Source organism: Cydia fagiglandana, chromosome 10, assembly GCF_963556715.1.
Source record: "Cydia fagiglandana chromosome 10, ilCydFagi1.1, whole genome shotgun sequence".
Lineage (NCBI taxonomy): Eukaryota > Metazoa > Arthropoda > Insecta > Lepidoptera > Tortricidae > Cydia > Cydia fagiglandana.
In genome coordinates this window covers 20,502,055-20,639,883 of record NC_085941.1, presented here as the reverse complement: position 1 = coordinate 20,639,883, position 137,829 = coordinate 20,502,055, and the positions used below count along the sequence as shown (strand labels likewise).

Below are 137,829 nucleotides of genomic sequence, written 5' to 3'. Positions count from 1 at the left end.
AATATTTCTAACCTGTCGTAATTATACTATGTACTGTGGCAACTCTATGCCCGATGAGCCAGAAAAATGCAGAAAAAGAAATAGTTAATTAAAAAGAATATTTATTTGTTTCAACCTTTTCGTGCGTGCGTGCGCCATGACTGTGTGAAAGATTGGTAGTTAAAAAATGTATCCAAATTTTTTTTTTATTCTTACCACGAACCGGGAATCAAACTATTCTTAAAGTACAATCAGCATTATATAGTAGGTAGCATCCAAAGTACCTATTCAAATAGTTCGGTACGCCATACATACCTATTATATGGTATACCGAACTATTTGAATACTTTGGATGCTACCTACTATACGACGCTGACTGTACCTACTGGATTTTTCTGTTATGTAAGAATGTATACGTATTTGGTTAAGAAAAAAGGTACCTGATATGTAGGGATTGCAATCCGGTCCGGCGGATCCGGTAATCCGGCCGGATCCGGCACATTTTTCAAGATACCGGATCTGGTAAAATTCACCGGATCCGGTCTCGGATCCGGTAAAGTGAATCAAAGCGCTAAAATATAAAATAACATCTTAAAACACTGCTAAAATTTAAAAGTTCTCGCCAATATTCGAATTTGCTCGCTCGCAAACAGCAACACAACAAGTTGTTTGTTAGTTGACGCCAGTCTTCTAGCCGACGAAATATGTGTAGTCGTAGCGTTGAGATTTCCGTGCACCGTAAGTACTGGATTGGTTTATATTCAATTTATTGTGTTATTTCATTGTAATTTAATGTACATGTTCTTTCGTTTTATTTTGTACAAACCATTATAGCCCACTTTAAGACACAGGATTTTGGGGTATCCGAAATACTAATACTTGTACAAAATTATGTTATATATTAAAAAAGTGGTTAGGATTTTGCTGATTAAAACTAGTCGGGGTTTCTGCGGTTGACCTGACGTTTAGTAAAAACAATATCTGTGGAGGTTCGAAGTAAGGAGGTATAAAAAAAGAGTCCGTCATAAAGCAAGTTCGAACGGGATAGTCTTATATGGAACATTCAACCATAAACACTAACTATTCATTCTCAATTAGTCATAAAACTTTTTAAGCTTTACAGGCCTGATTTAGTTAATATGTTTTATCCTTCTTACAAATGCATAAGTCAAAATGAGAGATAAAGACCAAAACGAGAAGATCAAAACTATTCATAGCTAATTCAGGCCAGTAACGCGTTTATAAATAATGCCATAAACCAGAGAGTTTACTTATAGGATAGATGCATACTTACAACATGTTACTATATAAGGCCATATACAGAATATACAAAATAGGGATGTTGACCATATTTTAAAAAATATATTAAACTCCATGCACGAAATAAAACGCAAAAGGGAATATTACGCAAAAGTCGGCGTAGGGTCCACTAGCAAATTCAGAGGGTCTACTTCGAAATGCGAAAATCGAAATTTCGTTATCAGTCTCTAACGCTCGAATACGCAAGAGTGATAAAGAGGCAGAAAACGAAATTACGCGGTAAGCCCTCAGTATGTGCTAGAGGCGCCCCCTACGCAGAGTATTGCGTAATATTATTTCTATTTCCCTGAATAGGGAATATTACTCGAAACTCTGCATAGGGGGCGCCACTACCACAATCCATCACATTCTGGGGGTCTACCGTGAAACACGAATTTCGTTATCTAACCTCTCTATCACTTTTCATCATCATCATCCTCACTTTTGCATATTCGAACGATAAAGAGGCAGATAACTAAATTTAGATTTTCGCGTTTCCCGGTAAAAATATAATTAAATTGTTGTAAACAACATAAAATAAAAGGTATTTAATTTTTATTTCATGTATGGAAACTTTTAGAAAGGGACAGAGATTTTCTTTGTGCATCGTATTCTGCATGTTTTCCTTTTTTCTTAAGAGTCAAGTGAAAATAAACTTTAGAGCAATGATAATAGAGTAGGTATACTTCACTTATTGATTTAAATGCCAGTAATGACTCTTGTTAGTATAAAACCTTCTTCTAAAGTACTTTAAATGACGGAATGAGGGATTAGAGTGGTGCGCTCCACTCACTATCAGTATAATGTCATTATTTTGACATTTCTTCAAAAATATTAAAAATGTTTAATAACTTCATTATCGTCCATCATTCTTTCTGTCATTTCTGATTCCATCATTCTAACCAATTCACTGTCAGTATAATGTCATTTCTAGTATCATTACTTTGACATAACTCCAATACTGACGGAAATTATTAAAATAAACTTCATTACTTACCGTCATTCCTTCATTACACTCCCTACACTATCACTAAAAACGTCATTCCGTCAAAGTAATGTCAGTATCCATGATAGTGTCGGGGCCGTAATAATAAACACAATCTCATTGCCTTAAGCTATTAAATATTAACATTCTAACTTCTTTAGCAATCACTTTCGAATTGAACTTTCCGAATATCCTTGAACTTGGATAATGTATTTATGATGCGTGGTTGTTTTGACTTGCTTTTTCCAACGGATACTTACCTAGTTTGGTACCTACGCGATGACTTGATAAATCTAATCGTCAACTGTAAGTTTTTACACGACTAGGTACCTACGGGATTTTAGGAGTCGATCTACGTATTGTAAGCTTGTGATGTGTTTTATTACCGTAGTAGGTACACATATGAAACTGAAGTCTGAACTGATATTGATGAATTGAAGTCAATAGATTCGTTTTTGTAGACTGAGAGACATTCTACTAAAATTATCCACAAAAACTTTGAAGTTTTTAACTTTATTTTATTTATTATGCCTCAAAAATGTCTTGGAATTCTGATCAAATAGGCAGGAAATAAGCGTACCGTAGTAAGCGGTAATGTTTACCGTATTTTTAGGGTTCTGTACCCAAAGGGTAAAACGTGACCTTATTACTAAGACTCCGCTGTCCGCCCGTCCGTCTGTCACCAGGCTGAATCTGTGAAAATTTCAACTATCTGACTATCACGGTTCATGAACCGTGATAGTCAGATAGTTGAAATTTTCACAGATGATGTATTTCTGTTGCCGCTACAACAAATACTAAAAAGTACGGAACCCTCGGTGGGCGAGTCCGACTCGCACTTGTATAATGATATAGGAAGCAAACGGGCAGACGGACCGCCTGATGGCACCAGATGGTGTTGATGGACACCAGCAAGACCAGAGGGGCTGTACGTACATTGCCGGCATTTATAATGGGAGTAAGCTCTTTTCTTGAAGGTTTGTAACGGCCTCCTAGCCTAGCTGGTAGTGAGTAGTGACCCTGCCTACGAAGCAGGAGGTCCTGGATTCGAATCCTGGTAAGGGCATTTATTTGTGTATTTATCACAAATATTTGGATGGTGTTTAGCAATAATGTGTCAACCCATATTAATTACGCAATAAGATGTCAACTCCAAACAATGATGCTTAAAGTTGACATTTTATTGCGAAATGAATGTGGGTTGACACATTTTTGCTAAACACCATCCATTTGTTCCTGAGTTATGAATGTTTTCTATGTATATAAGTAATTTATTATGAGTATATTATATATATCGTCGTCTAGTACCCACAACACAATCAATGTTTTTAAAACGCTACCCATAAGCTCCATCATCCGACACATGGATATGGTGGGAAAAGCTCTTGAGTAGCTGACGGGTCTTCTCTAGGGGGTAACTGCACAAAAGATCCCTATGGGTCGAAGTGTATCCGCAAGGGCCCCCGAAAACAATAAGATAAGTTAAGACCCACAACACAAGCCTTACGCTACGTCTTACGTAGGCGAACAACGCGCGAACGCGGCGCGGCGCGGCGCGGCGAAAGCGGCCGCCGCCGCGCCGCGCCGCGCCGCGCCGCCTGACATTCGCATGCAAATCGCGCCGCACCGCGTTCGCAACGAGATCGCTTACGTAGGACACTTCTATGGGCATCAAAGGATTGATTTCGCCGCGCCGCGCCGCGCCGCGTTCGCGCGTTGTTCGCCTACGTAAGACGTAGCGTTATTGAGCTTACTGTGGGACTAGGTCGATCTGTGTAAAATTGTCCTATAAAAGAAGGTCGTATCGGTCCAGCCAGAAATACCGCAGACGACACTTCATTCCACAGTACATTAGCTGTAATATTGCGTAAAGATGTTATATCGTGGATATTAGCAATATCGAAGCGGTACAACTCACTCCGGGCTCCAAGTGTTTGCATGCGATCAATCATCGAGAAGGTAGGTTCGTCTAGTATGTGGTACGTACGTATGATAATATGAGTACGTTATAGTATACGTTCTCATATTATGTATAGGCAAGGTGAGGTATGAGGAACATAAGTACAGATATAGTGTATTAATTGTTTTCCATTGTATTTTCACGGAAACGTACGAACGTGACTTGCTATTTGGGCGTTTTCAGAAATAAATACCGAAAACCCGATTCTCACAGATCCCGGTGTTTTTGGGTTCTTTCAACTCAGAATCACTAGCATATTAAATTCTGATGATAAAATAACCGTACCCAAAGGGTAAAACGGGACCCTATTACTAAGACTTCGCTGTCCGTCCGTCCGTCCGTCTGTCACCAGGCTGTATCTCACGAACCGTGATAGCTAGACAGTTGAAATTTTCACAGATGATGTATTTCTGTTGCCGCTATAACAACAAATACTAAAAACAGAATAAAATAAAGATTTAAATGGGGCTCCCATACAACAAACGTGATTTTTGACCAAAGTTAAGCAACGTCGGGAGTGGTCAGTACTTGGATGGGTGACCGTTTTCTTTTTGCTTTTTTTTTGCATTATGGTACGGAACCCTTCGTGCGCGAGTCCGACTCGCACTTGCCCGGTTTTTTTTTAATGGTGGGATCGATGGAGAATGCTGTCGATTCTGAGTAGAATGAGCCCAAGAACGTCCAGATGTGAAAGAATCAGGTTTTCAATATTTATTTTATTTCTGAAAACGCCCATTTCCGTCAGTCTCGGTACAAAAAGTGTACTGACGTTGACTGAATTAGCATGACAAATACGAACGTTTCCGAGAAAATACGATGGAAAACAATGATTTGCTCGGAACAAAAGAAACCGTATCAGAAAAGTCCTACTTTATTTATGCATTAGTTTTGTTCTTAGTAGGTTTTATCATTTAAATTAATATTTAACGTACATACATTATAATAACATAAATACAAAATTCAAATTTTTTTAATTATACATATGAAAAATACATAGCAACATTTATAAATAAAGCAGCCAATACCTGGGTAAACGGTAAATAAGTACATTATAATAATCTTAAAATATCTCTAACTGTTTATTTTCCCTACTTACATGTTTTATGCTTTTCTTGAATAACCTTGGATTACTTGAATAACAAGTTTCGAGTAAAACATGATACATTAAGACCAATATAACTCCCACACAATCTGCAGTAGTTTCCCCCAAATACTGGCGGTGTTGAAGATCCTTTACTCAGCTAAACTTGCGGCAACTCCTAACAAAATACAACTCAAACTCATATTTCCAACTTTACCCACTGTTGATAATAATATAAACTCGTGGGTAAACGTCACAGTTAAATTACTACATGCAGTATGGTAACAGTGGGAAACCGTTGTAAGAGGCAAGCAATTTTCAGTCGCACGCCAATTCGAACGTGCATCTGACTTCAAACCGATATTTGAATAATATTGGAATCATATCAGTTATAGCTGTGTCGGTGTGTTAGTCAATTTGTAACAACAAAATCGGTTTTCGGATATTCATCAAAACTTGTGTCTTTATTACTTAACTTTATAGTTATTTTTTGAATGACTCAAAGAATCTGAGATTTTTTTATTATGTATTCTCTAACATTCGAAGAATCCGGGTTTTTTTCAATGTCAAAGTACTGCCAGGCTCAACTACAGTAGGCCAACTAACACAAATAAGCCACCTCGGAATTTGATCACAATAATGACTCGCTCCCTTGACGCGAACTTGCTCTAATTTGCTCTAATTCCGTTTATCTTGAGAACTGTTCGTGAACGCAAATCTCAGTACACACTAAACAGGCGTATTCTGATTTTAATAACAGCATAAGAATTAGATCTGGATTAAATATGGATCTGAACGAATTCACATCCTGTTATTAAAATCAGAATACGTATGAAAGTTGGCTAATGAGATCAGGCTTTGACATATGTTAATATACTGTACATACACTATCTTGTGTACGCTCTACACATACTACGATGTACAGTCAGCATCAATAGTAGCGTATGAAACAACGCTCCAAAAGTATCTGCCACCGTCGCGTCGAATACTTTTTCGAATAGAGTAATTAATCTTATTTCTCGACAGTCCGTGTTTGAAAGTAGATAATAAGTACAACAGCAATATTGTTCTGTATATATTATATACACTTATCTATTTTTGGTAGGTTTGGTATGTCGACTGTACCATAATTACAAACCTATACTTATAGTTCGTTTTTTTAGCATTAGAAAGAACTTGAAAGAAGGTAAGCGATCTTGACATGTCTTTTAATTGAAAAACTCTTTTTAAAAATCAGTAAGTATTACTTATGAAAGCAGAAGAATATAAATGATCGTATTACATTCATAATTGTTACATATTTGCTGTGACTTATTTTTAAAATGTGTTTTTCAATTAAAGACACATCATGATTGTTTAGGTACCTTATTTCTAATGCTAAAAAAACGAACTATTTATTAACTCAGATTGGAGCACACTTTATTTGTCTTTATAATACATAAGTTCTTTACAAAATTAATAAATGTTTGAACAAGACGTTGTTCATAAATTATGAACATTTATTTCGAACTTTCTAATAACGAACTTCAAAATTGTAATTTATTGAGAACTAGACTTATTGAAGTTTTCTACTTTTATTTAGTACTTGTAGGTATACCTATTAATTAAGAAAATATTTTGACCAATTTTAGGAAAATATTTACACACACAAACACTGCAAATTATTAAAAGATCTTTTTTAAATGTGCGAGTACCTACTTGCTTTTTTAAAAATACCACTTCGGTGGCAATCAAGCATACGGCCCGCCTGATGGTAAGCAGTCATCGTAGCCTACGGACGCTTGCAACCACAGGGGTGTTACATGCGCGTTGCTGACACTTGGCGCGCAGTTTTAAAATGGTTTATCTCCCTAGTAGGTAAGTATTATCCCAATAAAATAGAGGGGAAGTATTTAAAATAATAAAGCAGTTAAAAAAAGACATTTATTTATTTTCTCCATCACAATAATGACATCGTTATATTTTTACATAATTAATATAATTATATTATGATAATATTTTTACTTATAAATAAAATTGTCTCTAAATCATATCGTTTCTAATAATTACTAACTACACTACGGATATAAGGTTACGGTAAATTTAGATGTAATATAATAATATAGGTTAATTTCATGGTCACGGGTTTCAAATATGATAATGTATGTATTTATCAGAGTGTAGGTATGTATATCATCGCCTATTAGATGTCGTACCTTAGAGTGTCCCCAATATAATTATTAATTTATTGTTAAATGGACATAAACTACATCAAAAGAGCTCTTTGGTTGAAGTAACCCCATAACATACATAACCTCTAGCCGCCCAGAGACCTATAAAAAGGTCTCCTGTTCCATTCTAATTTGAACTTTGTGTCAACAAAATAATATTTCATTTTGCTTGGCAAGGTTTGACGTAATGGGCGGCTAGAGGATAACGCAAAGGATGTGCCATGTTAGGGCGTCCGCTAGCTGTGACCGGGTTAACCTTTTCGACGCCGTGTCAAACACAAAAGCAGTCACCCGGACGCCACGTCACCGAAGTGTCAAAATTGAAATTGAACTCTTTGCATATCCACGTAGGTCTACGTTGCTCTGTGGTCTGTGATCGATTAATCAGTCTTTGGCCGGTGCGGATATATCGGTCATTGGCGTCCAAAAGGTTAAGGAAAAATAGTCCCTATATGAGAAACGCTGTCTAACGCGGACGTGTGTGCGGCGGATTTTACTTACAATGGCACCCTTGTACAATCGCCATCAGATATATCGGAGCGGCCAAGGTGTTCACAATATCTGAACACGCAACTCTAACGCTCTCACAATAGAGGCGTGTTCAGATATTTGTGAGCGCCTTCGCCGCTCCCATATATCTGATGGCGACTGTACGTGCGGGCCCTCCGTCGTGCACCCGCGCCAGCTAGCGGCATTTTAAAGGCTCCTCTTCACGTTGGGCCAACGCCAACGCCAACCAGGGACGCATTTATGCGTTAGAGGGAGCAAGTGATATTGCTATCTCATTCTACCGCATGACTGCGTCCCTCGTTGGCGTTGGCGTTGGCCCAACGTGAAGAGGAGCCTTAATACACATTTTCTAACGATATGTCTACCTACTGTTCATAATAAGCACTTCAACAGTCTCCCCTAAAATAGTTTTCATTAAAAATAAAACAACTAAACTTTAGAATAAGTGAAAGCCAAAGAAAACGACTTTTAATTATCCGTGAAGACCTATATACTTATGTTTATACAGCGAAGTTAGTTCGATATCTCGATCTGACCTTTAGTCGCCGATGCCCTTTAAAGAGGTCAAGCTTTTTGAAGGTATCAGGTGTCAGTTGAAGATTAGGGTTGAAAGATAAGATAATTTATGGTAAGTACCTAAAACCTTAACATGCGTATGTACCTATAAAGCGCAGGGGTAGTCCGATGCAAGGAGATATTCTAAGGTAAATACGAGCCCCGATGCAAATTAGTTCGTCTAGTTGCACACAACAATTTTGTTTATTCTAATTTTTACACATGAACATAAAATGACTCAATAATGGGAACCGTAATAGTAATATTTAATCTAGTTTATTTTGATAGTATAATAAAATTGCATGAGACTATTATTGCTGACTAACGTTGTCCAAATCATATTGTTCTCTCTTACAGTACTGCTGCATGCATTGGGCTCGAAATAAAATGGTTAGTACATTGGCAGAACCGTGTTGCTTTCCCCTAGTAATAGCCCTTTTCACATCTGTTATATCCCTACCCGTCAAATAAAAAAAAAGTTATTCGGTATTTCTTGTATTTGGATTTACCTAGTTAGTGTAGAATATCACCATATAAAATTAAGCATTGAATATTAGTGATGTTTAAACTAAAACATCATTTTTGTACATACGCGAGAACCTCACAAAATGGTCTGACTATAGACGAAAACATATGCATCGGCGCTCGTCGTAGATTGTTAACCAAAATGATGCCTCACCCGATTTAAACACTCTACTAACCTAAGTACTTTTCATTTTAATTACGAGGAAAGTACAATACATGTGTACCTATGTAAAAAAACATCACTAAGTATAAGTACCTAAGGTCGCCTCCATAAACTCACGAACTAAATTGACATGAGTTTGACAAATAAAATGATACCAGGAATAGCAAAGAAAAAATAGTCACGGGTATATGTCGATAAAATGATATCGATAAGTAAAATATTGCACTTACTACCCATGTCATAATTATAAAGGGGTCACAAACGATTTCGATTAATATGAATGTGACGAGAAAAGTGGTTAATTCGATTGTAAGATTGTGTCGTTACCAATCAAATCAGGAAGTGCGGCTGAGAAACTGACAAATTTCAGTGTCATGTTAGTGTGCAACAACTTGCCGTTCTTTATTTCAAGAGCTCGGTTGTCGCCATAAATCTAAAATTGGTGATTTAATTTTATACATGTGGCCGATAGATGAGATTGATCCATAATTATTTATACTTGGTCAAGCAGATCTTGTCAGTAAAAAAGGCGGCAAATTTGAAAAATGAAGACGCGATGGGATATCGTCTCAAAGTAAATTTGAATTTCGCGCCTTTGTCTACTGACAAGATTTGCTTGATCTTGACCTAATTGTCAACTTAAACGTCCAGTTTAGGGACTGGTCTTCACAATCGAAGCCATAGGGATACCGAGGCGATTTAATTTTTGCGTCCACACCACTCGAATTAAATGAGAAATTAATCACATTATACGAAATATTTCCCCGTCTGGGCCGGCCTTTTTTGTATTTTGAGCCAAAATCACTTTTTCTATGTTATCACCTACAACTTAATTGTAACTCTAGCTGTAAGTTTTCCTAACAAATAAAACAAAATAAATATAATTAAATATTTATTTAATTACAATATATTTATTCAATATCCTTGTCTCTATTAGGTACTATAAAATTGCACAATTTTGGAAATACCGACATTCTCTAATTCAAACTTTTTTGAAAATATCGATATGAACAACACTGGCCAAACTGTGGTATCATTTGTGCACATTGACCTGTCAATTTAGTTCGCGAGTTTCTGGAGGCAACTGTATGGAATGCGGAGTTAAATATCAGAACGGAAATTATACAACAAATCAATTTAAAATCAAATTTTAATTGCTTATCGTAAAACAGTGAAGACATAAAAAACGTACTAGGAAAATAAAACGCCCTAGAACAGAAACGTATCACTTTCTGCACACTTCATAGATAAACAATGACCCACTTTCAGGCCATGAAAAATGAATAATGCTTTGTTATTTACTATTAATTCGCCTACGAGCAGGTGGACATGTTTTTGATATCTGTTTTATTTATTTAAAAAAAAGGTTTAGAGTTAAAAAAGTCTGCAGCGATTTTGATCATACATCAAACATCAGCAAGTGTTATTTATACGTCATCATTTCATCGAAGTTTGACGTTTAAAATAACACTTGCACCGCGTGGGCTATCATAATCGCTGCAGAATTTTCTTAGTCTAAAGGTGGCGGTCCGCGACAGAGACAAGCGACCGAGACAGAAGACCGCGACCGGAGACCGCGCCCGTCACTTGACGGTAGGCAACATATAAGCGACAGTTCGCGAGCGAGACAGAGACAGGCGACAGAGACGCGAGAGTCTCTGTCTCGGTCGTTTGTCTCTGTCGCGGCGCGAACCGTCACCTTAACTCTAACCAAATGAAAAATATAAGTTCCATAAACATTAAATCCTGTTTCCAAAAGTTGAATCACATAATGTATTCAAAGGTACGTAATTTCTTTACAATATTAAAGATGAATTAGCGTCTTTCTAATTTCATGAATATGGATTAGTTTGTAACCCTGATTAATTAGGTTCAGTGATTAATGATAATTGTTGTGACGGCGCGCTTTCAGCTCGCAGCTCGCTCCACGTGACAGCTCCGTTCTTACAAAAACATCTTTGTTCTACTTAGCGAAAATAAACAGTCCTAATGTAGGAAAAAAATATTAGGGTTCCGTACCCAAAGGGTAAAACGGGACCCTATTACTAAGACTTCGCTGTCCGTCCGTCCGTCCGTCCGTCTGTCTGTCACCAGGCTGTATCTCACGAACCGTGATAGCTAGACAGTTGAAATTTTTACAGATGATGTATTTCTGTTGCCGCTATAACAACAAATACTAAAAACAGAATAAGATAAAGATTTAAGTGGGGCTCCCATACAGCAAACGTGATTTTTGACCAAAGTTAAGCAACGTCGGGCGTGGTCAGTACTTGGATGGGTGACCGTTTTCTTTTTGCATATTTTTCCGGTTTTTTTTGCTTTATGGTACGGAACCCTTCGTGCGCGAGTCCAACTCGCACTTGCCCGGTTTTTTTGTTTTGTTTGGTTCTTTCACATTGTCTATCCATCTATCCTATTAATTTGTTTGTTTGTTGTTTGTCGCGGGTTCAAACCCCGGCTCGTAGGTACCAATGAGTTTTTCGGAACTTATGTACGAAATATCATTTGATATTTACCAGTTGCTTTTCGGTGAAGGAAAACATCGTGAGGAAACCGGACTAATTCCAATAAGGCTTCGTTTACCCTCTGGGTTGGAAGGTCAGATGGCAGTCGCTTTCGTAAAAACTAGTGCCTACGTCAAATCATGGGATTAGGCTCTCATGAGCCGTGGCGAAATGCCGGGATAACGCTAGGAAAAAGAAGTTGTTTGTCGTAGAACCGATGGCCATGGGGCGGACAGGTTCTCGAGTAGCGACCACGTGCCGGAGGGCGCAGCGTGGGTAGACCCCCCACAAGGTGGACTGACGACCTGGTAAAGGTCACGGGAGTCCGCTGGATGCGGGTGGCGCAAGACCGGTCATTGTGGCACTCTTTGGGGGAGGCCTATGTCCAGTATTGTCCAGCAGTGGACGTCCTCTGGCTGATATGATGATGATGATGATGATTAATTTGTTTGGTTCTTTCACACTGTCTAGCCTTCGCCCGGGAGATCATTCGCATCTTGAAATGCCTTCAAGCTAATTTTTAACCCTCGATTGAAAAACCCCGGGTTGTAATAGGTGCTATGTGTGTATCTGTGTCTGTCTGTAGCACCGTAGTTCTTAAACGGGCAAAGCGGTTTTTTATACAACAGCAGGTTATTTGCGGTGGTTTTTAGATATGTTTTATCATAAACGATTCATGGCCTTTTGTTTATTAAAAAAAAACACAGGCCGACTTTGAACAAACCCTTTCTTAATAGTGGAGCTCTACAACATCTGAGTGAGTTTTAAACACCTCGACGTGTTGCCTTCCTGTCACACTTACGTACTAATTTGCAAGTGCGACAGAGAGGCAACACGTCGAACATGGTTCGCAGTAGACCCTCAGTATGGCTTGTCTAACGGTTTGGGTTGTATGTTGTCTAGATAAGTAAAGGATTTTTACACTTTTACAGTCGCTTATCGCGCTTGAAAAGTCGAAATATTTCAAGTGTAGGTATAATGTGCAATCAAGACTTGTTATGGTTAAAAATAATTTAATAATGTTGTTTTCTTTGAACTTCATGAATTACCCAAATATTTTTATGGGACGCCCATAAACAAAACGCCCACAGATCCTATTAGTTTAAATTTCGTAAAGTAAAGCCGGCTGCTGGCAAAATTAGAATAAATAAAATGGAGCGATATCATTAACTTATTAAATTTAAATACACAAATACTCAGTGGACAGATTTTCATTTCTTTAAATAGAAACATATTGTTTGGAAATCGGAAATTGAAGGGAGAAAATGAGAAATTGTTTGTTTCCATTATTGAATCAGATCTGTCGAATAATTTAAAAAGCTAGTCAATCGTGAATACAAGATAAGAAGGAATCTGAGAGGGATTACATAAGCATATTTTTTTTTTGTATTATTCGGTATTTTGTAGCATGACAGAATTTAATATAAATTGATATATTTTAGTATTATAATAAATAAAAATTCGTCCTTCAATAACACAAAACAAGAAGACCGACAATGTCTATACAAACTCGCGTTCCTCCAAAATTCGGGTTACTGATTTATAACAATAAAAAATACTCATATGGACACTATGGACAGTCCTTTTGATTGATAGGTCACTTTAAAGAATGTAATAGTAATAGGGTAATGTAGAGTTATTTCGAACCTCAGGGATAGTTGGGTCCAAGTTTTTAAACCACTACAGATAAAATAAATGTTTCAAATGTAAGTACAGATACAAAAAACATTGCGAATGTAAAAAAATATCTAGACTAGAAGCTTACGATTTTCGTAATTACAAAAAAATGTCGCACATCAATTACTTAATAACACACTACTTATTGTAACTTTTGAAGTCATTAAGATTTGAAGATTACATCAATCTGTGAATATGATATGATATTAAAGATATCTACAAATATGTAAGGATATGAATGAGATACAGTTCTATGCCTTTTAAGGCCTCTAATATATCTTGTAAGTCTTCCTTAATCTAGAGAGTTACACGTTAAATAGTTTCTATAAAAATACTACTTATAGGAATACCTATGTTCCCGAATCCAGTGTTTCGTTAATCTCTAAAATGCTTTTATTTTTCTACATCTAATGCAGCCATGAGCTATATAATCAAATATTTGTCAACTATTATTAATACTTACATAAAACTATTAGATTCGTTTACGTCTATAGTAACAGTGCATCTGGACAGAGATGTGAAAAATACTTTATAAAAAGTATTTAAATACAAAATACAAATACTTCCTTGATAATACTATTTCAAATGCAAAATACAAAATAGTTTTTGAATTTGTATTGAAATACAAAATACGAAATAGGTATTTTCAAAATACTTTTTTAAAATACAAATAGGTACTTTGCGATAAAAGGTACTCTGAGTAGTGAATACCTAGTCTGAATTAAAAAGTATTACTCGGAATATCCGAGTTGAAAAGACTCTCTTTATTCTTTGAAATCAATCCTCTATCTAAAGTGCAAATTTCTAGTTGTTTGCTCATATTAACCGGTAGGATGTAGGTATGGATGATGGTTTTTAACGGCCAACTGTTAAAGCATTAATTTGTAATGTTTTACAGCTATTATAATGCCTCTCGTTAGTGTGATGAAAACGTCTCGTTTGTGTTTCACCAGGGCAAAAAGTTTGTTCTCCTCTCGTGCCTTGAAACTCTCGCAACACTCAAGATTCCACTTGCTACGCTTGTGGTCATGTGCGACGTTACTAAACAGCAGATTCAACAGTTCCATGTTAAAAGAATGAGAAAGTTGCCAGGATTATAACTGTAACATCAGAAGAGATTGTAACTCCTACCTACATTACCTACCCACTATAAAGTATTTTGTATTTTGAAAATAGAAAATAGGTCCCAAAAACTATTTCAAATAAAATACAAAATAGTTTTCTTCAAAAGGTATTTAAATACAAAATACAAAATAGGTATTTTGCATTTTGTATTTGCATTTTAAATACAAGTATTTCAAATAAGTCACATCTCTGCATCTGGATAGAGTCCGTTAGCACCGACTAGAACAGATCGAAGTGAGTTCGTGCCGTTGCAATTTTCATAGAAATTTGACATTAACGATGACATTGCTACACTTTGTCATTGCAACTGTCACGCAGAGTTAGCTTGGTCCGACTCTAGAAACCACTTCAGAATTTTCAAATCATAAATGACGTAACCATGTCAGCATCTGACATAAATATAAAAAATAAAATCCTCGTATACATACATGAACTTAAAGTGCCTTTGATCATCTAATTCCTGACCATAAACTAATAAAATAGAATTATATACATATTGTTAATTTTATAGTCTTTCAAATAAAACCAATAAAAAAGTAGTCACAAAAATATAACTAAAGTACCTAAGTACTATGATTCGTCCTGTGCGGTAGTCGGTACATTTTCTCGTTACAATTTTTGAACAATTTTATGTACAGACGTAAACGGACCTTTTGCTCCTTTATGATTTGCTCCATACTGTCTTTGAAACACGACTGTCAGTTAAAGCAGCATATACGAGTATGCGCATCGCACACGAGCTGAGTTACATATTTCAGATATTCAGAGCCTGAGGGGTAAATATGTAGGCCATACTGAACAACTTTTACTATGGAGCCGACACCGAAATCACGAAAAAAAGTCCCATAAAAAACTGCTGTCCCATAAAAAACGTCGATATATAATCCTCGGAAACGCATGAGGGGTTGGCTCCATAGTAAAAGTTGTTCAGTATAACCTACATACTCAATTATTAACATTAACCCGTCAGATTATCAAAATTAATATAACTAAGATTATGTTCAGACATAACAAAATCACTCTATGTTCATCTACAATCATGACATCTGACTTATTGTATGGAAAATATAGTATTTTTTCAGGTAACGGAATATCTTAATTTATTAGTTAAGAAACATAGGCACCGATTTTCTGAATAAAAGACGCATTCAACCGATTTTCAAGACCAAAGTGATCCCATACCTAAGTGCCTCGTGAGAAAAATGTTGTACGGAGCACTAAAATCAGCTCGTATGTGATGTGCCGGAGTTTCGTTTCCAGCATAAAACCATGCTAGCATAAATTGATTAAAATTTCTATAGTTAATACCTACTGCTATAGTGACACGTCCACACATTTCTACTGGTCAGAAAAATTTTATCGCGTCTTTTGTGCAAGAGCGTGGACATAAAGGAGCAACCACATTAGGTATTTCATTTCTACACGCATATTATAACACTTTAAACTCTCGCGTTTTGTACACGTATTTAATTACACAAACGGGTCTACCGACGACGTTTCAGCTCAATTGCACCAGCTGTGGTAAAGGAAAGACGTCGGAACTTAAGGTAAAAACAATGAAATTATATCGCGGTAGACCCGTTTGTGTAATTAAATAGGTAGACGCATATTATTCTACTTTCTATGATAGGAAATTAAAGCAGCACCCATAAAAGCCAAAAGTCCCTGAGAGATTTGGTTCCGTACGCCTAAACGCGTTATACAGGTTATAAAAAGCTTTGCTCCGAAAATTGGTCTTTTTGGGACGATCTGAATGGAGGATGAGTTGTGCTTAAAGTTATATGCAGTGTTTATGAAGAGTACAGAGAATTTCGTACATTGAACTATACATACTCTCACTTGTTCGCCAAAATAATGTCGCTATTGCACTCGCGCGTTTAATACGAAACGTGATAAAGAATATATTAGAAACGATCTGACTGTAAGGGGAGACTGGGAAGATTTGGTCCTAGCGAAGATTTGGTCATCTAAATAATGAAAGCATAGGTAATCAATTCCCAATTCTGATTTTGACAACGATAGAATAGTTATATGTAGTTAGAATTGCTATTTTAAAATTTATTTATAATTAAATATTTAGGGGTCATCTCTCCCCTAGAATCAAGTATTCCCAGTTTCCCCTATTATATTTTGTCTTTTTATATCTCTCGTACGCATTTGTGCAGCATTCTTGATCAAGTTGATTCCTGTCAAAGTTGTGTTCATTGACAGATGACAATAATTTCTTCAAAGAAAAAAAATATGTTTATGTTTTCTATCACTTTACGTTGACCTTACAGTAAAAACAGCAGCACACTCTTAACTGTCCATCGGTGGACCTTATGCCTTTTGTAATAAGGTTCACGAACTGTCAGTTAACAGTGTGGGCGCTGCTACACCGTTCACATGCGACAGTAATGTAATATTACGTGTGAGTAATAAAGACAGATAGTTAAAGAGGTCAATGTACGGAATTATACTCGTACATGTTCGGTGAAGGCCATTTAGCTTTGAAAATGTGTTATAAATTAACACATATTTTGGGCTTAATTAGTTTCATTTATTACATTATGAGTATAAATTAGGGTGTTGCTTATTTCGTCGAAATTGAAATTTTCTATGTTTCACCCCCTTAAATTGTTCTCTTTCACTAAAAAACAAATGTGAAACCCCACGCTACCGAATTTCGAAAATTTGGATCCTTCATAAATGTTTTTTTTTTGGTGAAACAGTGAGTCAAAGTATAATTATGGAAGCTATTTATATGTAATTCAATACTAGGTATAGTTAATACATATAATATATTTTAAATATTTTTTTTAACATATTAAAAAAGTTTATTTCATAGGAAGAAGACAGTAGAAAGACAAATAAATAACTTATGAACTAAATACATCTATAAATAATACTAAATTAAAACTAACAACCTTAAATATATCTAAAATAAAACAAAGAATATAAAAGCTATTTTTATTCCTGTTTTAGGAGTGCGCATTGCAGAAACAATATTTAGAACGCCTAAAACACGCATAATAAGCTTTAAAAAAATAGTGGTATTATTTTATGTTAAACTGCACATCCCTCTCCCCACCCTGACCCGCTGTCTCATAAAAATAAAACGAAAGAAAAAAAAAAATCTTGTCCAAATTTTTAAAAATCGGTAGCAACCCCTAAAATGCAATTGAAAATTCTGAAAAAAATCCACATTTTGTTTTTAGACAAATAGAACAAGGGGGTGAGACATAGAAGATTTCAATTTCGACGAAATAATCAACACCCTAGTATAAATATTCATGTCAATGCCATATTTAGTAGAGATTTTGTGCTCAACTTATTCAAAATGAAATTTTACTAAAAAGCACACCAACGCTTTACATGACATAATATATATTTCTATATAAAAATATGTAGTCATATTCACGAAATCTCTATTAAAGCCTGTTTCCATGCAGTTTTTTTGCGATTTTCTGATCAATCTCGAGATACTAAAATCTACGAAAAGTATTAAATATGCATTAAATTTTATCTTAAGTGACATTTATGATTCAAAATAGTTTTAACTTTAATCAGTCAATGAATATAAAATCTAAATCATAAAAGATTCAAGATTACGAACGTTTTCACATTAAATAAATTGAATTGTAAAAAGATTAGACATTAATTCAGACGTTACAGATAAAAGTATCTCGAGTAATCCTCATCACGACCTACGATAACTCTGACAACATTAAGATAAAGACAAACACGCATTCAAAAATATCGATACAAGGCCGATTCTAATTCAACCATTTGTTGTGGTTTAAACTGGTTTTGATACGACCGTGACGTGACCCTTTGTAATAGGGGGTATTACTGCAATGTTCTGCCACCAGAGCGCAGCACTAAGCTAGCTAGTAAACCATAGAGTAACTAATACACACTGTGCCTTAAACTGTTTTTATTTTTAAGTTTTCACAGACAATAAAATATGACATTCATTCATCAAGGCGGTTTGTTAACAAGGGCCTACCGGGAAACGCGAAAATCGAAATTTAGTTACATGCCTCTTTATCGCTCGAATATGCAAGAGTGATAGAGAGGTTAGATGACGAAATTTCGATTTTCTTGTTTCGCGGGTAGACCCTCAGATTGTGATAGATAGTGGTAGCACCGCCACGTACGCAGAGTTTTGCGTTATATTCTCTATTAGCGCGCATCTCGACTTTCACTTTATTTTGTACCAAGGACCTCGAATCTCATTCTAGGTCGTATCAAAATGAGATCAAAACTGTAACAAGTTGTTAAATCTGAATCGGCTACGAGGTGGGTATACAAATATTGGTGCACACAAAATAATCTATATAAAACTATATAGAATTTATAAATAACACTAGATATGTTTTTAATACCGATAATCCAAATTTACATCGCTGGTTTAATCCAGCTACTATTTACAACAAAACTAACGCTATTAAATATTCGTTGTACATATAAACTACGTATCGTGTTCGATACCAGCAAGAAACTTACAAAAACACTAGAAGTTACACGAAGAACAAAAATTTGAAGCAAAGACCTTGAATTATATCACTCAAAATTTTTCGTTTTTTTTTTTAGATATTAAATATTCATAAAACTTTGCAAGCCTCAATTAATTTCAATTCAATTTCAGTCAAATCAGTAAATCGTCGGGTGACAAGCAAAACTCACTAAGTACTATCAAAAAATTAAAGTCACAATGCACTTTATTACACTTGTAACACGGTTTACTGTCCAATAATTTTAATGATGTTAGTTAGTCACTTTTGCTTGTCACCCGACGAAAATTGTATTTTACCCCTTTCTTCCAAACGATTCCTAGCTAATTGAGAATTGTGTAGCGCGTTCGACTTCCTTTTTGTTGGTTTCCTAACTAGCTTACTTCAAAGGGAAACTCCAAGCAGACTGTTTTTAGGATTCCGTACCAATAAGGTACAAAAGGAACCTTTATTATTCCTCGTGCAACTTCCAGCGGCTTTTACAGCCTGGCAAAAAAGATTAGATTAGAAATTAAAAACTGGCAACACTGTAGTGTCGTCCCGTTCTTTCTCTTATGTAAATTGATTTGGAAGGGACGACAGTGTTGCCACTCTTTAATTTCTACTCCTTTTTGCCAGACTGTAAGTTGTCACCACGCAAATAAACTTGAGCAAGCATACTCAGAAGTAATAAATCTGATCGCGCGCCTCAAAATGCACGTGCTTCGACACGACCAGCAACCATCAGGCCTGCTTATTCACTCTCTCACTCTCGGGTTCATTGATCTGTGGGATCACTTTAGCGTCTCTGTCGGCTTGGGTGAGCACCTCCTGGACGTGGATGGTCAGCTCGGGCCGAGCCAGCTGGGTGAAGGGCAGCAGCGCGCCGGCCACGTCCATGGTGTTGTTGATGTTGCGGTGCCAGAGCTCTAGCACGACGCTCCGCCGTTGCTACTTGTACCGCGGCGGGCCGAGCCAGCCGCAACCGAATACCTGAACATTAGAAATTTGTTGGAAAACTATTACAGTTAAAGAAGAAATCCATTTTAAGAAACATCGAAAATAAAAGTGGGGGAATGTGACATCTGCTGATATAGTTTTTGCTGACGCAAATCAGGATCTTAAAAGGGCCCACCGATTACCAGTTCACCGGACGATATCAGCCTGTCAGTTGTTTGGAGCTGTCAAATTTTGCGTTTAACTGACAGGCTGATAGGTATCGTCCGGCGAACTGGTAATCAGTGGGCCCCTAAGACACACAAGTGAAACGTCCAAACGCCTATTTATTTGACAGATAAATTTTCTGTTGATGACTTAGAGATAGGGGTTGAGACCCTTGCGATTCATATTCCGAATCGTACCTGGTCCAACAACAATTCAGCGTAGCATTGCTTCAAGTATCATGAGGATGCGTCAGCAAGCTACGGTCCAGAAGAGTATTTTTAATCAGTAATAATTTTGACGAAGCCTGGATTGATGAAATATATTTTGACATTTTTCAATGAACCTGGCTACTTCCACAATATTTCCTAATTTATTTAGGTTACAATTACCTGGCAGACAACCAGCGCCATAAATAGCAGTACCAGCAACGCGAGCACCCCCCACACCACGCCCAGCTGCGTCAGCGCGAACACGTACAGCGTCGGATGGCACCACTTGTTGGGCTCGAAGAGCGTCGGCGCGAAGTCGGGCCACATGATGCCGAGCGTCCAGAGGTTGCCGAATCCAAACCTGGGGAGAAATAGGATTTTTAATTAACCATTTGGTGATATTTACATTCATATCTGTTAATGTTAGGATTAACGAGAAAAGAAATACATATAATAAAGACAATAGAAAATAGAAGAGGAGTACTAATTGGACATCTGCTATGACACGACATATTCCTAAAGAACATCATAGAAGGAAAAATAGAGGGAAAGAGAGGAAGAGGAAGACCGAAAATCAATTATTCAATCAAACCAGCGTCTTCTGCACTCGCGGCAGCTGATGATATAACCACTATCCCACCCGGATCATGGTGGTATCGGTTGAGATTTCTCAAGTACCTAACTAGAAAACGTATTTGTGTTAAAATTCTTCGAAGAAATATAAAGAATATACTAAGTATTTTGACATAGACAGTAGGGACGTCAAAAACATAACTCGAGCTTCGCTGACCACAGCTGGGCGGGAATACCAATTTATTCTACAAGTACAATATAAACAAATTAAGGACTTGAAAAATGTAAAGGTTCATTAAGTTAGACCCACAGGGCCGAGCAAATAAAAGGATTCAGCAATTTGCGCTGAGATTCCGTCAATTCAGCATGAATTTGCAGTTTAAGGGGTACAAGCTCCGTCGCTTTTAATTTAAAGCCATGCTCGATCCGAAATCAATCTTGAAATTAAATTTGAAAACACGAAACGCGAATTTAAACGCGTTTTCACTGAGATACGGAAAACTAGTTATATCTAGGTAAAACGCGTTTTCACGGTAACTAGGATTTTGTGAAAAACTTAAAAATGGTAACCCTAAAGCATAATTCGAATACATATTTATACCTAGCATGTTATTTTGCATACTCTAACACTTCTGTCTTATAATGTCTAATCTTGTCTTATAGAATTGCATTGCGGAGAAACTTACGCGACTTCAAAGTGTTCTCTGCATGCAAAATTGGCATTTTAATCAATTTACTATGGATACACTCAGCCAATCTAGTCTTACGGAATTATATTATGGAGAAATTTCTCTGGCCTGAAAGCGGTTCATACCACTTGAACTATTATTATTTAGATGAATGTAAGACGACTTTATAATCTTATTTATTTACTACATTTAGTTAATCTTATAAATGAAGAAATATTACTTGAACTACTTTTATGAATAAACTGTAGGCTGCGTGTAGTGCGTGTACAAGTATATAGCATTACAACGTATATTAAAACAAGGATATGTTATTCCTACATTTTATCGCAATAAATTTTAAATCCAAACTAATTTTTAAGAAGTTAAACATTAGGGAAGCTGTTCTACCTCGGACAGTTTATTCTTTTAAGAATTTTAGAAAAAAAACTAAAGGCTGCAGAGTTATTGTTTATCCGAATATTATGAGATACATTAATAAACTATGTAATACGATATAAAATTTAAAGATTAGTTTATTTATCTTGATGGGATACGTTGACGAAAAAAAAAGGGAAACGTGTCCAAGGAACAACACCCCTGATGTACCTTGGTCATTTCCAGTTGTACCTCGGACATGATATTTTAATTAATAAATTTATAATATAATCATAAAAATAATATTTATACATGAAATCACAGATATTTTTAGGATATTTACGCCATTGAATAGATTTTTCTAGTACAAGTACCTTAGAAAAATTATACTTAGCAGTGGTCATTTATTTTAGGCATCCTTTCTAAGATCGATTCCTTGGTAACTTATAACGCAGAAAAATTAAAAATACTGCATATATGAAACCTTATGTTTAAAAAAAAATATTTACAGTAGTAGCAAGTACGGGCCAAGGTACAACATGTTTTCGGTGTCCGAGGTACAACAAAGCAACTTTTAGGACAAGTAAGCTTCGTAATAGCACTTCCAAATTGAGATTGAATAACTTATTATATTAAGTTTTGTTATCTATTAGCAAAATATGAAATAATCATCCTTAATGTAAAGTTCGAAGTACTGACTTTTCATAAAACAATTTATATTTTAATTTTTTTCTTGAGTTACCGGCAGCTATTAAGTTTCGTTGATAGCTTGTTTTTTATACTTAATAATAACGTTTCAAATAATACAAATGAAATATTTCAATAACCGTGGCAACGTGGAAATATTACCATCTGTCCGAGGTAAAACTAGGTCCAAGGTACAACAGTTTCCCCTACGGCATATAAATACCTACTAAAGAGAACGTAAGATATAGATTTATGCTTGTACAGTCAGCAGCAGAAGTTGCTAAGCGGGCGAGGTGTTCAAAATTACCTTGACACGCTCTTATTCTCTTTTTATATATTCCTGCATATAAGGCCTGATTCGAATTCAATCTGCCAAATTGAAAACCCTATTAATGGTACTGAAGCTAGCTGAATCAAGATTTGTTTTTCCATAATTTATTGAAAATTTGTTTAAAAATTGTTATTTATAAGTAAATTCATCATTTTCCATTTCTTCCCGCTCCTGTCGTTAGTTTTGTTGTATGCCCTCCATCATACATCCGACAGTGTTTTTTGACAGTTTCTTAGTTTGAGTCCTATCAAGAACAATGTTTATTTTGAAATATTATATTGCATATAGTTTTTGTTGTTTTAACGAACTAATTCCTTGGACACTCCACTCCATACCGTTCAATAGGTCAATACTGTGGGACTTTGTTGAATCAAGTTTTTTGGTCCGATTTCGAGGGTACTGGCTTAAGCATGCTGATTGCCTCATAAACATCGTGGATCATCTCCAAATATTATCAAAGTAATATTGGAAATCCGCATTATTAAACTAAAGCTGCGAACCGTTTCTTTTAGTGATGTTGGTGTCGATTTCTCTGTCGAAAAGTAACCAATGCCCGGTAACTGACACCACATCGACGAAATTCCTGATACGCCAGATATTTGAAGATATGTCTAGATCCTCATTGTTTCATGGATATTGCAATGAAATTACCTTTCAGTATTGGTATAATATTAGGTAACAGGTTATGTTGGAAATTAGTTATGTGCAAGTTTCTTCCATACTTATCAAGTTTTTGACAGCAATTTGGCGCCTAATTAAAAAGACGGCGGCGTTTATTTGATTTTTTTGATCATCTTAGAATTGATAAAAAAAAAATTTTTTGGTATAATAATTTTGTGATTCTGATAATTATAATGTCGTAGTGTATATATAAAGTAAGCTAGAAAATATCCAAGAAAAATCACTCTGAATTTGTCAAATTTGTTTCGAATCAGGCCTTAAATGTATTCAATTTCAAGCAGCTAACACACTCAAGTTTCAAAGTCATTGATTGCAAGCAAACTTGCAATCTAGATGGATCTATTAGCATTTGAATTATCTTGAACGATGTACATATTAACTAACAATACAAACGTTCAAAGTCAAGGCAAATTAGCGGATCACGGTCTGGCAACTTCTCTAAGTAATATATAATTTATATGGAAATAGTTACGTAGTGAGTTTGATTTGAGATTGACTTAATATTGCCTTCAGTTTCTGTTATCCGTTGTTCTTGTTACACAATTTAAACTGATTATATCACTACTAATTAATTTAAAACTACATCCCAATGTTTCAAGCTCTATTATCGTTGTCAACGGATATTAGACAGGTATTACAAACATATCATAAGATAATTAATAGAACTCTTTCAAAATTACACAGTGAAAAACTTCCCACGTACAAATAAATATTACAAAATTAAGTTTGGCTACACATGCTAGATGGGCTGATAAATCTAGTTACACGTTACAACTACCTATATATTTGCCCAGTCTTGTGTGTTTCTTTATCAGATCAACCACTGGATCTCAAGCCTGGTGGTAAAGTCATCCTCATTCCATTGGAGTTTAGACTGTTTATATGTTTCCCTTCATTGGAGTTTGGTTATATAATTTACTTCCCTTTCCCAAACGTTACCGTTTCAATATCCGTTTCCAACTTTTCCAAGTAACAGCCCTATGCCCAACAATGGCAACAATGTTAGTTTGAGTTGAAACTAACATTGTTGCCATTGTCGGGCAATACATACTGATAGGAAACAATATAACAGCCATAAATAGTTTGAATTTGGAAGTTATCGCAGCTGAATATGGTAAATAATCGAATGACTTTTCTGTCCGTTACGGCTTTTATGTTGTTAGCAACAATTTTGGTGGATTAATTGTGAATAGGGATCGTTCGGAATGGTCTGTTAGTTTGAACATAACATTCGGAGAGTAATTTGGGTCGTTATCGAGGTCTAGTGATATACCTTTTGTGGAATAACTCCCACTTTCACGTTATTACCTTTTTCAAATTTACCTCCCTCTAGAAAATCGAAACGTCTGTATATTCAGTCACTTATCTCTGTTGACTTTAAAATGTCGATAATATTGACAAACTACGTAAAAATAAATAATTGTTGAAAGCGTCAATACTCGTATAAAAAATTAATTGTAAATAAACACACACAATAAGTACATCGAGGTCTCCGCTTTCAACTTCTTCAAATCAATTTAACATACTCGTACTGTTTAAGCCCTCAAAATTCGAACACTAACATCTACTCCCTCCTCCAAGAGTAAGTTGGGTTGCTAAAAACAATTTAAATTTCTTCATGTTGTTCAAATTCGAAGTGCCCTGAGAAATTCTGAGTCACTCTAAGAAAAATAACATTATTTTTAAAAATAGGAATTCAATACAAATTCCCGGGAATGGAATTATCACCAGTAGAAATCTAGTCAAAGTAGTCAACCTGATTACGGATTGCGGTTCTCGAAGCGCTGGTGGCCTAGCGGTGAGAGCGTGCGACTTGCAATCGGGAGGTCGCGGGTTCACACCCCGGCTCGTACCAATGAGTTTTTCGGAACTTATGTACGAAATATCATTTGATATTTACCAGTCGCTTTTCGGTGAAGGAAAACATCGTGAGGAAACCGGACTAATCCCAATAAGGCCTAGTTTACCCTCTGGGTTGGAAGGTCAGATGGCAGTCGCTTTCGTAAAAACTAGTGCCTACGTCAAATCATGGGATTAGTTGTCAAGCGGACCCCAGGTTCTCATGAGCCGTGGCGAAATGCCGGGATAACGCGCGGAAGAAGAAGAAGAAATCTAGTCAACCTCATAACAGTATAGAATGTAGGTACAATGTTTGAGGACTGAGGCATGCGGCGGTGTACCTTCGAGTATTATTAAATATATGTATAGAGGTCAAATCTATATATAAACTTACTTCTATCTAGCTAAATAGCTAGTTAATTACATGAGTGAATGGGAAATGGTATACCGGCAGAAGTTTTTAATGAGCTCCTGCGCTGCGGTCGTATTTATTCGGTTTTGCGGTTCTGTTCATTCATGATATTGGTTTCAATGAAACGTGATGTTTGCGAGTTGCAGTAATACGCTGTATGCGGAGTTTGATAGATTCGTCTGTCTGTCTTTTTGTTATCTCTTCACGCTTAAACCCCTAAACAGATTGAGATGAAAATTGGAACGGAGATAGCTTGAGGCACGGGAAAGGATATATGATAGTTTTTTAGAGTTCCGTACCCAAAGCGTAAAACGCGACCCTATTACTAAGAGTCTGCTGTCCGTCCGTCCGTCCGTCTGTCACCAGGCTGTATCTCACAAACCGTGATTGATAGACAGTTGAAATTTTCACAGATGATGTATTTCTGTTGCCGCTATAACAACAAATACTAATCATATATCATATCATATCATATCATTCATCGCAGACGAAGTCCTGGGCAGAAGCTATTAGTGTAACGGTGCGCATAACGGACACTATCAAGTTCTTTATTATTTCTGGCACCATACAAATTCTAAATTCCCTATTGAAATTCAAATCCCTCTAGGAATTCCTTTCGCTGATATAAAAAATGTATTTACTTTAAAAAGCAAACAAGTAGTCTTTGAACCCACGTTCCAAAAATTTATCAATGTAACCTTTCTTAACAAAAGAATCCTAGAAACAGGCTTATCATTATATCCTATTATCGTGGCCCGATTCTATTCGACGGAGAACCCCTAAAACTCACCCGGCCAATCCTATTTGTATACACAACTCGGATGTCAAAGGCCGCGTATTGTTGACGTAAGCCTTATATTCGGTGTTTTAATAGGCTTCTACGAAAAGTCTCGGTCAAACCTACACACCGTTATGAGGAAAATAATAATATCCAAGTAAAATAATATTTACATAATATGTAGACGAGAGTTCGATTGTGTTTAGACAATTTGATATGGTTTCCATATCATATAAATTACCTACATACCTAATTTATGCGTGGAAATGGTTTCGGCCAGAATACCTTCGGCATGCTAGTATATAAGTATGTACGAGTAATTCAATATAATATATGTTTGATGCCGAATTTTGAGACTAATTTGATCTATATATCAAATACAACCTACTGGCAAGCTTGTGCTCGTCAATCAGTAATCCTAGACCTACAGTAATTACCATCCCAAGGTATACGCCAGTGTTTTCCGGCACACTGACATCGGAAGTAGATCTTCTAGCAAGCTGTGCCCACAGGAGCCTTCAAGGGTAGAGTCAGACCAAGAATTAGTCTGCAGCGGATTTGATAGCCCACGCAGTGAAAGTGTTATTTTAACCTTTTCGCCGTCACGTCAACGAAGCAATAAAGTGTCATCAACGCTATGTCAAAAATTGCATGTAAACAAACCTGACCAAAACCTGAACTTCATATGAAGTCGTGGCGTGTGAGGCACGAAATGTGCTGACTTTACATCAAGTCTATGGCGGCGAAAAGGTTAAACGTCAAACTTCTATGAAATCATGAGTATCATGACGTATAAATGACACTTGCACTGCGTGGGCTATCAAATCCGCTGCAGACTTTTTTTGATCCGACACTAAATCAATATCTTTTTCTGGACACTATCTTTGCCATTGGACCTACTGGCGAGTTGATACATCATATCAGTACTCACCATCCCATGAGGAATATCGTCAAGGTGTACCCCAGTATTTTCTCTGGCACGCTGGCATCAGACGTGGAAGATCTGCTTGCGAGCTGAGCCCACAGCAGCCAGCAGATGCCGGCGCCGCCCGCCGCGCCGCCGACCACCATGTACACCGGGATCCTGGGCTCGGCGGGACAGTCGCGGATGTATTGAACGCCTGCGGAGTACAACAAACCTTGAGTATTATACAGCATAGATAATGGTAACATTCCATTTCTGACCGAAGCTGCACTACTGGTACTGAACGCGTCGGTGTTATTGTCAATTTCCATAGCAAAATGAACAGTAGTGCAGCTGTCGTTGGAAATGGACTGTCACCTTAAAGGTTACATCCCTATTGCGACTGCAGCAGCACGAAACGCCTATGTCAGTGTCAATTTTCTTTTCAAATTGAGTTACAGTAGTTGCCGCATGGCTGATTCTATTGAAACGTTCAAATCTGGCTCGCTTTATGAAGGAGATTGACAGTGACATCGCTGTATCGTGCTATTTGCAAAGCCGCAGCGCAGCACCATTATTTAATGCGCTGTTTGGTATAGGAACATCTGAATCGGAAACTATAGTGCACATATATATTGCCATTGCCAAAACAAGTGCTACCATCTTGTGGGCTACCGGCCCGATTCTAACTTTAAGATACGTCAATTATAGATCTAGAAACGATATGGATTAGAAATGTCAGTGTCAAACGAGTGTGAAAATTGACATTTCTTCAAACAAAAACGTCACATTTGACACTGACATATCCAATCCATATCGTTTCAATATCTAGTATTTGACGTATCTCATTGTTCGAATACGGCCGTACATCAGAAGCATAAACGACACATTTACGCCCCGCGCCAAAAATCTGACGGCTCCTATGCTGTCCCTTATAGTTCAAGCAGCGGGGCCTATATAAATACACTGTATTATTTTCATTGCAGGTATGTTAGGGATCTTGAAGTTTATGGTGAATAATTTCAAGAATTATTGAGACTGAACCTCCCGTCCGTTTAGTATTTCACTGCTGATTGTTGCTCTACATAATAGATCGCGCCGGAATTACGGCTTCAGTCCGCGTCCGGAATACATTATTAGCCTGAAACTGTAATTTCAGTGCAATGGACCATTGGCACGCCCTTTCCTTTTGAAATTGCATGAATAGTGAGATTACAGAGTTCCGTTTGTAATCAAATATGATACGAGTAATAAGTTCAACATTAAATTGAAAAGATTTGATTATTGAACATGACATTCCTTAGTATTAATCACTAGGTACACGTTATAAAACAAAATCCCCCGCCGCGTCTGTTTGTTCGCGATAAACTCAAAAACTACTGAACAGATTTTTGAAAATTTGCCAAACGTTGGTTGTTTATCTGCGAAAAAATTACTGGCAAGTGAAATTCGGACAGCAAAACTTCGGCGAAAAGCAGAACACCATCTCATGAACTGAACAGGCTCCGTAGACAACATGCCAATCGCTAACACTCCGTAGCGAACGAAACGCAACTGTCACTGTCACACTAAATATGGAAGACTGCTGTAGTCGAATTTCAAGATATTCACAAGAGACGACACGTACTAGATCCATTCTAGATACGTTATAGTTCTCTTTTGCAGCGCAATTCAGGCAACCAATGTCACTTTTACGTTAAATAGAGTAAGATATCTATTAGATGTGAATTGGATCTCTAAGTCATATCTTGTGGAAATCGTTCTATCTCCAGAATCGCGCCAATGTCAATTTTGACAAGTTAGATCTTAAACATATCGTTATCGTATCTTGGTGATGTCTAAAAGATATCTAATAGATATCTATTTCAAAATCCGAATCGGGGCCAGAGTTATAGAGAGACACTAAGCGATTCGATTGCGAAGCGAAGGGCACCTTGGCTAGGCCACCTGCTCTTTTTTAAATCAACACCCTGTGTAGTTACAACAAACTAAAGACTTAATCGAACGGAGCAAATGTTTTGCTTCGAGTCGATTTGTTGAGAGCAAATGTTTGCGATACACAGCCCCCGGCACCGGCACGCGGCAATCAGGCCAGCTCGACGCAGTGCTAATAACAAAATTTGCTTGTATTTTATATTCGATAAAGAACAGAAAAAAACAATTTGGAAAAGTCAGTCAGACAGACATTTTTTTTTTCAAACAGAAACTAACGGCGCGATTCGGGAAATGAATTAACGAGTCACTAGATAAGAAATAGTAAAGATACGTGACGGCACGGCATAAGATACCATTGCACCGGCTGAATATTGGAGCCGCGTTAATGAGAGCGTAAGCGCCAGCCGCCATAAGGTACCTTTTGCTGTGGACCGTCACATAACTCACATACCTTTACTATTTCATATCTAGTGAATCTCTAATTGACAACTATTTTTTTAATGTAAGTACTGTCAAACGTCAACAAAAAACACGGCTCTAAATTATAAATTTAGTTTTTATTTTAAGAACAGCCGTTTTGCGAATATTTACGTATCAATCGCTCGATTTCTAAATGCTTATAATGAGTAAAGACTAAAAATAGCAAGCGAATACTTTGCGGAAGTCCCAACGCGTTCCTTGGGGCCCTACACGGACGTGACAGCCGCCGTCAATCAACGAAATCAAGAAATGTTTTTATTTACGTTTTGAAAATTATGTGATTTTATTTATTCCTGTGCCTTTTTTCCGAGTGATCCAGTGCACCGTTCAATTGTTCTATACCAATATTAACGGTCCAAGCAACAACAGTTTCGCCTCAGTTCTTCTATGCATGACTTCGTGAAAAGTGAAATTTGCAGTGTTTTGATAATATTTTTATACCTATGCATTTTGTTTATATTTGGTCTAAGTATTCTGTTAGGTAAGTTTTTTATGTCGTGTACAGCAAATATTTTAAATGCCGCCCCCACTACCTCACCTGCGGAGCCTTTAACCCAGTGCCCACAATGCCCACAAGGCTGTGTTTTCAAAGGGCAGCGGGGACTCAACATACACATCGGCAAAATCCATAATAACCGGGCAGTCGGGTGCACGCCAACCGACTCTCTCCCAGCACCGAGTACCTCTAGTTCGTCCCACATTAGCAAACCACCCTTTTCCGAAACCCTAGGTAACTTAAAAAACTCTATTCCCATTATAAAACGTATTCCCCGGAGCGCACGTATCACTGTTGCTCAAAAACTCACCGCAGATGTGAAAGCTGCCGTGAGTCAGAACTCTCCGGAATCCTGGGAGCACCTTCTTACTTTCCCATACAGAGTTCTACATATCAAAGCAGACGCGCAAAAGGGTATTTCACTGACATCGAGGATAAAACAAAATTGTTCTAATCCCCATGACATTACCAACTTAGCCAGACCCGCTTTTAAACAAAGCCTGTCATTTCGCCGTCACGTCGAAACAAAAATTGGAGAAGGCAATATTAAAGGCGCCGCACGCCTCCTATTTTCCAGTGACGCAATAGCCCCTGACACACCTGAAACTTTAACAGCTCTACTATCCAAGCACCCGAGCCCCGATACCAACGCCATCCTACCCGATCCTCCCGGCCCTTCCGACCCATGCCTCCAGGTAACGCCCGATGAGATTCTCGCCGCGATATGCTCCTTTCCCAATGGCTCCGCAGGTGGTCTTGACGGTCTGTCGCCCCAACACCTTAAGGACCTACTTGGCCACTGTTGCGGCGAAGCCGGTGAGGCCCTTTTGATAGGTCTGACAACCTTAGTTAATCACATGCTACAGGGCAAAGTTAACCCAGATGTAATTAACATTTTATATGGAGCAAACCTGTGTGCGCTGACCAAGAAGGACGGTGGAATCAGGCCAATTGCGGTAGGTACGACTTACCGCCGCCTGGCGGCCAAAACCTGCTGCAAAGCCGTATCAGACACATTAAGGAATTACTTCCAACCGCTTCAATTAGGTTTCGGCTCTAAAGGTGGGTGTGAAGCAGCGGTACACTCCCTACGTGCTTTTACTACAAGAAAGGAAGGCGAGGTCTTACTAAAGGTAGATGTACGTAATGCATTTAACTCGGTCGACCGTGGCGCCTTGTTGACACAAGTCAAAGAGAAAATCCCTGAACTTTATAATTTTATTTGGCAATGCTACTGCAACCCCTCCAAATTACTTTTCAAAAATAACCTCTTATTCTCTTCCGTCGGATGTCAGCAAGGCGACCCCCTGGGTCCTACTCTTTTTAGTCTGGCTATCCAACCAATTATTGAGCGCCTAAATTCAAAATTTAATGTTTGGTATCTTGACGATGGTACCCTGGGTGGCAAAGTCGACGAAGTTGTCAAAGACCTAGAAAGTCTCACCACAGAATTCTCAAAAATAGGTTTGACTTTAAATTTTTCCAAATGTGAGCTATATTTTTTAGACAATTTCCAAAAAGACACAGCAATTCCCAAATTCCAAAATTTCGCCCCAGACATCAAAATTTTAGATTCTAGCTCACTTTTTCTATTAGGCTCACCCATCTTAGACGAAGCCTTCCCAGGGTATATCAACGACAAACACCAAAATTTTAGTTTTTTTTTCGGATCGCTTACTCCAAATTAACCCCCACATGGCTTACACGATCATTAAATTCTGCTTGTTTGTCCCCAAATTTACGTATGCCCTTCGATGCAGTCACTTTTGGAAATATCCCCAACTTTTGGCCAAACTAGACGAACTTATAAAAAATACCGTTTTTTCAATCATGAACATTCATTTAGACAACCGTCAATGGACCCAAGCCACCTTGCCCATCAGACATGGTGGTATTGGGATCCGTCCAATTTCGAGTATCGCTTTACCTGCCTTCCTTTCTTCGGTTCATAGCATACAAAATTTATTTTTCAAAATTCTAAAAATCAACACAGTTAACAGTTCGGACTTACCTTTTTTGTCAGAAGCCGTGGATAGCTGGAAGGCTGCCTGCCCCAACAAGGACCTGCCCGAGATGCGCCATTCGCAACATCAATGGGACGAGCCGCTCTGCGTGCTGGTACGTGATAATCTATATGAAACGGCCACCAGCCCTGCAGAGCGAGCTCGTCTTCTTGCTGGAACGAAATGGGAATCCGGCGCGTGGCTGCAGGCACTCCCTTCCAGTAACCTCGGCACTCTGCTAACCAGCAGTACTTTTAGACTCGCGGTATCCCTGCGCTTGGGGGCGGCATGCGTGGCCCCACACCGTTGCCACTGCGGCACTGACGTGTCGAAATTTGGAACCCACGGCCTCTCCTGCACCAAGAGCGCCGGCCGCATGGCACGCCACGCCAGTCTTAATGACATACTGCGCCGGGCCCTCGTCACCGCCGGAGCGCCGTCGGTTCTAGAACCGACGGGTCTAGCGCGTGACGATGGGAAGAGGCCAGATGGCATGACACTGGTTCCCTGGAAGCTGGGTCGACCCCTCGTCTGGGACGCCACGTGCGTGGACACGCTCGCGCCGTCCCATCTTCCAGGGACCTCTTCCAGGGCTGGCGCCGCTGCCGATGCGGCCGAGCATCTCAAGCGGCGCAAATATGCAGCCATAGACACCGGCTGCATGTTTGAACCGTTTGGTGTGGAGACGCTTGGGCCGTGGGGTCAAGGCGCGCACAGCATTTACAAAGAATTAGCCAAGCGCCTTATAGACGCAACGGGTGACCGGAAGGCTGGAGCCTACCTCGCCCAACGCATTGGCGTTGCCGTTCAGCGCGGTAACGCCGCCAGCCTTCTGGGCACCCTACCGGAGGGCACAGACCTGGGGCCAATTTTTTATTTGTAGGTTTTTTATTTTTTAGGTAGTTTTAGTTTAGTATTTTTAGTTATTAGTTTAATTAATTTTTGTTCGTCATTATTATTTAGTTTATATTTATATTTAAATTTATTAAGTAAATTTTTTTAATGCTTGTTGTTGCTTGTGCATTATCCTAATCTCTAATTCATTTCCCGAATCGCGCCGTAACAGGGCAATTTGAACATGCAGCTTACTTTATAACGATATAGCTGTTGCCCGCGACTTCGTCCGCGTCGAATCTTATCTTCAACATTTTACTTCTTTAGTACCTATAATTTTCATATCCAAGCAATGTTGAAATTAAGTACTTTTCTTTTTTAGCAAGTTGTATGAAGTTTTAAGTCAAGTGGATTTTGATGTTGGTTGCTGAAATTACTTTTCTTGTATTCTCATAATAGGTACCTATGAAGATTCAAGTTCAACCCCTTTCTCCCATCTTGGGGGATGATTTTCAAAAATGCTTGAATTAGTTTTCATGTTTTTTAATTTATTACCTTTTTTCCAAAAAGTTAAAGTTCCTAGCTTAAAATTAAATTTACACCCCAAGACGAATTTTCATCCCCTTTTTAGCCCCCTTAGGGATTAAATTTCCAAAAACGGTGCAATTACTTTGTTTTGTAATCGGCTATTATGTCTTTCTAAGAAGTTTCAAAGCATTTGTAATGGATTCAAACATTGAACCCCATTTTAACCCTGTTAGGGGATGAATTTTACAAATCTCTTGAATCACTTTTATTGTCTTCTAATAATATCCCCAAATACAAAGATTCAAATCCCGCGCTCGAAAAAATGCATGATATCCATACAAACTTTCAACCCCGTTTTCACCACCTTAGGGGATGAATTTTCAAAAACGCTGAAATAAGTTTTCTTGTATTTTAATTTTAAACGTTTATACAAAGTTTCAAGTTCCTTGCTTAAAATAAAATTTGCACCCGCAGACGAACTTCCATCCCCTTTTTAACCCCCTTAGGGGTTGAATTTTCAAAAACGCTGAAATTAGTTTTCTTGTATTTTAATAATAGAGTCTGTGCGGAAAGAGAAGAGTCGTGGCAGAAACGGGAACTAACATTTTAAATTTTATATGGCAATCAAACCTTTGACACCTGTCTTGTAAAAAGTAAACAAACTTCTGTCAATGTATATTTTTATTAACAAAAACCGCAAGTTTTATGTATAAAATATTTTCAAAACACGATAAAACCGTACATAAAACCACAAGGGAAATTATATTTATCATTGTTCGGTTTTGTCAGCGGGAAGAAAACGGCTAAAAGCCGACTATCGACTTACAAAAAGTCGCGGAACGTGTTTCCGCTATTCGCGGGTATTGATGTTGTATTTAATATTAAATAATTACCTATTTAATAAGCCCCCTAAGTAACTTGTCTCCGGTACATAATCGGTAAGTATATTCATTCAAAATATATTAATTTTCATGAATATGCAGGTCATTCATGATCTTTAAAATAACTGACAAATAGTCTTGATACTTGCCATTTTATGCATATTTATATGTAATTTCTTTTTCAGGATTGTGTAAAAGTACCCGTATCTCGAATAAAAGACCGCTAAGTAGGTGATATGCAAGAATTCGTAATCTACGTGCCGGATTCAAGCACGTCCAGTTCAGATGAAGATAGTTCTATGAGTGTCCCTGGTTGTTTTGAAGCTAGCTCAAACATAAGTGACATTGAATATTTTAATTCAGACTTCGATTACAAAGAATAAAACTTTTTGTAATAAAATATTTCTTTATTTGTAGGTTCTGTTAGATACGAAATTATATTTCATATTTAGCAGGGACTTTTCGGCGAAGTAAAATATCGTGAGATGAGAGAAAGAGAACCGGACATATCCCAATAAGGCCTACCTACTTATGCACTATTTTTATTCATATTCATATTTATTATTAATAATGTACACATACATTACAAGTCAAGTTTACAATGGGTGAAATATATCTCAGATAAAATTACAGTTCTATTGCCCAATTTCTACCCGATCTACCCGGTTTTAATAACTGTTGGACTGCACAGATTAGGCAGTACATAAATGAGACTCGTATCTTGTTTGGTACTAAAATTACAGTTGTATTGGGCAGATTCTTAAACAGTGTTAGCAGTTTTGTCAATCGCAGTCACTTTTTAGTCTGAGATATAAAAACAAGTGTGTTTTAAAAAGAAAACTAGTGCCTGCGCTAAATCAGAGGATTGAGTTGACGAGCCGACACCACCACCAGGCTCCGTTTAGTAAGCCGTGGTAAAAAACCGGAACAAAAGGGATTCAAGTATCATGACCTTTAGTGTCGTACTATAATCACGTGACCAGTGTTGTCAGCATAGCAAAAACCATAAAATAGCACTGGCGCGCCCTCAAATCCCACGACTCTTCTCTTTCCGCACAGACTCTATATCTTTTAACGAAGTTTCAAATTCGTAGCTCAAAAGAAAACTTTAACCCCATACAAACTTTCATCCCCTTTTTAACCCTGTTAGGGGATGAATTTTACAAAACGCTGAAATTACTTTTATTGTCTTTTAATAATATTCCCAAATACAAAGATTCAAGTCCCGCGTTCGAAATTTTTTTTGATATCCATACAAACTTTCAACCCCTTTTTCACCACCTTCGGGGATGAATTTTCTAAAACGCTGAAATTTGTTTTCTTGTATTTAAATTTGATACTTTTTTACAAAGTTTCAAGTTCCTAGCTTAAAATAAAATTTGCATCCGAAGACGAACTTTCATCCCCTTTTTAACCCCCTTAGGGGTTGAATTTCCAAAAAATGTTGCAATCACTTTTTTTGTAATCGGCTATTATGCCTTTCTACGAAGTTTCAAAGCATTTGTAATGGATTAAAATTTTCAACCCCTTTTTAACCCTGTTAGGGGATGAATTTTACAAAACGCTGAAATTACTTTTCCTGTCTTCTAATAATATCCCTAAATACAAAGATTCAAGTCCACCACTTGAATTTTTTTTGATATCCATACAAACTTTCAACCCCTTTTTCACCACCATAGGGGATGAATTTTCAAAAACGCTGAAATTAGTTTTCTTGTATTTTAATAATATATCTTTTTACGAAGTTTCAAATTCCTAGCTTAAAAGAAAACTTTAACCCCATACAAACTTTCATCCCCTTTTTAACCCCCTTAGGGGTTGAATTTCTCAAAATCGCTTCTTATCTCTTGTACGCTTTATAAATGCAATCTGGTGTGCAAATTTCAACTTTCTGGCTTTTGTAGTTTCGGCTCTGCGTTGATGAATCAGTCAGTCAGTCAGTCAGTCAGGACACTTGCATTTATATACTTATATAGATCTGAATGATGTCAGTTAGTTATTATTCGTGCGTGCGTCTCGCTCGCGCCAGTACATGTTCGGACAAGTCCGAGCGAAATGTGACTAACGGACATCATACATATATCGCTTGACATTAATATAACATAATCCAATACTAATTTAATTTACAGCTAACAAAAAAAAAACATGCCTACCTACCTTTAAAAAAACTAAATAACTTTATATAAAAAAAATGATATTCGATATCGTTTTGATGTCAGGTCACGTCAGGTGCAAGTTCGAATTGGCCTGTGGGTCAACGGGATTGATAATCGTACAATAAATCTGCGTAGGTGTCGGTTGATGAGTCATGTCATGTTATAAGTTTGTTTTCTCCAATATGCTCGGAAATGTTCACCTTACTGTAGCAAAAATAGTACGGGAAGTTCTTCGTTAATGTCAAACTCTAACTAAAAAACATCAAACTATCGCTGTCCTGTTCTAGCGGACGGGAAGTAAAAAAAACACTACAGTAATAACTTATTACTGTAGTGTTTTTTACTTTTTAATAATAAAAAACGCAAACAGCCAATTATTATTGCCGCGAGCCGCTTCTACACGACCCGATCAGCTATCATTTCACGTGTATGATCGTGCGAATACTGCTTAATAAAATCAAAGATTATTTTTATATATTTTTTAACCCTTAATCAAACGGAACACTTTTTATGAGATTTTTGAAAACTAAGATTGGTTTTTAGGTAATTTGGGTGCGTAGATTACGAAAAAATATATAAAAAGAATTTTAGTGGGGGGGAAAGGGGGTTTTGCGGTGGGAAATATTTTCCCGTTATCCGTTACGGAATAGCAAAATTTTGAATGAAGTGGGAATTAGTTTCCCATTGTCCGATACGGTTACGAACTTTGTACTAGTTAGTAGCTCCCCCCGGCTTTGCTTGGAATTCAAGTATGATCCTTTAACGTTATCTTCAAAAATCAAAGAAATAAACAAAAGAAAAAAGAAAACAAAAACAGGCACAGATTTTTTTGTGTAACAGGCAAACGGGCATATATTTTTATTTATGGAAATCAATTAAAATTTAGGTATAGAACAAACACTGGGAAATAATTTCCCACTTGATAAAACCTACCAATTTTTTTGTAAATCGTACGTTCAGGGACAAACAATGGGAAATAATTACCCACTTACTAAAACCTAAAAATCTTGGCTAAATCATATCGCTATCACAATTCTTTTCAAGCAAAACACAGGGAAAATAAGTCTAGTTTATGATAGTATTCAGTGTATGCTCTTACAAGATTTTTTTTCGCATTTAACCTCAAAACACTAAAAAAATTGTCGTTATTGCAAAAAAAATCACAACAACTGACATTGACTTTGACGTATGGTCACAAATGGCGGCCATTAGAAAAGTGTTGCCATTTTTCAAATTCAAAATGTTACTAAGATTTTAAATCTGTATAGTTGGTACCGCTGAGTGCTGCCTTTAAAAAGATAAAAAATATTTCGTAAATTAGAATGAAGTGGGAAATAATTTCCCGATATTTGATTAAGGGTTAAATCTCATCCGTGTTCATAAAGCTTACATAGTTTGTCAAAGGACTTTCTCATTTCAAACATAGACAAAGAGAATCATACTATCTTTGTCTTACACTAGTACTAGCACCCAAAAGAAAAGGAGGGGTGTAGTTTTCCTGGTTCTTACTGACTGAAAAGTTGGTTTGACAAACTATATTGCGCAATTATATTGAATGAACGAATATTGAATGGTACTGAATGGCAGAATAAGTTTGTGCTTTTAACTTTTAAAAATTAATTAAAGAGGGAAATTGTTTTTGACATTTTGGATGTGAAGGTTTGATTTGAGTGATGCTTGATGCTTAAATAATAATTATTTTAGCTTATTTCCTCGCATGTTTGGAGAAAAGCACTATATATGCCTCGGCAGGAATAGCAATTCGTGGATTCGTCTTCTTTGTCGGACTCCGCTTCGCGTCGTCCGACAAAATCGAAACTCATCCACGAATTGCCCTTTCCCGGCCTCTGCAATAATGTACTATTGAGTTTTAATGAATTCGGGATGTAAAGGGTAATTATTCATACCTAGATTGTAAAGGAATTATATAACGAAGTATTAAATTTATTTTCCGGTTCGGATTGATCAGATTTACATAGTGCGTGTACACTTTGTTTATATATTTAAATAAATGGAAATGAAAAAGTTTTAAGGATTCTATTTTAAAAACCCACGGCAATTTTATTCAAAGGCATAATATTTTTTCGCATCCAACTGGTTTTATAGTTAGTTATTAACGACACACTACAAGCATGAGAATTGATTGATTAACTGGTTTATATTAATATAATATGATCAATTTACATATATTGGAAACTTAGAAAAAGTAAGGATGCTAAGTATACGAAGAGTTTTGTACATTGAGCTGTCCCACTCGCACAGCTGCATTGACCGCCGGCATCCTGGGAGGGACAGCAGAATTATTACGCGTGTGATAGAGATACAAAAAGGCGGGTCAATGTACGAAATTCTATGTGCGTAGAGTCCTTACTTTAGTTTCTGTTCGCGACTTCGACGGTGCAGAACTACGATTTATAAACTTAAAAATAAACTATCTCTGTCCTTCCTCGATGCTCAAATAATCATCATCATATCCATCTAAATCGGTTCAGTTTCAAACTTATAATTATATTTATGTACCTACGCTTTATTGCACAATGTAAAATTGTACACAAAAAAATTGTAGGAGATTCAAAATATTTTTTAAAGTTTATACAAATTGTACCCAGAATTCGCGACATCGCTTCAACATCATTGACGGAGTAATCCGTCAAAACCCGCAGATGAGAATATGTCAACATTAACGTTTTGACGTTACGTTGACGTGGCGTGTGAGTGGCAGCTATTGTTTTTGACGGAGCGCCCATAACGAGAAAGCAGAGAAAGCTTTTTCACAAATTTACTTTATTAGTGAAAAAAAATGTAGAATGTAAGATGTGAGTAAAGCTGCATCAATAGCAGCGTAGCACTGCTTGACTAGCACGTTATCTTTTCGCGGATTAGCAAAGTAATATTTTGGTTTTAATTAGCACTAAGAGTTAAACAATAGCTTTGCAAAACAAACAAATATTGTTATAGATTAAGTAATTATATTAATGAAAGACGCAATACGAAACTACAGTAAAATAAAATAAAGAATTTCTGAACGAGGGTTAAAAAATGTAATCTGTCTGAGTCACCGACAAAATTTATTGTTCACTCGATAGGACTAGTTTAGATTTATAGGCAGCAATAAGCTTTTGTTTCTAGTATCTATTTACATGTGTTAAACCCACGTTTCATGAATTAAAGCATTTCGTTTTAAAATGAGAGTGTGATTGTATGGGAGCGGCTCTGTGCCTGCCGGCGGGTTCGTCTGATTTTTTTTTCACGGTTCGTTGAGCAAAATACGTAAGGTACCTAATTGTATGAGTGGCATATTCCTACATATAATAAATAATATAATATAAAAATGTACCTAAGCTACCTATTAAAAATACTTAGTTCATATTTTATTACCGTTTCATAAAATATTAAACTGTAGGAGAGTTCATTAATTTAATAATTAAAATGTTCAATCAGCTCTAAAGAAAATCCTTTGTTTCTTGATGTTAAATTAATAATCTAGTTTTATGGCTAAGGCACAGACTACATAGAAGACGCATTAAGGATGACTCACGTTAGACCGGGCCGTGTCCGGGCAGGAGCGTCCGGCGCTTACATTTCTATGACATGACAGAGGTGATCACGTGATGCTTTCCATAGAAAACGATGCGCCAGATGCTCCGGCCCGGACACGGCCCGGTCTAACGTGAGTCATCCTTTATGAAGCGTTTACAGTATATACGGCGCAACTTTACTTTGTCTGTCTGTCTGTCCGTCCGTATGACACAGCCACTTTTTTCCGAAACTATAAGAACTATACTATTGAAACTTGGTAAGTAGATGTATTCTGTGAACCTCAAAAAATAGAAAAAAAAAACAATGGGGGCCCCCATACTTAGAACTGAAACTCAAAATTTTTTTTCGTCAAACCCATATACGTGTGGGGTATCTATGGATAGGTCTTCAAAAATGATATTGAGGTTTCTAATGTAATTTTTTTTAAAACTGAATAGTTTGCGCGACAGACACTTCCAAAGTGGTAAAATGTGTGTCCCCCCCGCTGTAACTTTTAAAATAAGAGAATAATAAAACAAAAAAAAATATATGATGTACATTACCATGCAAACTTCCACCGAAAATTGGTTTAAACGAGATCTAGTAAGTAGTTTTTTTTTAATCGTCATAAATCGTAAACCGCAATTTTATTATGTTACTTGCTGCTACGGAACCCTTCATGGGCGAGTCCGACTCGCACTTGGCCACTTTTTAGAGTTAAGGTAAAAATAATTTAAAAATCACTAAGCTTAACCCTTTCAGCGCCGTAGATCTCTGTGCCCGACGATTTGTAAATGCCCTCGAAAAATTAACCCCCCACCTGCAAGCCTCGACCCCGAAAGGGCAGAAGGGCTGGGTTTTTGGAACCCGTGTAAAAAGGATTGAGTTTTTGTGGGGCTTTAATTAACGCCGGATTACTTTTGGCCAGAAGTTTTAGGGAATTAGGTTAACGAATATACAGGGATTTTTAAATGGGTAGCTCAATGTGTATTATTAATAGCATGTTGTTTAATTATTCTCAGTATTTTACAGTAGGTATAATAAATCGTTTCTTAATTACTGCGAGTATACATTTTTAGCATTTATATTTATCCCACCAATTTCGATATTATCCTTTTTCCTTAAATACAGTTCATTTGTTAGGTAAATTTGTATTTTTGAAAGTGGGTATAAACTACGAACGTGAAGGGATTTTTTGAGTATTTTTCTTAAACATCTATACATATAATAAAGCTGTAGAGGGTCGAAAGTCTGTACATGGAAGATATTTGAAAAAAAGTTGGCTTGGGATACTTAGAATCGATAACAGAACACGTTCCAACAATTTTTAGAATTTTTGTCTGTTTGTCTGTTTATCTGTTTATCTGTTTATCTGTTTATCTGTTTGTCTGTTTATTTGAACGCGCATCACGGCTGAACGGATTTTGATGAAAACATTACTAATCTGTCGAGAAAATCCCCGGCCAGGTTATAGGCTATAAAAATTCAACCCCTAAAAGGGGGGGGGGTAGCCACAACACTCGCTTGATTTAAGTTTGCCCCTGAATCTTATGGCGCTACTTAGGAAGGAGGGGCAAACTTTTTTCAAATATGTGTTACCACTATTGAGTACCCTGGTAAACTAACAGGTGGCGCAGAATTTAATACGTAGTGACATGAATAAGCCGACGCAGGAAGCGCTGGTGGCCTAGCGGTAAGAGCGTGCGACTTGCAATCTGGAGGTCGCGGGTTCAAACCCCGGCTCGTACCAATGAGTTTTTCGGAACTTATGTACGAAATATCATTTGATATTTGCCAGTCGCTTTTCGGTGAAGGAAAACATCGTGAGGAAACCGGACTAATCCCAATAAGGCCTAGTTTACCCTCTGGGTTGGAAGGTCAGATGGCAGTCGCTTTCGTAAAACTAGTGCCTACGTCAAATCATGGGATTAGTTGTCAAGCGGACCCCAGGCTCCCATGAGCCGTGGCAGAATGCCGGGGTAACGCGAGGAAGAAGAAGACATGAATAAGCCACCGAGGTAGGATTTTGCCAAATTAATGAGGGGGTACGGATATCAACAGTTGAATAATTATGTTGATTTAATAATACAACAAAATTAAACGACAGTAAATTAATTGCCCTTCATTGCACAGTGCCATCTTTTTCACGACTGCCCAAAAAAAGGCAGAGAGAATGTATTGTGTGTTTTCAGCGTTCGTGTTTGTATGTAGGTATATATTTATTTTAAGGGGGAGGCCTATGTTCAACAGTGGACGTCTTATGGCTGAGATGATGATGATGATATATTTATTTATGTGAGTTTCTTTATTCCACCTTAACTTCTGAATGCCTTAACCGATTTAGACGTACGATACATCATTAGAATCCTTACGTCATCCCGGGTGAGGCTATGTGACGTCATTATCAAACCAATATGGCGGACTTAATACGCCATATTACTCAACCTTTAGAGTAAATATCGTGCAAACCTCATCGCATCTCGCATGCTCAAATCGTCGGGAGTAGCCCGACGTACGTGGCGTGCTGTACGCGTTCCAAAGCCGGGCGTCTTCGGCGCCCTCATACAAAAAGAATCTGGCGTAGCCCGACGTACGTGGAGCGCTCCACCCGGTCCAAAGCCAGGCGACTTCATCTTTCTCATATTAAAAGAGACGAACGTGACACGCTGTATGGTTATCAAACCCGCCCTCATACTGAAAGAGTCGGGCGTAGACCGACGTACGTGGCGCACTGTACGCGTTCCAAAGCCGGGCGCCTTCGGCGCCCGCATGCTAAAAGTGTCGGTCGTAGACCGACGTACGTGACACGCTGTACGCGTTCCAAAGCTGGGCGCCTTCGTCGCTCCATACTAAGAGTCAAGCGAAGACCGACGTACGTGACGCACTGTACGCGTTCCAAAGCCGGGCGCCTTCGGCGCCCTCATACCCAAAGCGTCGGGCGTAACCCTCCGTACGTGGCGCGCTGTACCAGATCCGAAGCCGGGCGCCTGCGGCGCCCTCATACTAAAAGAGTCGGACGTAGCCCGACGTACGTGGCTCACTGTACGCGTTCCAAAGCTGGGCGCCTTCGCCTCATACTAAAAGAGTCATGCGTAGCCCGACATAGATATGTGGCGCGCTGCACGCGGTCCAAAGCCAGGCGACTCCGACTTTCTTATACAAAAATGTCGGGCATAGCCCGACGTACGTGACACGCTGTACGCTTGCCAAAGCCGGGCGCCGAAGGCGCCCTCATAGTCAAACCTTCGGACGTAATCTGACGCACGTAGCGTGCTGTACGCGTTCCAAAGCCGGGCGTCTTCGGCGCCCTCATACTAAAAGAATCTTGCGTAGCCCGACGTACGTGGAGCGCTCCACCCGGTCCAAAGCTAGGCGACCATCTTTCTCATACTAAAAGAGACGTACGTGACACGCTGTATGGTTACCAAAGCCGGGCGCCTTCGGTGCCCTCATACTGAAAGAGTCGGGCGTAGACCGACGTACGTGACACACTGTACACGTTCCAAAGCCGGGCGCCTTCGGCGCCCTCATACTCAAAGCGTCGTGAGTAGCCCGAAATACGTGACACGCTGTACGCGTTCCAAAGCATGGCGTCTTCGGCGCTCCATACTAAGAGTCAAGCGTAGACCGACGTACGTGATACGCGGTACGCTTGCCAAAGTTGGGCGCCGAAGGCATTCTCAAACTCCAAGCTCATACACAAAGCCCGATGGCGTCCTTATGCGCAAAGCGTCGGGCGTAGGCCGCGCTGTACGCGTTTCAAAGGCGGGCGCCTTCGGCAACCTCATACTAAAAGTGTCGGGCGTAGACCGACGAAATACTTGACACGCTGTACGAGTGCCAAAGCCGGGCGCCCTCATACTCAAAGCGTCGGGCGCAACCCGACGTACGTGACACGCTGTACGCTTGCCAAAGTTGGGCGCCGAAGGCGCCCTCATTCTCAAAGCGTCGGGAGTAGCCCCACGTACGTGGCGCGCTGTACGCATTCTAAAGTCGGACGCCTTCGTCGCCCTCATACTAAAAGTGTCGGGCGTAGACCAACGTACGTGGCGCGCTGTACGTATTCTAAAGCCGGGCACCTTCGGCGCCCTCATACTCAAAGCGTCAGCGCCACCCGACGTACGTGACACGCTGTACGCTTGCCAAAGTTGGGCGCCGAAGGCACCCTCATACTCAAAGCGTCGGGCTTTGCCCGACGTATGTGGCGCACTGCACGCGGTCCAAAGCTAGGCGACTTCGACTTTCTCATACTAAAAGAGTCGGGCGTAGTCGGACTACTACAAATCGCGCTCTATAAAGTATGAAACAATAAGATAGAATTCTTATCAGAAATTAGCATGCAGGAAATTATAAATGTAAACGTAATATATTTTACTATTTTTTATATATTTAGCAGCTTATCTGACACAACCCGAATTCCACGCGGGCGGAGCCGCGGGCACAGCTAGTTTATTAATAATATTAAAATGGACTCACCCATTATCATCATGATGACGGGCAACGTGGAGAGACAAGCCAGGAAGACAGTCATGAGAACTGCAACAAACATACAAAAGTAATAAAAATATGGCAGCACAAAAGTGCTGCACTGCACTAGTCTTTGCACCTGGCGGGGACCATCTCCGGATGCATCACATTGTGCGTTCGGGGATGGTATCCGCCACGTGTATCCCTTGCTTTTAGATTAAAGTGTCTTAAAGGGCCTCTGCGCTGTTGGCTTCGGCCCCACGTACGCCTCCCAAAGGTCCGGGGCCCCATGGTCCCCAGATATGGAAAAGACATAAAAATATAAAAATCTGATATTTTTTTTGTGTGTGGACTGTACTTATTTCTTTTTTGTATGTTATGAAATAATAAAACAAGAATTTAAAAGAAAATACTCCATCTGTGGTGCATAGTGCATACCATACCATGGTGCACTGATAGAAACATATTTATTTAGTAGGAAAGGAACTAGGTAAGTATTATGTATACATAATACTTACCTAGTTCCTTAGCTATAGCCTCCTCCTTGCCTCGTTCTCCGCGGTGTCAGAACACAGAACACGACCCTCAGGTCGTCATCTGCGTAAGACTACAGATGTGCAAGTTGCGAAAAGTGTCCAAAAAGCTGAAAAAGTCCTAAAAATTTCTGGAAAATTTCACAGGAAACAAAAGAGACTTTATTTAACTTGTCTTTGAGAGGACTGAGCTAAGAATTACGACAAATTTGTAAGTAGAGCTAGAAATAAATCATAGTCCTGTTCATAATCTTAATCGCTTGGCTCACGAAGTCGTAGCATTTTCATCTGTCTCTGTACCTGCATGGGTAGGAAGCAAAACATCAATAATAGGTATAAGTTAAGCGATAGAATCCGAAACGAGGAGATCCGGCGACGGACCAAAGTAGTAGACATCGGCCGATGGATTGCTACTCTGAAATGGGCCTGGGCCGGGCACATATGTCGCAGAAATGATATGAGATGGAGCAAGCGTGTCCTAGCGTGGAGGCCTCGTTCAAAAAGACCAGATCACAGACCTCCAACAAGATGGGAGGATGATATTAAACAGACTGCAGGCCCACTCTGGAGGATAGAAGCAGCAAATCGGGCTGCTTGGAGGAGATTTGGAGAGGCGTATGCCCAACAGTGGGCGCATACTCGCTGAGGAAGAACAAGAGAATAGAAGTTACTTACTTGTCCTGTTCATAATTTTAGCCGCTCGGCACACGAAGTCCATAGTCCCCGACGCCTCCATATTGGCATCCTTCAGCTGGTACGCCACGGAGCCGTACGTGGTCAACCCGACGCCAAGTCCGAGGCTGCGTTCGTTGTACTTGGCCTGTTCTCCGCAGAGGCGACGCTGCTCGTCGCCTGATACCTGGGAAACAATAAATATTCGAGTTCAGATCGCATGAGAAATAAGTTCATTTTGACAAACTGAACTTATTAAAATACACGTTTAATATTTGAATGTATTTCTTAAAACCTAACTCGGCTGCGTTGTTTTGCAACTTTGATCTTCATACTCGGATCATAATGTGTAGTGAGACATGGACAATTGGGGCCGATTGCATAACAAACTACAACTAATATTACAAGCGGAACTCCTTTTCTAATTTCACTTAGAGTTCCGCTTGTAGGTAATATTTGTTGTAGTTTGTTATGCAATCGGCCCCTGGTTTTAATCTTGCTCTCAAATACTTACTCTTAATATACAGTATGTATCAAAACGAAGGGCAAAGAAGGAGAGCCATTAATGTTTAGGTCATTCTGAGCAACTTTTACTATCGGAGCAACCCCGAAAACGCGGAAAAAATTGGATGTATCATACATTTTGCTGGTCTGATGTTGAAATTTCCTATGGGAGAGTCAATTTTTTCCGCGTTTTCGGAGTTGATCCGTTATACGTTATAACAAGGCAAAGATTCTTCTTCAAAACCGATCAAAATATATACTTAGTACGAGTATAGGATAAAGGACAGAACATATATTAGGTACCTGTAGGTCCAGGAGATAAGTCAACCCGCATTCTACATACACTAAATGCGGTCATTAAGTGTTATTAAAATGGCGACCGCATTTGTAACTTTTTTACGATATAGGAGACATACGAGCAGACGACCATACGGTAAGCGATTACCGTCGCCCATGGATGCCCGCAACATCAGAGAGGCTGTGAGTATGAGGGGCTGTATTTACGCCATCAATTATTTAAGCGTTATAATCGAATAACTATTCTAACATTCTGTTACTTACGAGTAAGAGATGTTCTTTCAACCATCCTAACATTTCTTGTCTAATGGCGACCGTATTTATCAATTATTTTAGAGTACACCATCAATTCTGTTCACCACGAATTACAGCCCTAACGGCCATTGGAAACACATTCAATTGTTTTCCGTATTCTCCGACCAGATTCCAAATTCAAACTGGTTTTCCAATAGCTGTTCTGTTACAATTGTAATTTGATGCGTGGTGGAGTAGCATTAGAATTTAGAACGACATCTTCGAATAATCGTTCTAATATCGCTCCTTGAGAAACATAACGTCATTATCCAAAAAATGGGGTTTTTGAGTTAATAACGCCATCTAGCTCGTATGATCGTAACGCACGCAATACGAAGACACCTATCGCCCTAGCTCTATTAGAACCGCCAGAGGGCGCTAATGTCGTTATGGCGAATAGAGGGAATAGGTGCCCGTCTCATAGGAACAATGTCATTAAAGGGAAGTAAATTGTATTTTTTTGCTTAGTGACGGTTTTCTATGAGATTCAATGGTAAGTACGTCAATTTACATAAGAAATAGTGTATCTATACGTACTATGTCACTTTAAACTTATAATATGGTATCAAAATCAAAACTCAATTTAAAGCAATATCGTACTTTTCCCTATAAGGACACTTGTACTTTTGAATTTAATAGAATAGAATAACGTTTTGAAATAAGTAAAGTGACATTATACCTATAATGACGGTTTTGCTTAAAACTTAAAGCCATAATGCTGACTAAAAATAAAAACGTACTGTTCTTTTACTTTAAGTGACATTGTGATTTTAAGAAGCTGACAGAAGTTTTAGCAGGTCGATCGTCATTATCTGTGTAGTGTCAATATGCTAGCTTAGTTTACCATAGCGACAGTTGGCATGCTTAAGTGAAAAATGTCGTTTTAAGCTTAAAGCCACTACAACTGGTACATAACGCTTATAACGGTGTGGTTAATGAATGTCATTCGTTGTTTAATGTCACTGTGTTGTATTTTTTCTATAAGGTTCATAATAGAGTTGTATTATGGGTACCTACTAGACGACTATTTATAATTAGATAGATATAGCCACATTACGAGCCCTATTGATCTAACTGTGGAACTAGGTTGGTATGTGTAAGATTCCCATATTTATTAATTATAATATAATATTATTTATGTGCTGTGTGATACTTTTTCATTCATCAAAATTAGCAAGTTATTTTTGTGATGTCTGTTATGTTCCAATTTTATTTCTGACAAGGTGACACAAAACACACATTAATTATTATTATCACTAGGTAGGTACTTACCTATTAATTACCCATAAAACTATTGTTCTCTTACAGTAGAAAATGTCTCAATGTGTCTTGAATGACAAAAAAGTTTAAAGCTATTTGAATAAAGTTAATACTACTGTTTTAGTTGAAACTGTTAATAAAGATAATACTTATGATGATGAAGAATTCGTACCTCCTTCAGAAGAGCTAGTTCTAATAACGTAATGTGTCGCTTGTGAGTTTTTTGTTGTTTTTCCGGGTTGGTTTAATTTTGCTACTGGCTGTTTCTAAAGTATTTATAATGTTGTTATTTTGAATTTGAACTTCTGAATGTGTATTTGTGGTATCTCTTCTTGTAAGGTGTCAAAATTACTTCGTAATTCTAAGTTAAACTGATCGTGGTTACAAATAAGAGTGTGTTTCTGTTTAGGTGTTTTGCCTATTTATGAATTAATTGCTTACGGTGGATTTAAGTCTTAAACTTTATTTTTGCTCTCACGGGTCTGTGATCGGAACTAAATTTAAACCTATTGATGTACCTAATACCTACATAAATAAATATCTAATTAAACTTTTGTCAGATGAAAATATTATTATATAAGTAGTCAATTTCGTGTGTGATATTCCGCCAGGCGAAGTCCAGGTCCAGCGACTTTGAAGTTTTTTTGAGAAAAAAGGAATTACTTATCTACGTTCATGTTTCGACCAAAGGCAAATGGAATAGACCTAGAACTACGGTCGTTTCTGCTGCCAAGGCCATATGTGGTCCGACTATGTATGTGTGCTTGATCTGACTTCACCAAGGACAATGGTCCATGTTTCCTGCTTTTCATCAGTAGATTATTTAGAGGGTCATAATCTCGTAATACTCTTCAATCTTATCATCGCAATGTGTAGATGTTGATGCGTAGGCTTTGATTGCGGTTAAGGTAGGTATATAGCTTTGGGATTTGGGATATGCTTAACGTCAACACAGCCACCTTGTCGGAGTAATTTGATAATCCGACAATGTTGTCCTGCCACTTCTTTTTGACGACAAAGCGTGTGGGTATCTTCCGCCGGGTAGTTTCAAAGTAGCGCCAATAACAGAAAAGCTAACGGAAAAACGTCTAAGGTGGTACGGTCATGTACAGAGGCGTCCTGTAGACTACATGGTTAAGGTAGCGCTCGATATTTCAACGACGAAGCGAGTCAAGCGAGGACGTCGAAGACCACCTGCTACCTGGCTGACGACGGTTCAGCGAAACCTGAAAGACCTCAATATAGACGCCGACGTTGCACTCAATCGTGCAGAATGGAGGAAAAGAACAGGGAAGGCCGACCCCAAGTAAATGAGAACAAGGCCTAGCAGGATGATGATGACGTGGGTATCTTCCGCCCGGGGATTCTTAGCACCACTTTTACAGGGTACTTAGCGCCGTAACGAGGAGTCGTACATGTCAAATGAGATTGGGCCATAAGCCCACCATGCTGGTTCAGTGCGGGTTGGTGGATCGCCAGAGGCTTGTTTGGTATTCCACAGGGTGACCACGTGCAGGAGAGGCTGGTCTGGGGTCCGTTACATGACATTCGGGCCCCTTGCATCGCATCCCCCAAATATTATCCTCCCCTTTGTTTATTTACTTTGGTAATTTTTGATCGTAAAAATATAGCCAAACAAAACAAGCTAAGAATACTCTAGTTTTAAAGAAAAACTAGTCTTATTTGCTAATTTTTTAAGACTGAAAGTCGCTTACTTTAGTAAATATTAATTAACATCCATGTAAAATGATTCTATTTGCGCTTTTTCTTTGAAATAAACTTTAAGTTATATCAAATAACTGGATATAGTGTCACTGTTCCATAAATTGAATCAATATTGCGAAGTTGTCATGTGACATTAAGCAAAACTAAACGGAATAGTGACATTACAATTTTCTTTTAATTGAATTATCTTAGATATTAAACAAAAAAAACACAGTTTACTCAAATGACTCACAAGATTAGTTTAAAATCTAACAAAATATAGCAAAAAACTCTTTCTTTTATCTTTAGTACGGCAGTTTTAGACGTTTGAAGATTTCGAAAATTTTAAAGCTCTGTACCCAAAAAACACGTTTTTCGCTTAATGACACTGTGTTTCTCAAGGAGCGATATTATGTTACTAACAGATAGGTTATATTGTGTGAGTACAAAACAACCTTCCATATTTTACGTACGTATAATAGTGTTTTTGTTGAGACATTTTCGGATACCATTCATCCTTGTTACACTCGTTGTTGAACATAAGTCTGTCTCTTTATCTTGTGGTGTGCGGGAGCGCAGCAGTAGCGCGACTGAAGAGCAATTATTGTACAATATGTACAACTTAAGCGCTTCAATTTTGTAACGCTTATACCCTATATGTATTTATATTATCATTGCTATGTAGCCAACGATTAGAAACCGATAATTAAATGAGCATCCTTCCTAATTTGCGACCACTTCACCAATATTTCCGAGTGTACTTGTGACCCGATTCGAGTGGAATCATTAAACGCCCACAGGCGTTAGTACCTGATTCGATTGCATTAACGGGTTACCGGCGGCCGATTATTGCGAATATAATTGTAGTGGAGGGAATGTAGGGCGGGAAAATGTCAGGAGGAAAATGGGACAGGTTTTAATAGCTATTCTTAACATGGGGACTATATACCGGGTGTCGCCTGTAATAAGAGCAAAAAATTAAACTGTAGGTTGTACTCCTCATACTGACCAACATTTGTTCAGCAACTTTTAAAAATAACTTGAAATAATGAGTTATTTTCAAAACTTGCTGAACAAATGTTGGTCAGTTTGAGGAGTACAGCCTACAGTTTAATTTATTGCTCCTGTTACAGAAAACACACTATATAATTGTATTTTAGCCAATCAAAACTTTAATTTCATATTTATTAGGTTCATAAAAGTTCACAGTGGAGTTATCTCGTAGAAAATCAGATACATATATGCACAATGTAAAGACTTTTAGTTTACGAACAGAATATGGTTAAAGTTAAATAAAGCCGCTATTGCTCCCACACGGTACGTGTTCCAGTATTAAAGTTCACGTCGTAAGGGCAGAGTACCTTGCACCCTGCCATTCTAACTTCTGACTAGAGCTCGGAACTTATCGGCACGGATATATAGTTCGTTTTTTTTTGCATTAGAAAGAACTTGCAAGAAGATAAGCGATCTTGACATGTCTTTTAATTGAAAAACGCTTTTTAAAAACCAGAAACTATTACTTATGAAAGCAGAAGAATGTAAATGATCGTATTAGATTCATAATTGTTACATATTTGGCGTAACTTATTTTTAAAATGTGTTTTTCAATTAAAAGACACATCAAGATTGTTTACCTTTTTTCTAATGCCAAAAAAAACGAGGTACAAGTAACAGTATTATCATCAGAGACCGGAATTACTGTGGCATTTTTGAACTGTCATATGTGTTCTCATTTATCGACATCCGATACACATAATATCGATAAAATCGTTTCAGACAACATACATACATACGAACTACGACGAAAACATGTGTGGAAAATGGCTAAAAGTACCTATGTCGGGCCCGCCGTAACATGCCGAACATGGCGTAACTAAAAATGACTACGAAACCTTAAAAATAAACCAAAGTCCTAAAAACGAGGAATCCAAAGTCTCAACACAAATAAATAATAGTACTAGTACAGAAGATTCACTCTCTAACATAACGTGTCTATTACGAGAGATACAAGCGCAAGCGCGAGCAAGCGTCCGTTCCATAGGTGTGCGCGGCAACTACTTACTATGTCTAGACACCAAAATTGCTGTGAGCCGCATGTACTTGTAGCGAGGCGACGAAATCGCGAAGTGAGCCACGCCTGGTCTCAAGTTGACCAACCCTGGTTTCGACATATTAAATTAATCACGAAAGTAGTGTGTTTATGCCGCTCCGAGATCAGAACTTTTCCGCCAGAGGGCGACAGTATGTATGCGTAAGGTAGTGACAATTTAGTTCACCCTACTCCCCGCTAGATGGCGCCACTGTCTATGCGCAACGTTAGTTCCAAAGGTCTCCGCTAGATGGCGCCACTGGTTAGTTCACCCTACTCCCCGCTAGATGGCGCCACTGTCTATGCGCAACGTTAGTTCCGAAAATATCCGCCAGCCCCGCCGGAGGGCGACAGTATGTATGCGCCGCTGGTTAGTTCACTCTACTCCCCGCTAGAGGCGCCACTGTGTATGCGTAACGTTAGTTCCAAAAATCCCCACCAGCCCTGCCTGGGGGCGACAGTATGTATGCGCAAGGTTAGTTCTAAAAATCCCCATCAGCCCTGCCTGGGGGCGACAGTATGTATGCGCAACGTTAGTTCCAAAAATCCTCACCAGCCCTGCCTGGGGGCGACAGTATGTATGCGCAACGTTAGTTCCAAAAATCCCCACCAGCCCTGCCTAAGGGCGACAGTATGTATGCGCAACGTTAGTTCTAAAATTCTCCCGCCAGAGGGCGACAGTATGTATGCGCAACGTTAGTTCTAAAAATCTCCACCAGCCCTGCCTGGGGGCGACAGTATGTATGCACAACGTTAGTTCCAAAAATCCCCGCCAGCCCTGCCTGAGGGCGACAGTATGTATGCGTAACGTTAGTTCCAAAATTATCCGCCAGCCCTGCCTGGGGGCGACAGTATGTATGCGCAACGTTAGTTCTAAAAATCCCCACCAGCCCCGCCTGGGGGCGACAGTATGTATGCGCAACGTTAGTTCCTAAAATCCCCACCAGCCCTGCCTGGGGGCGACAGTATGTATGCGCAACGTTAGTTCCTAAAATTTCCGCCAGCCCCGCTGGAGGGCGACAGTATGTATGCGCAAGGTTAGTTCTAAAAATCCCCCGCCAGAGGGCGACAGTATGTATGCGCAACGTTAGTTCCAAAACCATCCGCTATGAAATGTTTAGATGTCTCCACTTTGTATGTGAGTTGTTGAATCGCTTAAATGAATAGATATCGCTAGTGGCGCCTTCGTCGGTGGACACCGCTAGTTAGTTCCAAAAATCCCCGCCAGCCCTGCCTGAGGGCGACAGTATGTATGCGTAACGTTAGTTCCAAAATTATCCGCCAGCCCTGCCTGGGGGCGACAGTATGTATGCGCAACGTTAGTTCTAAAAATCCCCGGCTGAGGGCGACAGTATGTATGCGCAACGTTAGTTCCTAAAATCCCCACCAGCCCTGCCTGGGGGCGACAGTATGTATGCGCAACGTTAGTTCCAAAAATATCCGCCAGCCCTGCCTGGGGGCGACAGTATGTATGCGCAACGTTAGTTCTAAAAAGCCCCCGCCAGAGGGCGACAGTATGTATGCGCAACGTTAGTTCCAAAAATCCCCACCAGCCCTGCCTGAGGGCGACAGTATGTATGCGCAACGTTAGTTCTAAAATTCTCCTGCCAGAGGGCGACAGTATGTATGCGCAACGTTAGTTTCAAAACCATCCGCTATGAAATGAATAGATGTCTCCACTTTGTATGTGAGTTGTTGAATCGCTTAAATGAATAGATATCCCTAGTGGCGCCTTCGTCGGTGGACACCGCTAGTTAGTTCCAAAAATCCCCGCCAGGCCCGCCAGAGGGCGACAGTATGTATGCGCAACGTTAGTTCCAAAAATCCCCGCTAGCCCCGCCTGAGGGCGACAGTATGTATGCGCAACGTTAGTTCTAAACTTTCCCCGCCAGAGGGCGACTGTATGTATGCGCAACGTTAGTTCTAAAACCATCCGCTATGATATGTATAGATGAGCAGCCGTCTGAGTATTTCTAAAAAAGTCCGCAGAGTCAGAGGGGGTTCATGGTAAGTTAATTAATCTTGGTCAAGCAAATCTAGTCAGTAGAAAAAGGCGGCAAATTTGAAAAATCGTGGGCTACCAACACTACGTTTGAATAGTTCGAAAATCGTGTGTCATTTATATCTTATCTGTGGAACTGTTTTGTTTACATTTCATCGCTGTTCGATGTACATTCCTGCCTTTTGTTCGTTTCCTAGGGTTACCATACTTTAGTTTGCTTTACATTGCTTCTGACATATCCGGCTTGACAGACTATCGATTCGCTTAACAATATAGATGTCGCTAGTGGCGCCTCGTCAGTGGACACCGCTAGTTAGTTCCAAAAACATCCGCTATGAAATTGCAAAAAGGCCCATCATGTTTGTTTTAAAATATGAGACATATATCGGCGTTTTTTGTTAATACCACGTCAGTGGCAAACAAGCAGACGACCCCGCCTGGCAGTAAGCAGTCACCGTAGCCTATGAACGCCTGCGAATTCTATAGTTTACACGGATGCACTTTTATTTGCGGTTGGTTTTGTCGCTTGTGCTTATCAAATGTATGGAGTTTGTAGTTTACCAACCGTAAAGGGGTTTTTCTTTTATTATACCACATTGGTGGCAAATAAGCATACAGTCCGTCTGATGGTAAGTTGTTACCGTAGCCTTTGGACGCCTGCAACTCCAGGGTGGATACAAGCGCGCTGCCGACTGCCCAAAGATTCAATAACTTTGTTTTAAAATATGAGGCTTATATCGGCGTTTTTTTTAATACCACGTCAGTGGCAAACAAGCAGACGACCCCGCCTGGCAGTAAGCAGTCACCGTAGCCTATGAACGCCTGCGAATTCTATAGTTTACACGGATGCACTTTTATTTGCGGTTGGTTTTGTCGCTTGTGCTTATCAAATGTATGGAGTTTGTAGTTTACCAACCGTAAAGGGGTTTTTCTTTTATTATACCACATTGGTGGCAAAGTAGTTAGTTCACTCTACTCCCCGCTAGAGGCGCCACTGTGTATGCGTAACGTTAGTTCCAAAAATCCCCACCAGCCCTGCCTGGGGGCGACAGTATGTATGCGCAAGGTTAGTTCTAAAAATCCCCATCAGCCCTGCCTGGGGGCGACAGTATGTATGCGCAACGTTAGTTCCAAAAATCCTCACCAGCCCTGCCTGGGGGCGACAGTATGTATGCGCAACGTTAGTTCCAAAAATCCCCACCAGCCCTGCCTGAGGGCGACAGTATGTATGCGCAACGTTAGTTCTAAAATTCTCCCGCCAGAGGGCGACAGTATGTATGCGCAACGTTAGTTCTAAAAATCTCCACCAGCCCTGCCTGGGGGCGACAGTATGTATGCACAACGTTAGTTCCAAAAATCCCCGCCAGCCCTGCCTGAGGGCGACAGTATGTATGCGTAACGTTAGTTCCAAAATTATCCGCCAGCCCTGCCTGGGGGCGACAGTATGTATGCGCAACGTTAGTTCTAAAAATCCCCACCAGCCCCGCCTGGGGGCGACAGTATGTATGCGCAACGTTAGTTCCTAAAATCCCCACCAGCCCTGCCTGGGGGCGACAGTATGTATGCGCAACGTTAGTTCCTAAAATTTCCGCCAGCCCCGCTGGAGGGCGACAGTATGTATGCGCAAGGTTAGTTCTAAAAATCCCCCGCCAGAGGGCGACAGTATGTATGCGCAACGTTAGTTCCAAAACCATCCGCTATGAAATGTTTAGATGTCTCCACTTTGTATGTGAGTTGTTGAATCGCTTAAATGAATAGATATCGCTAGTGGCGCCTTCGTCGGTGGACACCGCTAGTTAGTTCCAAAAATCCCCGCCAGCCCTGCCTGAGGGCGACAGTATGTATGCGTAACGTTAGTTCCAAAATTATCCGCCAGCCCTGCCTGGGGGCGACAGTATGTATGCGCAACGTTAGTTCTAAAAATCCCCGGCTGAGGGCGACAGTATGTATGCGCAACGTTAGTTCCTAAAATCCCCACCAGCCCTGCCTGGGGGCGACAGTATGTATGCGCAACGTTAGTTCCAAAAATATCCGCCAGCCCTGCCTGGGGGCGACAGTATGTATGCGCAACGTTAGTTCTAAAAAGCCCCCGCCAGAGGGCGACAGTATGTATGCGCAACGTTAGTTCCAAAAATCCCCACCAGCCCTGCCTGAGGGCGACAGTATGTATGCGCAACGTTAGTTCTAAAATTCTCCTGCCAGAGGGCGACAGTATGTATGCGCAACGTTAGTTTCAAAACCATCCGCTATGAAATGAATAGATGTCTCCACTTTGTATGTGAGTTGTTGAATCGCTTAAATGAATAGATATCCCTAGTGGCGCCTTCGTCGGTGGACACCGCTAGTTAGTTCCAAAAATCCCCGCCAGGCCCGCCAGAGGGCGACAGTATGTATGCGCAACGTTAGTTCCAAAAATCCCCGCTAGCCCCGCCTGAGGGCGACAGTATGTATGCGCAACGTTAGTTCTAAACTTTCCCCGCCAGAGGGCGACTGTATGTATGCGCAACGTTAGTTCTAAAACCATCCGCTATGATATGTATAGATGAGCAGCCGTCTGAGTATTTCTAAAAAAGTCCGCAGAGTCAGAGGGGGTTCATGGTAAGTTAATTAATCTTGGTCAAGCAAATCTAGTCAGTAGAAAAAGGCGGCAAATTTGAAAAATCGTGGGCTACCAACACTACGTTTGAATAGTTCGAAAATCGTGTGTCATTTATATCTTATCTGTGGAACTGTTTTGTTTACATTTCATCGCTGTTCGATGTACATTCCTGCCTTTTGTTCGTTTCCTAGGGTTACCATACTTTAGTTTGCTTTACATTGCTTCTGACATATCCGGCTTGACAGACTATCGATTCGCTTAACAATGATGTGACGTCACGGACGGTAACACACACTGTCACACTCGCGGTACTTTATTTGATTAAAATAGTAATAGTGATATTTACTTGCATCCGCAGTCACCGGTGTGTGTATCTGTGTTGGCCTTAACTGTGTGAATGTGCGCGATCCGCGCGCGCTTGTGATAGTTCAATAAAATAGATAGCGACTGTTTACTGTGTACCAATAAGTGACTTTTTGCGTGTGGTGGGTAGGTACTAATTAGGAAAATACAACAGTAATTAACTTTGAAACTTTATCTCTTTTTTTTTAATAAATACAATTTGGTACTACGACGGCATACACTTAGAAACTTTTAATAACACCACCGCAATCCAAACATTACATTTTATATAAATTATATAAACACTGCGTTAAGCGCCATCTAGTGGCTCCCGTAGGAACTTCTCAGTTATAATCAATAGCGAGCAAAATGGTTGTCTGCGCCGCGGCTTGTGGTAAACCCCTTGGTGCGACAGGTGTCGCTAAGTGCGGCTGCGGCCAATCTTACCATAAAGCTTGTGTAGGCATGGGACAAAATGCGCGTGTCGCGAGTACATGGGCGTGCCCGGCGTGCAAAGCCACGACCCCTCGGCGTGACAACTCCGACAATACGCCGGTGAAGCCGAGTGGGGCCGGCGAGGAGGATGCGTCGTTGGATCTGCAGCCCGATGTCGCTGAGCAGCTGCGCTTGCTTCGTGGGGACTTCGGCGCTGTGCGTGATGAAGTTGCGGGCCTGCGCCAAGAGGTGGCGCGCTTCAATGAGCTCCTTGGTGGTCTCACTGGCCGTCTGGATGTCCTGGAGGAGAAGGTCAGGCGCCTGGAGGAGCGGCCCGTGGAGCCCGTTGACGGTGAGCCAGGAGACAGATCGCCGTCAGGAGCAACGGTGGAGCTGCAGCAGACAGTGGCGCGCCTTCAGCTGGAGCTGAATGACCGCGACCAGGACGCGTTGCTCTCGGACCTCGACATCGGCCACGTTCCGGAGACGAGGGGCGAGAACGTTGTCCACACGGTCACCGTCCTCGCGGCCAGGTTGGGTGTCGCCTTGGAGCAGCGCGACGTGGTGTTCGCCGAGCGAGTCGGGGCGGTGGGCCGGGCCGGGGAAGGGGATGACAGTGAGGCCGGAGGCCGGCCGCGTCGCGTCGTTGTTAGGCTGGCGCGGCGGCAGCTGCGGGACGAACTGCTGCAGGCCGCCCGCGTTCGGCGAAATTTCACCTTCTCTGTTGACAACCTGCCGGGCCCCCCGCGTCGCGTTTTCGTCAACGAGCGCCTCACACGCACGAACCGCCTCTTGTTCCACAAAGTTCGTGAGTTGTGTAGGCAACACCAGTGGAGGTTCTCGTGGACAAGGCGAGGAAGAATCTATGCCCGAGAAGGAGAAGGAAAGTCGGCTTTTCCTATTCGCTCAGAAGCTGACTTAGCGCGTGTTTTTGGAGCCAGCTCCGTTTGAGGTCCGGGCGGCCGTGTGTAGTTTAGCTTTTATTAGTTTAATGTTTTCTTGTTTCGTATCTCCACTGTGGCACTCCAATGCATGTTTAGTCATCTCAGATAATTATTGTCGGTATATGAATATGATACATAAGTCGTTTATAATTTGCAGCATATGTTATCAATGTCAGTCTGGTACTGTTATTATTAGGTCTGTCAGCGTGGTGTCAACTGTCGGGTGGTCTGGTACATACATCTGTTGCTATAGTAAATAAAACACTTAGAATTGGTTTGTACAATGCGGGTTCTCTTGGCACAAATCATGACAATTTCATAGCGGCTGCTACTCGACAAGATGTTGATGTGCTGGCGATTAACGAATCATGGTTAAGGGCGGGCGAAGAAGGGCGGGCACCGACACTTCCTGGATACAGCTTCCGGCATATTCCTAGGCCGCAGGGCGACCGGTCCCGTGGTGGGGGCGTAGGATTTTATATTAAGCGACATCTCAGGGCTCGGACCTGGCCTCATCCAGTTGACCCGCTGCATAAACTGGTGGAGCAGATGTGGATCACTTTTGCTCTCAACGGAAGGAAGCTAGCAATTGGTACGGCATACCGTCCACCTTGGATGGATCTCCAACTGTTTTTAGATGCTGTAAGTGATTCAATTAGTTCAATGCGTAGCTACGACAACTTAGTTTTACTAGGTGATTTTAATATAAATTTATTGAATGGCACCGACACAAAAACTACTCAATTTAATAATTTTATAACTTGCTTTGGTTTAACACAATTAGTGTCGCAGCCAACACATTTCACTGACACCAGCCAGACCCTGATCGATGTTGTCTGTACGGACATGCAGGCCAATACTACAGCAATTGATCATGTGGGCTCCCTGTATGGTCATTGCCTTGTTGTCTGTAATTTCAATGTTAAGCGTGAGAAACACAAGCCTTACCGCGTTACCTATAGGCCTCTTAAAAACATCTGCGAAAAAGATCTAGATGTGGACTTGCAAAGCGTGAGGTGGGACTTGATAACAAACCTTGGAAATGTCAATGACATGGTAACAGCCTTTAATCAACAAGTTCTTAATCTATTTGATTTGCATGCTCCTCTTAAGACATCCTTGATTAAAGCCCAATCATACCCCTGGATTACGGACACCGTCAAATTGATGATGAGGTTGCGTGACAGTGCTGCGGCAGATTTTCACAAAAGCCAGAGCGAAGTCAAAAAGATATACTACAAAGACCTTAAGTCTATTGTAAATAAAGCTCTGTATTTTGAAAAGGTAGCATATTTCAAACATAGTATTAATAATAAAATTAATGAACCCAAAACTTTATGGAAAAATTTAAAAAATACAGTGTTGCCTAAAAAGAATAATGAATTACCTAATATATTTAATAATCCTGATACCTTGAACAAACACTTCCTAGATCTACCTGGAACTTCAAGTGTCACTATATCACAGCTGACCTATTTTGAATTTCATAAGTTCAATGACTCTGTTTTCCATCTAGATACTGTTAGTTCTTATCAAATAATTAAAGTAATTAAATGTTTAAAATCGAATGCTGAGGGTATTGACGGGATTAAAATATGAGACATATATCGGCGTTTTTTGTTAATACCACGTCAGTGGCAAACAAGCAGACGACCCCGCCTGGCAGTAAGCAGTCACCGTAGCCTATGAACGCCTGCGAATTCTATAGTTTACACGGATGCACTTTTATTTGCGGTTGGTTTTGTCGCTTGTGCTTATCAAATGTATGGAGTTTGTAGTTTACCAACCGTAAAGGGGTTTTTCTTTTATTATACCACATTGGTGGCAAATAAGCATACAGTCCGTCTGATGGTAAGTTGTTACCGTAGCCTTTGGACGCCTGCAACTCCAGGGTGGATACAAGCGCGCTGCCGACTGCCCAAAGATTCAATAACTTTGTTTTAAAATATGAGGCTTATATCGGCGTTTTTTTTAATACCACGTCAGTGGCAAACAAGCAGACGACCCCGCCTGGCAGTAAGCAGTCACCGTAGCCTATGAACGCCTGCGAATTCTATAGTTTACACGGATGCACTTTTATTTGCGGTTGGTTTTGTCGCTTGTGCTTATCAAATGTATGGAGTTTGTAGTTTACCAACCGTAAAGGGGTTTTTCTTTTATTATACCACATTGGTGGCAAATAAGCATACAGTCCGTCTGATGGTAAGTTGTTACCGTAGCCTTTGGACGCCTGCAACTCCAGGGTGGATACAAGCGCGCTGCCGACTGCCCAAAGATTCAATAACTTTGTTTTAAAATATGAGGCTTATATCGGCGTTTTTTTTAATACCACGTCAGTGGCAAACAAGCAGACGACCTCGCCTGACAGTAAGCAGTCACCGTAGCCCATGGACGCCTGCGAATTCTATTGTTACCACGGATGCATTTTATTTGCGGTTGGTTTTGTCGCTTGTGCTTATCAAATGTATGGAGTTTGTAGTTTACCAACCGTAAAGGGGTTTTTCTTTTATTATACCACATTGGTGGCAAATAAGCATACAGTCCGTCTGATGGTAAGTTGTTACCGTAGCCTTTGGACGCCTGCAACTCCAGGGTGGATACAACCGCGCTGCCGACTGCCCAAAGATTCAATAACTTTGTTTTAAAATATGAGGCTTATATCGGCGTTTTTTTTAATACCACGTCAGTGGCAAACAAGCAGACGACCTCGCCTGACAGTAAGCAGTCACCGTAGCCCATGGACGCCTGCGAATTCTATTGTTACCACGGATGCATTTTATTTGCGGTTGGTTTTGTCGCTTGTGCTTATCAAATGTATGGAGTTTGTAGTTTACCGACCGCAAAAAGATCCAGATTTTTTTTTTTATATACTACGTCGGTGGCAAACAAGCATCCGGCTCACCTGATGGTAAGCAGCCACCGTAGCCTTTGGACGCTTGCAAGTTCAGACTTTTGAAACCTATACATCATCATCATCATCATTATTATCATTAGACCCTCAGGAAAACCTCGACCTCCCCTGCTCATGTAGTATTTGGGTTGGTTTTGTCCCTTTTGGTTATCGAATGTATGGAGTTTGTATTTTGCTGACTGCAAAAAGGCCCAGATTTTTTTTATAATACGTCGGTGGCAAACAAGCATCCGGCTCACCTGATGGTAAGCAGTCAACGTAGCCTATGGAGGCCTGCAACTTTAGAATTGTTACATGCGCGTTGCCGACTGCAAAAAGGTTCAATAAGTTTTTTATTTTTTTATATACCACGTCGGTGGCAAACAAGCACACGGCCCGTCTGGTAGTGAGCAGTCACCGTAGCCTATGGACGCCTGCAATTTCGAGATGTTACATGCGCGTTGCCGATCGTTGAGATGTAGACCGTGACGTTCGAAAACAAAAAGTCGTATGTGACTGTAAACTTCCATTCACCGTAGAATTTTACAGATAGAGAGAGTTTGATGTATTTGTATTGTATTTGTATAAGCAAATATCAGCCGTCATGAATTAAGTATTGTAACCTTAGTCAGATAATGAAGCTTATTTGAAAGATTATTAACTCTAAGTACTAGAAATAAAGTAGATTTTACTAATGCTGTAATTCTGTAATGCGACATGGTCATGAAACTCATGCGATGTTGGGGGTATACTCTTCAATCTTTTCAATCGGAATGGTCAGAGGTCAGAGTTCAGAGGTCAGAAAGTCCGTGAGGGATAGAACATACGCAAAGTGAAGAAATTGAAAACACGTTTTAATATACCTGACAACATAATTATCAAGCATAACCTACGTAACTTGGTCGGGTTATTTGTTACCTAACATAAACCATACTAAATTCACTGTGGGGAATTAAAAAAAAATGTGAGTGTGTGACAAGGACAAACAATAATAACGCTTTCTCTGCTACTCCTACTGAAAGATTACATAAGACTATCTCGTTTGGTCATTTCCCCCTCCCAGTCCCTCCCCCCACCAGTTCCAATTATAATATCATAAATGAGATCACAATACCTGCAACCTGTAACTGACGCATACGCTTTCTAAAATTAATTAAAAAATCAGAAAATAACAATGGAGTACGTCATTGAACTCGTTGCGAGGCTGTGGTTTAGTAACAAGGGGTTAGGGTACAATTATAAATGTGGAGATAACGAAGAAACAAATATTGCATTCATCTCATCAATCGAGGCGCTGGCACCTGACGTGGACATTTACAAGTGGGAGGCGGCTCGGATCGATCTCAAGAAGCTGATCAAAGAACTTCTGGAGGAGAGGAGCATCCTTCAGTTACACTCGGGATACCATGCGGAGGGGCTTTTGCTGGAGGTGCTAAGAAAACACAACATTAGATCATTCCTCTCCGTGCCTCTTAAACAGAAAACTTTAATCTGGAAAGACGCGGGGGTGTGGTTCGTAGAGGTGACCAACCCGAAAATCATCAAGAGAACTTATGTGTTTTTTGACTTCGAATAAGTGTACGTCTGTGTATGTCTGAAATAAAAAAATGTTTAAAAGTGAATGACTATTTATTTATTTACCAATCATTTAGGTATTTTATAATGTTCCCAATGCGAGTACAAAAAAAATGCAAAAGCTGGTTTTTCAAAATTCGTTGTTAAGGGGCTCCTTGGCGCTAATGACATTCGATCTGAATCCTTTAGTTTTCTAATGTTTTTAAAGTGAGAACTTCTTTAGCGGCGTTGGGCACTTTCTGAGACAGCGATCACGTGATCGTAACGTTTAGATGGCCACTCAAATAGATGGCAATTAAATCAATAAAGAAAAACTCAATGACATTACATGAAAAAGGTTCTAATCTTGTACGGGTTGAAATACGAGGATCTCACAGTTACATTCAAACTTTATATCACTCAAATATAATTCAATAAAGCTACATCTTGATGAAATCGCTAATAAAAGTGAACTCTAGTAATGGTGAATAAAACTCAAAATATCATGATCAAATATATTTAGATGCGAGATCTGCAAGGTAACTTTACAATTTCTATTCGAATTTTAAACAAGCTCACTGACCAGCAATTTCGGACTAAAGTTTTTCAATAGAAAGGAGGATACATAGTGCTGCAGACATTTTGGCCTAGTCATTGAGTTTTCACTTCTGTCGGCACTCCCGGAGTGCAATCCGTTGTTTTTTTGTAGCTATAATAGCAACGACTTTTAGCAATATAGTATGCCATATTTACTTCAAAGTTCATTGTCTTCGAGATATTCGACATCAAGTTGAACAATTTTAGGCCAACAACCTGGTTTTCAGGCCATAGCTTTTGTGTTAATTATTTTAAAATTTACATCTCTGACCAGTTTTTAGAGACGTCAAAGACAAACCCAAATATGCAGATTTCGTACATGTAAGATCCTTCACAGCAATCCAGCTACGAAAAAAGTGTTATTTTTAGACAATGTTTAAAAAAATCATAAAAAAATAAGTATTCATTAGTTTCAAAATCCGGTAGACAAGAATGGAGATTAAAGATTGAAGAATCGGTAGCCATTTGTCTTATAATTCTATCTGAAGTGTAAATGTAGAAGTAACGGCTCAAACCTTGTCAAATATCGATGAAAACCGCGGGGAGCCCCTTCAGGTGAGGTTGTGTAGAGCAATGTTTCAGAGTTACTAAGCGTGTGTCATCATCGTCGTTAAAAATATATCAAGTTCGATTTCAAACAAAAACAAGACCTAACCTAATCAAAGCAAGTGCTATACCATCTACATATTATGCATAGTAGGTTCTGCCATCTTGTGGGTCCCATTGGAAGTATAAACGTCACATTTACGTCTCGCGCCAAAAATCAGATGGCTCCTATGCTGTATAGTTCATGCATGCTCCCTATTGTCAGTTCAGTACGGTGGCGCTTAAGCAATGTCAATGTGAAAACAAATCCGTTTAAAATTACAAGGAGGGATTTCATATCATCGCTAAGTAGGCGAAAGTGTGTCTGTCTGTCTGTTTGTCTGTTACCTCTTCACGCTTAAGCCGCTGAACCGATTTAGTTGAAATTTGGTATAGAGATAGTTCGAGTCCTGGGGGAAAATCAGGGATATCATTCCTGAAGAGAGTGCAAAGGCGGGTGGAATTGAAAGGTTTAATGGCATTGCCTAATAATTGAAGTAAGCAATGAGCATATTGAATGATTGCTATTAGCATTATCCAGGCGCTATACCTACTTTAGCTGCTGTCACTAATTCCACGCAGACAAAGTCGCGGGCAAAAGCTAGTATTTCAATATTTTCGCTAGGATTTTTTTTATTGTTTAGTACAAAAATCAACTTTACTTAAATGTAATAAGGTTGACATCTATGTTGCGGGGTAGCAGAACTTCTGTGATTGTAGCTCAACTATGCGACGCTAGATGGGCTACTCGTATCTTCAAAAATAAAAATCGTAGATGCAATTTCGACATAATTTCCTTTACTGTAAAGTTCAAATTATTGTAATGGGCTAGGGCTCATAGGATAATCTCTTTCGAAATATGAAAATATGGTCAATCATCCTTTAGATAGCGTTGCGTTTGTAGTAGTGTGCATGTTGACGACATAGGTTTCCAGACCGCAGGGAAGCATCATATATTTGTTAATGCCTGGAAGATTGAGGCCTGTCTGCCCATGCTGATGCTAGCTCTGAGCTTATTGAATTGCCTTTCTTGGAACTCTTCAACGTACTTTCGGTCATTGGTTCATTTGTCTTAGAGTTTGGTAAAATGACATTCGGTGTATATGTTCAGTGGGCATGCTAAGGGTTATATTTGCAAAAACCCAGGCGTTGACTTTGGTTAATGCTTGAGAGCTTCATGTGCATTTGGCCTGTTTAGTGTCCATATTATGCAGACGCACTGCTTGCCACCATTTGAATATTGTCTTTAGAGCTCTTTGCATTAGGTTGGATATCGTGTGGAAGAAGAAGTTTTGGGTAGAAACGATGTTAGACTAATAATGGACTGACGGATATAGGCTGTCAGTAGTCCTTTTTCCCTGCTTTTGCTATGAAGTTTACCTTGACCCGAGTCCAATTATCTGGTACGATTCACCACGCGAAACTTGCTCTGAATATTATGGCCAGATGCAGATTGCTGTAAAAGCGCCGCTGATTTAAATCAAAAAGTTTGGTCTAAAGATGTTTGTTGCTATATTCCAGTCGATATTGCGTGCCACTGTGGATTCGAGGATTCCTATGGGCGCAAAGCTGTGTTTATTACTGGTTGAGTATGAACCGGGGAAGTGGGTGTCTCTGAGCAAGTTCCTCTTCCGTGTTCATAAATGTGCCATCTAGTGTTTAAGGAGACCGAGATAGTTGGTTGGTGTCTTGGAGAGTATTATGTAAGTTCATGCTCCTTTATGAGTTTGGGCAATATCAGGAGGCACCCCGTACGATTGCCCTGTCTAGACGGAACCTTCTCCATTATCTTATTTTTGCCTCCCATATTTGTTTATTATATTCAGTCAATGCTCTATGATACCCGTAGTACCATACCCATTCTGTTAACAATTAAAACAGATCAATTCCAAAACCTGTTCTGTTGTGATCTGTTCTGTTCTATCTTGTTCTGTTCTTTTATGTTCTGTTCTACCTTGTTCTGTTCTGTTCTATCTTTTTCTGTTCTAACCTGTTCTGTTGAGAGCTGTTCTGTTGTGATCTGTTCTGTTCTAACCTGATCTGTTATGATCTGTTCTGTTGTGACCTGTTCTGTTGTGACTTGTTCTGTTGCCGCGCGCACCCGAGTTGCATACATTGCCATTGTTAGTAGCTCGGTACCACTTACAGGGCTAGCGGGTCTTATTTGAAATGTTCTTTTTCTTATGGGCAGTTGTGTTAAAGTCTGTCACAACCCTACTGTGTTCTTATGCGGTGTCTGCATTAACGCATATATCAAAGGCGTCGGTTCACTGTTACTTTTTATACTGTGGTTCCGTCTAGACAGGGCAATCGTACGGGGTGCCTCCTGATATTGCCCAAACTCATAAAGGAGCATGAACTTACATAATACTCTCCAAGACACCAACCAACTATCTCGGTCTCCTTAAACACTAGATGGCACATTTATGAACATGGAAGAGGAACTTGCTCAGAGACACCCACTTCCCCGGTTCATACTCAACCAGTAATAAACACAGCTTTGCGCCCATAGGAATCCTCGAATCCACAGTGGCACGCAATATCGACTGGAATATAGCAAGAAACATCTTTAGACCAAACTTTTTGATTTAAATCAGCGGCGCTTTTACAGCAATCTGCATCTGGCCATAATATTCAGAGCAAGTTTCGCGTGGTGAATCGTACCAGATAATTGGACTCGGGTCAAGGTAAACTTCATAGCAAAAGCAGGGAAAAAGGACTACTGACAGCCTATATCCGTCAGTCCATTATTAGTCTAACATCGTTTCTACCCAAAACTTCTTCTTCCACACGATATCCAACCTAATGCAAAGAGCTCTAAAGACAATATTCAAATGGTGGCAAGCAGTGCGTCTGCATAATATGGACACTAAACAGGCCAAATGCACATGGAGCTCTCAAGCATTAACCAAACTCAACACCTGGGTTTTTGCAAATATAACCCTTAGCATGCCCACTGAACATATACACCGAATGTCATTTTACCAAACTCTAAGACAAATGAACCAATGACCGAAAGTACGTTGAAGAGTTCCAAGAAAGGCAATTCAATAAGCTCAGAGCTAGCATCAGCATGGGCAGACAGGCCTCAATCTTCCAGGCATTAACAAATATATGATGCTTCCCTGCGGTCTGGAAACCTATGTCGTCAACATGCACACTACTACAAACGCAACGCTATCTAAAGGATGATTGACCATATTTTCATATTTCGAAAGAGATTATCCTATGAGCCCTAGCCCATTACAATAATTTGAACTTTACAGTAAAGGAAATTATGTCGAAATTGCATCTACGATTTTTATTTTTGAAGATACGAGTAGCCCATCAGCGTTGCATAGTTGAGCTACAATCACAGAAGTTCTGCTACCCCGCAACATAGATGTCAACCTTATTACATTTAAGTAAAGTTGATTTTTGTACTAAACAATAAAAAAAATCCTAGCGAAAATATTGAAATACTAGCTTTTGCCCGCGACTTTGTCTGCGTGGAATTAGTGACAGCAGCTAAAGTAGGTATAGCGCCTGGATAATGCTAATAGCAATCATTCAATATGCTCATTGCTTACTTCAATTATTAGGCAATGCCATTAAACCTTTCAATTCCACCCGCCTTTGCACTCTCTTCAGGAATGATATCCCTGATTTTCCCCAGGACTCGAACTATCTCTATACCAAATTTCAACTAAATCGGTTCAGCGGCTTAAGCGTGAAGAGGTAACAGACAGACAGACAGACACACTTTCGCCTACTTACCGATGATATGAAATCCCTCCTTGTAATTTTAAACGGATTTGTTTTCACATTGACATTGCTTAAGCGCCACCGTACTGAACTGACAATAGGGAGCATGCATGAACTATACAGCATAGGAGCCATCTGATTTTTGGCGCGAGACGTAAATGTGACGTTTATACTTCCAATGGGACCCACAAGATGGCAGAACCTACTATGCATAATATGTAGATGGTATAGCACTTGCTTTGATTAGGTTAGGTCTTGTTTTTGTTTGAAATCGAACTTGATATATTTTTAACGACGATGATGACACACGCTTAGTAACTCTGAAACATTGCTCTACACAACCTCACCTCAAGGGGCTCCCCGCGGTTTTCATCGATATTTGACAAGGTTTGAGCCGTTACTTCTACATTTACACTTCAGATAGAATTATAAGACAAATGGCTACCGATTCTTCAATCTTTAATCTCCATTCTTGTCTACCGGATTTTGAAACTAATGAATACTTATTTTTTTATGATTTTTTTAAACATTGTCTAAAAATAACACTTTTTTCGTAGCTGGATTGCTGTGAAGGATCTTACATGTACGAAATCTGCATATTTGGGTTTGTCTTTGACGTCTCTAAAAACTGGTCAGAGATGTAAATTTTAAAATAATTAACACAAAAGCTATGGCCTGAAAACCAGGTTGTTGGCCTAAAATTGTTCAACTTGATGTCGAATATCTCGAAGACAATGAACTTTGAAGTAAATATGGCATACTATATTGCTAAAAGTCGTTGCTATTATAGCTACAAAAAAACAACGGATTGCACTCCGGGAGTGCCGACAGAAGTGAAAACTCAATGACTAGGCCAAAATGTCTGCAGCACTATGTATCCTCCTTTCTATTGAAAAACTTTAGTCCGAAATTGCTGGTCAGTGAGCTTGTTTAAAATTCGAATAGAAATTGTAAAGTTACCTTGCAGATCTCGCATCTAAATATATTTGATCATGATATTTTGAGTTTTATTCACCATTACTAGAGTTCACTTTTATTAGCGATTTCATCAAGATGTAGCTTTATTGAATTATATTTGAGTGATATAAAGTTTGAATGTAACTGTGAGATCCTCGTATTTCAACCCGTACAAGATTAGAACCTTTTTCATGTAATGTCATTGAGTTTTTCTTTATTGATTTAATTGCCATCTATTTGAGTGGCCATCTAAACGTTACGATCACGTGATCGCTGTCTCAGAAAGTGCCCAACGCCGCTAAAGAAGTTCTCACTTTAAAAACATTAGAAAACTAAAGGATTCAGATCGAATGTCATTAGCGCCAAGGAGCCCCTTAACAACGAATTTTGAAAAACCAGCTTTTGCATTTTTTTTGTACTCGCATTGGGAACATTATAAAATACCTAAATGATTGGTAAATAAATAAATAGTCATTCACTTTTAAACATTTTTTTATTTCAGACATACACAGACGTACACTTATTCGAAGTCAAAAAACACATAAGTTCTCTTGATGATTTTCGGGTTGGTCACCTCTACGAACCACACCCCCGCGTCTTTCCAGATTAAAGTTTTCTGTTTAAGAGGCACGGAGAGGAATGATCTAATGTTGTGTTTTCTTAGCACCTCCAGCAAAAGCCCCTCCGCATGGTATCCCGAGTGTAACTGAAGGATGCTCCTCTCCTCCAGAAGTTCTTTGATCAGCTTCTTGAGATCGATCCGGGCCGCCTCCCACTTGTAAATGTCCACGTCAGGTGCCAGCGCCTCGATTGATGAGATGAATGCAATATTTGTTTCGTCGCTATCTCCACATTTATAATTGTACCCTAACCCCTTGTTACTAAACCACAGCCTCGCAACGAGTTCAATGACGTACTCCATTGTTATTTTCTGATTTTTTAATTAATTTTAGAAAGCGTATGCGTCAGTTACAGGTTGCAGGTATTGTGATCTCATTTATGATATTATAATTGGAACTGGTGGGGGGAGGGACTGGGAGGGGGAAATGACCAAACGAGATAGTCTTATGTAATCTTTCAGTAGGAGTAGCAGAGAAAGCGTTATTATTGTTTGTCCTTGTCACACACTCACATTTTTTTTTAATTCCCCACAGTGAATTTAGTATGGTTTATGTTAGGTAACAAATAACCCGACCAAGTTACGTAGGTTATGCTTGATATGTTGTCAGGTATATTAAAACGTGTTTTCAATTTCTTCACTTTGCGTATGTTCTGTCCCTCACGGACTTTCTGACCTCTGAACTCTGACCTCTGACCATTCCGATTGAAAAGATTGAAGAGTATACCCCCAACATCGCATGAGTTTCATGACCATGTCGCATTACAGAATTACAGCATTAGTAAAATCTACTTTATTTCTAGTACTTAGAGTTAATAATCTTTCAAATAAGCTTCATTATCTGACTAAGGTTACAATACTTAATTCATGACGGCTGATATTTGCTTATACAAATACAATACAAATACATCAAACTCTCTCTATCTGTAAAATTCTACGGTGAATGGAAGTTTACAGTCACATACGACTTTTTGTTTTCGAACGTCACGGTCTACATCTCAACGATCGGCAACGCGCATGTAACATCTCGAAATTGCAGGCGTCCATAGGCTACGGTGACTGCTCACTACCAGACGGGCCGTGTGCTTGTTTGCCACCGACGTGGTATATAAAAAAAGAAAAAAACTTATTGAACCTTTTTGCAGTCGGCAACGCGCATGTAACAATTCTAAAGTTGCAGGCCTCCATAGGCTACGTTGACTGCTTACCATCAGGTGAGCCGGATGCTTGTTTGCCACCGACGTATTATAAAAAAAAATCTGGGCCTTTTTGCAGTCAGCAAAATACAAACTCCATACATTCGATAACCAAAAGGGACAAAACCAACCCAAATACTACATGAGCAGGGGAGGTCGAGGTTTTCCTGAGGGTCTAATGATAATAATGATGATGATGATGATGTATAGGTTTCAAAAGTCTGAACTTGCAAGCGTCCAAAGACTACGGTGGCTGCTTACCATCAGGTGAGCCGGATGCTTGTTTGCCACCGACGTAGTATATAAAAAAAAAAATCTGGATCTTTTTGCGGTCGGTAAACTACAAACTCCATACATTTGATAAGCACAAGCGACAAAACCAACCGCAAATAAAATGCATCCGTGGTAACAATAGAATTCGCAGGCGTCCATGGGCTACGGTGACTGCTTACTGTCAGGCGAGGTCGTCTGCTTGTTTGCCACTGACGTGGTATTAAAAAAAACGCCGATATAAGCCTCATATTTTAAAACAAAGTTATTGAATCTTTGGGCAGTCGGCAGCGCGGTTGTATCCACCCTGGAGTTGCAGGCGTCCAAAGGCTACGGTAACAACTTACCATCAGACGGACTGTATGCTTATTTGCCACCAATGTGGTATAATAAAAGAAAAACCCCTTTACGGTTGGTAAACTACAAACTCCATACATTTGATAAGCACAAGCGACAAAACCAACCGCAAATAAAATGCATCCGTGGTAACAATAGAATTCGCAGGCGTCCATGGGCTACGGTGACTGCTTACTGTCAGGCGAGGTCGTCTGCTTGTTTGCCACTGACGTGGTATTAAAAAAAACGCCGATATAAGCCTCATATTTTAAAACAAAGTTATTGAATCTTTGGGCAGTCGGCAGCGCGCTTGTATCCACCCTGGAGTTGCAGGCGTCCAAAGGCTACGGTAACAACTTACCATCAGACGGACTGTATGCTTATTTGCCACCAATGTGGTATAATAAAAGAAAAACCCCTTTACGGTTGGTAAACTACAAACTCCATACATTTGATAAGCACAAGCGACAAAACCAACCGCAAATAAAAGTGCATCCGTGTAAACTATAGAATTCGCAGGCGTTCATAGGCTACGGTGACTGCTTACTGCCAGGCGGGGTCGTCTGCTTGTTTGCCACTGACGTGGTATTAACAAAAAACGCCGATATATGTCTCATATTTTAAAACAAACATGATGGGCCTTTTTGCAATTTCATAGCGGATGTTTTTGGAACTAACTAGCGGTGTCCACTGACGAGGCGCCACTAGCGACATCTATATTGTTAAGCGAATCGATAGTCTGTCAAGCCGGATATGTCAGAAGCAATGTAAAGCAAACTAAAGTATGGTAACCCTAGGAAACGAACAAAAGGCAGGAATGTACATCGAACAGCGATGAAATGTAAACAAAACAGTTCCACAGATAAGATATAAATGACACACGATTTTCGAACCATTCAAACGTAGTGTTGGTAGCCCACGATTTTTCAAATTTGCCGCCTTTTTCTACTGACTAGATTTGCTTGACCAAGATTAATTAACTTACCATGAACCCCTCTGACTCTGCGGACTTTTTTAGAAATACTCAGACGGCTGCTCATCTATACATATCATAGCGGATGGTTTTAGAACTAACGTTGCGCATACATACAGTCGCCCTCTGGCGGGGAAAGTTTAGAACTAACGTTGCGCATACATACTGTCGCCCTCAGGCGGGGCTAGCGGGGATTTTTGGAACTAACGTTGCGCATACATACTGTCGCCCTCTGGCGGGCCTGGCGGGGATTTTTGGAACTAACTAGCGGTGTCCACCGACGAAGGCGCCACTAGGGATATCTATTCATTTAAGCGATTCAACAACTCACATACAAAGTGGAGACATCTATTCATTTCATAGCGGATGGTTTTGAAACTAACGTTGCGCATACATACTGTCGCCCTCTGGCAGGAGAATTTTAGAACTAACGTTGCGCATACATACTGTCGCCCTCAGGCAGGGCTGGTGGGGATTTTTGGAACTAACGTTGCGCATACATACTGTCGCCCTCTGGCGGGAGAATTTTAGAACTAACGTTGCGCATACATACTGTCGCCCCCAGGCAGGGCTGGCGGATATTTTTGGAACTAACGTTACGCATACATACTGTCGCCCCCTGGCAGGGCTGGTGGGGATTTTAGGAACTAACGTTGCGCATACATACTGTCGCCCCCACGCAGGGCTGGTGGGGATTTTTGGAACTAACGTTGCGCATACATACTGTCGCCCCCAGGCAGGGCTGGTGGATATTTTTGGAACTAACGTTGCGCATACATACTGTCGCCCCCACGCAGGGCTGGTGGGGATTTTTGGAACTAACCTTGCGCATACATACTGTCGCCCCCAGGCAGGGCTGGTGGGGATTTTTGGAACTAACGTTGCGCATACATACTGTCGCCCTCTGGCGGGGGATTTTTAGAACTAACCTTGCGCATACATACTGTCGCCCTCCAGCGGGGCTGGCGGAAATTTTAGGAACTAACGTTGCGCATACACAGTGGCGCCTCTAGCGGGGAGTAGAGTGAACTAACCAGCGGCGCATACATACTGTCGCCCTCCGGCGGGGCTGGCGGATATTTTCGGAACTAACGTTGCGCATAGACAGTGGCGCCTCTAGCGGGGAGTAGAGTGAACTAACCAGTGGCGCCATCTAGCGGAGACCTTTGGAACTAACGTTGCGCATAGACAGTGGCGCCATCTAGCGGGGAGTAGGGTGAACTAAATTGTCACTACCTTACGCATACATACTGTCGCCCTCTGGCGGAAAAGTTCTGATCTCGGAGCGGCATAAACACACTACTCACGAACCTTATGAAATTTGTCGTCGGACTTCATATCCCATTGTGTGGTCGCGAAAGCTATTCATCACCCCTGTCCCTACGATTTTGCAATGTCACCTTCTACGAGATGCGAGTACAATATATATAATAGAGCTACTAACGGCTCGATTCTGAAAATGTATTAGATATCTACTAGACCTCAACAAGTTACGATATGGATAATTTAAAGATATTTGTAAGATAGATATGTCAAATTTGACGTTTCCGCAATTCTGGAGGTCCTCTTGAACGATTTCGACAAGTTATGACTTAGATATCCAAGTCACATCTAGTCGATATCTAATGTAAATCTAGTTGATCTCTATATCGTTTCTAGATCTTGTGATTATCTCGTTTCCCGAATACGCGTGTACGTCTTGCTTTTGTCGTTTGGAGATTGTTCAGCACATTGTCAACTGTTTTATTTAATTATCTTTGTTAAAATGTTATTGTGTCATTCAATTTGGTAAAATAAAACTTACCTACCAAAATGAGAAAGGAAACGAGAATTTTTTTTTATATTATTATTATAGGAGATTCTTACACAGATTGACTAAGTCCCACAGTAAGCTCAAGAAGGCTTGTGTTGTGGGTACTCAGACAACGATATATATAATATACAAATACTTAAATACATAGAAAACACCCATGACTCAGGAACAAATATCTGTATCATCATACAAATAAATGCCCTTACTGGGATTCGAACCCAGGACCATCGGCTTCGCAGGCAGAGTCACTACCCACTAGGCCAGACCGGTCGTCGAAAGAAAGAATGGGTGTGTAATTCCTTTTTGTTATTTTGCTTGTTAGCCAGATAATAATTATTCTTATTATGCAGAATCTTGCAATGGACACGGCGCGGATAAATAGTCCGTCGGTTCCTCTCTCTACGGCTCTGATCACGTACCGGTAGCTTGGACCTAGCCCCGCTGCTGGCGGCACCCTAGGTTAGGTTTTTTTAAATGTGTTTGTATGTATTTTTTATTGTTTTTTTAGTGTTTTTATATTTTACTTTTATATTCATATTATAAATCACCTAAGAGTTGAAATAAATAAAGAGATTATAATAGCACAAGAAATGTTGAATCACTCTTCCAACTTGGTTAGGGCCACGTGCGCCCTCCAGGGTTAGCCACCCAGTTACCAGTACGGTTAACTCCGAGTTAGTGGCTAACCCTGGATGGTGCAAGTGGGCCGGATTGAGTTAATAGCCAAATGTGTAAAGGGCTTATAACTACCATAAAAATAAAAACATGTTTGTGTAATTTTAAGATTGATTGATAGCCATGGCAACCAGTGACAAGAAAACAATAATTGAACCAAATAACTATTTTATCACAATATTACCAAAAACGGAACTCCGAAACTAAAAGCCGCAACAACGTAGTTTCAGAGTTGGGCGAGATTTGAGGTGGGAAGTTTATCAACGGTCCTTGTCATGTCAGGTGGGTATGAAAGTGACAGCTGAATCTGTGAAATAACATTTTGGTCACGTATTCTCATAGACTATGTGAGTCGACCACACCACTACATTTGGCCAACGGTGACTAAGTTTATGCAAAAACTTTTTCCATCTATCTTTATATGCTCTCCTTCAAAATATGCTAAGTTTTTACTATATTAAAAGAGGTAAACGAGCATATGAATTGTCTGATGGTAAGTAATTACCGGTGCCCATGGACAACTGCAACACTAGAGGGGATGCAAGTTGGCTACGATTTGTGTTTTAAAATGGAAGTACGCTCTTTTCATGAAGATTGGAAGGTCGTATTGGTCTGGAAAACTGCGGGTGAGAGTTAATTCCACATTTTAGTTGAGCGAGGCAGGAAGTATCTGGTGAAATGGAAAGTTGAGACTGCCTACCGTCTGAGTGGTTAAGATGGAAATATTGTCGCATAGACCGATGGCAGAAAGAAGCGGCAGGGATTAATGCGAACAATTTCTCTATAAAATAAATTCGCTCGGAGCACACTTCGTAATAAAGTGATAGAAAACGCAGAGCGAGAGAGGAGTCAAGCCGATCTATCTAAATTTCTCGATGGAATTTCTCGATAAGGTAGACCTTATATTGACAATTTACCTGAACCAGGGATGCGAAACTCCTGAGATTTTCTTTTGCGTGCACGACCACAGATAAGATAATCACTTGAATTTTGACAACCGTAAATAGCCGAAAGGGATAGTGCCATATATTACAAAGGGATAGCAAGATCCGACCCTGAACCGCTGTCAAAGTTCGGTTTTGTAGGATGTTTGCTTTCTGTACGATAGTAATACTATTATTTATTCTGTGCCTGAACTCTGATGCCGACCCTATAGGTACAGTCGCCATCAGATATATCGGAGCGACCAAGGTGCTCACAAATATCTGAACATGCCTCTATTTTCAAGGCGTTAGTGTGTGTCAGATATTTTTGAGCACCTTGGCCGCTCCGAATCTGATAGCGACTGTACCCACATATATTTCGTCCATAGAAAATTAGACCACTAAGTACTTATATTGTATAACTACTACCACTACTTGTATTGTGTTGTGTGTTGTGATATAACTACGTCGTTATTTTATTTGCACTTAGTGGCTAACTAAAAGGTAAGGTATGTTAGAATATGTGCCCTTTATTACTGAATAATAGTTATTTGTTTTACAAGGGGGCAAAGTTGTTGTTTAACCGCTCGTGCTAATATTTATACCCGAGCAAGCGAAAGATTCCAAAATTGAACCACGAGCGTAGCGAGTGGTTCGAAAATGGAATCTTGAGCGTTGCGAGGGTTTCAAAGCACGAGGGTTAAACAAAATTTGCCCCCGAGTAAAACACAAAATTTTTCACCACACCAACCCAAAGCAAATATTAATGTAAATTATCAAACAAAATCAAATCCAAATGGATGTTATTAAATATTTATCATCCAAAGTCATAATATAAAAGTCAATTCTACCAGCAAACATAAGAAAACAATTCAAAGTTTGCATTTGTTTACTTTGCCTCACATGTGGATAAAATGCAACTTTGCTATCAGTTTTTGAAGTGCAAAGTAAGCCTTTCCGAGCTGGTGTGGTGAAAAGATATTTGTATTTGTACATATTTTGTATATGTATGTTCGACTCGGGTGTTAGAAGTAGGAACAACATCAGCGTCCTGAGGCGACATACATCTTGTTATAAGTAGTTTGTGTAACTTTCTGACTAGTTGGCTAACACCTAAATGGTATTCGAATTTTTAGAATATTATGTTATTGATTTGATATTTATATTTTATTACTCGCACCATTTCTCATTTTGCTTTAATAAAAACTGATTTTTCAGCCCTTAGCCTAGCTATTCCGATAAACCACAGACAAAACATCATCCAGACTAAGTAGTCGCGCTACCCCCTCTGCCACGCATACGGTAATTTTACTCCATGTTCGAGTCGAAAGTGTCTTTGTGTGACGTCCGTGTCTTTGAACGGAAACGGACCAATCACGGCACGGGACTTCGCTCACCTCGTCCCGCGCACCCCCGCATTTTTGGCATCATCGGTTGCATGAAATAATTGCTCTAAACTCGGTTTAGAGGATTCCTAGTCTTTGCGATAAATGAATGTATCGGTCATACTGATAATTAATATCCTTACTATCTAATCTCGGCCTGTCACGGGGTCTCACGACGAGTGTAGCCGGCATTATAGTTCGTTTTTTTTAGCATTAGAAAGAACTTCGCAGAAGTAAGCTTGTTGTTCCAAATCCGGCACTTTTAGCGGTAATCATGATCGTGCTACATTAGATAATTCAATAATTATTAACAATTAAAGAGCCTGATAAAAACTGTACGCTTACTGCTGTGGAGTTCTTTCTAATGCTAAAAAAAACGAACTATAGATAATAAGAATATTGTACGTGCTAAGGTGTCTTACCTGACTGACCGAGCTGGAGGCCCTCCTAGAGCCCGACTCGGAGACTCCGCCCTGGCGGCCCGCCACCGAAGCCCTGTAGGGTGACACGCTGCGGCCTCGCGACCCTGCATACATTAACACTGTGTTAAAAACTTTTATCGACTTGTAAAACTATAACCCGATAATGGATTTTAAAACTATCTACTTATAGACCAGAATCTTTAGTATGGTTTCTTAAGGTGTGACTTCTCCGACAGTGAATGCATGAAAATTGTAAGGGGGATAAGTAATATACTTAGGGCATACTGAAAATTCCTGGACTAACTTAGAAAAAATAAGTCGTCTCATATATCAGAATCCAGAAATTTTCAGTATGGCCCACGTATTACAGGTGCTGTTAGAGGTAAAGACATCGGCACCACTTTTCAGTCTGGCAATACAAAAATAGACTCTTTGTCAAAAGTAATCTTAATTTACTAGTTATTCAAATACAATTTTCACCATTTCAACCAGCCAGGTCCGGACCCACGTCACCATTCAATAGGCAAATAAATCAATAATTAGGGCAAAAGGCTAACAATGGGATAGCATGCGAGGACCGTACGTGATACCCGGAAGGGATTCTGTCGACGTTCAATACAGCCCTTAACAGGGTTCGAGGCATTTTCAGCGCCGTAGGTCATTTTAGGGATCTTTCACATGAGAGGCGTTCACCGCGTGCGTTTAGTGCGCATTATTATAGGGATGTTTCCTAAAGAAAGGACGCTTGGCACAAGGAATTTTGTACATTGACTCGCCTGCTGTTACTATCCCTATAGCAGGCACGTAATTGCCCAGGATGCCGGTGGTCGAGAGGGACATCAATATAATTAGGCGCGTGCGATAGAGATAGCAACAGGTACCACTTACGAAATTCATCATGCTGAGATTCTTTAAATGAAATTATTGACCGAGCGAGCCCGAAGCGCTTTGTTGAAGACTTTCTCTTGCTGCAGCCTACCTGCGTTCTCAGAACACGTCTGAATCCTACTGTCCTTATACTCGCATACAAACGCATAACCGGGATAACCGCATCAAGAAAACAATGCAAACTCAACGTTTAAGCTCCACGAAAATAAAACGCAGGATGATCGCGCGTCAAACGCACTTTACATGTGAAAGTGCCTTAATTACTTTTAAGTACTAAGCTTTACACTGTTTTTTAGGGCACAGAAAACACGTGTAAATCTGACCTTATAGGGATAAGTTCGCTTTTGTACCTTTATTTCTGTAAATGTTATGTAAACTTATTACAGTAACTAAATCAATAGTTGATAAATAAATTTCACAATAACTTCAAGTTGTAATACGGCGCGATTCGGGAAATGAATCAGAGATTCACTAGATATGAAATAGTAAAAATATGTGACGTTCCACGGCAAAAGGTACTATTGCCCCGGCTGAATATTGCGTAGTGGCGTTAATAATAGCGTAAGCGCCAGCCGCCATAAGGAACCTTTTGCCGTGGAACGTCACTAATTTTTACTGTTTCATAATATATCTAGTGCATCTATAAATCATTTCCCGAATCGCGCCGAGTGTATTTATAATTTTCAGAAGCCAATACGGGGCGGTATTAAAACTAGTTCAAACTTGTTATTAGTTTGATTGTTTCCGTGAAACTCGACTGCCTAGCACTCATAACAGACGTAACTGCATTGTAAAAGACTACATTTTACACCGTATTATCGAGTAATAGATTCCAAATTCAAACTGACAATGGCTGTTACAACTTTCGTACGTAATGGGGCAGAATTATATAAGTAAGTAACGGTCACACTGTGTTTACAGTTTTGTTCCTACATTTTTCTGGGAGGAGGAAAAACAAGATGGAAAAGTTTAAAGGAAAGTAATATTATGTCAGCAAGGTTCCTGCAAGAATTGGTAGCTGAACGGTAGGCATATGGCTTCTAAACTCCGGTAGGTATGTACTAATGAGTCTGATATAAAAGTAGCTTATTACTGAAGGAAAACATCATGAGGATATTCTAAAAAAATCCGAATATGCCAAGGTAACTCGTCTTGTAGGTAATTTAGAGCGTCATCTCTCCAAAAATGTCTCTTTATTTTATGAATGTGTGGAGGGAGACCTGTAGGTATCCGTCTTTCTGATGATATGATAATAATGTTCGTCGCTTCCTAAGGTTCTAAAGATAATGCACTTACCAGCTGCTTGGCTATCCTCGCTCGCCCTTCTCTCCCTTGACACCAACGGCTCTTGGAACGTCAACGTCAGGCTGCCTCTCGGACTGACCCTGGCTGCTTCCAGCTCTCCAGTCACCAGACTCCCCCTAGCACTCCTCTCTGAAGCCGCAATACTTCCCCTTGGACTCCTCTGAGGATCTGGCACTAAGGAACCTCTATGTGTCCTATTTGGTCTATCCTCTTTCTCTTTAACTTCAGCTATACTCCCTCTAGGACTCGTTCTTGGACTGGGACCCAGTTCTTTCTGACTCCTCGCTGGATCTATTTGTATGCTCGCGACGGAATGCCGTGGACTTCTTCCAACATCAGGCACTAGTGAATTCCTTGGCTGATTCCAGCCAGTTGCTTCTGGCACGAGGCTTCGACGAGGGCTCCTCGCGCTCATGTCTGGAGTTAAACTGTTTCGCGGACTTCTGTTGAAATCTTGAGGATTTAAACTTAGTCTGGATCCATAAGGGATGTCGACGCCGAGGTTATTTCTGGTTGGCGCTAGGCTGTTCCTCGGTTGGAGTGCTGATTCTGGTACTATTGAGCCCCTTGGAGATCTGGCAGCGTCGGGGACTAAAGAATGTCTGGGGCTTCTATGGTAGGTTTCCGCAGCGTCTGGAGCTAAGCTGGCTCGAGGGCTTCTCGGTGGAGGTGGGGTGTCTAGCTCATCGTCAGTCTCTGTGGTCGCTAGTGACGCCCTTCTTGAGGGCTGAGTTGATGATCTAGGGGATCTAGCTTGTGGAGACGTCGCTGCGCTTCGGGACGCGCGGCGGCGCCGTGAAGAAGAGGAAGTTCTGTGCAGCATTTTGTCTTCTTACATAGTCCGGGTAGATTATGTTGATTCTCCTTGTTTAATCTGAAACAAAAAAAAATATTGTCCTCATTTTTCAATCTAAAAAAGTCGGTATGCAAACTAAGGCATCAATTTGAACTTTCCCGTGCTTCCGTTGTAAATCAAAAGATTACTCGAGTGAGCTGAAACTTGCGGTAATCAAGCCTAATTTATCTCGGCGTCCGGTGGGAAACATAAAATATTGCGAAGACATCTTCATTCAGTATCGGGAAATTAATATTAAATAAGTTGATTAAGGTTCTTCTCGGGAAGGACCGAAGCTCTACAATAGTCTACCAATAGAAATGCGTAACTCAGCATCATTGAACATCTTTAAAAAAAAGCGTAAGTGTCATATTTGCGAGACTTTATTAATATAAGAATAGAATGTTATTTATTCCTTTATATTAGGTATTATTATAATAATAACACGCCAGCTTGCAACCCCCCTTTAGTAATCGGCTGCCGTACTTTATTGGCGCCCGCAACTCCAGAGGTGTCGCATGCACGTTGCCAATCTTTTAAATCTTTTAAATATAGTAACAATATGTTAATAATGCATGTATAATTTATTAATTTCTCATTCAAGCGAAGTTTTGTTATATCTGCTTGAGAAATAAAGATTCTTAAACCTGAGGTTCAGTTGAAACGTTTCAGTATAACATTTATAATATTCTTATTTTGTACTGACGGTGCGACTGTAGTGGAAAAAGGAAGATGGTAATGTCAATTATCCTGAATAAATTGCGTTGTTGTCACCGCAATACTGTACCGATTATAACGTTTTAAATCATTCACTAATTTTACCATACACAGACAATGACAATACGCCCATTTACCGCTGCAATAGTAAAGGTATTGCTCGGATAACAACTGCAGCTACATTATTGTTGCGGTGTCGTTGTTGACGCCGCTGTATTTGTCAATTTCTTTATGATTTCTTTGATCATAACCGCGGCGACGAACGCTGTAAAAATAACGTTGCTGCGGTCTCAATTCGAATGTGACCTTTAGGATGAAGCTAGTCATTAAGTTTGTTCACAACTAATTACAAATAGTGTCCCGTTATAATGGAAACAGCACAGAAGTGGCGTCTTCCCAATGGAATAGTTATTCTCGGAATTGCTCCGAGCTACATCCTTCCCTGTCGGCCCGATTCGAGCAATGCTTATAAGAAGTCACTACGGTGCGATACCGATTAGTCAGTGTCTAAAGTGACATTTTTCCTAGTAGAAATGTCACTTTTGACATTGACAGGTAGAGAAATATACTCTGACGTACGTAAATACATATATAGGTATGTATATCTAAAGTATAGGCACGTCATTTTGGAAACGCGTGTTGACGCAAATCGGCTTTTTGTAGCGGTACAAAACTAATCTTCCCGTTGACAGTCGACTAAACGGAACAGTCGTAATAATCAGCCCTAAGCGCTACTGTACACAACAATGGGCCCGATTCGGATTTTGAAATAGACATCTATTAGATATCTTTTAGACGCCACCAAGATACGATAACGATATGTTTAAAAATCTAACCTGTCAAATTTGACATTTGCGCGATTCTGAAGATACTCTTGAACGATTTCTACAGCATATGACTTAGAGATTCAATTCACATCTAATAGATATCTTACTCTATCCAACGTAAAAGTGACATTGGTTGCCCGAATTGCGCTGCAAAAGAGAACTTGTTGGTATCTAAACTATATGTTATCTAGAATTGATCTAGTACGTGTCGTCTCTTATGAATATCTTGAAGTTCGAATACGGCAGAATAGCGCTACAACAGTAGGGCAATTAGTAGCCTTTATTATGTTGCCTCATTGCGTGGGTGCCTCAATCGTTTGCGGGGCTTGTAAACAAAGAGCTTTAGAGCCAGTTTATTGCGGGTTCGTACATTTGCTACTTGCGTTTACTGGCAATTGTATTAACTCGCAATACACACTAATCAATGTGTAATCAATGTGTAGGGAAAAGAGGCAGAGGGAAAAGAAAAACAACTTGGATGGATAAATTTAAGAGTTGGACGAGAATCGACGCTGCCACGCTAGGCAGAAAAGCTGCGAATAGAGAAGAGTTCCGGACTGCGGTAGCCGACATCCGTAGAGGATATGGCACCTAAAGAAGAAGAAGAATGTGTAAGCAGAGAGCCAGAGCGCTCGATTTCGTGTGGCCCCCTTCAATTAGGCCAATCAAATTAGATCCCAAAAAGGGAATTTCCCAGCAAACTGGAAATCATTGTAATATCTTTGCTTGGTCTTAAATGCGTATAATCTGAGTTTGCTCCATCCCAAGAGGTGTGGATAAATTTTGAGAGCCTTGGGAGATATATTTTACCTTGGATTGATAAAAGCATTCGATGTAGAAATGAACCCACTATCAATTACTTACAATATCACTACCAGCATGGATGTTATGGATCAAGGCACTGGTGAAAAAAAATCCAATCCAATATGGAGGTTTACCACATTGACCTACTCACATTACTATGATCGCTGTTGGCATCTCGTTTGCTCGTATGGGTTAGTCTCTTATGTGCCTTAAGTGTTGCAAAACTAATGCTATTTACAGACAGCCTAAACGAAATATTCGTTCCAATCCAGCTGTCATCGCTATTGTGTTCGACAGTCTGGCAATTAGCGGTTATTATGCGGCCTCATTGCCATTCAAAGGCTTCCGGGGCTGTAAACAAGTCTTTGAGTCGAGATTTTGAGATCAAAGCTTTGCTACAATGAAATGAATTACTGTTTTTTTCATGATAAGTTGAATCGTAAGAGAGGAATGATGGGAATTTTTACGTCAAGTGTTTTATTGAACGTGAGAGGGAAATACAAGTGTAATATTTTTAAAGAGACGAGCAATGAGCATTAAATATGAGAAGTATCGAAAGTATTGTTGAAAAGGTATTTTTTTATTAGCCTATAGGAGTGTCCCACTGCTGGGCAAAGGCCTCACTCTTTCCCGCCATTTGGTCCTATCCGATGCACACTCCCGCCACAAAATGTGACAAGGTCGTCCCGCCATATCTCTGTTTTGGTCTTTCTCTGCCCCGAGATACGAGATAGGTCCGAGAATGGGTCTGAATCAGAATTATTGAAATTAAGAGAAGTTTATATAGGTAATGTTAGATGCTATACTAGTTTGAGAATCCTAAACCTCGGGAAACATTCTACTTCCGTTAGTTATTTAAATTTTAAATAAAATTTTCAATTTTAGCACAGAAGAAATAATAGTACTACCGTAGGGGAGACCGAGGAGAGTTAAGACAGAGGAGAGTTGTGACATCGTCGATTTTTTGGTGTCTATTAACTAGAAACTAGGTCGCAATAGCGCGCGTTTGTTAGTTCAAGTTACGAGCTAACAACGCACACTTAGTTCAAGTTACGAGCTAAGACCTAGTTTCTAGTTAATAGATTCCAAAAAATCGACGATGTCACAACTCTCCTCTGTCACAACTCACCGCGGTCTCTCCTACAGAAAGGACACTTCCTACAAACTCGAAGTTTGACAACGATTTAGGGCCGAATCATGCTATCCCTTTCTAATATATGGCAGTATCCCTTTCGGCTATTGAGGGTTGTCAAAATTCATGTGATTATCTTATCTGTGGTCGTGCACGCACAAGGAAGTCACGTGGTGCCAACCCTAATAATTGCTCGGAGCAATGCTGAGCCGAACGGAGCCGAGTTTGACCGAAGTCAGCAGTGTCTCCCCACTGATTTTAGTTTCAGTTTCAATTTTACATCGTTCGACGCGAGAGGTATACATACATATTTGTAAAAGCGAGACCCAAATAATCTATTTAATATATTAGAGTGCGTTTGACGCAGTTGGATGAGCATTGTTGAATATAAGTGGATACTTATTCATCACACGAAAACCCTCTATTGTTTCTGCTGCGAACTATATAAGGCTAACTAAACCCGCGCGAAATTATGCTAAAATGGATATTTTAGGAGCTTAATATTAATAACTTTAAACAATTGTGTTTAATGAGCGAGTTTATGCTGAAATATAATACTGCCCTGCTAAGCCAAGTAGCGGCATCTCAAATAAAAATTTAATGCAAACATATACCTTACATACTTTATCTGAAAATTCAATTCGGCTTAGGAGGGCAGAATAAGTATCTGTAAATTAATGAGTGTTTTTTGTTAGAAACAAAATATAAACTAAACAAATATACCTAATGCTTTAGCATTATAGAATTTTCCAAGTTTGTGATTCGGTATTAATCAACGCGCGATATAGTTTAGAGATGAGACTTTTCTTGAAGGTGAATCAAAAGATCTTAATTGTCATACAAATCAAATCAAATATAATTCATTTTAAATTTCATTCATTTAGTATCCGAGGCACACGCCACCGTTTTAAGTCGACCGCCAGGTGGCTTGGGTTCGACGACGGTGCCGCCCTTCCACACATCGATTGAAACCACTTTTCTACCCTACCCACATATGTATTACCTAACCCTTTGCCTATGTACTTATGATTGTTTTAATGTAATAAATTTTTGTTGGAGTATGAAAAAATATAATTAATTTTCAGGGCCATATACATATCAAAGTGGCATACAATAATAATAATTTTAGAAACTAAGAATTGTTTCGGCGACGCAGTTTTCTGATACGTCATCTATTTTAGCAGATAAGATTCAAACGGGACCGCCGAAATAGCAGACCTTTTGACCAGAAGTCTGCACTCGCGAAGTCGCGATGCGCGATGGTTTCCAGCTAGGGTTGCCAACTTTTTTTTTGGTGGAATACAGTATTTTCCAGAATAAGGCATCAAAACTATAGTACATTAAAAAAATATATAGTACTTTTAGATAAAATACTAAACATGAGTTTAATCGGAAATATAGTATTTTAGTGTACTTACTATATATTTTTCCAAACGTATATAGTACAGAGAGCCAAAATAATATAGTACAATACTATAGAATATAGTACGGTTGGCAACCCTAGTTCCAGCAGCGGCCGCGGTAATCTAAAACGCTTTTTTAAAATTTGTAACAATTTATTCACTTATCCGAGAATCGCTTCTGAAAATGGGTTTTTTAAGGACACTCATCGATTAGATACTTTTTCTTGTTAAAACTTACAACAAATTAAAAATCAAAAACATGTTATCCGCACATCCATCTCGCTCACGCTTACGATCAGTGAGATAGAGAGAAGAACACGAACCTGCGGGGCCTTCAACTTTAAGACGAAACAGGAGCTGAGTTTTAAATATTTTAGATAAATATACCCGTCTCGCTAACGGAAGCGGCTCCTAAAACTAGTGCGATAAGGACAAGGCGAAAAAGCGACGAAAAATGTCTGTTGCTAGACTCCGTATACCTACTTATGAAAAACAAATGAATGAAGGAATGGGAATAACCGTCCAGGGCTCTATAGACTGTAATTGGGTCTTTGAGTAGCACAGACAAGACATCCTCTAGACGGACCTTATTTTATGAAACCGATGCTGACAAAAATACAGGTGAGCGAGTCCCGTTCCGTGATTGGTCCGTTCAAAGACACTTGGGCGTCACACAAAGACACTTGATCGAAAATGGAGTAAAACTACCGTATATTTGTGGCAGAGGGGGTAGGGCGACTATGCTCAGTCTGGAGGATGTCTTGTCTGTGGTGAGTAGCATTGCATAATGGCCGCCTGGCAGACGATCCTATTACTGAGACAATTGCTGTCTACGTACAGCATAAAGCAGCTGTCTGTGTCTGACCAGCGGCGATAACAGAGTACCAAGATCATAGAATAAATAATAGTATTGTCATACAGAACGGCCACGCACCGCCCCGCCCCGACTCGCATTACCTCGCCCCGCGACTGGCCGCGACATGAATCTGGCGGACTTCTGGCGTCGATTCAGTAAAGCGACTTATGGTAACATTCCATTTCTGACCGCAGCTGCACTACTAGTACTGAACGCGTCGGTGTTACTGTCAATTTCCATAGTAAAATGAACAGTAAGTAATGCAGCTGTCGTTGGAAATGGACTGTCACGTTTATCCACACTTACACAATGACGTGTGTACACGTACAGACGTGCCGCGCACACATATACACGCAAATGATTTTTGATGCATGGCGTGCCCGCCCTGTGCTAAGAGTGAGAGGCTATGGTAGGTACTTATACTGCATCCGATTCGCAGCCGCTCCGAAGTTTGAGCGAGACAACGTATGCGTGTATTATAGCGACATCCCGCTTGCACGACGTGCTGATCGGACGCAGTGTGCCATGCCCCTAACTATTACCTACACCTAGCGATTGACTGCAGAGTAACCCAAATACATTGACAAAAAAATGAAGAATATTTTTCTTACTTAGATACACATTTTATACAGAATGTAATTAAAAATTAAAATTCAACTATCATTTAACTGAAACAAAACGTAGGTATTCAAAAATGTCCTTCATTAGATTTTGTCCAAAAACACGAAGATGTTTTACAATCATGTATCATGAAAATGATGAGAAGCGTGGTGTAGATGTCCTAAGATGTGAACAAAATGATGAGAAGCGTGGTGTAGATGTCCTAAGATGTGAACAAAATGATGAGAAGCGTGGTGTAGATGTCCTAAGATGTGAACAAAATGATGAGAAGCGTGGTGTAGATGTCTTAAGATGTGAACAAAATGATGAGAAGCGTGGTGTAGATGTCCTAAGATGTGAACAAAATGATGAGAAGCGTGGTGTAGATGTCCTAAGATGTGAACAAAATGATGAGAAGCGTGGTGTAGATGTCCTAAGATGTGAACAAAATGATGAGAAGCGTGGTGTAGATGTCCTAAGATGTGAACAAAATGATGAGAAGCGTGGTGTAGATGTCCTAAGATGTGAACAAAATGATGAGAAGCGTGGTGTAGATGTCCTAAGATGTGAACAAAATGATGAGAAGCCTGGTGTAGATGTCCTAAGATGTGAACGAAAGAGGAATGATAATATTATTATCACCACACCAGCTCGGAAAGGCTTACTTTGCACTTCAAAAACTGATAGCAAAGTTGCGTTTTATTCACATGTGAGGCAAAGTAATCAAATGCAAATCTTGAGTTGTTTTCTTATGTTTTCTGGTTGAATTGAATTTAAATGTTGATTTTGGATGATCTAGACACGCGGCAGCGTGTCAAGCCAAGTTCAAGCAAAGGAACTGGCTAGCCAGCGCCAAGTGTAATATTACACGAACCACTTGGTGCCACTTTTGACCCTTCTATAACTCAAAACATCTTTAACGTAAACACATAAAACTACGTGTGTTTAATTATATCCATAAGGACATCTAGAAGCCCATATTTCATGAAGCTAGCTCAAACGGTTATAAAGATATGAAGGTCAAAAAGTCGTAAATTTTAAGACTGACTGACATACCTATAGTACCTAAACCTAACCTACTTCCAGATGACCTAGAAGGATGAAATTTGGAATCCAGCTCAGTTATTGTGTGAAAGCGTAGGAAAAAATCTAAAAATTAAAAAAAGTTATAAAATAGGGGGGGTCCCCATACAAAAAAACCATTTTTTATTGTGACTGACATATAAGTACCTAAACCTAACCTACTTCCAGATGACCTAGAAGGATGAAATTTGGAATCCAGCTCGGTTATTGTGTGTAAGCGTAGGAAAAAATCTAAAAACAAAAAAAAGTTAATAAATAGGGGGGGTTCCCATACAAATTTCTTTTTTATTGTGACTGACATATAGTACCTAAACCTAACCTACTTCCAGATGACCTAGAAGGATGAAATTTGGAATCCAGCTCGGTAATTGTGTGTAAGCGTAGGAAAAAATCTAAAAATAAAAAAAGTTAAAAAATAGGGGGGGTCCCCATACAAAAAACCTGTAATACGCGCTAAACAACCGGCCCACGGTGTGTCGTTGGCGGCGCGTGGCACCACATAATTAATACAAAGAACAGAAGTAAAAAACATGCAGCGGAAACACAAGAAAAAACATTAAATCTCAATACCTGCCTAGTTTTCTTTACAAAAAGTATTGATATCCCATCAAAAACATAAATGTAAAAAAGGAGAGCCAAGTTCAATACAAAAATTATGCTTGGCTGTGGGGTTCGCCGCAAAAAGAATGGAGATTTAAATGAGTGCCAAGTTCTATGCAAAACCCAAATATGTATTTATAGGAACAAAATAACATTATAAACAAGTATTAAACTCTATTTCTTTGCTTTATTGGATACCTATAACAATTGCTGTTATTTAAAAAAAATGTGAGATCTTAAAGTAGGTTAGATTTGGCTTGGCCAGTTTTTATCAGAATTACAAAATATATATGTTGAATAACTTTATAAAATAATTGATGTAATGAAAACTGGCCAAGTCAAATCTAACCTGCTTTAAGATCTCGCATTTTTTTTAAATAACAGCAATTGTTATAGGTATCCAATAAAGCAAAGAAATAGAGTTTAATACTTGTTTATAATGTTATTTTGTTCCTATAAATACATATTTGGATTTTGCATAGAACTTGGCACTCATTTAAATCTCCATTCTTTTTGCGGCGAACCCCACAGCCAAGCATAATTTTTGTATTGAACTTGGCTCTCCTTTTTTACATTTATGTTTTTGATGGGATAAATATTTAATAACATTACATTTGGAGTGTATACTGTATGTTCCGAAAATCGTTATTTCCTAATTGCAGTTAATACCATTCGCATTATTTCTCACTTTATATTTTTCTCGTAATCTTCCTTTCCCTATAGCAACTTTAGTCATTCGCATATTTTTCCATTCTATTTTTTTTTTTAAACTTATTTTCCCGGTATGTTTTGTAACCATTCGCATTATTTTCCATACAATTTTTTTATGAATACCTTAATATCCCTATATGTTTTATGACCAGCCGCATAATTAAATAAATAAATAATAAATATCCAAATATTTTTGTTAGCAAAGAAGTAATAGTAGTCGGTTCGTAAATTGATGATTAGTAAATACTCTAAGGTTGAAAACTAGTTGATTAGGCATAAACGTTTAAATAATCATAGACACTAGATAATAATCAATATGCATACACAAAGAGTAAAGTAAGTATAATAGGTAAAGAGAGCCCTCTTGAAGCATTTTATGGAAACTCATTTGAAAGCGCCATCTCTGATTCTCCCCCGAAACTAAGTATGTATGTGTGCGTGTACAACTACATATGCATCCATACGTGTACTTTCGTCCCACATAGTATTAGGTCTACTTGGTCGGTTTAAAAGTCCATTTTTTGATTGGTTTCTTGTAACAAATAACTGTAATTGTTTACAAGAAGTCAAACAAAAATTGTACTTGTAAACCGCCCAAGTAGACCTAATATTATGTAGAAAAGGTTTTAAAGAGTGGAATGAATATAACAGAAACATAATAGTAAGTAATAGTAAAGTATTTTATTGCCTTCAATTTGGTATATACAGATAGTACCTATTAATAGCAGGAATCTACCGCTTGCAGCTTCTGACTCTATATCCATTGTCTAAGCAGGTACCTCCATAATATGCGCTCCAGTTCCTCCCACGACGAGTCTTTAGCGGAATCAAGACGCACGATTTTTTGCAGAATGTCATAGAACATGTTTGTCGTGACCAAAATTAAAATTGCACTATTATAGTTTCGAACTTATACACAGGTCCTTTTCATCGCTATTTGCAGTGAGCGCTAACGATGGAATTTTTAATTTTTCGTTCGAGAATATCTAAACCTCCCGGCATTTTCTTGAGCACTATTAAAAATTTTAAACCTCCAGGTGTTGTAATATTGGGAGGCTAATTTCCCTATTTTCGTATTTAATGCTTGCTCCATTTTTACTCGGTTACACTTTAACATAAAATTAATAGAGAATAATTATCTTATATAATTTGTTTACGACATTTATTTTGGTCTGACAAGTAAACAACAGTTGCTAAGTAACCAACATTATAAATAAAGAAAGGTCTTGACAAACTAGGTATGTAACCTTCTCAATGTTGTATTCATGCCTTAAAATTGTATCAATTTTATAGTGACACATCTAATGACGTAGTTTGCATAATCGGAAGTCTGCTTTACGCAATTTTTCTTTCTTTCTAAATTGACGCCATCATCCGCCATCTTTACTGACGTTAACTATGTTCCGAGTGTCCCCCCCCTGTGCATACACTTCAACATACGTATCTATCATTGTCATATGTGACATAACATAATTTAGTCGTTGTGAGAATATAATTCTTATCTTCTCAAAAAAGTAATTTGTCAGGACTTTCAATGGCTTCAAGCAATTTGGAAGATAGTGTTGCAACTTTTAGCTTCATTGAAAGCAACCGCAGAGGTAAAATTTTGATCAAGGGCGGTCGGAGGCATTACTTAAAACGCGAAAATCACAAATGCCGGACTTCTGTATGGACTTGCGACAAGGTTGGTCATTGCTATGGCTCAGTATTGCTCAACCCTGACAAAACTGAGATAATTCGAGAGCGCGAACATTGCTGTATACCAGACCATGAGAGCATTGACATAGAGCGCAGCATAATTAATTTAAAAAAGATGGTGACCACGTCATATAAACCAATCCCAACCTTGTTTAAGGAAGAAATGAGGCAGTTTATGACCGAAGAGTATATAGACAAACTGCCGATTCTACGCAACAAAAAAGATAATTTATATAGAGCCCGCCGCGAGGAAGAATCTTTCGAATGCTGCGAAGACATCCTGTTACCAGAAAGCTTAGCCCAGGACTGGCTTTGTGTCAAAGAAGACGACTTTTTAATATTTGTTACTGAAAAATCCAAGGAATGGCTCGCAAATTGTAAGAAGTTTTTTGCAGACGGTACTTTTCGGATCGTTCCAGAACCGTTTGTGCAATTGTACACTTTTCATGCGGACATTGGGTCTACTGCTGACCACACAAGAGTACTGCCTTGCATTTATGTTCTATTGCCCAACAAGCAGCAGGAGACCTATGAAAAAATGTTTAAAAGTTTTCAACAAAACATTCCTGGGTTTCAACCTGATGAATTAAAAGTGGATTTTGAGAAAGCGGCAATCAACGCGTTCCGCAAACTGTACCTGTTAGCAAAAATCACCGGATGTTATTTTCATTTTTCGCAAGCAGTGTACAACAATGCAGAAAAATTTAATATATTATCTAGACGCGAGGGTTGTACCTATGTAGCAAAATGTGCGGCCCTTGCCCATCTGCCGGCCCTAAAAATTCACGAAGGTTGGTTCGAAATTTCGTCAGACATGCCACAAATGCCAGGCATCAAAAACTTTAATGAATACATGTCATCGCAATGGGTTCAAATAGAAATGATCCACATAGTATCGTGCTTTATAATAATAATAAATTTTTTTATTTCGGACAAACAAAAGTATCCATAGAGTGTTAGTAATACATACAGGCAAATATCTTAGAAACTAGTGTTAGTATTTTTACATTTTAATTAAACATCTATGTTTGGCTAATTTATAATATAGATACCTGCCTACACTACTACTACAGCATAGCAGGCACCTATACTACAAACTGGGCTACACCTTTTATCAATTCGGTCCAATGCTTTAGCATCGGACAATCATACCTATCAGCAATTTCTTTTAGAATGCTGTTGGGACTACACCTCACACGACTTAGTAATGAGACTATATTTTTACGTAATACAGTCTGAAAACCATCCGTGTGAGCAGCCACAAACATGCCCGATGCAGAGCACCTGCTAGGCAGTCCCATCAGCATTCTAAAAGCATTGTTATACTGTACGCGCAAGGCGTTGTAGGCTCGTTTCGTGTACCGGACCCACAGGCTGCTCGTGTACAAGGATTGACAGTACGATTTAAATAGCGTGATTTTTACATCACGTGAGCAACGAGCAAACCTGCGGGTTATCATATTACTCCGAACCGCCAACGCCCTGCGCTCCCTTTCTAAATCTAAATCATCCCTTAGGTCGCTCGTGAGGACGTGTCCCAGGTATTTAACCTTGTCCACGACTTGTAATGGGCTAGAGTTCAACATAATAGGTGGTACATAGTATGGCTTAATTTTACCCGCCTTAAATACCATCACCTCACTCTTTTTAGTGTTGTACTCTAGCCCATGGGTCAAGGCGTAGGCTTCGCAGTGGGCAAGCAGCTGCTCCAGCGCACCGACAGACGGGCTCAGTAGCACCATGTCATCGGCATAACTTAGGCTGTTGACACAAGTGCCCCCCACATAGCACCCAGCATGCATGCCACTCAGCCCGACTATCAGCTCGTTGATGTATAGGTTGAAGAGCTTCGGTGAAGTGATACCACCCTGTCTTACGCCACATTCAAGCCTATACTCACTGGATAAACTGCTCGCCCACCTGACCTGGTTTAACTGATTGCTGTACCAGTGCCTAAACAGTCCCACACACTCCGTCGGTATACCTGTCTCACTTAGTTTTTGCCAAAGCAGATCATAATTGACTCGATCAAATGCCTTGGACAAATCGAGGAAACATGCATACACGGGGGTTTTCCTATCTGTATAATACCTGACCGTGTGCTTAAGACATAGAATTGCACTATCTGTGGACAGCCCCGCTCTAAAGCCAAATTGGCCGTCGTGTATATTTAGGTATTTGTCTAGCACATTGTCAAGCACACGGTCAAGTATCTTAGCTGTAGTGGTGGCGAGCGAGATAGGCCGATAGTTCGCCTTGTCAGATAGGTCACCCGTTTTATTTTTAACCACTGGTACAACAATCGTCCTCATGAGCTCAGCCGGAAGGTACGAGTGACCAATGCATAAATTGAGAAACAAAGACAGTACTCGAGGTAGGTGCACTCCTGCATATTTAAAGTGCTCTATACTAAGGCCATCATGGCCAGGCGACTTACCCCTCTGCATATTACTGATGACCGAATTAATTTGTTTAGAGGTAAAATGGATAAAACGCCCGGCCCCGACGGCCCTCTCATTAGCTTTTTGCTGGGAGACAGAATTTACATCAAGCAGCGATTTGACATTGAAGTGCTCTCTAAATATGTCAGCAATCTCCCCACAGTCCGACTTACCCTCCACACTCACCGGCAAGCCCGGCCTCACGTTCATTTTTTTAGTCCCATTCCAAAAATCCTTGAACTTTTTATTTTTGTGGGAGGTAGCTAGTTTGTCCATAAGGATCTGCTCCTGCCTGCTTTGACACCACTTAAGTCTAGATTTGAATATTTTCCTAGAATGATGCATAAGATCAAAGACCCTACCCTGACGTGGTTTACCAGCTAACTCCCACAACTTGAATTGAAGCCGGGCCTCCTTGTGAGCTCCTGCAACATATTTATTCCATCCTGCTAGACAGCGACCCCTGGCTCGCTTACCACATTTAGCTGTCACCTTCGCAGCGTTAGATAAGGTGTTAATGACCTTGATATACATGTCATCGATAACTTTACAGTGATTTCGGTTATCACACATCCCGTCACAACAAACCCTAAGCGAGTCAGGAAGGTCAATGTCCTTCAATTTACTATTACATATCCTATTATATTCATCAATTTGATCTATCTGCCTTACACCCCATATTACACCACTATTTACATATTTATCACAAATATTAATTACAGGTTCCAATACATTAATATTACATTCAATGAGCATAGGGAAATGATCGGACCAAAAAACATCGTACATAACCGTAACGTTGCTTATAGTATTCCAAGCACATTTCGTCACAATACAATGGTCCAACCATCTCCTACACCCATGTATGTCACTAACGTATGTATACGTATCAGAGCCCACGCCCAATTTATCTATGTCCGCACATATCCATTTTTGCTCAGAGCAGAACTCCATCATCTCATTATAGAATGGCTCATTAACGTGAGCGTTATAATCCCCTAGTATAAACACCGCTTGCACATCATTATTATCTGCAATAGTCGAAGAAAGCGCACCTAAACACTCTGTGTACAACGGCATATTATCATTTGAGTCCGTAGGCATGTATATACACCCCACTAAAAAAGATACGTCACCAGTTAAGACTTTCACGAATGTTATTCTATCACTATCACACTCAACTATAGTTACCGCATTAAACGCACTTTTCCGCCAAAGGATACCCACTCCACCGTGAGGGCGCCCTTTCAATAAACCAGCAGACACGTCAACCGCCGATTTACCCGTCCAACCGAAGTCCTGATCAATCGTACTAAGAAAAGGCAGGTCAAAAGGAAGAAGCCATGTCTCTTGCAACGCCACGATATCCGCACTTTTCTTCGCTTTAAGCAGCGTCACCGAACGAACAACGTGACTGAGAGCTGGCACAAAAAGATTAATATCATTAGAAAAAATTCTAATATTTTATTAGTGCTCTCAGAACTGAAGGACGAGGCACAGGCAGTGGATTTCCAAGAGCTACAAAATGATGTTCGCCCTGATGTCTTTCGGAAAAGGGCTAAAAAATACATTGCAATGGACATGAAAATCGATAACATTGTTAATAATTTTCTGCTGGGAAAATATGACATTAAAAAAACCATCTTACTTTTGGCCTGCTTGAAGTATTAATATGCTTGTCAGTTAAGTTAATGAATACTGATTTTAACTTTCACAGTTGTCAGTCATATTTATGAAACATAATTTTTAAGAATTAAAAAAAACATTCTTTAAGTTTCAATAAACGATATTAATTTATTCATATTTTTTTATTTTTTTATTTATATGAACCTTCAGTGTTCCACTACTGGGCAAAGGCCTCCCTCCTCTCCTTTCAACCATCCTAATCTTGACCCGTCTAGATACATAGAATGGGAATAATGCGAATGGTTAAAAAACATATCCAGAAAATAAGCTACTAATAAATGCACAGAATGGGAAAATATGAAAACGGTTCAAAAACATATCGAGAAAATAAGCTACTAATAAATACATAGAATGGGTAAATATGAAAACGGTTCAAAAACATATCGAGAAAATAAGCTACTAATAAATACATAGAATGGGTAAATATGAGAATGATTATAATTGCTATTGATAAATGAAGCTTACGAGAAAAATAAAAAGTGGAAAAAAATGAGAATGGTATTAACTGCCATTTAGGAAACTACAGTATACACTCCATTTTGTAAAAGAAAACCTTCGCCAGCGATGAAAACTAAGTACTACTTGGCGCCGATCCCCGCTGGCCGGTCACCTAGCCCAAAGCCATTCATAAATATGAGTAATAAATATGAGTAATTCAGTTTCCTTTTTCTTATGTTGTACACAACTAAATTAGAATTTCGGAAATGGTTAAAGAGTTGGTATAAGGACCCGATTCGGATTTTGAAATAGACATCTATTAGATAGCTTTTAGACATCACCAAGAATACCAAGATACGATAACGATATATTTATGTTTAAGATCTAACCTGTCAAATTTGACATTTGCGCGTATGGAGATACTCTTGAACGATTTCCATAGGATATGACTTAGAGATCCAATTCACGTCTAATAGATATCTTACTCTATCTAACTACAATACATTGGTTGCCTGAATTGCGCTGCAAAAGAGAACTAGTTGATATCTAAACTATAACGTATCTAGAATGGATCTAGTACGTGTCGTCTCATGTGAATATCTTGAAGTTCGAATACGGCAGTAGTTATTCATCCCACTCTGTGTTGTACTTGTTGTCAACAGGACACAGACAGACGGCGGAAATTGCGAAACTCCTGCAAACTCTTAATATTAAAACTAGCGCCGTTTGCACAAAGGCGTCTAATAAATATCTTCACAATTTTGAACTTTCTTCCATTGTAGTAGCTCTAAATGTCCAAAGCCCGGAAACAACTACGTATCTACCAGAGCTAATAAAGAATTTAATATCGACTCAAGTGTTATCGATATTGATCGATATCATAAATAATAAAATAACAATGTGCCTTGACCTTCAAGTAACATTATTAATTAATTGTTTTCAGTACATCTGATGCTACATTACGACACCAGTGCTATAATAAGTACCTACATTAACTAACTACTTACGTCGAAAATTTAAAGGGCTATGTACCTACTGTAAAACGTTGTAGTTACACGTGCGTATATGTTATTCGCAACTCGTGTCGATTTAAAACACTCCCTTCGGTGGTGTTTTAAAATTCGCCACTCGTTGCGAATTTCTTATTTTTCGCACTTGTATAGTAAATAACTATTATTTACTTCAAGGATGAGTCACATTAGTTACTATGATTTAGACATTGATTGATAATATCGTTAACATTTGAGTCTATATTTTAGGAATAACGAGCACTGGTACGTTATTTCCGAAAAATCGGGCTATGTTTATTTTATAATAAGTCCTATCCAATACGATACAGAAACATGAATCTCTTTCTTTAAATAATTTAAGTTACTAAAGATAAGTATACTTATTGACTATTGACGTTAAAAGTTTTGCTTTGACTAGTTCTATCTTCTTAAGATATTAACTGCAAGCTCTTTGATTATTTATTCTAAAAACTTTATATATATCTGCTTAGCCTTAAGGTTGACTGGTAGAGAATGCCTTATGGCATTAAGTCCGCCTTTTGTACTATAAGATTTTTCTTTTGTGCAATAAAGATTAAATAAATAAATAAATAAATAAATATATTGAATATAATAAAAGCACTTTTAGAACCTTCTATCAAAATTACAGAAACATAATTATTTTATGATAATTATCATTCATACTTTTATGCCAATAGATTTTCGATTACAATCGGCCCGATTCGAACAGTAGGATATGTCAATTAATTGACATATCTTAAAGTTAGAATCGGGCAGAATGTCTAAAATAATTGTATGTTCTAATAATGATACCTAGTAAGATATAGGTATCTTTAGTATGTCTTATATTACTTAATTCGCAATTCAACGCGGCAACGCACCGAGCGTGATGGGCACCTTTGCGTCGGGGCAGCCCGGGACGGGCTTCAGAAGGCACCTTTTTTATACTTATTTAGTTTATATTTGTATTTAGGTTTAGTTTTTATTTAGTTTTATGTTTAGTTTATGTATCATTTTAATTACTTAATTACAGAATGTTACCCTAAACACATTTTTAGTGAAAATACATTTTATTAGAACTATTTTTCTCTAACGCCTTACGAAAACACGTTTCACTAGTAAACTAGTTTCGAAAAGTCAAAACTAATTGTTGCAAAGTGCAGTGGAGAAAGTTAGTTTTCACTAATTATTCAAAATCCCTCCCCCCCTCGCTCGGACGCCCTGTACACTCTTGGCAGCGGTCCGTCACAAATGAGCTACGAGCGGTCGGGTTGAGCTGGAGCGAGGCCAGAGCGGACGCTGAAGATGAAGATAGGAAGGCGCGGCGCGAGCTTGTGAAGGCCCTTTGCACCTCTGGCTGGGGTGCCTTAGGACAACAACAACAATTATTCAAAATTAATTTAAGTTACTGGCTTTTCGGTGAAGCAAAACCTGCATACATCAGCGAAGAAATTCAGGTAGGTATTAGTATAAATAAACAAACAAAAACTGCAGCGAATCAAAATTCAAACTGCAAATTTTATTATCAATTTGCCCTGTCATTTAAAATCCCATCAAAAACATAAATGTAAAAAAGGAGAGCCAAGTTCAATACAAAAATTATGCTTGGCTGTGGGGTTCGCCGCAAAAAGAATGGAGATTTAAATGAGTGCCAAGTTCTATGCAAAATCCAAATATGTATTTATAGGAACAAAATAACATTATAAACAAGTATTAAACTCTATTTCTTTGCTTTATTGGATACCTATAACAATTGCTGTTATTTAAAAAAAAATGCGAGATCTTAAAGCAGGTTAGATTTGACTTGGCCAGTTTTCATTACATCAGTCATTTTATAAAGTTATTCAACATATATATTTTGTAATTCTGATAAAAACTGGCCAAGCCAAATCTAACCTACTTTAAGATCTCACATTTTTTTTTAAATAACAGCAATTGTTATAGGTATCCAATAAAGCAAAGAAATAGAGTTTAATACTTGTTTATAATGTTATTTTGTTCCTATAAATACATATTTGGATTTTGCATAGAACTTGGCACTCATTTAAATCTCCATTCTTTTTGCGGCGAACCCCACAGCCAAGCATAATTTTTGTATTGAACTTGGCTCTCCTTTTTTACATTTATGTTTTTGATGGGATATCAATACTTTTTGTAAAGAAAACTAGGCAGGTATTGAGATTTAATGTTTTTTCTTGTGTTTCCGCTGCATGTTTTTTACTTCTGTTCTTTGTATTAATTATGTGGTGCCGCGCGCCGCCAACGACACACCGTTGGCCGGTTGTTTAGCGCGTATTACAGGTTTTTTGTATGGGGACCCCCCTATTTTTTAACTTTTTTTATTTTTAGATTTTTTCCTACGCTTACACACAATTACCGAGCTGGATTCCAAATTTCATCCTTCTAGGTCATCTGGAAGTAGGTTAGGTTTAGGTACTATATGTCAGTCACAATAAAAAAGAAATTTGTATGGGAACCCCCCCTATTTATTAACTTTTTTTTGTTTTTAGATTTTTTCCTACGCTTACACACAATAACCGAGCTGGATTCCAAATTTCATCCTTCTAGGTCACCTGGAAGTAGATTAGGTTTAGGTACTTATATGTCAGTCACAATAAAAAATGGTTTTTTTGTATGGGGACCCCCCCTATTTTATAACTTTTTTAAATTTTTAGATTTTTTCCTACGCTTTCACACAATAACTGAGCTGGATTCCAAATTTCATCCTTCTAGGTCATCTGGAAGTAGGTTAGGTTTAGGTACTATAGGTATGTCAGTCAGTCTTAAAATTTACGACTTTTTGACCTTCATATCTTTATAACCGTTTGAGCTAGCTTCATGAAATTTGGGCTTCTAGATGTCCTTATTGATATAATTAAACACACGTAGTTTTATGTGTTTATGTTAAAGATGTTTTGAGTTATAGAAGGGTCAAAAGTGGCACCAAGTGGTTCGTGTAATATTACACTTGGCGCTGGCTAGCCAGTTCCTTTGCTTGAACTTGGCTTGACACGCTGCCGCGTGTCTAGATTAGAACAATGTCGTTAAGGTAAAACTTTAAACGGTAAAATTGGAGCACGATTTTTTCATAAAAAATTCCAACGACCTAACTTTTCTAGTCCAAAGATAAGTACGTAACTTTCAGAATTTTTGAAATACTTTAATATGTAAAATAAAAATCAGGTTTTTTTTGTGTAAAACATTTGCCTGTTAAGCCATTTTGTAGCTAGTGTGGAAATTAATGGAAACGCTTATTTACCGAGATGAGAAAGTTCTAGAGTAAATGTAGCAAGCATGTTGTTGCGAAGTTAACGTCTTATGAATTTAAAGCGCGGTCATGTTTACAGACAGATTTGATGTGACCTTTAAGCTTGTTATGTGCTTAATAATAATATGTTATATTTACGCTTATGCTTGTTATTTATGCTAACACAGAGGGTAATTGTAAGTAGGTGGTCGTTTGAAATTTGTTCAGTCAGAGCATTAATAGTAAAGGACAGAGTGATGAAATTATCTTTGACCACCAATCGTTTTAAGTAGTACCTATATGTAAATGCGCGGTGAACTGTAGAGTCAGACCAAGCTAATGTGGCAGCGATTTTGATAGATCAGACTGTGGAAGTATTATTTGAATGTCATCATTTCATAGAAGTTTGAAATAACACTTGCACAGCCTTTGGCTATCGAAATGGCTGCCAACTTAGCTTGGTCTAACTCTATACTCGTATTTTCGCGTTTAAAAACATTTTCCACGCTTTGATCCTTCGAGCAACACCGCCCAACTAACATTAGGCGCTAAATTTAAGGGTTACAAGAGATTTATATAAGCGCCTATTTACTCTTTAGGTGTTGTTAGTACTCTAAAAATAGGAGTTATAGCCGGCTATAACCCCGTTTTAACCCCGGATTGGGCACAAATTTTATCACCGTAAGATTTATAACAGTGCTACAGTAGGGTTAGCGGATAAATAAAGAGACATAAGAGCGGTATAGTGGAGCTACAATAGTGTTAATTAATTCTTTAGGAGCTATATGGGTTGCATATAGGTGACTACAAACTGTTGTAGTAGAAGAGCGCTAAAGTAGTGCTGTAATAGCGTTGATTAACAACTTAGGATTTAAAAGGGTGCCAAATAAGCGACTACTAACTGTTTGAGTAGTAGTGTAGAGCTATATAGATGATACTTTCAGCTTTAGATGGTATATTAGCATTTAAAGTCAATATTTGTAACACTCAAGAAGGTAATTGCACATTTTTTCCTTAGCCCTGCCTGCTTTGGTTGCAGATGTTTCCATTTTGTATTATTATTTGTAAGCTTGCACTGTGACAGCTTGAAGTGAAATGTAATGGCGGATAAATAAAAGCAAATAATTACTTTAGTTCACCGATGCCGGTGTTATCTGCGGATTTATGATGGCGAAATTAATTACACTGTCAATAACTATATGTATTACTAACAAAATTTTAAAGGGCCTCTGATCCTTTGCATATTTAGGGTACATCGCCAATTATTAGCCAGTTTTCAATTACTGGCCACCTATACTAAAATGAATTCTGTGTATAGGTGAATAGAACTCATTTTTGTAAGAGGCGGCCAGTTATTGAACGAGTGGGTTGTGGATAAATTTCAGTTACTGGCCATTTTCCTTATACTGAAAATGAGTTTTATTTATCTGTAAATAGAATTCATTTTTGGAATAGATGGCCAGTAATTGAAAACTGGCTAATAATTGGATTTTCGTACCTTATATACTAAAATGAACTTTGTTCACCTATAAATAGAAATCAAATTAAGTGGCCAGTAATTGGGGGGTGGCTAGTAATTGGCGATGTACCCTATCTGAATATAATATTTTTTAAATTGTGGTCCACCGTATTTAATTTTCGCAAAATTACACAATATACGTGAAGTCCGGTTTTAAATACAACAATACTAACATTATGTATATATTGAGTAAAAGTATCGATTTTTATTAAGTATTTACGTTCTAATTAACAGTTTTTTGTTTGCTTATTGATTCATCGGTCATATTAACATGGCGCTATAGCCTTAGGTTGTAAGTAAGACTCTAATAACACTATAAGATGTACTAAGGTATTGAATAACGCCCGTCTGCGACTACATGATCTATAAAAGTGACTCATAACTTATCTTTTCGACTGTAAGTGAGACAAGAGAGTTAAGAAGCGATTGCGAGTAATGGAGCTATAAAAGAGTTTTTATCGCCTGTTTAGAACCTTAAGTGAAAATTGCAGCTGCTTATTACTCATATAGATGTTAAGGTGGTAGAATTCACTTTGAGCTATAACACTAGCTGCTTAAGATCCATTATAGCGGCCAAAACGGCTACTGTGGATCTTAAAGCTATACATGGACCTCTTAAAGACCTTGATGTCACCAGAGCCTGTAAGCTTAGAGTATATAGCTATTCTACAGCCGTTATATGTCTTTAGGTGATAAAATAAGTGCTAAGTGTCGCCTAATTGTTTGTTGGGCGGCTTCCGACAAAGCTTTGATCATTTGAGAAAACAAGAGATGGTGACAGTGCATGACTTCTAGCGCTGACCTTCCGATGAGTGACACAATCATGACAGATAATAAAATAATTTTTAAGAAAAAAAAAACCGACTTCTGTGGGGCCCGGTGAAAGATTGTGGTAGATGGTGCACTATGTAGAAAAGGAGGTAAAACCAGTACCTACTTTCTAGTAGCATTTCGTTTCCGTAAGGGTCGTAGTTATCTAGCCTAACCTAACCCACTTCTCTGATAGCAGTTCGGTTCTGTGAGGATCGCAGTTCGAACCTAATCAAACCCACTTTTCTAGTAGCATTTCGTTTCTGTAAGACTCGCAGTTCTAACCAAACCTAACCCACTTTTGTTCGGTTCTGTGAGGATCGCAGTTCAAACCTAACCTAACCCACTTAACGGCGCATGCGGTGCGGTGTACGGGAGTTTGAGCGGGAGGGGTTTGGCCAAGGACCGGAAAACCCCTCTTTACGCTTAATCCTATCAATTCGGTAACCCAATCGTTTCGGTTACCTTATCATTCGGTAACCCTATCATACGGTTACCTGATTGTAATGGTAAGCTTATTGAAACGGTAACCCTAACATTGTTAAGGGTTTTTAACAGGTTTTCATTCAGTTATGGTAACCTTTATTATCCGTTGCTTATTGGTTTGCTACATTTTTAGTACATTATTGTCGAGGCTCGGAAGTAGCTATTTGTGGGGTGAGGATTCGTTTTAAACGGACGACCTATAATTATTACAGGACCGGGAGTATTTATTTTATTTATTTTATTTATTTTATTTATTTTATTTATTTTATTTATTTTATTTATTTTATTTATTTTATTTATTTTATTTTGTAGAATAGTTTTCTTCGAGGGGTGGGGCGTGCGATGAGGAACGAAGAGAAACACGGAGTGATGGCAGATAGCCCGTATATTAATTAACAACAGTCGGCGCTAACAATAATATACAAATATGTACAAACTGACCTAAATTAACGAATCTCCTACGGCCGAACAGCGTCCAAGACGTACAGCTGTCGTGCGCAAGGGGAACCGGGAAAACTCCTAATTTCTGATAAGATAGTCCGTCAAGGTCCCAGGGGGTACACAGGCCGTACAAATCTATCGCCTAGCTAATTCTCAACATTAACAATATTCGGTGTATCGGGTCCTTATTCTAGGAAAAATCTTAACACCGCCATGTAGGATTAGTATGCGCGCTGTACAGTGACATCTAGTGACAAGTTGGTAAACAGTTAAATTGTACGAACATGCGCGTTGTTTTTATGTATGTTAAACTATTTAGATACATTCGATATATTTTTAGGAACATGTTACATGATGTTCTGTATTTTTTACAGGTCTCAGAAACGAGATATGCTAGGCCTATTAACGCCATCTTTATGCAGATACGTGAACTATATATGTATGAATGTTCAAGATTACGTTAATCCAAATCTATACATTTGCTACGTTTTAGTAAAAATACAAGTGTTATGGAATGCTTGAAATCATAATTTTAAGACTCCAGGAACATTGGGTTTAAGAACAAAACATTGGGTACTAGTAGAGCCATCCTGTGAGGCTCAAGGAACTAAACATTGCCTAGGAACTGGAAGCTATCAAATTTACATTAATCTTAGTTTGCACATTCGTTATGTTTACATAAAAAACTAGGCAACACATGACACAAGTTACGCAAGGTTTTGGATTTTTAAAACTACGGGAAAGATAAAATATCGCTAATGTTTACATCGAAATCGAGGACTACTAGTGCCATCTAGTAGGCTCCATGTGAACTAACCATAGTTTATTGATATATTTGGGAAAGTTCGCGTTACAGTCTCCCCCTCTGGAACTGCAGACGACCCGGCGCGGTGACAGGAAAGTCTTCGTTGCGTTGAGGCCGTTGGGCGGACGTCCACTCGTGACTGCTAGTTCAGGGGTAGTCTTTAGGGGAACCCTCCCCCTCTTCGGTAAGACTGCACGTATTCTCATGACGTATATATAGTCTGTTACCGACTCACTTATGCCGTTCCACCAAACGGCTGCAGCATCTCTCAGTATTAGAGGTAAACTCTGTAGTGCGTCGCTGTCGTTAATGTACCCGACGCGTTTGAAACACGTAGCCGCCGTCAGGAAAGTTTGCACGCAGGCTGGATCCCGTTTGCCGTCGTAGGAGAAAGTGGCCTTCGCGAAGGAACTATGTTTCACCGGAGACGGAGCAGGTCGTGCAGCACTGGTAATCGCTCCTAACAGCTGCTGGAACTGGCTGTCTGTCATACTGACCGCCATCTCTACGTTTTGCCGCAAGAATTTCGCTCTTCGACGTGTTACGACAGGCATACACTCGTTGCGATGTCACGGCACGGCCCTCACGTTGTGCGCCAGATGTAGAGTAGTTTCCTTGGACAGGTGGGGCGTGAGACAGACAGATATACAAATTGACTAAATTAACGAATCTCCTACGGCCGAGCAGCGTCCAAGACGTACAACTGTCGTGCGCAAAGGGAACCGGGAAAACTACTAATAGCTGATAAGATAGTCCGTCAAGGTCCCAGGGGGTACGCAAGACGTACGAATCTATCGCCTAGCTAATTCTCAACATTAACAATATTCGGTGCATCGGGTCCTTATTCTAGGAAAAATCTTAACACCGCCATGTAGGATTAGTATGCGCGCTGTACAGTGACATCTAGTGACAAGTTGGTAAACAGTTAAATTGTACGAACATGCGCGTTGTTTTTATGTATGTTAAACTATTTAGATACATTCGATATATTTTTAGGAACATGTTACATGATATTCTGTATTTTTTACAGGTTTCAGAAACGAGATATGCTAGGCCTATTAACGCCATCTTTATGCAGATACGTGAACTATATATGTATGAATGTTCAAGATTACGTTAATCCAAATCTATACATTTGCTACGTTTTAGTAAAAATACAAGTGTTATGGAATGCTTGAAATCATAATTTTAAGACTCCAGGAACATTGGGTTTAAGAACAAAACATTGGGTACTAGTAGAGCCATCCTGTGAGGCTCAAGGAACTAAACATTGCCTAGGAACTGGAAGCTATCAAATTTACATTAATCTTAGTTTGCACATTCGTTATGTTTACATAAAAAACTAGGCAACACATGACACAAGTTACGCAAGGTTTTGGATTTTTAAAACTACGGGAAAGATAAAATATCGCTAATGTTTACATCGAAATCGAGGACTACTAGTGCCATCTAGTAGGCTCCATGTGAACTAACCATAGTTTATTGATATATTTGGGAAAGTTCGCGTTACAATTTATTTTATTTATTTTATTTATTTTATTTATTTTATTTATTTTATTTATTTTATTTATTTTATTTATTTTATTTATTTTATTTATTTTATTTATTTTATTTATTTTATTTATTTTATTTATTTTATTTATTTTATTTATTTTATTTATTTTATTTATTTTATTTATTTTATTTATTTTATTTATTTTATTTATTTTATTTATTTTATTTATTTTATTTATTTTATTTATTTTATTTATTTTATTTTATTTATTTTATTTATTTTATTTATTTTATTCATTTTATTCATTTTATTTATTTTATTTATTTTATTTATTTTATTTATTTTATTTATTTTATTTATTTTATTTATTTTATTTATTTTATTTATTTTATTTATTTTATTTATTTTATTTATTTTATTTATTTTATTTATTTTATTTATTTTATTTATTTTATTTATTTTATTTATTTTATTTATTTTATTTACATTATTTATTTCTTTTACTTTATTTATTTTAATTATTTTATTTATAATAAGATTTATAATAAGAACACACCACACAGGTAGGTATAAAGATAAACAAAGGAACGGCAAAGAAACTTGTTTGTGCTGTGGAGGCTTCATAAATCGCCCATGCCAACCTCGGTTATTCAATAAAAACTTGAATTTAAGTGTGCGTAAAGATTACAATCGTTGTAACTCGTCAAAAACCTTATAATCAGGTAACTGAATAGACTGGGTTTTTATTTCGGTTACCGGTAACAGAGGTTAACCGTATCTGATACGGTTACCGAATCAAAGTGTTACCTTATCAGACGGTTACCGTTATGGTAGGGGTTTTTACAACCGCTTCTAAAATAACCCTATGAAAAACCCCGGTTAAGGTAACCGGTTCCTGTCCCTGGGTTTGGCATCATCATACCCACATTTTATGGTAGGTAATCATAGTGGTTTATTTAGTTTAGGTATCATAGTGGTTTTCCGGGTCAAGGTCCGGGTCTCTGAGTCAGAGTCCGGGTCCGAGTCCCGGTCCAAGTCCGGGTCCGGGTCCGAGTCCGGGTCCGAGTCCGGGTCCGAGTCCGGGTCCGAGTCCGGGTCCGAGTCCGGGTCCGAGTCCGAGTCCGAGTCCGGGTCCGAACCGGATCCGGGTATGAGTCCGGGTCCCAGTCCAAGTCAAAATCGAAATTCGAAATCACCAAACATGAGTATGCGTCGTTGAAGAGTTCTGTTCTGATCATCATCAGCAGTTCCACTTCATCAAATGCGACAGTTTTTAATGAAAATGCTTGATTTTCTGATGAAAATACAAAAATCTCTATACGCATGCCTTTAAAATTTGAGGAGTTCCCTCGATTTCTCATGGATCCCATCATCAGAACTCAAGCTTGATAAAATTGTGGCTTAAAAACTTAACTTGCTTAACAAACATAACGAAGAGGACAAATCGCCAAAGGTGAACTATGCGTCGTTGAAGAGTTCCGTTCTGATCATCATCAGCAGTTCCACTTCATCAAATGTCACGTTTTTGAATGTATATGCTTGATTTGTTGATAAAAACACAAAAATCACCATATGTATGCCTTTAAGATTTGAGGAGTTCCGTCGATTCCTCATGAATCCCATCATCAGAACTGGATTTTGACAAAAACGGGACCAATCTGTATGCATATACATACAATCAAAAAAATAATTTTCAAAATCGGTCCAGTAATGATGGAGATATGGAGTAACAAACATAAAAAAAACAAAAAATAAAAAAAAAAACATACAACCGAATTGATAACCTCCTCCTTTGGGATTTGGAAGTCGGTTAAAAAAGAATAGACATACAACAGGCCGAAATAAATTTACATTATGGTGAACTAAAAATTAAATAAATGTAGAATAGAATAGAATATTCTTTATTTGCTTAAAATATGGTACAATGAGTACCATACAGAAAACAGAAGACACATAAAGATTATGTTCAAAAGTGTCACGTTAAGTGTAGTCTTGGTGTCCAAAAGATGATTTCATAAACTTTTGACTGAAAATGCAAGACGTTTCGTGTTACACGTACAGTGAGCTGCGAAATTGTATGGAAAAATTATTAATGAATTCATTGATAAAGTCGCCATGCGCTTTTACGGCCGATGGTACAAACTAATTCAGTATTGTACGCTCGTCCTAGTCACGCGAACCGTGCCATCGAGCCCCGCGGGACACGGAGGTCGGTCTGACTCAATTTCACCGCCTACTCAATTTACTTCATTATACTATCTGCCTACTACTCCTTTCCTCTTATACTCGTATTTTATGCAATATCTTGTGAGTGAGCTTGGATTAACACGTTATAATAATATATACTTAGGTAAAAAACTAAAATAATTTATTGTACAAGTACATACATATTTATTCAATTTATCTAAAAAAAATCAACACTACTAGCAACATACCAGCGATGTGGCTTGCCGCATCACAATGCTGAGCCAGCGTCTTTTCTATGCCACGACATATGGCGACACATAACATAATGTAATACCTGCATACATAGTTTTTAGTAATTACGTGGTTTTGCGTGCTCTTATCTTGTACTTTTTTTTCATCTGATGCCAATGCCATTGTATGTGAGGGTATGAATAGAGAAATTATCTGTCTATCTTACATCTATGTACAACATCTTCAATTTTCGAACTGAAAAAATTCGCGAACACGTTCTTTTCTTTCGAACTTCCACCTCCCGAAAAAATTAAGGGCTACGTAGCCTAATTTTCTTATCTTTAGCTAGCTTCTTTAGCCACGTCGTCGACATTTGTTTTATAAAGGACTGACTATACGAAAATAGCGTAATAGGACAACCGCTAAAGGAAGTCACTGTATAGCTTATCCAATTTATCGAGTCCACAATTACCCTTATCTAATATTTCGCCGCCATATTTGTTCGTAACTGGATATGAACAGGAACGGAAGTTAGGCCGCCGGGAGCCGTTTGGGAGTTGTAACGTAGCACATTTTTCTAAATTTAAAATAAGTATTTTGGGTCGATTGATAATTAAAAGAAAAATCCCTCTTCTAATTTCAACGTTTTTAACGGTGTCCGAAACAAATTTCATTGATTGCATTTCTTTGCATAATCTGTTGCATTCAGATGCACCTCTCGATGCTTAAGGTGGGGTCTTGTAATTGCAACTATTCGGTAAATGCAACTAACTTCAATAACTCCCTCTAGGGTTACTTTATTGTAAAACGACAGACTCGTTCAATTTAATACTAAAAGTTCTACCTCAAAAATGTAGATGGCGCTGTAAGCTCAAGAATTGTGGGAGTTATAAAGCTTTTTGTCATCCGCCATTTTGAGTCTGCTGGCGTCGGATGGACACGGTGCGCATTTTTATTCTAAAAAATAGTTTTTAGTGGTTCCTCGCAAGTTTTTTCACAAGAAAAGTTGTAACTAATCACGGTAAGTCATTTTGTTTGTATTTGTTTTATTCTACGATGAATATTTTCCGAGTTTTCTCTGTAGTTACGTTTACCAGACAAAAAATGCAAAGTCTGGTAAATGCAACTATTTTGCAATTTTTAGGTTAGTTACAATTAGCTGCCAATTTTTGTATGAAATTTGAAAAAGCTAGTGATGTGGCAGTGAACACGAATATATCGGTACAATCACTAATAACATAACACACCGGCACATTTAGCGTAACTTAAGAAAAGGGTGGTTACAAGATAATTACGTTTATTTTTCATGAAAATGTTATCAGATACAACGTACCAAATTAATATGTCCATGGTTTAATATTAAATTTGTTGTATGATTTTGCTTATTTTTATTAAAAGCATGGAAATTTAAAAATATGCAATTAGCTGATATGAACAGTTTCACAAAAAAAAGATCCAAAATTGGTAATATTGTTAAATTTTGTTCTTCTTACCCACGACGGACCGGGTGTACATTATTTTGGGGTACAAAGATTCCGCTAATTGTGCCGGTATGTATACATATTTATCCGCCTTTTTATTTGTATCCGCGTATCTTTTATTGCCTTTTCACTTACTTAGTTCTGCTGTAACAGGTTTTTTTGTAGAAATAAGCAGGGCCTGCTGTGTCGTTTTTCTACATGTAGTTTTTGTTCATAAGTTTATTGTGTACAACGAATGGTTAAATAAATAAATAAGTATCGCCTGTTTGCTATTTTCTATGTTTCTACCGCTTAATGATCGAATGGAATTTGATGAAACTAGGCACTATACTTACTTGATTCATACAACTGGTTTTTAATATATTATAAAAAATATTTTTTTAGATGTCAACACGTAAAAAAAAAGCAAAATATTCTCTTAATGACTTAATGGAAGCAATCGAAAATGTACAAAACAAAAAAATGAACAGCTATCAAGCTTCAGAAAGATATAATATACCAAGATCAACTATAATTCACCGTGTATACGGAACGCGTGGTGCCAAAAAAACGACGCCTGGCAGGCCTACTGAATTATCTACAGCTTGGGAAAGCAGAGTGGCTGCTCTTATTCACGAAATGGAAAAGTGTGAGTTTCCGCTTACATCAAAGGAGATTAAACAATTAATATGTGCTTATATACAAAGGAACGGACTCATAACTCGTTTCAAAGATGATTACCCTGGCAAAGAATGGTTTCGGGGTTTTAAAAGGCGACACAGATTAAGTGTCAAAAAACCACAGTCCGTAGAGGTTGCCAGGAAAAAAGCCTGCAATCCTTTCACTGTTAACAATTATTTTGATTTGTTGGAGCGCATAACGAAGGAACTGGAACTAGAAGACAAACCCCAACATATATATAACTTAGATGAGACCAGCTTCTGCAACGACCCCACCAAGACTAAAGTTGTTGGCCTGAAGGGGTACCCTTCTACTAGAACAACTGCGTCCCCTGGAAGGAATAACACCACTGTACTGTTAGCTTCAAATGCGCTCGGTAAAAAGATCCCTCCCTTGATAGTATTTCAGGGGAAACAACTAGGGTCGAATTGCTTTTTCGAAAACGAAAATGTTAATACAGCGTATGTTGGAAGCCGTAAGGGGTGGATGGAAACCAAAATATTCGAAAATTATATCGCAAAGGTTTTCATACCAGCAATTGGACCGGAAAGGCCAGTCTTATTAATATTTGATGGCCATTCAACACATGTAGACTTGAGTGTTATAGAACTTCTAATGGCCAACCAGATAACAGTTCTTAAACTGCCGGCTCACTCAATCAATCAATCAATCAATCAAATTTTATTTGCTATAAATAAGCACAGTTGCATGCATGCAAATACAGTTCATTTCACTTATAATAATAAGTCACAACAAAATATATACAAAGAATAAAACTAGATATAAACAACACAAGTAAAACAAAGAAACAGAAGAAAATAATAATAATTATGGATAATGTCAGGTTAATTTAATACATTAGCAAAATATTCGTCAATAGAATAATATGGCCTATTTATAAAATATTCTTTCAATTTTACGTCAAATAATTTCATATCGTCACATTCCCGTATATCTTTGGTCAACTTATTATATACTTTAATTGCATTATTACTTAAACTTTTGTTGAAGTGTACATAATTAGAGTCAGGTAGTGCTAGTTTATCATTGTTTCTTAAGTTATAATTCTGACTTTGGCCAACCGTGCGATATGATTCTTTATTACGGTGGATAAACAAACATATACGATACAGGTACAGCGATACTACGGTCAAAATTTTATTGTCTATGAACATATTTCTATGTGTGACAGGTACCCTAGCGCAGCCTTCTATAATTCTGAGGGCCTTTTTTTGTTTTAACAGGATAGAGTTTATATTGACACCGTTACCCCAAGCTTCAATACAATAGCTGATTATGCTTTCAAAATAAGAGTAATAGACACTTTTTAATATATATTTATCTGAGCTACTAGCTAAACTTTTTAACGCATAGCATGCACTAGCCAACTTCTTATTAACTTTGTCAATATGGATATTCCACCTTAGATACGGGTCAAGATTTACTCCCAGAAAACATACACAGTTGGATTTAGATATAGGAATGTTGCACTCAAAGTCAGGACTATTACTGCAGCGACGGAAGATCATATAAAAGCACTTACTGCAGTTAATACGTAGACCATTTGCTGCGAACCAGGTAGTCAGCTCATTCCAGCAGGTTTGTATCAAATCGTTAAACGTAACTTCAGAATCGGCATTCAAGACTATGCTGGTGTCGTCTGCGTACAGATAAGTAGTCCCACAGTTAATGCAGTTCGGCAGGTCGTTTATAAATATTATAAAGAGGAGTGGTCCCAGAACGGATCCTTGAGGAACTCCATATTTTATTTGTTTCTCATCAGATCGGATCACATTGTCCTTCAACGGTTCTTTTATTTCAACAAACTGAGATCGTTCAGATAGATATGATTTTAAAAGTTCTAGTGCCGTACCACGTATTCCGTAATACTTTAGCTTATCGAGTAGTATTCTGTGATCAACGCAGTCAAACGCCTTTGTTAAATCACAGAATACCCCTCCACATTTAGAGCCCCGATTCAGGCATTGTAATACCTCCGTTACTAAGTTGTTCACAGCTTCCGATGTATTTTTATTACGTCTAAACCCATATTGGTGTTTACAGAAGAGATTGTTTTTTATGAAGTGTGCTTCCAGTCTATTGGCTATACATTTTTCGAGAACTTTAGCTATAATCGACAGAACTGAGATGGGACGATAATTATTTAATTCTAATTTGCTTCCTTTTTTATGTATGGCCACAACTCTCGCGCGTTTAAGTAGGTCCGGGAAGGTTCCCTCCAAGAAACTAGTATTAAAAATAATGCAGAGCGGAATGCAGAGGATATCAATATGAGTTTTAATAAGCGTGGTATTTAATTCATCGGGTCCCATTGAATTAGTATTTTTTAGGTTTTTTACGATTTTGATCACCTCAGGTTCAATTATAGGATTCAAAAATATAGAATTGACGTTATTGATGTTTAAATGTCGGAGTAAATTCATATAAGTAATGTCATTTAGATTTACAGCGCTTTTGCCTATATGAACAAAATAATCATTGAGTTCATTTACCACTTGTGTACTATCTTCTATCAAACTGTTATTTAGTTTAAGGATTATTTTGTGATTTTTATTGCGTTTGCTAGTTTTTCCAGTAGTTTCGTTAACCATTTTCCATACAGCCTTAGATTTGATTTTAGCATTAGCAATGGTGTTACGAATATAATTTTTTTTGGCTATTATAAGAGTAGTTTTAAAAATATTTTTATATAGCTTGTAGTATGATTTTAGTGACTCGTCTTTCGAGTTTCTGACGGATATAAGCAGTTTTCTTTTAGTATTACTCGATTTTTTAATACCCTTTGTTAACCATTTCTTTGAGTTTCTATTGAAGGGTACTTTTTTGAAAGGAAAGTGTTTATTTACTAAATTTTGTATAATATCATAAAATATTTGTAGCATTTTGTTGCAGTCAGAATTCTTAAATCTACTGTCCCAGTCAATGCTCTTCAGATTCTCTCGGAAAGCAGCCATTGCACTTTCTTTAAAAACTCTTTTCATTCTGAATTGACATGGCTGGTTCTGTGGACAGCATGCGAGATAGATATCAAGAATTTGAGCATCATGGTCCGAAAAAGCACATGGCACGACACGAGCACTGATTATGTCATGGTAATTAGTTATTATATTGTCTATTGTGGAAGAGGTACTATCTGTTGTACGAGTTGATTCCGAAATAGTAGGTCTTAAGTTATGCTCGAGTAACATCTGCAGAAGCTCTTTGGTCCTAATATCATCTTCCGCCGCGAAGTTAATGTTAAAATCGCCTGAAATAACAATGTTATGGGAACTTATGCTGCTTAAATAGCTATCCAATAAACTCATAAAGGTTGCATAGTTGGAATTAGGGCTCCTATACAAGACAATAAGATATATTTTTTTAGATTTAGGCGGCTTCAGACTGATTGTAGATACTTCAAACGAACCTTCGGTACAATAATTGGACATGTTTTCTACTTTACATATATTTAATAATTCCTCCTTAACAAATATCGCAGTGCCACCTCCCTTTGACATGGCACGTACTGAGTGGCTTAGTAAAATATAACCAGGCAAGTGTATAGTTTCAAATTCGCCGGGTTCCAGCCACGTTTCGGTCAGCATTATAATATTAGGTTTATGTAGCAGATCCAACTCTATAAATGCTTCCAAGCTTAGTAGTTTATTTCTTAACCTATTAATATTTAAATGTAATATACAAAAGTTGGTAGTAGAATCTACTTGTATATCGGTTAATTCTGGCCTAAAAAAGAATTCATGCTATTGTAGAATTTGTGATTTAGTTCTTTAAGCATTCCATTGAGAGATGTAGCTAGTTTATATTTTCCCTTTATGTTAAGTTTGTAGCCATCATACTTATAATCATGTAATGTCAAATTTTGGTCAATATTTAATAAGTGTGAATGGACATTGTTTGTAAAAGTCATACCTAATTCTATGTTTAACCTGTTAACAAAGAAGTTAAAGGCTTGAGAGCCTTCGTTAGTGCTTAGAGGTACAGTACAAACTATGACGTTACAATGTGCTAAAGACCTAACCGCGTCTTCAATATATTTAACTATTCTCCTCGGGGAGTTGACATTAAAATCGCTTCCGCCGCACATAATCACTACACAATCACTTTTTGTAAAGTCTTTAGTTTTTTCAGCAATTTCTAGAAGAACCCTTTCCGTATTCGCAAAGTAGATAATATCACCGCAGAAGTTATAGTCATTACGGCGTATTTTTGATAATATTGATATGATCTCCGTGCCGTGAAAATCTGAGACGAGTAGTAAATTTGGCTTTCTTTTATTGTCTGTCTGTTTTCCCAATACTGTCGCGGTACTCGTAATGTTCTTGGAATTCAAAAGCGAAGTATCATTCGAAACTGGTAGCTCTACATTTCCGTGGCAGCTGATGTCATCCTGTTTTTTTATAGCTCTATGTGTAATTTGTTTTAATTCCTGAGTACTTTTCCTTAGTTCAGATATTGTTCTTTGTAAGGACTTCGAGGAGTTTTGCTGATTGTTTAAAATTGTATATTTTTTGTTCATATTCTTATAATCTTTAAGAAGTTTGCTTAATCGCTGCGAAAGTTTTTTTACTTTATACTGTGATTCCGTGTAATTCGATTCTAATTCTTTTATTTTCTCTTGATAATCCTTTATTTTTTTGTCAGTAAGACCCTGTTCGTTTGATTTTATCATAGTGCACTCATCCCATATTCTGCAACCATTAGACTGCAGCACAATGAAACCTATGAAAGACAACTGGGACAGTGAATTGGTAAAATGGCAAAGACTCCATGTGGGTGCAAAGCTTCCAAAACCAGAATTTGCCAGGATCATAACTAAGATATGGAATGATTTGAACCCAGTTATCATTCAAAATGGCTTTAGAAAATCTGGTATATATCCGTTGAATCGTGATACAATTCCAAAAGAAAAGTTTGACAAGCTTTCATGGTCAAAATGGGAAGAACATATTCGCCAACAAAATGAACAGTCTCATAGCGTTGCCAATAATAATGCTGAAGAAGGAAGGAAGGTAGAAAATGGCACTCAGGAAGATAAAAGTCAGGACAGAAATGAAGTTCCAACACTCACGAGTATGTGCACGAGCATGTGGCTTGAGATCCTTAATCGTGGGAAGAAAGAAATAGATCTACCCAAACGCGTGAAAGACCCTAAAACGTTTTTAATTTCACTTTCTAAAAATACCAATTCCAATATTACCAACAGTGGCTCTGGTAACGTCAAAATATTGAGCAATATCGAACTCACTTCAACTAGCTATCAAAAACAGAAAGATGAACATGTTTCATTTGAAGAACTTCTTTTGGAGACCATTTCACGTAGTGACATACCTAAAACTTCAAGAAAACGCGTTAGTCAAGAAGCAGAGATATTAACTTACAAAGAAGCTATTGATCGTATGAAAAAAAAGAAAGATGAAAAAGAAAAGGCGGAAGAAATTAAAAGACTCAATAAACTTAAAAGAGTAAACAACAAAAAGAAAAACGAGAAAAAGAAACAGAAAAAGTTGATTGACAAAAAAAGCAAATCTAAAAAAAGAAAGAATTTGGAATCGGACAGTGAAAGCGATTGTTCATACACACCGATGGATGATTCTGATGATGAAGATTTAGCTGCCTTTGCTCAAAGATTGTTGTGTGATGAGAGCTTTGACGAAGATTTGCAAGAGCCATTACTATCAACTACTAACGAAAATTTAGAGAAGAAACCTAAACTAAAAAGCGAAAGAGTAAATAAAAGACGAAAACAAATATCCGGAGAAAAGGATGTCAATATAAACGTAAGTCGTATTTTAGGTAAAAAAAAATAATTACCTACTTCTCTTCATATTTCATAAATGTTAGTAAAATAAAATAGGATAAGTACTTTATAACCTTAAATATATAATAATTATAAATATGTAGTAAAAAAAGTAATTTATGTATTTAATTTATTTTAGTTATTTGATATACAACTTACATGGTTGTTTAAAAATTTTCAGAAGGAAGTGAATTTTACCAAAAAACTATCTACTTTGGAAGATGCTTGTGAAGAAGAATTGCAAGAACCGCTACAATCTACATCGAAAGAAGAAGAGAAAGATACACGTAAAATGAAAAAAGAAAGAGTGAACAAAAGAACTAATAACAATAGGATGGTGGAATCATTAAGAGGGAAGGAAGTAAGTATATTTAAGTTATATACACAATAAAATAGGATAAGTACTTACTGTATAACGTTAAATATATATTATTATAAATATGTGATGATATAAATGTAATTTATATATTTATTTTATATTACTTATTCATTATATAACTTATAGGGTTGTTTAAATATTAAACTAAATTTTCAGAAGGAAGTGAATTTTACCAAAAAACGATCTACTTTGAACGACGCTTGTGAAGTAGAGTTGCAAGAACCGCTACAATCTACATCGAAAGAAGAAGAGAAAGATACACGTAAAATGAAAAAAGAAAGAGTGAACAAAAGAACTAATAACAATAGGATGGTGGAATCATTAAGAGGGAAGGAAGTAAGTATATTTAAGTTATATACACAATAAAATAGGATAAGTACTTACTGTATAACGTTAAATATATATTATTATAAATATGTGATGATATAAATGTAATTTATATATTTATTTTATATTACTTATTCATTATATAACTTATAGGGTTGTTTAAATATTAAACTAAATTTTCAGAAAGAAGTGAATTTTACCAAAAAACGATCTACTTTGAACGACGCTTGTGAAGTAGAGTTGCAAGAACCGCTACAATCTACATCGAAAGAAGAAAAAGATATGCTTAAAATGAAAGAAGAAAGAGTAACGAAAAGATCTATTAACAACAGGATGGTGGAATCACTAAGAGGGAAGGAAGTAAGTATATAAGTTATATATACAAAAAATGCATACTTATATAAGATCGGTTAGCAAGTTTTTTTTTTTCAGAACGATATGCCGAATTCCTCCGAAGTAAATAACGATCTCAACGAGGGAGACTTTATTCTTGCTGCATTTCAGTCGATCAAAGGCAAAAGAACCTACAAATACGTTTGCCTTATTGATCAAATCAACCAAGAAAAAATTGTAGTAAAAGGACTCAAATCTTATAAAAATAACAGAGAATTTAGGTTAGTTGAAGATGATATTTCAATTATAGAAAAAAAAGATGTGATCTCACGTTTACCAAAACCTGTGTTAAATGAACAAAGAGACACTGTGATATTTCCTTATAAGGTAGAGATATTTGAATGTAAGTAAACAAGTTACCCTTTCTGAGAGAATGGACATTTGGGAAATGTAAACAATTATTCATATAGTATTAAGTACAAAAACGTTATTTAATTTAAGTGTTAAAACTAATTTCATGTTACTAATAGAAGCTTATAAACGTAATAAATTACGTTACGTTACGATTTTTCATATTAATTAGTATGGTATTCAGTACAAAAACTTTATTTAATTTAAGTATATACCAAAAGACTTATTTCTTGTTAGTTACTAGTAAATAGTTTCAAAATATAACTAAAAAAGACTGTATAAATAAACATAAAATATTTTATTATTATGATTAATAAAAATAAGCTAGACAAAATAGTTTAAGTATGCATAAAAAACTTTTTTCTTGGCATTAATTAAAGCTAGGAAACGTAACTTTGCAACCTTACTAATTAGTAAATAGTTTGATAAAAGTTAAAAAAGGCTGTTTGATTAAGTTACTTATTTAGATTAATAAAGATAAAGCTAGATAAAATAGTTTAAGTATGCATAAAATACTTATTTCTTGTCATTAGTTGAAGCTAGGAAACGTAACTACGTAACATTACTAATTATTTAGTAGTCTGATAAAAGTAAAAAGGCTGTTTGATTAAGCATAAGTAAACTATTTTATGATGATTAATAAAAATATAGCTATTATTTTTTAGTCTGTTTAACAACTAAAAAACATTGCATAAAAAATATATGATTTTAAAAATAACAGTTTATCCCTGAGTTTTATTTCTGCTACCATGGTCTTCTTGGCGTGTCGATGGCAGACACTACATGACTGTCGATAAAATTGCGGTAAGGTTCCCATCACTATTTTTGAGAATTTAGTTGCAATTACCAGACCCACGGCAAAAAAGTATGTTTATGCGAAATTGGTCGTAGTTACAAGGAGATATGTGTCACAATCCTATGAAGATTCTCTTAGTCTTTGTGTTTAAAATACACACATAGACAATACACATAGAAAAATGTGGAGATAAAACGATTAGTTGCAATTACTGGTCAGGAGGGGTAATTGCAACTATTGCTGCCTTTGTCAGAACTATTGGCAATAGCTCTTTATTCTTCAGAGTTTTTCTTTGTTATGACAGTAGAATAAAATCTACATAAAATTTGACTTATGCATAATTTTACAGAAAAACATATTTCCCTATATATATATAGAATTATCAGATGATGAAGTTATGACTTCAATATTTTTAGTTGCAATTACAAGACCCCACCATATCTGTTGTCGGGGTTGTCATATGACTAAAAATAATTAAAACTTGAGATATTTATGTTGTCACTCCAGGAAAACTTTGTATGAATTAGGTATGATTTATTAGATAAAAAACAATTTTGATGTAAAACAAAACATAGAAATTACAGACTTACAAAGTGGCTCTGGAATGAAACAATATTAGATTAAATGGTAAAAATATATTGCTTAGGCTCAGGAGTGAAATTGTCTAAATAATTCAGACAGAATTTTCGTGGGATTTGTGTCTTCAAGGGACTACCACCCTATTACCTTTTGTTAGGGCTCTCAGGGACTCCATATTGGAGATCATTCGAGAATGATATGCACATTTGATTCGGGACCCCCTCTGGGGACACTCGCTCGCAAGAGCCCAATTTGTGGGAAGACCACACTTTCGGCATGGTGGTCTGAAAGATGGAAACGGCTTGAGTCCTTCGGAAGCTCCACTGAGTGAGTAGAAATTAAATTTCGTGGTGATCAACTCCACAATGGCGCGAGACGTTGTGGGTTTGTTCTTAACCAGATTTTGGTTCTTTGCAGAGAGACTCCTGCTCGAGGGAAGGGAGCGCTCCGCCAGAAGGCTTAGCAGCTACCAGTGCGGTGAGCCAAATTTCCAATGGTTTCATCTCTTTTCTAGCGGCCATAAAGGGCGTAGGCTAATATAACCTTTTCTCGGTTTTCAGGAGCCGGGATTCATTCATTCATTTATTCATTCATTTATTTCATTCGTTGAGTAATTTATCTCAAAAAGCTTCAAAATCCTAGAAGTCAATTTAGTTTTGGAGACCTCCTGGAGCGAGGAATTTAAGCACGCCATCTGCCTCTGCCACGTCACTTTGGTACCACGTGCGCGGCCCCTGAGCTCTACGTCACAGCTCAGCATCTAGCTTCACCGGGGAAAGCAGCCTGTCACCCCGCTGCATCTGAGGAACGTTTAAATTCTGAGGTCGGTCCTTTCCATGATTTAATTTAGTAGGGCATCAGCGCCAGCTGCAAAGTTTAGAGTAAATTTAGAATTTTGAGCAACCACTAAAGTAAGATAAAGACATTTGAAAATCCTGGTACATAGTATTTAGTATAAAAATAAATTAGTTCTTAAAATAAGTAGAATTCTGTGTGAAGCTTTATTCTGGACCTGTTAAGCGGCCCAGCTGTCCACTGAGCTAAGTTCTAAAATTAGGTGTCGTCAAATCAAGTTAAAGGTTCACACAGGACTCGCAGGTTAGGATTAAATCACAAACTTACCACTGGCAGGATCTTAGGTTTAATAAAGTTTCTATAATATAATTTGTGTTCGCTTTTTCATCTCCCAAATTAGGTTCCTATAGCAAGCAATTTTAGACACCACATTTTTACTAAGTATTTAATTTCATTTTATTGTGCTAACGTGCTATAGCTTTCTTTGAACAAGCCGGAGCTTTGCAATTTATTTAACCCCTTTAAAATAGCACGTTTCAGAGTTTGGACGGTTCTGACATTGTTAGATCGAACGATGAGTTTCTACGACAAAAAAAACCGGGCATCATATCGCTGATGTATCTTTTTTTTTACAGGGAGATAAAACAGAAGCATGCAAGTGAAGAACAATATAGATAGAATATATGTAAGTAGTACAATATAGATTATGCTGTTTCCTTAAACATATCTCACCGAGAACATAAGTGGTGGTTTTAATAGCTTTATGCACATCACTCTACTAGACCGTTCACTCGGGTGATATCATGATATCAATGTCAATTTCTTTGAAAAAAATGAGTGTGGTGTGGTATTGAACGTTCTAATTGCGTCATCGACAACAGCTCAATTTATCAAGTTGCTCGCATAAAAGCTGTAGACACGTTGCTGCGGTCGCTATCCGATTGTATGGTAGGCACCTTGCTGTTGCAGTAATGAGGCACGACATTGACAAAAATGCGGGCCGCAACTTGGATACACTCCAAAATGTTGCTTTGCAATACTGCTGCAGTTATGGTGTCACGTCAAATTTAATACAAAATTCTTGACATCTGCAGCAGCAATACTTTATGTTATGTTTTAGTTACTGTTCTATTGATTTTTTCCTCTATGTGTTGTCTGTTTTAATTTAATTATCGTCTGTATTGCTTAGCTTTAAGTTTATTATAAGTTAGGCCCCACTGAAAATCAGCGCTGCGGCTTACCATAGGATTACCCTGAGTGGGGGTCTTTTTAACGTCTATCTGATCTGTCATGTTTGTAATTAACTGGTTTGGTATGTCGACAAATAAATGTATTTTCTTTCATTCTTTATTTTTATTCTTTCTTTTTTTCTTTCTTTCTTTCTCTCTCTCTTTCTCTATCACTCTCTCTCTTTACAGTAATGTCGTTGCCACTCGTGGCGCATTACTGCATCAGTAAGTCTAAATCGAAACGGTACCTTTAGGATATCTTCGGATGGCGTATGAAATTGATATATTGTTAGCTAAAGTCTCGATCCCTTTTCAAGGTGTTGGCTCCAACAACTGGCGTAGAAGGGACGAACCGTTTCATTTATTTAAGCACGAACTTTAACCTAATATTTGCATCTATACCTACCTACGACTTTTCTGAGTTGGGAAACGGACAAGTTTGAAATAAAATAATAAATAAATAAATATTATACGACATTTTTACACAAATTGACTAAGCCCCACTTAAAGCTAAATCTTTTATTTTTTAGGGTTTCGTACCCAAAGGGTAAAAATTAAATTACTATATGACTCCGCTGTCCGTCTGTCTGTCACCAGGCTGTATCTCATGAACCTAGATAGCTAGGCAGTTGATATTTTCACAGATGATGTATTTCTGTTGCCGCTATAATATCAAATACTAAAAACAGAATACAATAAATATTAAAGTGGGGCTCCCATACAACAAACGTGATTTTTTCCATTTTTAGGGTTCCGTACCCAAAGGGTAAAACGGGCCCCTATTACTAAGACTTCGCTGTCCGTCCATCCGTCTGTCCGTCTGTCCGTCCGTCCGTCCGTCCGTCCGTCCGTCAGTCCGTCCGTCCGTCCGTCCGTCAGTCCGTCCGTCCGTCCGTCCGTCTGTCATCAGGCTGTATCTCACGAACCGTGATAGCTAGACAGTTGAAATTTTCACAGATTATGGTATTTCTGTTGCCGCTATGACAACAAATACTAAAAACAGAATAAAATAAAGATTTAAATGGGGCTCCCATACAATTAACAAACGTGATTTTTGACCAAAGTTAGGCAACGTCGGGAGTGGTCAGTACTTGGATGGGTGACCGTTTTTTTTTTGCGTAGCTGGTACGGAACCCTTCGTGCGCGAGTCCGATTCGCACTTGGCCGATTTTTTATAAAATAGATGTAAAGCCGGACAAGTGATCGCGTTGACAGCTTACAATAAAGAGAGTACGTTATGTAAGTATAACAGTCAAATAAAATGATGTAAGTAGGTATCAGACCTGCAAAATTTTAAAATAAGTATTTCCCAAAGACAGTAGGTATTAAAATAAATTAAATAGGTACCCGTTATATTATTGAGCAGATTCCAATTTCAAATTCCAAACACGGATTACAAACAGGTTGCTACAAATTTTCCAATTTGACTAATAACACTTGGATATTAATCGGCAATTCGGAAAGTAATATTAAAATGCTCGTAAGATGTCCGCTGGGGCTTGAAATCAGGTTTCGGTATCGAATTGGAGAAATTCGGGGAGACGACGAATTTATTTCGACTAGCAATATTACGTGCTTGCGGATATTGATTTGAGAAGATATAAATATATACGATAAGTTTTTGTTTGAAGAAACGTCGCTTTTGACAATGACATATCCGATCCAAATCGAATCTTTTGAACATTTTTGACGTTTAAAGTTCGAATCTGGCCGTTAGTGGTTTAGAAATAATACAATATTTTATTAATGAAATACTTAAGTACCTAGGTTGATAGAGATATTTCATAACGTATCCTTTTATGAATTCTCTGAGAGTTGTTTGCAAGTAATGTACCATTCTACGAATAGGTAAATAATATTTTCACTTTTTTTATTTACCTCTCTATTTAGCCAAGGCATTATTAATTTTTCAACATGTAGGCGGGCGTAGGAATGACATTACAAAACGGTGACGAAACTACATTCCTAATATTCCTATCTGAATATTCCCGATACCCGTCTCCCAGCCCTCTTTGTTACTGTAATAAACCGTAACAGCTGACTCCCATCTATTCCCAATCAGTCCCAACCAATAACTGGGATCGTCGGACAAAGTCACTGTAAAGCTTTGAACCGATTTTAAAGCGGTTCTTAAATTGAATTCTTATTTTTCAGTTGATTTGGGATTGACTTTTTAATTTAAAAGGTTTCGGTTTTGATAGGATAATTATTTTGTGTATAACATACCTGAAGGTGGCTGTATCAATTATGTATAACAAAAATATTACTTTGCTGATTCGCGAAATTGTAACGTGTTAGTTTATTACTGCCAACTCAATACCTGCGTATTTTCACATGATATCGCTTATCGTTGCACAAGGTACTATTGTTATAAGAGATGCCTATTACAAGGTAAATTGTAAGGTCGAAAACTAAAAATTGTCTGTTTGATATATGGCTGGTGATTAAAATTTCAGCCTCTATAAGTAGCCAAATCGACATAAATGTATCAAGAGAAGCGCGAAATAATTGAAGTTTTTATAAAAAATACCGTTAAAAGTATTATTCAAATTACCTGGATAAGAAATTTCACGTCACTGCTCTTACATTTTCTGAATCTTAAAAAAAACGTATCTGATCTTGGACCTTTTTACGGTTCACCCCGTCCGTTCACTCTCCTGATTTATCATTCATTCATTCGTTCGTCCGACCCCTGTCACATCATCACGAAATTCTCGAAAGGTAAGTAAAATCATCGAAAAGCAAGTGAATTATTCGGATTCCATTTCACTTTGAGATGGGAAAGTTAAAATTCAATTAAAAGTAGAATACAAGTGGCCGATTCAGATTAAATTTTATGTTTTTCATCTTGTTTGGATACGACCTTGACCGTGAGCACCAATCAACGCTACGTACGCTAATGTCTCTCTGTTGCACTAATATGGAAGAGTGATAGAGAAAGATCATCGTTTTGTTCGTTACGGCGCAAACGATTGGCAAAATGGTCTTGGCTCCCTCAGGGAAGAAATAGGTACACTGTCGTATAAAGATTTAAACTTTACGAAACGAACTTTACGAACTTAAACTTTACGAAATTTCATCTTTCTCTGTAGACATTTCTGATTAGCCAATACACACCTTCTTTTCTTAACTTTAGGTTTTAAATTTGTTTGGCTAATGATGTTTTGTTGTTTTTAATTTCATCAAAATAAAACTTATCTTCTGAAATATTACTTCGATTTTGTGGGATTGTTTTCTTTTTATAATTGGGTAAAGTCTGATGCCTTGAGACGTTTCTTCGAATTTGGTTTATACATTTATTCATTTTGCGTAAATAGGTTCTGCCATCTTGTTAAATAGTTTAAATGTTTGTTTATATAAATGTATTTACAACATAAGGGAAGGTCAATGTAATAGGCATAGTTTTCTGTACCAATCTAATTTCCATTCTAATTCTTTATTATATCAATTAAATATCTATCATATTTTCGTAATTATAAACGTATTTTCCTACCAAATAAGCGGTTTAGTCCACAAGAGCGATCAGAGTAATCATAATTGTTCGTTTTGCCTTTGCAATAAATTCTCAGCGATGGGGTCGAGGAAGGCTCATAATTGCGTTCTGAGAATAAAAGGTTATTAATTAATTTGATGAGTTCTTGTTTCTCTTATATTACCGTAAAACTACCCAACTTTAGTCCAGTACTGCAACTCTCTGGTCCACTAACCTAAGTATAAATGCCAATATTCTTTTAGGTTTTGTCTGATTTTTTTCTTCCATTTATACTAAGAAGTAAGACTTTCAAACAATAATTTCATTTTAGACATTATAGTAATAGAAGCATAATAAACACAGTCATATTTGTAAAAAAGAAAAATCATGGATCATGGAATCATGGATTTGTAAAAAGAAAGAACATGGATTAAGTAGGTACCAGCCCATCATACAAATATCTTGTGTATATACAGGAAATACAAGAGTACAGAATTATCTTTTCGATCCCGTTCAAAATAGTTAATTAAGTAGTAATAATTTGTTCTAAGTTGTAATAAATTCAAAGACGTGAATTTGAAAAATAGTGGGACAGTCCACAATAGAAATCGTAGACCAAGACGTCGAAAAGAAACCTGAAAATGACACCTTTTCTTTGTCAATCGGAAAAAAATACCGAAAAGCTCGAGCCAATATCTAGGGTGCACATTTATCTGCTGAGTCGGGCAGGCATGTCGGCTGCGGACGAACATGGCCACTCCATTCCTCGACGACACACGAGCTAGGGACCCGATTCGGATTTTGAAATAGACATCTATTAGATATCTTTTAGACATCACCAAGATACGATACCGATATGTTTAAGATCTAACCTGTCAAATTTGACATTTGCGCGATTCTGGAGATACTCTTGAACGATTTCCACAGGATATGACTTAGAGATCCAATTTACATCTAATAGATATCTTACTCTATCTAACGTAAAAGTGACATTGGTTGCCCGAATTGCGCTGCAAAAGAGAACTAGTTGATATATAAACTATAATGTATCTAGAATGGATCTAGTACGTGTCGTCTCTTGTGAATATCTTGAAGTTCGAATACGGCAGTATGTGCGCTAGAGGTACCTATAGAGAGTGTGTACAGATGTAGTACATAGTTATTTTCCATCGTATTTTCGTTTCACGGAAACGTACGAACGTGTCTTGCTATTTCAGTTAGTCTTGGTTCACAAAGTAGGTACTAAGGGTGACTGAAGTAGCATGACGAATACGAACGTTTCTGAGAAAATACGATGGAAATCAATTATGCACTATAGTTCGTTTTTTAGCATTAGAAAAAGATTACGCGATCTTGACGTATTTGAATTAAAATAAAAACGTTTTCATAAATCAGTAATTTCCTTTCATAAGTAATAGTACTTATGAAAGGAAGAGAATGTAAATAATCGTATATGATTGTAATTGTTACATATTTTGAAAAGCGGTTTTTAATAAAAGGACACGTACCTTTATTCCAATGCTAAAAAACGAACTATATTAGGTTGAGTGGAACTTCGAGGGGGATGGTATGGTATAAGGTAGTAAAAATGTCACTGTTATCAGGTGACAGATCATATCATCCATAACAAATTCAAGAATTACTATCTGAATGGGTTTACACTGCGTATTGCGAAAATTTAATAAAAGTATACACTATAAATAATTTTTAAGAAAAAAAAACCGACTTCTTTGGGGGCCGGTGAAAGATTATAGTAGATAGTACACTATGTAGAAAAGGAGGTAAAACCACCCATTTTTCTACTAGCATTTCGCTTCTGTAATGGCTCCTCTACAGGATGGGCCAACGCCAGCCACTCCAAGGGACGCAGCCATGCGGTAGAAAGAGATAGCAATATTACTTGCTCCCTCTAACGCATAAATGCGTCCCTTGGAGTGGCCGGCGTTGGCCCATCGTGTAGAGGAGCCATAAGGGTCGTAGTTCTAGCCTAACCTAACCCACTTCTCAGATAGCAGTTCGGTTCTGTGAGGATCGCAGTTCGAACCTAATCCAACCCACTTTTCAAGTAGCATTCCGTTTCTGTAAGGCTCGCAGTTTCAACCTGACCTAACCCTTGTTCGGTTCTGTGAGGATCGCAGTTCAAACCTAACCTAACCCACTTAATGGCGCATGCGGTGCGGTGTACGGGGGTTTAAGCGAGAGGGGTTAGTAAGATTGGCATCATCATAATTTATACCTACATTTTATGGTAGGTAATCATAGTGGTTTATTTAGTTAAGGTATCATAGTGGTTTTCCGGGCCAAGGTCCGGGTTCGAGTCCGGGTCCGAGTCCGGGTCCGAGTCCGAGTCCGAGTCCGGGTCCGAGTCCGGGTCCGAGTCCGGGTCCGAGTCCAAGTCAAAATCGAAATTCGTAATCACCAGACGTGTACCATGCGTCGTTGAAGAGTTCTGTTCTGGTCATCATCAGCAGTTCCACGTCATCAAATGCGACAGTTTTTAATGTAAATGCTTGATTTTATGATGAAAATACAGAAAATTCTATACGTATGCCTTTAAGATTTGAGGAGTTCCCTCGATTCCTTATGGATCCCATCATCAGAACTTGAGCTTGACAAAAGTGTGGCTTAAAAACTTAACTTGCTTAACGAACATAACGAAGAGGAAAAATCGCCAAACGTGAACTATGCGTCGTTGAAGAGTTCTGTTCTGATCATCATCAGCAGTTCCACGTCATCAAATGCGACAGTTTTTAATGTAAATGCTTGATTTTATGATGAAAATACAGAAAATTCTATACGCATGCCTTTAAGATTTGAGGAGTTCCCTTGATTCCTCATGGATCCCATCATCAGAACTCGAGCTTGACAAAAATGTGGCTTAAAAACTTAACTTGCTTAACAAACATAACGAAGAGGACAAATCGCCAACCGTGAACTATGCGTCGTTGAAGAGTTCCGTTCTGATCATCATCAGCAGTTCCACTTCATCAAATGTCACTTTTTTGGGTGTATATGCTTGATTCGTTGATAAGAAACTAAAAATCACTATGTGTATGCCTTTAAGATTTGAGGAGTTCCCTCGATTCCTCATGGATCCCATCATCAGAACTGGGTTTTGACAAAAACGGGACCAATCTGTATGCATATACATTCAATCAAAAAAAGAATTTTCAAAATCGGTCCAGTAATGACGGAGTTATGGAGTAACAAACATAAAAAAAAATAAAAATATAAAAAATATAAAAAAACATACAACCGAATTGATAACCTCCTTCTTTGAGATTTGGAAGTCGGTTAATAAAAATAACAAAGCACAAAAACCACCTGCACCTAACAACCGTCTCTTTTTGGCCCAGTGGTTGACTGGTAGAGAATGGCATTAAGTCCGCCATTTGTACTTATAATTTTATGTGCAATAAAGTTTAAATAAATAAATAAATAAATAAAAACCACTGGTACAAAAATACATTGAACAGATTTAATAGATTACAGAAGATTCCAGTTTATCCATCGCCTCAAAGAATCTCAATTTTCAATTACGTAATTGCGATTAACAATAACGTCAACCGTCGTAAGCGATCAATCGTGATTGATCATGTCGAGCCAGCTTAACGAAAATTTGTCGTTTTTGAACACTCTTGACACTTCATTAATCAACATTTCACTTTTAACGGGAAGTGTACTGCGTTAAAAGAGAGTGAAAAAGGATAAAAATAAAAACCACATTTTTGTAATACCTACCTCTTTGGGCTTCGGTGTATCCAGTTTATTAAAAGATACTCATCAATCATTGCTATCACAGCCCTTAATATTTAATGAAATGTAAGATAAGGATAACATTTATAACAGGATAAACGAAAAAACGGAATTCATTTTACGTTCTTCATTTTATCAGGCGCGAAAAATGTGGTTTCAAATATAAACACGCTTAAGGTACCGTTCGGATTCAGACTACACCTACCAGCATTACTGCAGCAGTGAAGTTCACATAAATTTATGCAGCGTGACACGTCGACTGTATTACTGCCGCAAATAGTCTGTACGAGATCCTGAAAACGGTGAAAAATAAAGATAAAGCTCCTAAAAATACGTGTGATGTGCGTGGCTGTGTTCAGCGGTGAATTAAAAGTATAAATAATGGAGATACAGTTCTGTAAGTATGGAATGTTTTATTGGAAATATCTTCCTCTTTAATAATATGAATTTTCGTTTCTTAAATATGAATATTTTTTGAGATATTGGGGAAATAAAAAATATTTACTATTTTCTCCCTTTTTTCTTTTTCTTTTCTTGTGTGCTAATACACGCTTCGAATACATTTTTCTAGACATCATGACGAATCTAATGAGGTACCTACACATATTTTTGGGAGCTTTATCTTTATTTTTTACCGTTTTCAGGATCTCGAACAGACTAAAATGTCAAGATAGATTTTGATGCCCGGATTTTTAACATTTGGGACAATCGGCGGGATTCGGGAAATGAATTAGAGATTCACTAGATATGAAATAGTAAAGATATGTGACGTTCCACGGTAAACGGCACCATTATAATATTAAAAACTTCCGCGTTATACCCGTCTACAAATGTGACATAATAAAGGTACCATTGCCTCGGCTGCGTAAGCGCCAGCAGCCATAAGGTGCCTTTTGCCGTGGAACGTCAAATATCTTTACTATTCAATATCTAGTGAATCTTTAATTCATTTGCCGAATCGCGCCGAAAAATGCAGTCGGCAGTAACGTCGCGCTGCAATACTGCTGGTGTAGTCTGAATCTGAACAGTACAGTACAGTACAGTACAGTACATTTAAATTCAGCTCTTTTAGTTCCGTGTTGATATCGAAAGCAGGAAATCTCAATCACTTTGATAAGATTGCTTAAAATAATTACAACCATATAGCTGTCACAATAAGGTTTAAATTACAATGCTAATAGCGTGCAAATCGGGTCACAACACGCACGCTTTTCATGTAATCTAGGAAATAAGTCGCATGGCGTGGGCCTTACAAGGTAAACTAGTTAAGCTGTTAAATAGTTGTAATTTCAGAAAATAAAAACCGGACAAGTGCAAGTCGGACTCGCCCACCGAGGGTTCCGTACTTTTTAGTATTTCTTGTTATAGCGGCAACAGAAATACATCATCTGTGGAAATTTCAACTGTCTAGCTGTAAGATACAGCCTGGTGACAGACGGACGGACGGACGGACAGTGGAGCGGAGTCTTAGTAATAGGGTCCCGTTTTACCCTTTGGGTACGGAACCCTAAAAACAAGTTAGAATGTCACCAAATAGTGATATAAGAGTAATTAAAACATGCCCAAGGATTTATTTTTATCAATATTTTAAAGTAGTACCAGTCAGGGAATTTAAATTCCGACCCATTTCGTACTTTGTCACAGTGACAACCGTATGAGGTCTCTAGTAAAAGGTTAAGCCTCTTGTAGATCTTTTGCTGCAGATCGGTTTAGACAGCAGGCTTAACAGTAATGTGCAGGTAGTAAACAACGCAGAATTTGATGACAAAATGTGTTTAATACTTATTAAATTCACAACCGTAATCCAATGCCTGTTTTTCCACTTTTTCTCTCTCTCCATTCTGACATTCGAATGGCCGTTCCGATACTCGCAGAACCGAGTCAAAATCAATGACTTAGTGAAATGAAACGTTATTGATGTATTTGTTTTGCATTCTATTATTAATATTTTATTGTAAATCTTTAAAAAAAAGGATGGTTTAAAATGATATCCTTACACTAGCGGCTTTCATATTGATTGTCACTGTGACAAAGTACGAAATGGGTCGGAATTTAAATTCCTTGACTGTATGTAGGTTATTGTTACTTACCATATTGCATAGCATGCAGACTTTAAAAATTAATGATGTGAAGAAATTGAAATAGATGTGGGTGTTTTTTAATAAGAATAACACTACGTATAGTCATATCAAGATTTGTCGGACTCTTTAAATGTTATATCCTTAATTTTATGTTGTCGTGTATAATTTTTAGGGTTCCGTACCCAAAGGGTAAAACGGGACCCTATTACTAAGACTCTGCTGTCCGTCCGTCCGTCCGTCCGTCCGTCTGTCACCAGGCGGTATCTCACGAACCGTGATAGCTAGACAGTTGAAATTTTCACAGATGATGTATTTCTGTTGCCGCTATAACAATAAATACTAAAAACAGAATAAAATAAAGATATAAGTGGGGCTCCCATACAACAAACGTGATTTTTGACCGAAGTTAAGCAACGTCGGGCGAGGTCAGTACTTGGATGGGTGACCGTTTTTTTTTGCCTTTTTTTGCATTATGGTACGGAACCCTTCGTGCGCGAGTCCGACTCGCACTTGTCCGGTTTTTTATGTATGCTTATTTATTTTTAGTTTGTAAATGCACGCTACAGGTGTTCTATGGCGAACCCTACGTTATTATAAGACCTTATACGACCTACTGTTGTTCCTAACCCAACTAGTTTACTAAATTTAAAATTGATTATTTGTTAAACATATTAACAAATAAATAATTTGGAATTTAGTAATAATTTTCAACTTTCCCTACCAAACATTTTCTGGAACGAAAGAATAGACTAATATCAGCAATCTAATTTAGGCCATGTTCAATTTTTTGGTATTTTATAAGAAAATATTGTCATAATAGCGTCGTAATTTCTAACGTCCTTTTCATCGCATACTTTTTAGGGTTCCGTACTCAAAGTGTTGACACCCTATTACTAAGACTCCGCTGTCCGTCCGTCCGTCCGTTCGTCCGTCCGTTCATCTGTCAGTCCGTCCGTCCGTCCATACGTCCGTCTGTCACCAGGCTGTATCTCACGAATCATGATAGCTATACAGTTGAAATTTTCACAGATGATGTATTTCTGTTGCCGCTATAACAACAAATACTAAAAAGTACGGAACCCTCAGTGGGCGAGTCCGACTTGCACTTGTCCGGTTTTTTTTTATTAAACTGCGTAGATAAGACGTCGTTTGCATAAAGTACCTTAAACTATAAATGTGTTGTAAAAAAAGTGTCGCTTAAATATTAAAATAATTTGTTGAACCTAGTAAGTGCGCAGTTGAGACGCAAATTAGGATAAATATCTCATCAAGATTTGACTAGGCAATTTCAAATATGAATTAATTTTTTAGTATGAAAAAGAAAATTAGAATGAAATGTTTTTGAAGCGAACCTGATTTCAAAACTGGCCAGGGCAAATATGTTTCAAAATAGCAATTCTATTTATCCCAACTGTTATTGGTTCTACGGGAACTGATTTGATTATGAAGTGACGGCAGTGACGGGTCCAACTGGCAAATCAGCCGGCCTAGCCAAGGTGACAATCGCTATCGCTACGACAACGAAACGCTGTCTCTCTATCACTCTTCCATATTACTGCGTCAGTGACACTTCCGTTTCGATCGCTACGGAGCGTAAGCGATTGGCATGTTGGCTACGCGGCCTGTTCAGTTCAATAAGGGCTCTTCCACATCTATCCACTCACCCCCTTATTCATAAAGGCGCTACAAACCTCAATTAGCTAATAATCGTTTCTCTTTATCTGTCATTTTGACTTATGTATTTGTAAGAAAGGGATAGAACATAATTGAACTAAATCTGGCCCGAAAAGTTTTATGAATAAGGTGGTTAGAATCGGCAACAGCCGATAGAAAAGAGCTTTGTATCGACGTCTTTTTTAGGGTTCCGTACCCAAAGGGTAAAACGGGACCCTATTAAGACTTCGCTGTCCGTCCGTCCGTCACCAGGCTGTATCTCACGAACCGTGATAGCTAGACAGTTGAAATTTTCACAGATGATGTATTTCTGTTGCCGCTATAACAACAAATACTAAAAACAGAATAAAATAAAGATTTAAATGGGGCTCCCATACAACAAACGTGATTTTTGACCAAAGTTAAGCAACCTCGGGAGTGGTCAGTACTTGGATGGGTGACCGTTTTTTTTTCTTTTTTTTTTTGCATTGTGGTACGGAACCCTTCGTGCGCTAGTCCGACTCGCACTTGCCCAGTTTTTTTGCTCTTATTGCTAAGCTTTTTCTATGGCTGTTGCCTATTCCGCGTCGATACTTGGGGGAGACCTTAAACCGGGGAAAGTTAGTAAAAAATTATTTGAAAACTTCCTCTTTTTTGAAGTCAGTTAAGACAGATTTAACGCCTCAAGGTTTCATATACTTGTAAGTAATTAATAGAGGGCGGAGTACCGGTGGCAAATTTCACACTAAATGTATGGAGTCGCCTAAGTATTCTTATGATTAAATAAATAACGAATAAATGATTAATTTTGCATAATAATTTTTAGGAACTTATAGAAATTATCTTACGAGCATACAAATATAATGTGATATGTTGTTAATATCTATAATACATAATAATATGTTTTCTTATCAAAACATTATCATTAGGTACTAAATACTAGACTAAGAAGTTATACCTGCCAAACGATATATTATTTTCAAGACCATTCAATTACAATTGAGGACTGGAATTATGTGTTCGAGGTCCTCCTCACAATCTACACTTAAGTGCGTATCCATGTTATAAAATGACTGGACTATGGAAACATGTTCCTGGTTTTTCGGAGTGAATCGGTTTCTTAATTTATTGAAGATCCATTTATGAGTGGAAAACGATCGCTCTACATCTACCGATGTCATGACCCAGGAGATGTCATGGTTGCATGTTTAAGGACTTGTTTATAATTTTCCATTGTAATCATATTCCTCCCACATCAAACCCGGGGTCGCGGCAAACCTCGACGGCGTTGGCGAGATGACCTTGACGCCTTTGATAGGAACTGGTGGGAGACGGTTCAAAACCGGGATGCGTGGAAAGGGAGGAGGGAGGCCTTTGCCCAACAGTGGGACACTCTAGGCTCATATAAATAAATAATAAATAAATATAATCATATTCCTTAATTCGTCAGCATCTGGGTTTCTATCTAGAACCAATTCGAGTTTATTTCGCACGGTTTCACTTCCTTGGAGGCTTAAAATAGTCCTAACTATATCTATTACCAGAAAACTTTCTTCTATCGGAATTTTAGTGCATAGTGTTAAGTACTTACTTCCCATTTACGAGTAGGTACCATACTAAGTACATTAGGTAAATGAATAATTTTATTATTCAAGCCTAAAATAATAATTATAAAAACGACTCCATACCTTTTGTGTGAAATTTGCCACCGGTACTCCGCCCTCTAGTAATTAAACTCCAAAGTCTCCAAACTCAGTCTTTTAAGTTTCGGAAATTGAATCTGCGTCGGCACTCACAGGATGTTTGACTTCAAAGTTTTGGAGTCGGGTGTAGCTAGTGTACACAGTATACTGTATTTTACGATTAGATGCATTGAACGTTTTTGTAACTTAAAAAATGTGTAAGAGTCCCTTTTAACACGATAAAATAATTAGGTCATTAAAATACATATAGCACGTATACATCATAAATGGCATTTAAGTATGCCATTTATGATGCGTTAAAGATTTTGATCTCGTGCCAGGTCAAATTAGGTCAAATAGTCTGGCTTCACTGAAAATTACTGACATCATAACATTAATGATGTCAGTAATTGTCAGTTTTATCGTTACTGCGATCCGATTGAAATTAAAAATAGAAATTACATGACAACTACATTATTTAACTTTTATATAACAGAAACATTCCTGGTTAAAAGAATTACAATTTTGACAACTGACGAACCATACTAATATATATATATATATATATATATATATATATATATATATATATATATATATATATATAATAATACCCATAACCACCCCTTAACCGTTTCATAACCAAATTATTTCTAATTGACCTCCAGGTAAGTCTTTATGCCATAGGTACAAACAGTTACACTCCTAACCTGTACATCAGTCTGTGGACCTTATTACAAAAGGCATAATGTCCACCGATGTTCAGTTAACAGTGTGGGCGATGGTACCTTCCCTACAGAAACTGCGTAGTTCGTGTTCTAAATCGGGGCTCCATATCTCGGGTCCGTATCGGGCCCGTATCTACGGAACCGCAATCAGGGTTCGCCAGGCGCGGTGAATGTTGACTGTCGTTTCCTATCGAGGGTACCCGGTTGATTAATTTTGTGGTGTCGACATTTATCGCAAATATACCGGGTGTTTCCTGTAACAGGAGCAATAAATTAAACAGTGGGTTGTACTCCTCAAATTGACCAACATTTTAAATTCAATGACCAACATTTGTTCAGTATAGAAAATAACTTGTTTTGATTTTTATTACACTTTAAATTTATTTTAAGACGCAATGTATTGCGAATTTTGTTATGTTCAAGGCGTGACAAGCAACGTCAATCACAATGATATGACGTGGCGATGGCGTCCATTGAAGATAATATTTATTTTGTATGAAAAATAGGGAGTCTAAATACTTCATAATTTTTAAACGTTGTTGAACAAAAGTGTCACCGTTTGAGGAGTACAATCTATGTTTTAATTATTTGCTCATGTTACAGGCCACACCCGGTATACTCTAGTATTGTTGATGATGTTGGTTTAGGAGTCGCAATTAATCAATCAATCATTTTATTTCATCATTTTATTTGACGACCGGTCTGGCCTAGTGGGTAGTGACCCTGCCTGCGAAAGTGCGAAGCCGATGGTCCTGGGTTCGAATCCCAGTAAGGGCATTTATTTGTATGATGATACAGATATTTGTTCCTGAGTCATGGGTGTTTTCTATGTATTTAAGTATTTGTATACAGTGAAACCTGGATAAGTGAGATCTCAAGGGGCGAGCAAATTTGTCTCACTTAAAGAGGTTTTCCACTTACCCAGGCTCCCAGTTAGCCAGGTACAAATAAATTTCTGTCTCATTTACAGAGGGTTCCATTAATAGAGGTGAGATGAGAATACGAGCCCCGATGCATATGTTTTCGTCAGGTGACCCCATTTTTTGAGGTTCTCGCGTTTGTTCTAAACTAATGTTTTTGTTTAATAATTACTAATATTTAATGCTTATTCTAATGTAATTTAATTTTATATGGTAATACTCTGCAATAACTAAATCTAAATACAAGAAATACCGTTTGTACTGAAAGAAAAAAAATAATGATTTTATATATTTTTTTTTGACGGGTAGGATTACAACATATGTGAAAAGGGCTATTACCAGGGAAAACAATAGGGCTCTGCCAATGTACTGACAATTTTGTTTCGAGCCCATGCATGCAGCAGTGCTGTAAGAGAGGACAATATGATTTGGACAACGTTTTTGAAAAGTCCTTTTTTTCAGCAATAAAAGTCTTATGCAATTTTATTATACGATCAAAATAAACTACATTAAACATTGCTATTATGGTTCCCATTACTGGATCATTATATGTTCATGTGTAAAATTTATTAAAATAAACAAAATTGTCTCGCGGAACTAGACGAAAACATATGCATCGGGGCTCGTAGAGTATATTTCAGTTATAGAGGTGGTTAATAGGGTATTTAGTAATTATCTTTAAAAATAAATAAGGTAAAATAATCCTTGTCCCTAAATATTTTATTAGTCTGTCTAAATATTTCTTTGAATTAATTTTGAATGATTCTCCAAAGGATAGATATTTCAAAATTAAATTAAATTTGATATGGACTTCAATGCGTATTAGAAATTTAATAAATGAAAATTTATTTTTTCGTGTTACTTATCAAAATTTCAGCTTTCGTTTCGATAGTTTTAACTACTTACATAAATTAACTAAATCAAACTTGAAGTTGTTTAGACACAATTAGGCAAATGCGGAATTTGTGGATTGACTAAGAGTTAGTATACGGAAATTGTTCAATGAAGTCCAAGTTAGAGAGGTCATAGATTGATACAGAAGAAGATACAGAAGTCAATTCCGTATAAAATTCCAAAAAACAATTAGGAAAATGTAATTTTATAAATATAGTCTCAGTAAAAGAGGTAAAATACACTCTCTGTCTCAGTTATAGAGGTAAATGTGACTATAAAATCACAATAACGAATCCCAGTTATAGAGGTTCGTTTTTTCTCAGTAACAGAGGTAATTCAGTGCTAAAGTGTCGGGACCGCACCATGAGTCCCAGCTATAGAGGTTTCTCACTTATCCAGGTCCCACTTAAACAGGTTTCACTGTATTATATATATCGTTGTCTGAGTACCCACAACACAAGCCTTCTTGAGCTTACTGTGGGACTTAGTCAATCTGTGTAAGAATGTCCTATAATATTTATTTATTTTATTTATTTATTACCTGTAGATGTAAATATTTACATTATCTAGTACAGTACAGGTGATAGGGTGTTTTACATGCAGCTACTATGGATGATGTAAGGTACCTTTCCGGCGTGCGATACTTTAAATATTGCTAGCTTAAACGATTAAGTATTTATAATTACGAACTGAAAAAAATTAAAGAAATGCACACCAACCTTAATATAATATACCTACCTACAACTTTACTAGTAATAACAAAGACATACACATAATATATGTAACATCGAACAAGATGAATAAAGTCTAAAGAAAATACGTGCCTAGGAAATCAAGAAAAGTCATTCTTGGATAGATGCCGCACACACCTTTAGCCTATGCTCGGCTAGATATCAGTGAATGAACATGGATCAAAATGATATAAAAATAATAAAACCATATACACACATTTTTTTGATAAACTTATACGTTTTCGTTTTGAGTTTTAGTCGTGTGTCGATCGAAATTTACTGTGACTAAAAAATTTACTATGACAGGACCCCTCTATACTACCTATTCTTTTTGGTAATAAGAACGTAGGTACATTAGGTACAATGTCAGTTTACATATTCAATGAAAATTAGGAATCATGTAATAACTTAAATATCAATATCTCATTACAATAACTGTTCCGTGAACAAAGTTTTGTACCTGCGGAACACTAAAAACCGGGCAAGTGCGAGTCGGACTCGCGCACGAAGGGTTCCGTACCATAAAGCAAAAAAAAAACGGAAAAAATGCAAAAAGAAAACGGTCACCCATCCAAGTACTGACCACGCCCGACGTTGCTTAACTTTGGTCAAAAATCACGTTTGCTGTATGGGAGCCCCACTTAAATCTTTATTTTATTCTGTTTTTAGTATTTGTTGTTATAGCGGCAACAGAAATACATCATCTGTGAAAATTTCAACTGTCTAGCTATCACGGTTCGTGAGATACAGCCTGGTGACAGACAGACGGACGGACGGACGGACGGACGGACGGACGGACGGACGGACGGACGGACGGACGGACGGACGGAGGGACAGCGAAGTCTTAGTAATAGGGTCCCGTTTTACCCTTTGGGTACACAAAACATTTGTCGTTTGCGGAATGACCATTTAAATTTTATATGACTTGTACTTTTGAAGTCAGATGGCAGTTTATTGTACATATAGCTTTGGACCCATTGTTACAGTGTGATTATGAAATTTTAAATAAACATTTAAGTAGGTAAATTCACGTGGTAATACATTATGAGATATCCTTTAAAATTTACGAGTAAGTTCCAAAAGATACGAGTTTTCAGACTAAAACACTACGCAATGTTCTCTTGAAATCCCCTAACTACGCTTCCACGTTATATTCGAAATATGAAAACGCTTACAAATCAAATTACGGTGCCCACCGATGCCTGAAATGTTTTGTGCGGCAACGTTTTCAATTTATAACGTTTAACATCATCTGAATGAGCCGTTT

General features: G+C 38.3%; 2 protein-coding genes and 1 long non-coding RNA gene across 3 annotated transcripts; 1 reads left to right on the top strand and 2 right to left on the bottom strand.

Annotated features, from left to right (window-relative positions):
- Positions 1 to 7,213: 7,213 nt before the first annotated feature.
- On the bottom strand, positions 7,214 to 8,157 carry LOC134668268 (uncharacterized). Its single transcript, XR_010098760.1, has 2 exons — positions 7,722 to 8,157; positions 7,214 to 7,598 (listed from the first exon to the last, which is right to left on the bottom strand). It is a non-coding gene; the product is annotated as an uncharacterized LOC134668268 (long non-coding RNA).
- Positions 8,158 to 18,237: 10,080 nt separating this feature from the next.
- Positions 18,238 to 80,643, bottom strand: LOC134668034 (uncharacterized). Its single transcript, XM_063525478.1, has 7 exons — positions 79,767 to 80,643; positions 77,583 to 77,686; positions 46,177 to 46,360; positions 44,978 to 45,037; positions 27,697 to 27,886; positions 20,602 to 20,782; positions 18,238 to 20,041 (listed from the first exon to the last, which is right to left on the bottom strand). Exons 1-7 carry the CDS (start codon positions 80,596 to 80,598, stop codon positions 20,000 to 20,002), a joined length of 1,593 nt encoding a protein of 530 aa, XP_063381548.1. The 5' UTR covers positions 80,599 to 80,643; the 3' UTR covers positions 18,238 to 19,999.
- Positions 80,644 to 114,681: 34,038 nt separating this feature from the next.
- Positions 114,682 to 117,936, top strand: LOC134668022 (E3 ubiquitin-protein ligase BRE1A-like). Its single transcript, XM_063525463.1, has 5 exons — positions 114,682 to 115,776; positions 115,978 to 116,157; positions 116,332 to 116,511; positions 116,686 to 116,862; positions 116,935 to 117,936. The coding sequence occupies exons 1-5, from the start codon at positions 114,712 to 114,714 to the stop codon at positions 117,244 to 117,246; spliced, it is 1,914 nt and encodes a 637-aa protein (XP_063381533.1). The 5' UTR covers positions 114,682 to 114,711; the 3' UTR covers positions 117,247 to 117,936.
- Positions 117,937 to 137,829: the final 19,893 nt, after the last annotated feature.

What these genes read in the sequence shown, in the direction of transcription:
- LOC134668034 (XM_063525478.1), bottom strand. Translation starts at nt 80,598, where the DNA reads ATGCTGCACAGAACTTCCTCTTCTTCACGGCGCCGCCGCGCGTCCCGA. An exon ending in CGTCATCATGATGATAATGG is followed by an intron (nt 27,887 to 44,977) that starts GTGAGTCCATTT and finishes TGTACTCCGCAG; the next exon opens with GCGTTCAATACATCCGCGAC. An exon ending in TGGCGCTGGTTGTCTGCCAG is followed by an intron (nt 20,042 to 20,601) that starts GTAATTGTAACC and finishes TCTAATGTTCAG; the next exon opens with GTATTCGGTTGCGGCTGGCT.
- LOC134668022 (XM_063525463.1), top strand. Translation starts at nt 114,712, where the DNA reads ATGAAACCTATGAAAGACAACTGGGACAGTGAATTGGTAAAATGGCAA. An exon ending in AAAAGGATGTCAATATAAAC is followed by an intron (nt 115,777 to 115,977) that starts GTAAGTCGTATT and finishes AAAAATTTTCAG; the next exon opens with AAGGAAGTGAATTTTACCAA. An exon ending in AATCATTAAGAGGGAAGGAA is followed by an intron (nt 116,158 to 116,331) that starts GTAAGTATATTT and finishes CTAAATTTTCAG; the next exon opens with AAGGAAGTGAATTTTACCAA.